Source organism: Colletotrichum orchidophilum (assembly GCF_001831195.1).
Source record: "Colletotrichum orchidophilum strain IMI 309357 chromosome Unknown Scaffold_98.1, whole genome shotgun sequence".
Taxonomy (NCBI): Eukaryota; Fungi; Ascomycota; class Sordariomycetes; order Glomerellales; family Glomerellaceae; genus Colletotrichum; species Colletotrichum orchidophilum.
The window spans coordinates 33,645-177,823 of record NW_019173054.1 but is presented as its reverse complement, the minus strand read 5'-3'; the positions used below and the strand labels follow the sequence as shown (position 1 = coordinate 177,823).

The 144,179-nt window shown below is 30.9% G+C and overlaps 26 protein-coding genes across 26 annotated transcripts; 12 read left to right on the top strand and 14 right to left on the bottom strand.

The window, feature by feature from the left end:
• Positions 1–471: 471 nt before the first annotated feature.
• CORC01_10182 (uncharacterized protein) lies at positions 472–3,752 on the bottom strand (the record flags this gene model as incomplete). Its single annotated transcript, XM_022621811.1, has 5 exons — positions 472–544; positions 891–1,548; positions 1,616–2,184; positions 2,250–2,684; positions 2,749–3,752. 5 exons carry the CDS (start codon positions 3,750–3,752, stop codon positions 472–474), a joined length of 2,739 nt encoding a protein of 912 aa, XP_022471711.1.
• A 1,246-nt stretch (positions 3,753–4,998) lies between these two features.
• On the bottom strand, positions 4,999–7,866 carry CORC01_10181 (Rad4 transglutaminase-like domain-containing protein; the record flags this gene model as incomplete). The annotated part of the gene is made up of 2 exons (XM_022621810.1): positions 4,999–7,002; positions 7,060–7,866. The coding sequence occupies 2 exons, from the start codon at positions 7,864–7,866 to the stop codon at positions 4,999–5,001; spliced, it is 2,811 nt and encodes a 936-aa protein (XP_022471710.1).
• Positions 7,867–8,481: 615 nt separating this feature from the next.
• Positions 8,482–9,185, bottom strand: CORC01_10180 (dopa 4,5-dioxygenase; the record flags this gene model as incomplete). Its single annotated transcript, XM_022621809.1, has 3 exons — positions 8,482–8,759; positions 8,812–8,894; positions 9,004–9,185. 3 exons carry the CDS (start codon positions 9,183–9,185, stop codon positions 8,482–8,484), a joined length of 543 nt encoding a protein of 180 aa, XP_022471709.1.
• Positions 9,186–10,099: 914 nt separating this feature from the next.
• Positions 10,100–13,480, bottom strand: CORC01_10179 (uncharacterized protein; the record flags this gene model as incomplete). Its single annotated transcript, XM_022621808.1, has 4 exons — positions 10,100–10,269; positions 10,332–12,750; positions 12,839–13,281; positions 13,339–13,480. Coding segments are annotated over 4 exons (3,174 nt in total), but the record flags the coding sequence as incomplete, so codon positions are not given.
• Positions 13,481–15,468: 1,988 nt separating this feature from the next.
• CORC01_10178 (CCR4-Not complex component) lies at positions 15,469–21,875 on the top strand (the record flags this gene model as incomplete). Its single annotated transcript, XM_022621807.1, has 3 exons — positions 15,469–15,772; positions 15,830–21,765; positions 21,837–21,875. The coding sequence occupies 3 exons, from the start codon at positions 15,469–15,471 to the stop codon at positions 21,873–21,875; spliced, it is 6,279 nt and encodes a 2,092-aa protein (XP_022471707.1).
• Positions 21,876–22,939: 1,064 nt separating this feature from the next.
• On the bottom strand, positions 22,940–24,817 carry CORC01_10177 (uncharacterized protein; the record flags this gene model as incomplete). The annotated part of the gene is made up of 3 exons (XM_022621806.1): positions 22,940–23,293; positions 23,352–23,713; positions 23,770–24,817. The coding sequence occupies 3 exons, from the start codon at positions 24,815–24,817 to the stop codon at positions 22,940–22,942; spliced, it is 1,764 nt and encodes a 587-aa protein (XP_022471706.1).
• Positions 24,818–26,090: 1,273 nt separating this feature from the next.
• CORC01_10176 (uncharacterized protein) lies at positions 26,091–27,370 on the bottom strand (the record flags this gene model as incomplete). The annotated part of the gene is made up of 3 exons (XM_022621805.1): positions 26,091–27,045; positions 27,120–27,304; positions 27,368–27,370. The coding sequence occupies 3 exons, from the start codon at positions 27,368–27,370 to the stop codon at positions 26,091–26,093; spliced, it is 1,143 nt and encodes a 380-aa protein (XP_022471705.1).
• Positions 27,371–28,739: 1,369 nt separating this feature from the next.
• CORC01_10175 (uncharacterized protein) lies at positions 28,740–30,442 on the top strand (the record flags this gene model as incomplete). Its single annotated transcript, XM_022621804.1, has 2 exons — positions 28,740–28,855; positions 28,918–30,442. The coding sequence occupies 2 exons, from the start codon at positions 28,740–28,742 to the stop codon at positions 30,440–30,442; spliced, it is 1,641 nt and encodes a 546-aa protein (XP_022471704.1).
• Positions 30,443–32,278: 1,836 nt separating this feature from the next.
• CORC01_10174 (methyltransferase OMS1) lies at positions 32,279–33,554 on the top strand (the record flags this gene model as incomplete). The annotated part of the gene is made up of 3 exons (XM_022621803.1): positions 32,279–32,324; positions 32,419–33,366; positions 33,532–33,554. The coding sequence occupies 3 exons, from the start codon at positions 32,279–32,281 to the stop codon at positions 33,552–33,554; spliced, it is 1,017 nt and encodes a 338-aa protein (XP_022471703.1).
• A 565-nt stretch (positions 33,555–34,119) lies between these two features.
• CORC01_10173 (mucin) lies at positions 34,120–35,175 on the bottom strand (the record flags this gene model as incomplete). The annotated part of the gene is made up of 2 exons (XM_022621802.1): positions 34,120–34,873; positions 34,928–35,175. 2 exons carry the CDS (start codon positions 35,173–35,175, stop codon positions 34,120–34,122), a joined length of 1,002 nt encoding a protein of 333 aa, XP_022471702.1.
• Positions 35,176–47,836: 12,661 nt separating this feature from the next.
• On the bottom strand, positions 47,837–48,022 carry CORC01_10172 (uncharacterized protein; the record flags this gene model as incomplete). Its single annotated transcript, XM_022621801.1, has 1 exon — positions 47,837–48,022. A coding segment is annotated over one exon (186 nt), but the record flags the coding sequence as incomplete, so codon positions are not given.
• Positions 48,023–48,370: 348 nt separating this feature from the next.
• On the bottom strand, positions 48,371–48,520 carry CORC01_10171 (transposase; the record flags this gene model as incomplete). The annotated part of the gene is made up of 1 exon (XM_022621800.1): positions 48,371–48,520. A coding segment is annotated over one exon (150 nt), but the record flags the coding sequence as incomplete, so codon positions are not given.
• Positions 48,521–64,282: 15,762 nt separating this feature from the next.
• Positions 64,283–64,501, top strand: CORC01_10170 (uncharacterized protein; the record flags this gene model as incomplete). Its single annotated transcript, XM_022621799.1, has 1 exon — positions 64,283–64,501. A coding segment is annotated over one exon (219 nt), but the record flags the coding sequence as incomplete, so codon positions are not given.
• Positions 64,502–73,453: 8,952 nt separating this feature from the next.
• Positions 73,454–73,585, top strand: CORC01_10169 (uncharacterized protein; the record flags this gene model as incomplete). Its single annotated transcript, XM_022621798.1, has 1 exon — positions 73,454–73,585. A coding segment is annotated over one exon (132 nt), but the record flags the coding sequence as incomplete, so codon positions are not given.
• A 4,399-nt stretch (positions 73,586–77,984) lies between these two features.
• CORC01_10168 (uncharacterized protein) lies at positions 77,985–78,164 on the bottom strand (the record flags this gene model as incomplete). The annotated part of the gene is made up of 1 exon (XM_022621797.1): positions 77,985–78,164. A coding segment is annotated over one exon (180 nt), but the record flags the coding sequence as incomplete, so codon positions are not given.
• Positions 78,165–79,595: 1,431 nt separating this feature from the next.
• On the top strand, positions 79,596–79,766 carry CORC01_10167 (uncharacterized protein; the record flags this gene model as incomplete). The annotated part of the gene is made up of 1 exon (XM_022621796.1): positions 79,596–79,766. A coding segment is annotated over one exon (171 nt), but the record flags the coding sequence as incomplete, so codon positions are not given.
• Positions 79,767–87,447: 7,681 nt separating this feature from the next.
• Positions 87,448–87,633, bottom strand: CORC01_10166 (uncharacterized protein; the record flags this gene model as incomplete). Its single annotated transcript, XM_022621795.1, has 1 exon — positions 87,448–87,633. A coding segment is annotated over one exon (186 nt), but the record flags the coding sequence as incomplete, so codon positions are not given.
• Positions 87,634–96,317: 8,684 nt separating this feature from the next.
• CORC01_10165 (uncharacterized protein) lies at positions 96,318–96,467 on the top strand (the record flags this gene model as incomplete). Its single annotated transcript, XM_022621794.1, has 1 exon — positions 96,318–96,467. A coding segment is annotated over one exon (150 nt), but the record flags the coding sequence as incomplete, so codon positions are not given.
• Positions 96,468–110,440: 13,973 nt separating this feature from the next.
• Positions 110,441–110,626, top strand: CORC01_10164 (uncharacterized protein; the record flags this gene model as incomplete). Its single annotated transcript, XM_022621793.1, has 1 exon — positions 110,441–110,626. A coding segment is annotated over one exon (186 nt), but the record flags the coding sequence as incomplete, so codon positions are not given.
• Positions 110,627–119,293: 8,667 nt separating this feature from the next.
• On the top strand, positions 119,294–120,478 carry CORC01_10163 (bZIP transcription factor; the record flags this gene model as incomplete). The annotated part of the gene is made up of 3 exons (XM_022621792.1): positions 119,294–119,389; positions 119,487–119,712; positions 119,769–120,478. 3 exons carry the CDS (start codon positions 119,294–119,296, stop codon positions 120,476–120,478), a joined length of 1,032 nt encoding a protein of 343 aa, XP_022471692.1.
• A 735-nt stretch (positions 120,479–121,213) lies between these two features.
• On the bottom strand, positions 121,214–122,458 carry CORC01_10162 (uncharacterized protein; the record flags this gene model as incomplete). Its single annotated transcript, XM_022621791.1, has 2 exons — positions 121,214–122,284; positions 122,345–122,458. The coding sequence occupies 2 exons, from the start codon at positions 122,456–122,458 to the stop codon at positions 121,214–121,216; spliced, it is 1,185 nt and encodes a 394-aa protein (XP_022471691.1).
• Positions 122,459–123,073: 615 nt separating this feature from the next.
• Positions 123,074–124,285, top strand: CORC01_10161 (protein transporter sec-13; the record flags this gene model as incomplete). Its single annotated transcript, XM_022621790.1, has 4 exons — positions 123,074–123,076; positions 123,136–123,180; positions 123,357–123,472; positions 123,538–124,285. 4 exons carry the CDS (start codon positions 123,074–123,076, stop codon positions 124,283–124,285), a joined length of 912 nt encoding a protein of 303 aa, XP_022471690.1.
• Positions 124,286–127,257: 2,972 nt separating this feature from the next.
• CORC01_10160 (uncharacterized protein) lies at positions 127,258–128,977 on the bottom strand (the record flags this gene model as incomplete). Its single annotated transcript, XM_022621789.1, has 6 exons — positions 127,258–127,510; positions 127,601–127,947; positions 128,016–128,151; positions 128,209–128,245; positions 128,298–128,848; positions 128,922–128,977. The coding sequence occupies 6 exons, from the start codon at positions 128,975–128,977 to the stop codon at positions 127,258–127,260; spliced, it is 1,380 nt and encodes a 459-aa protein (XP_022471689.1).
• A 1,415-nt stretch (positions 128,978–130,392) lies between these two features.
• CORC01_10159 (uncharacterized protein) lies at positions 130,393–132,645 on the bottom strand (the record flags this gene model as incomplete). Its single annotated transcript, XM_022621788.1, has 2 exons — positions 130,393–132,349; positions 132,437–132,645. The coding sequence occupies 2 exons, from the start codon at positions 132,643–132,645 to the stop codon at positions 130,393–130,395; spliced, it is 2,166 nt and encodes a 721-aa protein (XP_022471688.1).
• Positions 132,646–136,094: 3,449 nt separating this feature from the next.
• On the top strand, positions 136,095–139,012 carry CORC01_10158 (uncharacterized protein; the record flags this gene model as incomplete). The annotated part of the gene is made up of 3 exons (XM_022621787.1): positions 136,095–136,319; positions 136,396–137,029; positions 137,082–139,012. 3 exons carry the CDS (start codon positions 136,095–136,097, stop codon positions 139,010–139,012), a joined length of 2,790 nt encoding a protein of 929 aa, XP_022471687.1.
• Positions 139,013–140,796: 1,784 nt separating this feature from the next.
• On the top strand, positions 140,797–142,061 carry CORC01_10157 (cell differentiation family protein; the record flags this gene model as incomplete). The annotated part of the gene is made up of 4 exons (XM_022621786.1): positions 140,797–141,175; positions 141,231–141,386; positions 141,448–141,823; positions 141,878–142,061. 4 exons carry the CDS (start codon positions 140,797–140,799, stop codon positions 142,059–142,061), a joined length of 1,095 nt encoding a protein of 364 aa, XP_022471686.1.
• Between the last annotated feature and the right edge of the window lie 2,118 nt (positions 142,062–144,179).

The following is a 144,179-nucleotide window of genomic DNA, read 5'->3' as shown; positions in this document are numbered from 1 at the left end:
GATTTTCCAATGTGCCCTTTAGGGGTCGAGGTTTGTTCAAGTGCGATTTGGGAGAGGGTTGTTGTCTAGCAACTTACCTTATTCTTTGGCCGGGTTCCTCACCGCCTTCTACCTCAAGCCAACGACTAAATTTCCAGAGGTGGAAATGCGAGATGGACTGGAGAAAAGCAACGGGAGCGAGAGTACTGAGTCGACTTGCACTGGTGACCTCCGGTGCATACACTTACCGTAAAATAGTGAGCAACCAACCAAGACGAGCATTAGCGAAACAGACGGCGACTGCAAGTTGAGGTATGGCTTGTAAATATAACTATTTGTACATTACACTTCATCTTAATACAAGCTGCTAAGCCGCCTGGGAGGTGTGGATAGCACCATTGCGGGTCCTCTAATGGACGAACGCCCACATGGCCGAACCACGTCACTATCTGCGTGCTTGCTGCCTTTATGCTCCTTTCCACATGACAACACTCATCCGCTGTCGCTGTCAATGTCTTCAATAATACCAGTAGTACATTCTGCCAGTTGCTTCTGCGTGCTCCATCTGGTCCGTGTTCTCAGCATTGCGCAGGTGCTCCTGAAAGTCATCATTCAGCTCTGGAACCTGATGCTCCAACTGTGGTAGTTGCTGTTGTTCAAGCGGATGTGGATGTTCCTGCGCCTGCATTTTTTCCTCCCCATGTTGTTGATGATACAGTACCTGCCGTGGCTCTGCGACATCCTCTGCCTCCCGTAGCTGCTGCAGCTGCTGCAGCTGTGCCTGCTGCCAATGCGTTATTTGCCGCACCAGCTGCAATTGCTCATACCGCTGTTCCTGCCGTTTTTCGCCCTGCGTAAGATGAGAAGGTTCCTAAGCTGCTTGTTGAGTTGCGCGGACAACATTGAGGTACCCAACGAGTAGTAGCGGTCGAGGGTCAAAGCCCATGTCTTCGTAGTTGGGGGCTGTGCGATAGGTGGTGGCCTCCTCAGTCTTTTCCACAGCCGCAGATGAAAGAGTAGCTAAATCGGCTAGATGCTGTAGACCCTGGCTTGCGGCCGCCTCCATGGCTGACGGGGCTGGAGCTGTGGCAGTATTGGTGGATGGACGGAGCTGGTCAGCAATCTTGTCCCGGACCAGGCCATCAAAGACGGAAGCTGGAAGTGGAGAATCTCGGAATTCACCCAGAAGCCTTGTAGCCTCCTCCTTTGTCTTGTCCACCTTTGCCAACTCAACCAGCGTCAGTACCGCAAGGACTGTGAAATGATGGTGCAAGGGCGTGATAAGCTGTGAGTGCCCGATCAGGAGGTTGATCAACTCTTGACTGGGCCACAAAATATCGGTCGATCTGGCTGACGGGTTGAGTAAGTAGGCCAGTAGGCGGCAGTGCCAATAGACCAGGTGAACAACAGGATAAGAGGTAGGCTCGATATGAGCGGGCAGATCCTCACGAAAGTCCTCCACCCACGCATCCATAAAAGAGCCCAGTATTCGATCCGCAAAGGTTGAGTTGAGAGGTTCTTGGAAGTTGGTGATCATGGATGATGCACGGCTGAGGAATTTTGAGGCACCTATAATGGTCAGCATCTTACAATCTCCCCCTTCACCTACAGAGGGGTATTTTCTTTCAAAACTTACGAATCAGCAGGTACGGCACTTCGCCGATAACTGCCTTGAGGCCTGGTGCCAGAACTACGCTTTCATCGCGGACCAACGAAGGTACCGCAGCACCGACGGCGTTCCATCGGTCGAGTAAGACCAAGGACCACCAGATCCTTACGCGAAGTTGGCTCTCAGTATCTGGGCCGACTTCAGCCTCGGAAACATCTGCCTTGGCCTGGTACAGCTTCAAGGCATTGGCGCTTGCTATCGCCCTGCCCAGCAGAGATTCCTTGGGGGCGCCAATGGAGCCCAGTGGTCGCATGTCGGCCTCAATAATCATGAGGAGAAGTGTCTGGAGGAAAACAAGGTTTGCCACAGGAGTCCGAGATGTAAAATCGCTAGCCTCCCATTCGATCAATAGCGTGTGGGCGAGACGTACGTCTCCAGGAGTTCCCGACTGAAATGAAGGGAAAGAGTGGATCGTTCCCGAGAGAGCCTCTACAAATGCCTCCCGCAGAAGGCCGGGGCACTGGGTCAAGTATTCCTGCATCAACACCCTGCTGCTAGGCAGAAACGGAAGGTAAGGTTGAATCATGGCGAGGTAGCTAATAATTCTGGATTAGCGTCGATTGTCCAAAAAGAAGAATGGTCACTAGAATTGGCCACATACCCATTGAAGACCTCATCGTCCACATCCCGCGTCTGATCAATATCAGGCATATCTGCCACTGGGCCGTCCATTGACGCAACGGGGGGCCGCGGCTGCATATCATTCTTGATAGGTAAAGGCATAGGCTGGGGTGCCAAGCCATTGGTGGCGAATGGGGACGATTGGTAGCGATCAGACGGTGTTGTTATGGGTTGAAGAGGACGAGGGTCGGTGCCCCAAGCGACCTGTCTCTGTGGTACCGGGGTAGACAGGTCGGTGCTGGAGATACTGGAGAATGGTCGCTTCCGGCTTGTGTCCTCACCAGGGCCTGACATGGAGTTAAGCATTGCTGCCGCAGAGGTCCAGTTTACCATTGACTCGGGTGGCAATGACTCACTTTGGATCTCCAACTTGCCCTCAATGCTGTTGATCCTGTCGGCAAGTTCTTTGATATATCTAAGGAAACATGTCAGTCTTTGAAGTCCTGTTCATACAAAGGCAAGCGCCATCGTCAACTTACCCCTTGCTTGGGCCGCGCTTCTGGGGAACGCGGCTGAACATGCAGCGGATGCCAGAGCGCTTGCAATTAGAGCATGGATTGTCTCCAGCATCTGACTGGGCATCACATTTGACCTTCTTTCTCCGGCACTCATCGCACGCGCGAGATACCTTGGACCGTTTTCTAGGTGGAGTGCTATCGCCAAGGGTATATGGTTGAGCAAGATGATGGTCTATGGGCATGGACAAAGGCAGGTGCTGCTGGAGAGAATCCGGCAGTATCTCCTCTGGTATGTAAGGGCGAGGGGCAGGCGGGAGGGGAGGGGGTTGATGATGGTGCTGATGCTGGTGCTGGTGCTGGTGCTGGTGCTGGTGCTGGTGCTGCTGAGCCTGCGTCTGCGTCTGCGTCTGTGTCTGTGTCTGTGTCGGTTGCTGTGGGGTTTGGGATTGCTCCGAATGAGGATGAGAATGGGGATTAGGCATGATGCTGCGAAGGCTTGGATCTTCGGCATTCATGTTGGGATCTGTGACGTGCAGCATGGGCTCTGCTGCAAGGTCCTGGCCGAGCTGGGCAGCCAGCTGCAACTCCTCGACACTGGCGGAGTGGGATGATGGCTGCTGTGGTGTGGGCGGCGGCTGTGGCTGGTCTTGCGGATCATCATCCCGTGTACCAGCGTGGTAGTAAGGGCCGGTGTCTTGAGCCTCGGCCGAAGGCGAAGGATAGCTTTGCATCCGATCGCTGTCTGGGAGCCGGTCCTCCGGTAAGGGGGATGGATAACTCGGGATGCGCTCCTCGTCCAGTCTCTCGTGTTCCAGTCTCTCGTCCATCCTTGTATCGTGGAGTCTCTCTTCTTGTATGCGATCATCGGCCATACCGTCTACCTGGATATCGTCTTCTTGCAATCTGTCCTCCTCTCGTAGTCCATCTTCATGCATCCTGCTGTCGTCTTCCATTCTGCCCTCTTGGAGATCCTCTACCTTCAGTCTCTCTTCCTCGATCGTCTCGCCTTCGTGCGTCGAAGTCATGGCGACGGATGCGTCGGGGCAGGCCGTGTGCAGTAGACCACTGTCAAAGGCGTTTCGTTACACTATTGTGCGAGACACAGCGGTGACAATTACTCTGAGGTTTCGGGTGAAGGATTGAGCATCAGCTGAGAGATGGCGTACGGGTGACAACTATGCCAAATTGAGGGCAGGACTTGTTGCGGTACGGCATGCGGGAGGTGAATGGACGAAGTCGCAGGGTCTTCGCGACGAAGAGCGCGTCAATGGGAATCCGGATTTCGAGTTCGTGCATGCACTAGAGCATGTCGCGATTGCGTTGCACGACCAAGCGGCTAGTCCTCGAGCTCGAGGCCGACTTCAATTGACTGCAAAAAAAACTATTTGTTTAGTACTCTCCTCTCTTTTTGTAAAAATTTCTCTCCTCTGCCCTGTTGTGACGCGATAATTCGGAACGGTAGCTTGCATTCTCAAAAGTTTTCCCACGCGTTCGCGCGACGAGCTCCAGCTAGGCGCGAGTCGCGGACCTCTGCCGTGATCCGAGCAGTTCTGTAGCCATCATCAAGCGCAATAGTGCGATTGTGATGGCACCTGCGACGGTTTTCATCCATCGTGCAGTGCCGCCGCAACAGCAGCAAATCGCTCCGGCAGCAAAGCGCGTGGGGGTTGATGGGGAATAATCATTCGGGCTGACTGACCTCTGAGCTCTCTCTTCAAAAGATAGTCCGACGCGGGCTGTCGTGATGGATCTGCTAAGCAGGCGATCTGGTGGACGGAATAGGAAGAACCAGGCTGCCGATGGAGGTTGGAAAGGCGTTGATTGATCCGGGTTGCGCTGGAGTTTTGACCTTGGGATTCTCAGTCAGCATTGAGCGGGCCTTCCCTGGTTCGTCAGGGTTTGTTCGGGACGGTCACCTCTGCGTCTCACATGGGGCACGCTTGACTGGAAGAATATTTTTCTGGCCAAGGTAAGTACCTAAGTAGGTACCTTATGTAAGGTAGGTGTAAATTAAGGTATCCTTGTACATAAGCACGATAAGATAACTGTATATTTTCGTCCGTGCGTCCCAAGGAAGCTTGGGCCACCTCATCGATATTGGTCGGTCTGTCGAGGCCCTTGTTAAGGAAATTATTGCACCCCAAATAAGGTAGCCATAGAACCAACCCTATCCATAAAGGTATGTCTAGTTATCTTCACGGACGGACTGTTTCTATTCACAGTGGAAGTGACCCCCTTGCTGTCTCTAGGGTTTCTGGTCTCCTGGTCATCCTATCCTACCAGGAATCCTCCACCACCCTCATCCTCCTCCATATCATATTCCTCCGTCACATCGCTCAACGCGTCCTCGACTTCGCTGTCCTCTTCTGCCTTAAGCCTACCCTTCTGTTGAATCCCAGGACTTACCCGGGCCTCAGTCGTTTGCTTAGCTGCCCCATTATCGTGAATCTCCTCGTCAGTATCGACCAGGAAACCACCTCCGTCAGCCTCCGCCTCAATGCGGGCAGCGCCCTTGCCCGTGTCTTCATTGCGGGTAGCAACTTTGTCCCTCTTCTCCAGACCAAAGCCATTCGTACTGTCTCTTGCTTCAGCTTTTATCATAAACGTCGCGCTGCTTAATGTCTGCGCAGCGTCGACGATCCTGGCGCTGTCTTCGATAAGGAAGCCGCCGCCCTCCGCTGTACTGTAGTCGTCCGACACCTTGTCAACACCAGACCGAACGGATTCGGTCAGCTTTCTTTCTTCCTCAGCCCTCTCCTCAGGTTCCACGCCTGCCCACACGCGCTCAGAGATCTGGAGTGCCACAAGGAACCGCCTCCAAGTGCGGATGGCGGTCGACGATCGCTTGCTTTGCTCTGCCTGTGCGTCTACGTCCTCAAACCCAGTCATGACCGCACATACGGCTTCCTCGTACTCCTTGGCTACTACCACGCCATTGAACACCGCTGTTCCGTGTTTTCCTTTGAATTGGAACCCTGATAGAGCTGGCGCGTAGTCGATCCCTAGCACATATGCAGCCCGGGCAGCTTTGTCAAACTCGTCGAGGATGTGGACGCCGCCCTCGGGTACCATGCTTTCTACATATACGTCGATATTGCCAAACTTATTCTTTGGAATTCGCCCATCAACGACCGGTGATGCGCGGTAAATTTCTGTCTGATCTTGTGTGAAAATCGGTATTCCTGCGGCATTGCGTGCGTCTCCTCCGTAGCCGTCGTCGACGTACTCGCCTGGTTTTGCATTGGATCTTCGCGGTAAGAACTTAACTGGGACCTCCATCGGCTTGACCTCGCGTCCCATGCGATACCACTTGTCCCTGTTTCTGGCAATTCGAACGTCCTTGCGTCGATAAACTTTTTCCAGCGGGGCCCTGCTACCTGCAGCTACCGTCCCGGCAGGCTGCGCGTCTGGTATAAAGACCTCGTTGCGCCTCAGATGCCTCTCCAACGCGAACACCGGATGATCTTTGAAGTCTGCCACATTTCGCGGCATTGGCTCGCGCGCTTCAGTCGCATTCAGCTCATTGTCTTCAATTTGGTCAAGATCGGTCAGCTGGTGGCGGCCGAACGGCTTCAATACTTTGCGCCACCACCTGTCGCCACGTTCAACAGCCGTTTCAATCCGTAGACGACGCGTCTTGGCCGTGTACGCCTTGGCATATCGTCGAGTGACGTCTCGAACCGTGCCGTCAGCATCGAAAGCAATGACGTATGTGAGAGAGTTCTCCTTGTCAGTTGCCGGGGGTTCCAGTTGTTTGGGTTTCCAAATGGAGTTTGTGACCAAAGGGTCTACAGGCTGCCACTTCTGGTGTCCCACGTCTAGCACTTCAACCCAGTAAACCGGAAAGCTCGACTCGCGGATCTTCTTGGGCGTCTCCCCCGGTCGCCGTGGGAGTGATGTAACTGATGTCGATGGCAACTGATATGCTGCGGCGTTCGGGTGGCCTGACCGATGGAGTGGCGAAGCCAAAACTGAGGCGGCAGACGAAGTCTCCTCGACAGCTGGCTTATTATACTGTGATAATTGAGTCCTTATTTCCTCCTCATTGGTAAGCTTCTTTGGAGACTTTGGGTCTCTGGGCTTTGGAAGAGTTGGACCGGCTGAACCGAAAGAGAGTGGCTGCAGCGAGCAGACCAACCGCGCGCGAATTCCTACCGCCCTCAGCAAAGCACAGTACAGCTGTGCGCCGGTATCCCGAGACCCTGATAGCGTCCTCGCTGCACCCCTGAAGTCCGAACGGTCCAGACACGAATCCATATCGCTAGGTGGCTCATACTAGGGCGGTGATATTAGCCATACTTCTTGAGCTGCGATGCCTTGGCAAAGACTTACGTTGGTTAGATGGTCAGGATCCTCTGCCCACAGGGGCCGACGCAGGCCTCGTTCGGTGATTTGGAACTTGGACCTAAATACGGCTCCAGCTTGTTCGAGGCCGTTCTTGAGAGACTCGGTTTGTCCAAATGGGGGGAGACTGGAACTCGGTTTCAAGTAGCCAATCGTCTTCTTGGCGAGCAGAGGACGCAGGCTTTTCTGGACCTGTTCATCGTCACACCAACGATTCCTCAGGGCACAGTGTAGAAGGAGACACAGCAGGTGAGTCCTGTGTATTGATATGCGCCGCTCCTTTTCCTCCTTCATTACTGGCTTTCGTTTGGTGACTCCCTTCCTGGAGGCGGTCGTCATGCCGGCATGCTTTGATAGATTGAGGGTCAGTCTCTTAGGTTCTTCTCGAGTCTCCAAGTCAGGTTGCAGGGCTCCAAATTCGACGTCCTCAAAAATGATTCCATTCTCATTGCCCACCTCTTCTTCGACATCATCATCAAAATCATCATCATCACCGTCATCGGAGTCTCTGTGCAGGGTCTGGACAGTCGCCTGAGGCAGAACTACGTCTTCAAACTCAATGTCTGCGTCCTCATCATCGTCTCCAGATCCTTCCGGTTCTGTTGCGTTTGACTTGACAGCTGCGGCCGCTGCTTTTCCTTCCCCGGGTCGCTTGAGTCTTTTAGCTGGTGGCTCTGAGAATGCTGCAGAGCCGACATCCGCCGCAGCTTCCACCAACATCTCTTGATAGACATCCGGTAAGTCGGAATTTGCAGCCCTGGACCGGGTGGCCCTGACTCGTTTCCGACCGGCCATTATAGCAGTGGTTGCGGTGATGAGATTCTCCGGATTAGGTCAGGAAACTCATAGACGCTAAGTTAGGCGGAGGAAAGCGAACACGCCGTGAGATAAGGTAGTTGAGATGGACTATTACAGACTGGCCATAGTGACTTATGGTATGTTGCCCGTGTATTCTTGTCTACCTCACCTTAGGTACTTTACCTACAAGTAAGGCAAGGCAAGGTCCGTTGAGGCAGGAGAGGTAAAAGAGTCGTCAACCTCCTTCCGCTGACAAACCAGAAGAAAGCATGACGTCACGGCAGCAGGCAAGCACAGGCGGCGTAGTGTAAGCCACGTGACTCAAGACAGCTGATAATCCTGGGGAGTTCCCGGGGCCCAAACAAGTGCGGACCTACGGATAAACGATAGGTAAATAATTACCTCGAACACCTACTGCGTCCTAGCTACGAGCACCTTAAGGTAAAGTACCTTGGGTTAAGGTAAACGCAAGAGGAATTAGACACTCGATCGGCAATCAAATCTCTGATCAAGAGCATAATTTCTCTTCAAGTGTGGCATCTCTATTAGGACACTTCAAGGTTACATATGTACTGAACACCGCTGACATAAACGACCTATCCTTCCGTGCGACTAGGTTTCGCTGCGGTAGAAAATGGTGGTATCCAGAGGCAACCTTTCGCCCATCCACGTAGCTCTTTGAGTGTGATTGCGGAGCTCTGCGGCATAGTGGTCAACCCCTTCCTCGGTGGTGTTGGGATGGATTAGCACGGAAAGGGGGCCTCGATATATGGTCAACCACGGTATGAATGCACCAAACTGTGCTGGCGCGAAGAGGTTGACCTCAAACATGGCCACGGGGTGGGGGCCGACGGGCTGTTCCCAAAATCGGTAGATTCTCAGCTCTGGGACTGAGCCAGCGTCAGACCTGTCTCTCAAGTCGGATCGGTCGCAGAGACTCACATTCTCTCCGGATACGCTCCCAGAGGTCTCTAGCATGCTTCACTTGCTCCGGGTTGCTTTGGAAATGGTAGATGTGGACGTCACTGCGACGCGTTAGCTGTGGCGCTACAAAACGCACACGCGTGCCCTAGCCTTAGGTTTGGTACGTAGCTGCAAGACAAATAAGGTACGTTGCAATGTCGGGTCGCTTACAAGCCAGCTTGACTCCCAGTGTCCAGGGGAGCCGGGAACTCGTCATACGCCCTACTCAATCCCTCTCGTGGTGGGTTCCTGAAACTCTTGCCATCCTCGTTGAGCTCAGCTGGCAATTGAGGGGCATTCTCATACCCCTCGCGAGGGGAGACAAAGGTATAGAGCGGGGCGTTAGCCGCCATTGGTAATCCCCCTTACTAAGGCACTTCAAGTAACGTTGGATGGATTGTTGTCTGGATTTTAGGTTAAGGTTGAAGGATAATCCACGGGACTGGCCATAGTTATGCCGAAAAAGTCACTGGGTACTCAACAACTTATATAAACATACGATACGCCTCGCCCGGTTCGTATTTGACGTCCATGTCAGCGTTGCTCTATTTCACAGACGCCACCGTTGGTAAGCACGCGACGAGATCCACCCACTTCTAAGCAACCGCGCGCGCAGAGAATCGTGCGGACACGCCTCCATACGGCTTGGTCCTTTTTTCTCTGTACCCAGCTGTTGCAGCTTTGCAGTCGACGGCACCGGCATCGATTTGGATACCAAAACCTCAAAATTCCATGACTCAGGACAAAACTTGCGTTTCTGCCCGTCTGATTTCTCGGCGACCACAGATCATCTCTATCTGTCCTTTCATACTCCTGTGCAAAATTATGTCACACATTCACTTGACAGACGGCGTAGTAGCTTTCCAGCGCAGATGCCCCGAAGCCCGGCACATCGGTCCCCGCCTCGGCCACGTGCCGCCCTCCTTCCTTGCGTCGATAATTAAAAATGAATCTCATGTGGTGCTCGCTATGAGGTTAACGTACACCTCTAGTTTGTTCTCAACAAGCGCATTTGAACGGTAAACTCTCCTTGATATTACTTGTGTGCCTATCTTGTCCTTGGACACGACCAGCATTCTCAGTCAAGCGTAAGTTTACAGCACCGTCGGACACCTTGACTCTAGACTGAGGTAAGGTATTTCCCAAAGTTACCAAACCCATCGAAATCCTACAAATTTCGCTCGTGTCGTGGATGTTCACCAGATTAGCCATTCGCATTCCCTGTACTCCGTCATTCAAAGCAAACACCGTAGCATTTCCAATTTCTTCAACATGGCTGAAGGTAGTTGCTTGGGACCAACCCCATGCGTCCATTGCTCCCGTGAATTTCAGCTTCCCACCACCCGTCATCTTGATGACGCAGGACAGCAAGAAGATCACCTTTGGAAAATCCCAATTCTTCTGGAATGGCCGCCTGGTAAACGTATAACGCCCTTGCTGCAACCTTGTTAGTATCACCATCTTCCGATAGCACGTAAATTGCAGCTCCGAGAACTTACCAAAGTGCAAAATGGGCCTGCCATCTCGAGTATATTGCCTAGACGGGTCTGCCACACTCTTACTTCGCTGTCTCGACTCGCCCTGTCCCGGTGGTCCGCCCCCTTCGTAAAGACCCATGGCCCGGTTGCTCGAGCTCGTTCCGGGTCGAGTTCCACCCCGACCACGTACTGACCCATAGTTCTCGTCACCCACAGGCGCGAGTTGGACAGCCATGTCGTTGGCGACATGGCTACTGCCTGGTCTCATCTTCTCCAAGTAAGGTGCTGGAGATGCCACTCTCGACATTGTGCTTGGTGACTTCTGTTGGTAATAAGGCTGTTCCGACCCCCTTCTTGGTGGATTGCTCATCTGCGATGCACCTCTACCCAGAGAACCTTGTGGATTAGGCGATGCTGATCGATATCTACCCCGAGTATCCTCGCCTGATCCAAGTTTCGGAGAAACATTGCGCGGAGCGCTTCTATAGCCGCTTCGCATGTCCTCTATCGGTGCCATTCTCGGGGAAGCGCTTCGGAGAGGGGCGGGAGACGCTGCTCGAGGGACGTCGCTACCACGTGTCATCGGCCGTGAGCTGGGTGCCCCACCGTAGCTTGACCCTGGACGGTTGGTCGGGCTGAACATACTACGGGTCTGGTCGGTGAATTTGGCTGACGTCTCCTTCATTGCCTTTGCTGTCACTGCCTGGGGCGGGACTCCGAGTCTCTGGACGACTTGCTGATCATACGGAGGCGGCGTGCCTCGAAGCCCCCCTGCCGCTGCGCTATTGCCTACAACCGTTGGAACTGACCTGGAGAATGGCTGTGAGCCGGGCGTCGGGGTAGCAATGCCATGGTAGCGGTCTGCCGAGACCCGTACGCTGGACTGTTTCCCCACGCCGACACCCTTGAGCTCGGCGAGGGCCAAAGCAATCGGGTCCGTCTCGGGCTGAGCGGCCAGAACACTTGATCCCTTCCTCTTCTCCAGGTCTGGAGTTGTGACCGAGAAAACGTTTTGCCCAATGTTCAATGCAAGACTAGCATTCGCATCGATTGGCTCCGGACTCAACGTTGATCTGTCTCCAAGCAAATCTCCTTTCTCCTGCCTCTGCAGCTGTGGCTTTCTGGACGGACTTGTTTGAGATGTTACAGGGTGCCAGGTGTTCCTGTTCGTCGGCGGGCCTGATGATTCCTTTGTGCTCTTGCGACGGAAGGGGCTGTGATTCTGGAAGATGCCGCTTCGCTTCTTGAGGACCTGCTTATCCGAGACCGATGCCATGCTGACCGGCTCCTGCTTGATTGGCGATACTTTACCGCTCGTTGGTTCTTGGCTTGAAAGCGAGGTCGGGTTCGAGTAATCGCTGAGAGAATCACGGCTCGATGGCCTGGCTGAGGGCGGGTGCGAGCTACGTTCCGAGGGTGGGCCGGTACGGCAAAGCATTGTCATACCATCGACAGGGTACGGATCGTGAGGGACTGATGCAAATGACCCGCGCTGACCCATGTCAAGAGAAGGTCGGCTTGGCTGCTGCTGTTGTTGAATTGGGGAAGGGGCAACTGAAGCAGCCTGCCGTAACTTTTCCGAAGGCCTCTGAGTTGTAAATGGTGCTTCTCGAGCGTTGGAGGGCAAGATTTCTCGTCGTCCCGCATCTTGAAGGTAGCTTCTTGAGGATGGGCTTGCGTCCTTGTGGCCCAGGTCCGATGTAAATCCTCTTGGAGAGGAGCTGGGATCCTTTGGTATCATCTCATGTACAACATGTCTAGACGTAGAAGGGCTTCCGTCTTGACGCCTCGCATCGGGAACAATGGCGCTTCTAGGAGGAGCCGATGGTGGATCTTTGTGTCCTAGATCCTGAGCAAGACTGGAATTTGGATCATGATGCGATTCATATGTCGAAGGTTGGGGTGAGGACGACCTGAATGCCGGGTTAATACTCCTTGGAAATTGGGCGACGGAGTAGTTATCATCGTCAGAGGTTTCCGATTGCGTGTCGTTGACATCTCCTCGACAGAAGTTGATGTACTTTGGCGGGTCTGGGATCTCTTGGCCCGTCCCCTGTTCTTTGATGAAGCCGATGATGTCTGTTTCAACATCCATCGTCTCCAGCGATAAGCGGATCTTTTCGCAAGAAGCATCGTCGCTGACGCAGACCGTAGAAGAAATGTTGGCGAACGTCCACAGGCTACTCTTGGTGAAGTCGAGGCGCTCCTCCTCCAGATCTTGGAACTTGTCCGCGGCTGCCTTCCACTCTCGGTTCCACCTCGACGTCGTGTCCTCGAGGGCCTTCACTGCGATCTCATACTCAGTATTAGACGTTGCAACGCTAATCTGCGTCTTCTCTAGCTTTGCTTTATTCTTTCGCTCCTCTTGGCCCATAACCATGTGGCCCTGGGCAAGGTAGCCCTTGATCTTGAGGCACTCTTGCTCAAATCGGTCTCGCGTCTGTTGCTTTCGTCAGCAGATTGCTCACCAGAACAAATTCCGAAAACCCCTAGAGCAATACAAATTTGGATATGAACGCAAGACTGACCTTGTTGACGTGCTGTGTCTGTTGTATTTTCGTCTTAAGGATCTTCTCAATCCCGTTTTGCACAATCTTCCTCCTCTCCTTCATACCACCCGCGAAAGCGGCAAGGGGCTCTTCCAACTCTGTCTTCATTTGCGCCGCGATACTCTGGTGTTGTTTTGCCATCGATTCAACCTCGCCTCGAACAGTGTCGAGTGAGATCTTGAGACTTCCAATCTCATGGGATCCCAATGATTTTCGACATAACGAGAGAAGCTTTCGGGAATATTCGTCTTCAATAGAGGCACGAGCTGTGCTAGATATTAGTTTTGTGCCACCACGGATAAGGCCATATGGCTTACCGTTGTAGAAACCTTTCAACTCATCGCACGTCTGCTTCGCAGCAAGCATGCGATCTAGCAAAGGCCCTACACCAGCATCTTCCTTTCCCCAGAAGTTGTTTGCGACTATGTGTCGGCGTGTTAGCTCCTGCTTTGATGCAGACACTTAGATCTCCAACTTACACGACAAAGCCACACTTGGCCCATCCGCCGTGGACGTAAGCATCCTACCTACGAGTACAGTGATGTCGTTCAATATGGAAAAGATCAGGGATAGGTAAGGCGGCTGGCTGATGCGAATGTTTCGGGCCAAATGACTGTAGGATATGTTTGGAGGTTCGCAACGAGCCCTTTCATGGAAGGTTTGCACGTAGCGGCAAGGTCTACCTTCTCAGCTATTTGACGTTGAGAAGCCGAAGTTGATTGAAAGTCGCGTTAGCATCGATAGCTGTGATCGGACGATGGGTCGCTCGATAGATGGATGGACGGATGGACAGGTCGGACAAGGTAATATTGTTTGCTTTCGTTGCCGGGTAACCAGCTGATTACACAAGACGAGGTGCCCGGTCCCAGGCCCAAAGCAGGAAAGCCAGGAAATCAAAGTGACGCAAGGGTGCAAGAGATACCTAGGTGAGGTAGGCGGCCATTTTACCTGTCTTATCTAAGACTAGGTACCTTAAGGTAGGTTCTGATGGGCTGCCAGGTACGTATCGGAAGGTGAGAGGCGCGGTCCGGGACAAGCTTGGTCTGGACCTCTGGGAATACATATCTAGATAAGCACAAAGTATAATACACTGAATTAGTAGGAGTACCTTGAGGTTTATGGCCAGTAAGAGCCGTGGAAGTAGGCGTACCTTCGGGTACACGACTTAGAAAAGGTACCTATTTATCTTACCTAGGCACTGACCCTCCCCGCGCCTCACGGAGAGTCACGTGGTTTCCAGGGTAGCTCACGTAGTACCTCACCTAACAGTGTGTGCTAAGGCCACCAAGCCGGCAGTACCTTAAGTAATAAGTGAGCGCCAAAAAGGCCAGCTTACCGACATAGAGCCAAGGTAACACTTGTAGGTGTCGGGCCTCAATTCTGCCAGTCGGTGCCCGTGCTCTAGGTGCACGCAGCCCTCTCTGGGCACCTTCAGTTACTTACCACCTTATCATACCTTAAGGTACTTTACACCTGCCGCTTTTCCTTGAGATCGGGTACCTCGTGCTGCGTGTTTCTTCTTACGTTTACTACCTAGGTAAGGTACCTTTTCTCTGCCGCGTCGTCTAGGTATTCTCCGCCTTTGCTTTCTCTATCGGTCCAAGCCAATCCCCTACCTGCGACCTAAGAGCCTCCACGTCTTCACGTACCTTCCAACCCGGCCAGACTCTAATTTCTTCTTCCATTTGCGAAGCTGTCAAGCACCGCACTTTAGACGTTCCCGATCGATCAACGTCGCATCTTCCCACGAACTCTCCCTCTCCCTCTCTCTCTCTCTCTCTCTCTCTCTCTTTCCATCTCTCCCTTCCATCCTCCTCCTTAACCTTTGGCAATCACCAGCTACTTTCAGAAGCCGCTCATCGATCCCCACCCGAACGTCGGTGGGCATCTTGAAAGCGCTCTCGGTCGACCTGGCTCAAGTGCCAGGTCCCCTCCCCTCCTCTGCCCAATATTCCCATCGCATCAGCAACGATTCAGACTCGGACTCCGCATCCTCTCCTCCGCCCATTCTTGTTTCCCGGCGTACTCGCGTGTCAACGGCGTCATTGACGGCTCATCGCTTCTCGCCGACGGCCACTCACGGTCCTGGAAGTGCTCGACGTTCATGTCGGCGTAGTCGATCGCAATAGCTTTCTTTGGCGGCTCGATATCGGAAGCCTCAGCGAGGAAGTTGGTCTAGTCTGGTCTACCCATAGGACGGACTTCTCCTTCCAAACTTCATCCGCCTCGATACGCAATACTCTCCCATGGTCCCACAACCACGATCGGGATCATTCTGTCCATATCCTCCACAGACACTGCACACAGGAGCCTGGCACTCGCTCCATCCGTCGCAATCCGCTGTGTTAAGTGCAGGCGCAAGTCCCAGTACAAGTAGTCCGACAGGGCCCAATCCCCTGGTCAAAATCGCTGTCGCACAAGTTTACTTGCTCCTCGGTGCCATCAAGGAGGATAAGGACCGCGCCAAGTGGGAGACACAAGCAGAACAACTACAAAAGGTAGCCTACCTACCCGCGTCTAACTCGCAACCAAACCATCATCATTCCAGTGTCCCACTTGCTCTATGCTAATGCAATATCCGTCTTCTTTAGCTCATCAATGAACACGGAATGGAGGTCTTCGCAAAGTATTTTACGCGCCTTGTCGCTGCCCATGCTGGGCATATTTTCCATGGACATACGCGGCCGGGGGCTAATGGCAATTTTCACCTTCTCGTGAGCGAGATGAAGAAGATTTCTCACGACGTCAACCAGGCCAACAAGATTGCCGAGTCTATCGAAACAGGTACAGAAGACCTGTTCCGCGACTTTGACATGTCGACATTCATGGAAGCGTTCAAATTGGATGCTCTCGAAAAAACGATACTGGCGTTAGCCTTCAAAACAGGATCGAGGGCTGACCTCAAGACCAAGGGTTGGTTGTCTTCATGTTCCGAGAGAGGATGTCTCTGATGCTAATAACTCTACCCAGCTGATGCCATCTTATCCACGAATTTCCCGACTTTCGTGAACATTCTTACCCGGCGCGAACTAGAAGAGCACGCAGATTTGACCGATTCGTTCATCGCCGTACTCGTCGACCGCTTCATTCAGTACCAACCACCAAACTTCAACGCTGCGTCCAAGTCTGAACTTGCCTACAAGGTTCAGGCAAGGTGGCATGGAGATCAGGCCCCACCGCCTTCCGAAGTGCTTGCAGCGCTTGACTTGGTCAGAGTCTTGGCCGACAAACCTCCAAATGCTCTAGCAACATATATCCAAAGAACGGGCGGTGACTTTACTCGAGACGAGGAGACCTGCGTCTCATACCTGCAAAGTCGGCCTCAGAACATTCAGCTGAGTGAGGAGCAAGTGTCCATCGCCCTGACTTACAGCACTATCAGCCAGACACCACGGTACGACCCGTCGATCCTTGCCGCAGCCCTTCTCAGAGTTCTCCCCTCGTCATTCAGGTGGCAAGACGTAGTTTCGTATTTCGATCAACGATCCGCCCGAATTTCCTCACGGCAGTTTCTACGCCTGTACAACGCGTTACTGCCGATTGCGGAAGAGGACCAGACATTCGACATTCAGAAATTATGGGGTGGAAATTGGGAACATCCAGAAACCCAACTGTCCTTCATTTGCGCTTTCGCCTCGCTCCAGCCCGATCAGCTCGACGCCAGCACTATTCCCGGATTGGTTCCAACGCTGGCCTTGGAAACTTATGCGCAATCTGCTCAGGAGGTTCAGCAGCGCGCGGCGTTTGCGGTCAAGCATGCTCTAGTGTCAGTTGAGGCATTGTCGGCCGTATTCCACGTTGCTCTTCATTCAGTACATGCGTCGCAGAGCGTCGAAGCCAAGCGCTTGTTCCAGGAAGTTGTGGTGCCTAACCTAGACATCTTCGTCGTTTCCGCATTCGGGGTTCCGAAACCTTGGCCAACAATGGCAGTCGATACTCTGAACTCACTGTTCGAAAGCTTCCTTTACAAGCGGTCAACGGAGTATGATTTCGTCCTCGACAGTTTGTGGAAGAAGGATAAGGAGTGGGTGATTCAGCGGCTGATCGAGGCACATGCCATAAAGCCAACCGATCTTCCCTTGATCTTTGAGCATGCCTTCAAGCACAAGTGGCTAGATGAGCTCGTGTATCTGTCAAATGGCTTCGGGCTCGACCTCGCAGCGCTTGCTCATGCTGAGGGATATCTTGACTTGGCCAACTGGGCGCGGCTCAACTCCGAGAGAAGCAACGAAATTGCTCGGTCTTTGCTGCAGTTTTTGCTCATCAAGGCGAACTTGGAATTGCAATTCCAGCGCCCTCCGGATGGTCAACCTGCCGTCAAATCAAGCACCACTCTTCAAGTGAGAACGGTGGCTGCTTTTTTGCAGATTCTGGAAGACTTTCTCCCCAAGACTCCCTTGCAGGATCTCATCATGGTGCAAAGATCTTGTATCACCGTCTACCCGAGGTTGATCAATTATGGCGAAGGCTTCGACGACATCATCGACGTCAACGGCAAAGACGGAAACGCGTTGCCTGCCGCAGCCAATAGTAAGATGGAAGAGCACTACAAGAAGATGTACGGCGATGAAATTCAAGTCCGCAACATTGTCGAGGTCCTGGATCGATACAAACATTCCCGCGATTCACTCGATCAAGACGTGTTCGCATGCATGATTCACGGCCTGTTCGACGAGTACGCCCATTATGTCGATTACCCCTTGGAAGCGCTCGCGACGACTGCAGTGCTTTTCGGCGGCATCATATCCCACAAGCTCATTTCAGATCTCCCTCTCAAGATTGGCCTTGGTATGATTCTAGAGGCTGTCAGGGATTATCTGCCGGAGGATTCCATGTACAAATTTGGACTGCAGGCCTTGATGCAACTGTTTTCTCGCTTCCGAGAGTGGCCCGGCTTCTGTCGACAACTATTGCAGATACCCGGCTTACAAGGCACTGAAGCCTGGAAGAAAGCTGAAGACGTCGTCAGAGATCACGAGGATGAACTTGTTCGATCGCGCAACGGTATTATGCCGTCGGTTCAAGCCAATAGTGAGTCTCTGACGAACGGCAACGCCACCGAAGGCAGACCTATGGATCGACAACCACCGCCCTTCTCGTCTATTAACGCATCTGAACGCTCGCCTGGAGTCGACTGCGAAGAGCCATCAAGCGATACTCAAGGCAAAATTCAGTTCGTTTTGAATAATCTTACCGAGACAACTCTTCAGACCATGTGTCAAGAGTTGCGAGACATCTTAGAGCACCGTTATCAGCAATGGTTCGCAAGCCACCTGGTCGAGGAACGAGCCAAGATGCAGCCTAACTATCACCAGGTTTATCTTGAACTGGTCAAGCTGTTCGAGGACAAGATTTTATGGGGAGAGGTTTTGAGAGAAACGTACGTCAGCGTTGCTCGTATGTTGAACTCTGAGACCACCATGCAGAACTCGACCGAGCGGTCACACCTCAAGAATCTTGGGGGCTGGCTTGGTCTCCTCACTCTTGCACGGGATAAGCCGATTAAGCACAGGAATATTGCTTTCAAACAGCTCTTGATCGAAGCACACGACACCAAGAGGCTCATCGTGGTCATCCCTTTCGTTTGCAAAGTCATTCTCCAGGGCGTCAACTCAACCGTGTTTCGACCTCCGAACCCATGGCTGATGGACATCATCCACTTACTCATCGAGTTATACCACCATGCTGAGCTCAAGCTCAATCTCAAGTTTGAGATTGAAGTGTTGTGCAAAGGCCTGAATCTTGACCACAAAAGCATTGAACCGTCTGGCGAGATTCTCAATCGTGCTGCTGTCGAAGACGCTCAAGAGCTGGTTTCTCAAGACACATTGGAAACGTTTGAAAATCTTTCCCTGAATGGAATTTCTTCCGGCGTCACCGCTGGTCTGTCGCCACAGGTTATTGCTGCATCAATCCCAGATCTTGGCCCGCTCATTCATATTCCGCCCACGAACGAGATGGTGGTAACGGCTACTCGACTGCACGAGATCGTTCGCACTGCTCTTACCCGGGCCTTGCAAGATATCATCCAGCCTGTGGTGGACCGATCGGTTACTATTGCTGCCATTTCCACCCAGCAAATGATCCACAAGGACTTTGCTACTGAGCCTGATGAAAATCGGGTCAGGACATCGGCCATCAGCATGGTCAAGGCAACGGCCGGAAGCTTGGCACTGGTGACCTCCAAGGAGCCATTGAGAGCCAACTTCACCAACTACATGCGAAACTCGTCTAACGACCTACCGCAAGGCTTACCAGAGGGCACTATCATCATGTGCGTAAACTCAAATCTTGATCTCGCATGCAACATCATCGAGAAGCAGGCAGAGGAGAGAGCTGTACCGGAGATTGAGGAGATGATCGAGCCCGAACTGGAAGCACGCCGTCGTCATCGTCTCCAGCGGCCCAACGAGCCATATGTGGATGCATCTCTCAGTCGTTGGGCATGGACCATTCCTAACCCGTTCAAGCTGTCACCGAGCATGGGCGGCCTGAACCCTGAACAGATGGCCATCTACGAAGACTTCGCCCGTCAGCCTCGAACCACCACCTCAAATGCCCCGTTACATGTGCCCTCGGCGTCAGATGCGACCCGATCGCTGGCCAATGAAGTTCTCCAAGACCAGTTCTCTGCTGTGACCAGCCTGAGTGCTGCTACAGATGCGCCAGCTGTCCAGCACCTCGGCTCTCAGATTCAGCAGTACACCCCCGTTCATAACGGAGCGATGCCTAGCACGAGACCGCAAGCCTTCCAAATGGATGGCCGCGCGCTGGTTGAGCGTGTTCAGAAGCTTCTCATGGAACTACAGCGCGTGGCGACCGAAGCACGTGAGGAACACTTTGCTGATCTCCCTCGGCCACATCCGGTCCTTGATGTTGTCGACGCATTGGTTCAGCACATGATCAAAACATCACAGACTTCAGACGAGTTTGCGGTGTTCGCTGCCGATCAGATCATCACGCTCATTTTTGGCCAGGTCGACGACAACCTAGCCTTGGAAAGCCTGGTTCATGTTCTAGAGACACTGCGGAAGATTTCTGGTCCCACGCTAAACAATCGCGTTACGGCTCACTTCCGCCAGCAGCCTGGAACCACGTTTCTCCAAATGCCTCTGCTTGCCGCGCTGCTGCGCACTGATCTTCTTGATTGGAGAAATATCGATTCGTCCATGTCCAAGGCCCTGCAGCAAAGGAAAGAAGGCTCGCTCGACTTTTTGGACCAAATGGTCGATCTGACCCTTCTCGGCAACCGGCCAATGGCATTGTATGGCGACTTTGTTCGGACACTCGAGGCAGCTTGGTCCTGGATACAGGACGAGCCAGACTCGGCCATCGGGCAGCGCTTGAAAGCGAAGCTTTCCGGTCAAACACTGCCGCAAACTGCGCAGCAGGAGAGTAATGGTGCACTGCAGCAGGACCAGATGGAGTATGTGTTTGACGAATGGATCCATCTTTGCAATAACCCTGACGGGTCGGAGAACTCTGCCATCTTGTTCGTGCAGCAAATGCAGATCAGAGGTGTCATTAAGAGCAAGGACGACCTTTTTGTGTTCCTCAGGGTCGCGACAGACATGTCGGTAGACAGATTTGAGCACTTCGTCCATTCGACGGGAACTTTGACGGACGCCTTCCTAGCCGTCGATGCACTCGCAAAGATGATCAACATCTTCATTAGACTTTACGGTGAGGCACAGCCTACACCGATGCCCAGCCGAGCGGTCTATTTGGATTCAGTCTTGGCCTTCATTACTCTCGTTCTCAACCACCACCATGTGAAGCGTGCCGACCACTTCAACCAGAGAGTGTTTCATCGTCTTTTGTCGGTTTTGCTTCACGAAATCAGTGCTACCGCGGAACAGCTTCCTGAGTCTGAGAGATCCGAGTTATTCCTCAAATTCGCTGCCAGGCTTGCAGACCTAGGACCGAAATATCTCCCTGGCTTCGTTTTCGGATGGTTTTCTCTCCTCCAGCATCGGGCGTTTTTGCCTACAGTCATGAAGGATCGTTCTGGGTGGGTTGCGTTCACTAAACTCTTGCAACTGCTCCTGGAGCACATCGGCGAGCAAGTCAAAGCCATTGAGCCCTCCAATGTGGCACGAGAGATCTATCGAGCAACCCTCAAGCTGCTTGTCATTCTGCAGCATGATTACCCCGATTACCTTGCGGCACACTCGCAGCAGCTCACAGCCAGTGTCCCTCCTCACTGCAAGCAACTTCTCAACGCCATATTGACAGCGAACCCAGCGGCCCATCCTCAAATGCCGGATCCTTCATTCCCTGGCTTGCAGGCTGATAGGGTAGATGGTGTACGAGAGTCCCCTGAGTCCCTGGACAATTCTGCGTCTATTCTTCGGGACTTGGGCTTGCTTGAGGTCCTCGACCACGCGCTACAGAACGGCCCGTCCGAAGATACATTAGCGCACATTACTCGAGCCATTGTCGAGAGCCAGCGGTCCGACACAGGCTTCGGGCACGTGCCTATTAACACTAATCTGCGGGTAGTTGAGGCCGTCACTCTTCATGTCGGCAATTATGCTGTTCAGCAGTCAACTCAGAAGGGCACAGATGTCTTCAACCCAGCATCATCAGACGTCGCTATCATGTCTATCTTGCTCCACGAGCTCCCCCCTGAGGCCCGCTACTACCTCATTACCAGCGTAGCAAACCAACTGCGATTCCCTAATGCCCACACCACCTATTTCAGTCGTGTCTTACTGGAGATCTTTGGTCAGGACATGAATGACCCTGAGGAGACGGAGATCAGGCAGCAAATTACAAGGGTGCTTTGGGAACGCCTGATCGGCTATTGGCCCCAGCCTTGGGGTCTCATGGTGACGGTTGTTGAGTTGCTCAAAAATGACAAGTACATGTTTTTCGACCTCCCATTCGTGAAGTCAAACCCGGAGGTAAGTCAAACAGCTTTGGTCGACTCCGTCATCATTGATTCATCCGGGACTAATGCAATGTTACTGAGTAGGTCATTGAACGCTTCCATGCCATTTTGCAACGCGCATGAAAATCTGTATGGAAAGATTCAGGCCCGATCTGACAGTAGCCATTATTCACAAGTTGAGACGGTAGTAACGTGCCCTCCTCGGATTGAGTGCAGCTCAAGACGGTTAGGAACATAGGCGGAATAGCGGTTTAGAAAAAGGAGACTTAGGTGGCGATTCCTTCCTCACGGCGTTTATGTGGAAATTACGGAAAAAACCTGTAGTATTTATGCTAATGTACGATAATGAGAACTCTGGTGGAATGTTGGACACTGCGGTTTTGAAGCGTCTCGCCTGTATTCCATGTCGTGTTCGTCAAAACGGCGTCAAGGCGGCATAATAGGGAGAACGCACGCGTATCTTTTAGCCGGAGCCAACGGAGGCTGTGCGTCACGAGACGAGATCGATAACATGTGTCTGCGTATGGTAGCGTTGGTGTCGAGGCATCAGATTAAGGTGACTAGAATAGGAAATGCATCACCGAGACTGATGCGAATAGTGGTGCCTTTCATCCTCGGCTTGCCCTTCACTATTCGTCTTTTCGACATGTCAATCCACTTCGAACCAGCCCCCCCCCCAAGGTGCTTTGCATGCGAGTAAGGGCAGACCCAGACAAATTTCGCAGCGACATTCGCCGTTACCCGAGTTCTATGGAAAATGCAAGAGACCTTAGCTTTGTCCTTCGCGAGCTGATCGTCAGGCATAGCACACAGGCTGGCCAAAAGTAGTCAAAATCCTTTGTCTCCTCGAGCACAGGATGCGGCATCGATTCGCTGCCCCTCCCCCGCCCCTTTTTTCTCCTTTTACAAGCCCTATGCACAATTGTATAAAAAGCAGGTTAAGCCTCCTGGCTTTTCGTATGGTCGTAGCTTGGTTGATTCTTGCCAAAGCGGCATACAAAACCACTGAGCAGGCCATACTTCGGTAACTATGACGCCCTTCGATTTGTCGCAGTCGCCTGTCATGGATATCATCATGGATCGCCTGTCCTCTCTACCATATGACCCAGACTCCCACATTCCCATCTAAGAAGAAGAGGTCCTTTTATATCCCTGTGTATCATTTATGCAACACAAGTACATAAGCATTAAAGCTCCTCCTCCTCCACATTCGGACCCAAAGTGGCTGGCGCGTTTCTCTGCGCCGGACTAGCGCCGTCCATAACATCGCCAAAGCCGGCGGTTAAATTGCTTGGCTGAGCTCGGCCTTGGTCGTCTCCGTCAGAAATACTCGGCCGGTGTTTCTTCATGGGACTTCCAACGGTCCATTCTATCGCAGCATCATTGCCGGCGCCTTGGGTTGCGCCCGCAGTAAGTTGGCCATTGCGTGCAGTGGTCACGCTGTTGGTCGATGAACCAGCAAGCGCGCCTGAGTGTGCAGTGTTGTTTGTGACACTTGAATTCTCAGATCGGTCGGGTTCGGCTGAGTGTGCTCTCTTGAGCTATGTTTGAGCAGTCAGTAACCAAGCTAACACAATCGGGCAGGGTAATACCACATACATGAATACGATTTACACCATCAGCAAGCTCGCCTTGAGATCTGACGTCCTCAGGAGCGAGCTTGTTATCGATGTCCTTCTCATCAATATCCTGCATCTTCCCAAGAAGTTCACTCTCGTCGTCTTCGTCGTCGCTGTCATCATTCAGAGCTCCTCCCACGTTGCCATTGCTCTTCTTGCGGGCTTTCCGTCGTCTGGTTGCCTCAGTATCCTGGTCTCTGAAGGCAGAAAATCCAACGGTGCCGGAAGTTCTCAGAGGACCGAGGCTGGAGAAGTCCAGCTGCCCAGACCGACGTTTGGCAGATCCCGGCGTTGCCTGGGCTGTCTTTGAGGAGGCGATGATTCCAATCTTTTGGAGCTGCCCTGCACGTTGTTAGCCTTTTGGAAAGCATCGATTTTTAAGACATTGACAGGCTTACTCTCTCCACGGTAGAAAAATGTGAAAGAAGCGTATGGCTTATCGGGACCGTCGATACCCGTCACGGTTTGGGTGCTGATGGTCTTCGGATCCAGTGTCTTGGGCTTAGCAAAGCTTGTAGTGTGTTCCACATCAGCATCGACGCCGCTTTTTCCATTCCCTTGCTTTCCAGACTCCGCATCGTCGTCGTCGTCGTGGGCGTCGAACTGAGGAGAGTACTCTCCTTTTTTTATTTCGCCAGAAGCGAGTACACGGAACATCAACACCTTGATCTGGCCAGTTGCCTCTGGGATCTCGTCATCATCAGACAAGGAATCAGAATCGTCCTCACCGAAAACGGCCTCAACGGGAGATCCATCTTCGGCGCCATAACGAAGAGTGTCTCGGGGGCCGTTGATACCTTCCTCAACTTGCATGGTTGTCGCTCCAGATGTAGCTTTTTGTCTTCTACGCCGCTTCTCGAATTTTTGACGGCGACGTTCCAGCTTCTCTGCGGCGTCGTGACCTTGTAGATCCAAGCCATTTAACCAGCGCTCCAGGCCGACTTCACGGAAGAGGAACTCGCGCTCGGCGAGACCTCCGCCTTCCGAGTCGGGTACCTGGACCCAGCGGCTGTTGACCCAGGTCTCTTCACCCGGACGCAAAAGCGTGGCGACTTCCTCCTTGGATCTTCCGTCAAAGTATATGTAGGCAGCTATCGTCTCATTTTCAGAATTGGTCATGGGGATATAGGGGTTGACGACTCCGGAGAACTTTGAAGGGCCATGAGCGGCGGTGGGGAGGCCGCCAACAAACTGGGGCTTCGGATAAGGGTTCGTTTCGGTAGATCTTGGAGTCGAGTATGGGATTGGCAAGCCGGGTGTCAAGAGGGTGATTGATATGGCGAACTTGGCAGGCTCGGGCTTGTTCGAATCGGGGTTGATGCTTGGTTGAGGCACGGGTATGTAGGTGCTAATCCGTGACAGACGTGATTGCTTTTGCATACCATGCTCGGGAAGAGGGGCACCGTTGGCGTGTATGCTAACAGCAATCCCTTTAAAGCAGGGCATGGTTGCGAAGCGGACTAGAGCGTCTCGGGGCTCTACAGTCCGAGCTAGGAAGAAAGAGAGTCGGCGAGGGGCACCGCGGTCGCGAGGGACAAGACGGCTGTCAAGAAGTGTTCCTTACAAGCGCGTTGGACAGACGGTTCGGGAGAGTTGGTAAGGTCAGCTGAAAGACGTAATTTTGGTGACTTGGTGATTTGATAGTTTCGTGACTGGTTTGCGGGATTCGCAGCGGCACACGGCGGACGAGGTACGAATAGCGGGGTATCTTCTTCCCTTTGTGATTGCCGAGAGGAACGCAGGCAACAGTTTCTTCGGGAGGTGGTTTGTTGGTTCGATGATGTCAAAGTTGCTCTGGTTGGTAGCGGTTGATGTGTAGCAAAATGAAGCAGCAGTTGATGCGACTATGAGGTCGAAGCTGAGGTAGAAATTGCTTTCTTCACCGTCTCTGAATGGACCAGGTGGGTGTGGATCTGACGATCGGGGGTAATGAGACCTTGGGCGGGGAGGCCTAGGTGCAAATGGTGCGCATGTTGCCCCGATGACAGGGGAAAGCAGATGCGTAGGGTCTAGTAGGGGCAGAGCACAAGGTCGACAGTAAAGAGATGATGAGGCTGAAAATTACCTGAGTATTGGTAGCTACGGCGTGGTGTGGTCGAGGTTAGGACAAGGCTCAGGAAGAAGGCGGCAGCGGCTGGCGGTGTGGGAGGGCAAGGAAGCGACAAGATAGTGCCCTGGAGGGGAAAGGTTCCTTGGGTGCCCGTGCTTGGGTGTTCCCGCCAGTGCAGCTACATACATCCACTGAGATGAATTGCACTGTGGGGGCAGGGCACGTCGAGTCAAGAGGTATTCTTAGGTGCCTTCCTTCAAGTCGCGACTTGCCTACTTAGATAAAACCCCCCCCTCCCACCCTTCCCCCGCGTTAGGTAAGCAGGGGTAAGGATTAATCATAGACGTGAGTCTGGTGCTAGGCGAAAGCTCCCGGACGAGTTGTGCCCGGGCGTCAAGCTGAGGCGGTCCAGTAGTCCGAGAAAGTCGAAACAAGCTGCTCAACGAACATTGAATTGAGACAATGTCATATTACTGCCAACAAAGCTAGTTACTGGTCAATAATAGCACTCCTGCGTCAACCGCCATCACGCCAGCCCCAAGTGTTACGGGGGCAGGTTTTCAAAAACCAGCTCCATCGCAGTAGCAATTGGCATTGTCCAAATCGAAGAAAGACTCACAGACTCAGTGTCGCCACCCCTCCAGCTCAGACTTCCCGCAGCCCATACTATCAAGTTTTATGTAACGACCTCCGCCGCACACTACTGAAACCTCCATCACTGTAGCTCGTTCCAATACCCGAGTCTCCTCTGAATCCCCTTCCGTCATCTTCTTCCTCGTCGTCGGCCTCGCCGCCGAGCGGGAGCAGGTCCTCCACGCGAGGGCCCGCATGTTGCTCAACCTTGACTTCAGGCTCGTATCGTAAGGGGGCCTGATTGCCGTAGGTAGGAAAGGTTCTGGGTGCATCCGACAGCTCATCAATACCACTCCCATCCTCTCGCTTGACTTGACCTTTTGACTTTGAGTACGACTGTTCCACGGCTCGTCCATCGTTCTTGCCAGAGCGCGGTGATGATCCTGAAAGTCCGGCCCATGCCAGCCAAGCCACGGCCATGAACAGGATCTCGGATGCCCAGAACAGCAGGACGGCGGCGGTCAAGGTTGTCACGCGGTAATTGTACATTAGCCAGCGTAATCCCCGGAGCTGGGCAGTCAGCGTTATCGAAGCATAGTACGTCTCAATCTCCTGGCCGCTCTGGATTTCAAGATACGCAGAGGCGGGTAGGGAAGAGCCCTTGGCCAACTCGACGCGCTCGGCCATAGGCACGGTAAGTATGCATGTTTCTGAGTCCACAAACAAAACGTGGTAGGCTAGAAAGAGTATTCGCGACGCTGTCGACACCAGTGGATCTTGATATGGCACCAAAGCGGGCCGCCGAGAAGACAATAGGACTCTCTTGCCGTCGAAATGGGCATATGGCTCGGGAGCGATATGAGGCTGTATTTTGTCATCCCCCGTCGACAACGCTCCGACGTCCAGCAAGTGGAGAGCAATCATGAAGTTGCCTCGCTGCGTGTTGGCGGGCGAACGGGGCATAGACAACGTGACGGATACATCGTACTCCTGCTGCGTCCTCAAAGCAGATGTCGGGATGGCTGCTGTTCCAAAAGGGTTCGGTCCTGATCTGGAGTTGATATTAGCCCGCAACGTCCCCATTGGATTCAATGTGGAGCAGTTAGCGACGCGAAACAAACTCACCCGTACTGGAGGTGGACTGGGGTCGTCACCACCTGTTCAGGTAGATAGTCGCGGAAAAACAGGACTGAGGCGATAGCAGCAAATGGCAGCAGGAATAGCGAAGCACCAACGAGGAGGCTCGCATTCACGAGTGTCCGCTGTGCAGTCTTGGACGTGGCGGCTCGAGATGCCTTACTTAATACCTCCTACCAAGGCCAGACTTAGAATCTTGACGGCTAGCGAATCACGATACTGGGCAGAGAGCGTACCATTGTATCTGAGAACAGGTGAGGCTGGCTGCCTTCGAGCTTGGTCTCAGTGGCTGAGTGAGGGATGCTCCAGCTTTAGGTTCAGAGCCAATTCGTAGGGAACTGATGTCGCTTGAGTTACTGGCGATGTCGTCGGAGGAGTACAAACGGTTGCTTCATTAGAACGCCTTGTTCGATAGAGACAAGTAATTAGCTGTACTTGAGAAGGGAGACTGAGTAGTCAACCGAGGCGACAACGGCAGCACAGGGTGCTCTTGAGTTGAAGAGGCACAGTGCAGACACCGATTTCAGGCTGGTCAGAGCTGCCTATCACGCTGAAGGATGATGCTGAGATGTAGAAGTGCAAACGGGTTCGAAGCTCGAGCTGCTTTGAGCAAAGGGAAGATGGGGAGGTGGCTCAAGCCCGGCCACTTCGTTTGTACCATTTCTCAGATGTGTGGCGCTCGGCTGGTCCTTCGCCCTCGCCCACTGGAATTTGCTGACATGAATGGCCTGTTGACTGGGAGGGAGGGGCGGTCCAGCTTGCGCTGGTCTTCCGCAGGTCAAATGAAGAGCGGATCTTTGACGAAAGGAATGTCTTCGAGAAAAGAAGTAAAATAATCGTTGACTAACTAACCTTGGCCTACACACAGACTCTGTAGAATGCAAGTCGACGCAGCACAGGGGACTGTTTTCCTGCCTTACCAGCCACGCCTTAGGTCCCCAGCCACGTCACCCGTTGCAGGCGGCGGAGCAACATCTTACTTTATACAGCAACATACCTCCAGCTAGCCGTACCTTATCACATGCTCGGCTTCATCACCCTACCTTACGACAGTTGGTGCGTCTCCGTATATGTACTCCTACAAGTCCAATGCCGCTCAGAGGTTTTAGCTGAGGCTGCTTAGATAATACTAATTCAGATAAGGATATATACCTCTAACGACATCCTCTTATTTAAGATAAGAAATTACAGAGGGGTGGACGCTTTAAAGAGAAGATCCTCAGGGGGTTCTATAGTGGGGTACTTTGGTGTATAAAGCAGACCTGGGTACTGATGCCGTTGACTAAGGTAAGTGATATTTCCTGGGCAGATGCAGCTATTTTTGTTGCATATTTGTTATTTTCTACCTAATGACCACAACCACTCTGAGGAAAGCCCATATTCATAATTTGGTTATGCAATTAACCATGATACCGTCTTGCATAGGTCGTAACAGACGTACATCCAAATGCCAAAGTGCGAATCCTGCACGTACTTCATTTGACACAACGCAGGCAGCCAGCTCAAATTGTTCCATCAAAACTGCTGGCACTCTCATCTTAACGTTTGCGATACAACCAACGCCGAGGAAAGTGGCTGGTGAATCAACTGACCCAGCCCGATTCTAAGATGGCTTCACAGAAGGACCTTCAAGAATTACTGAGGGTCATCACCTCCCGAAAGGGTGTCTCGATGATGGCTGCAATGGGTCAGGTCAAAGCACTCCAGGCTGTGGAGCTTCGGAGGTGTGTTGATGAAGTACGCTATTTCGCTTTTGATTCCACACGTCTCACGAGCTTTCCAATAGTACCCAGCAGATAAGCGACGCCTCGCTCGATTTGATAGAGCGCGGCCTGGGGGACGCAAAGACAGCCAAGGCCCTACAAACAGCATGCAAGACTCACTTGAAACGAGCAAGTACCAAAAGATCCGGGAATCATCTTGCTTCTACAAGTGAGAAGCGTCCCAAGAATTATCACCATAGCGACGAATTCGAAGGCCCGGCCCAACGTGCAGAGGAGGATATAGAGGCTTCCCTTAGTCTTCCCATCGTTGTGAACGAAGAAGAAATTGCCGGGGTTTCTATATACACCAATCGAGCACCATTAATGTTGGCCTTCGTGCTGGAACTTCTCAGATACACAATGCCAGTGCAGCCTCTCTCGAGTCGTCTCAGCCTAGCCCAGGCTGTTGTCAGCGCCAATTCGAAGTCAAAGGCTATCAGCATCGGACTGGCCAAGGCCACCAACGAAGAGAATTCATGGGGCGAAGGGCAGCCAAAGGTCAATATTATGGGAAGGGCTATAGCTGTCCTCAAGAGAGGTGACTACAGCTTACAAGGTAGTGAGTTGGCAGCTCCGGAAGCAGAAAACGCACCAGATGATATTCTACAGGCGCTGAAGCCGCCAACATCGTCAAGGCAATTCCACGGGGGCGTTGCATCCACAGCATCCCCGTGGTCTGTGAGCCGCCAGGTCACTTTCAAGTCGTCCACTTTCGTTGCGCGGGTCGCAAATATAAGTAACAGCACCGAGGCGTCAGGTCTCGTTCGCTCGCTCTTGCTGTCTGAGCCACAATTACAGACAGCCACGCATAACGTCTGGGCCTACCGAGTTAGAAGGCAGGGGCAAGGCGAGCAGGGCGGGCAAGACAAGGGACTGGGAGAGGTATGGGAGGCGAGTGAGGATGATGGTGAAACTGGCTGCGGCGAATTCATCCAACGATTGATCAGAGAGGCCGGCATTACCGATGTCGTCGTAGTGCTGAACAGATGGTTCGGGGGGGAGATGCTAGGTCCAGATCGCTGGAGACTGGTGCGCAACGTCGTCACAGAGGCGCTTTCCCAGAGGCTACGACTGCCACTGAACCACAAGGGATGTGACGATGTAGCTCTCTGGGCACTTGATCTGCAGAATGCGAACGGTGGTTCCGGGCTCCGCAGTGCCAATGAACCAAGCCTTAATGTTGTCGGAGTTTCTATATATCGTCCGGAATCAGCCCGGGCGTACCTGCTCAGAAGTTTCGGAGGTATTCCTGCAGTCGATCATTCCGGCGGGAGCGCTTCGAAAGCCAAGCAAAAGAGGGTCAGCAAGTCCGAGGATGAAGCCGAGAGAATGCGAAATCTAGGATGCCTCCTCGGCGCTCTCAGACTGTTATTCGGTAGCTGGAGCAACCTGGGGCCTCACGAGATGAACCGCAAGGCATTTACCTGGTATGCCTCCGTAAGACCAGATGTGCAGCCAGGAGTCGCAGGATGGGGCGCCAAAGGTGGTCTGAAGCTAGATTCAATTCTCCAGCTACGTCGAGACCATACCGATAGTACGAAAAAATAAATCATCTGACCGCCGTGATGGACAGTCTTGCTAGCATGAGCAGATTTCGGCAATGCAATGCGCTGTCGTCGTCTACCTTACGTTTGCAAGTCCATGTCAGGTAGAGTATCCATGGGCCGTACCATGCTGGATGCCTTGTATCTCGCCCGTGTACTCGCATCTCAGCCGTGACAGCAATTTTCCGCGAAGTGAAAACACAATGCTCTGCGGAAACCCAAGAGCCCCGAGGCGTGGGAGGAAATGGGTGGACAGTATATCATCTATTCCAACCCGGACCCATACGCCGTCCGGCTCGATTGAGCCTTACAGGTATTAGGTGCCCACGTGCCTTAGCACCATCAGTAGGTGCATAGATAGGTCTAGTAGGTAAGTCCCCACCCCAGGATCCGGAACACACCTAATGTGGAACACCTTTTACACCAAAACTCACAAACTTTAAATATTTATTAACAAGAATTTAATTATTATAAAAATATAATAAAAAATTTATATATTTCTAATAAGAAAATATATAATAAATAAGTTATAATCTTAATTTTCTTTTAAAAAAAATTAAATTTATTTACTTTTAAAAAAAAAAATTTATTTTATTTATTATTTTAATAAATGTTAAAATGGTAAATACGTTTACTTTCTTATTTGCCTTATTTAACAATATTATATAAGCAAACTATATATTATATTAATCTATGAAAAATATAGATTAATATAAATATTAATTATATAAACAAAACTGCTTACATAAGCTTACATAGGTGATCGAACGTATTAGAAATCACTAGAACGCTCGGGAGCTTTCTTTTTATAGGATTACGTATTGCGATTACTTAATTACTTATAAATACGCTTTTTAATTTGATCTTTATTAATAAGCTATAGAATATTTTAGTAAGAGGTTTTTATATCTATATAAAGGCGTAGTTTTACCTATTTAGACTTTTCTTTAAATAAGCAACTCCTTATATAGTAATTTAATTATATTACTCTCTTTACTCTTAAAAAACTTTAGTTATTTACGTATTACTACCCTTTTATTTATATATTCTTATTTCTATATAAATATTATATATTTTTATCTTTTTATAAAAATATATTTATTTTTTATCTCTTAAAGCTATTGTGTAAAAATAAATAATAAATAATGTTCTATTTATAAAGAGATTTTAGTTTTCTTAAAATATTTTTATTAAAAAATATTTATTAATAACTTTAAAGTTTATATTAACTTTAAAAATTTTAATATTAAATTTAATAAAGAAAAACTATATTATATTATTATATTATTATACTAAAATTATAATATTAATTTTTTTAAAAGTAAAATTTAAGCTTTTTATATAAATTTATAAATAAAAATAATTATAAAATACTTTATATTTTAATTATTAAGCTTTATTTTAAAAATTATTACTTTTTAAAAAACCTAAATAATTAACTTATTTATAAATTAAAAAGCTTATTATATATATATTTATAAAACTTAATGTATATTTTATTAATAATTTTAAAAAATGTAAGAAGTAAGTTAATAAATATTAAATATTTAATTTTGTTCCGGATGGGGGGGTGTTCCGCATTTAGGGGGGACTTAGCTGGAGTCGCGACAAATTAGCTAGGTCCCCGCAACTACCCGGTCGCAGCGGAGAATTGAACGCTCCGCCTGTGCTTTGCGCACACAGAGGTATCTCATTGACGCAAGATCAACATCACCATACTAAAGGCGTAGATGTAGCATGGCGACGGTTTGAACAGCTGCGCTGTGATCCAGCACGGTCGCAACTGAATCCCAGAAGGACCAATATCCCCCCCCAATGACCCGGACAGCGATTGCAACCCATGCTACATCTTGCATCCGGCGTGAGGGCCCCTCGCCCAGCCGCATGTATTTTTCTAAATATTGCGCAACGGCCTGCTTCGACTCGACCTGGTGGAAATATCGCAAGAGCTTTACGACCGTCAGTCCAAATCATAACTAGTCAGCGGGCATCGCTTACCATCTTGCAGTACAAATCCTATCAAAATCTACACTACACGTCTTGCCGATCAATCCCCCCCGAGGTCCACGGCTCCGACTACCCTCGAAACAGCCGATGCCATCTTCAAGGCCAGGAGGATACCATTGCTCGCCTCCGGAGTGGTAGCTCTGGGGCTGGGTATATATTTCAGCTTTCTGGCGTCCTCGTTATGCTCTTCATCCTGCCATGAAGACCCTGGCCCAGCGCCAGATGCAGTTCCGACAGGGCGGCCAAACGTTTTTACTAAGGATTCGGCTAGGAAATTTGACCAGAGTCTAGATGGCTCCGAATGGTTGTCGGGCATCACTTCTCTACGGCAAAGACTTGCTGCAGAGGCTTCGGGACATGTGCTTGAGGTCGCCATGGGCACCGGCCGTAACCTTTCTTTTTTTGACTGGCGCGATGTTCTCAACCCTCGAACGAACTCGACAGCACCGGCACTTGCAGCGCCAAAAGCCAACGCACTGTCCCCCAAGACCGACGTGGCAACGATGATCTCTTACACCGGAATCGACATCTCCAGTGAAATGCTTGGCGTCGCCGTCGAAAAGCTCGCAGAGGTTGTGCCTGAGCTAGCTCGCCTCGAGCCAAGGAGTGAGAAGCAGACCATATCGTCTCATGCTGAATGCAGTAGTATTTCCTACCTCTCAGGCAGGCTCCGAATGTTTCGGTCAGACATTCACGAATACATTCCCTCACCCCCTCAGCAATCCCCCACGCAGCCTAAATACGACTTTGTCTGCTCCACGTTCTCCCTATGCAGTGTCCGCGACCCAGAACAAATGGTTCGGGATTTGGCCAGCAAAGTGAAGCCGAACACAGGCAAGATCATTCTTGTCGAGCATGGTCGAGGATGGTGGGGGTTTGTCAACGGGTTACTGGACAAGTCTGCGGCTTCCCATTTTCAAAGTAAGTTCGTTTCTTGAATGCGAATTATCAGCGCCGACTAACTCGCCGGCTCCTTAAGAATACGGGTGTTGGTGGAATCGAGACATTGCTGAAATTGTTGAGCACGCCGCAGAGTCTACGCCCGGACTCCAAGTCACGAAAGTTGATCGCCCGTACTTTACACAGCTTGGGACGACTTTGTGGATTGAATTGAAAATTTCGGATTCGGGTGTATCGTAGTTAATACCTGGTCTCTCCCTCTTTCTACTCGAAACGAAAGGCTTACTTTGGCCTTGCCGCATGTCAATGGCGGACTAGAAGTCAGTGTGAACTGTGGAGATTCGGGTGTTGTAGGGAAAGAGGAGGTTTGTTTATTTCATTTCAATCATGCCCGGCCAGATTTTGATACTTGTCCTCCAGGCCAAGAAACCCTAACACCAAGCCCGCATAGACATCTTCAGGACCAGTTGCTGTCACAACTACTTATACACGATAACTCCGCCCATTCCTTGATACTCCGAAGCGAAATCAACTTCACGCTGAACAGTTACCATGTAACCCGGTTCCATTTTTTTCTTCTTCGTCACCATCCAACGACGGACGCTACCTGAGCATCGAATTCCCAAAATAAGGAGCGCAGTTGGTTAAAGTGTCGATAAAGGGGTCGCGCTTAGTACTGGATTTACTGAAGAACCAGTACACCCCCAGCGGACACTCGTTATGATGAGATGGGATGTGGAACAGTTTTCAGCTTCACGATGCACATCACGGCCGTTAACAAGAGTCCAGCAAACAGTCAAGCTCGTCGAGTTCAATGCTTTCGGGGCTATAATCCCACTCTAGAAGGCTCCCCAGCTTGAACCAGCTGTCGCCTTCAGTTTCTTTTTTAGCACTCGTCGGGACGATTGGCTTGATGGCTGGGCTTGTAATGAATTGGTGCATAGACACCAATCCGATGTTGACGGCCACGCTGTTTTTCTCGTCGAACATACCATCATCCCGTGCCGATTCGTAGGCATTGGCAGGCTGTTCGGCATTACCCATCGAAGAGAATTCACGAGCTAGCTTGCGTTTCTGCAGACCGTCGGCCGTTTGAGTAAACTCTCGTTCATCCTTCTCCAAGGGCGGAGAGGCGCTCCGTTGGCTTCTCGAGTACCGTAGACTATTCGGTAGTGATCCAACGGGTGTAGTGGGCATGGCAAAGTCTTCGTCACCGTCATCGAATTCGGGAGAGGAAAGATCGACCTCGGGGGACGGACTTAAATCCCTCCGGCGGAGGTCGATGTCGTCTACATCGTCAGATCCAGATGCAATACTAGATAGAGATGGAGAAATGACGGCGCGCTGAGCGAAGGCTGGCGAGTCTGGGAAGGGCTGTCTTGGACGAGTTGTGAGGTAGAAATAGGTCCGCCGCGGGTGTATCTTTTCGAGCTCCTTGGCCATCGGGCAGGGTGTCCGCGCGCTCCAACAAGAGCGCTTCAGGTAAGCGGAGAGGCGGGAGGAAACAATGGCGCAGGGGTTTGCGGAGCTACGGGTGTGTTAGAAAGTCGGGAACTCCTGAGACTGGGAAGCAAGGCCTTACTTCTTGACGATGGGAATCTGCTGCGACAATGCAGTGGCCAGCTCTCGCACCAGATGAGGGCGATTACAGGTGACTTGCAGTTGGGCAATGGTAGCTTCTACAATCTCGTCGTTAATCCCCTCGAGATTCATGTGGGAAACAGATCTAGCGTCGCTGTTTGCTTCCTGCATCTCGACATTGTATGATATCGGAGACGGCGGTGGCGTGTGATCGAAATTGGCGGCGTTCCCGGGTCGTTTTTGTGACATTTGTACATGTCTTGGGTCATCCCCATGTGAACGCTTTTGTCTCTTATTCGGGCGCGGCACTGTTGTCGATGTAATTGTTATGCGATTGCCTACGTTCTCAGAAATGTTTCGACTCGGGGCGGCTGTGGCCGGACTGCGACTTGGGTGGCTCCCTGGAACGTGAATGCCCAGGGATGGCAGAGACAAAGATTTGCGGCGAGTATTATACGGCATCTTGAAGAATTTCCGGAGATAGGATGTACGTATGTTTATTAATGGGATGGAGTTGTCGACGAGATTATCCAGGAGGGATGAAGGGTCACGATGGGTGACGGGAGAGAAGGGACAATGATAATTTGGTTTTGGAAGGGGGGGGGGGGGGGGGGGTGGAGGGGGGGGGGGTGCGCGGGGGGGGGGGGGGGGGGGGGGGGGGGGGGGGGGGGGGGGGGGGGAGGAGGGGGGGGGGGGGGGGTGGGGGGGGGGGGGGGGGGGGGGGGGGGGGTTGATGAATGATGGGACTTGCACGCTTGGCAACAAGATAATACCTACAGGGACGAAGAAGAGCTCGCACCCTTTTTTTTTTCTCATCCTTTTTTTCGTTGCTTGATCCACTCTCCATGGTAGCCCCCTGGTCACATACGCAAGGGGTACGATGAGGTGGAAGGCGGCAATACTCCACCCTAGGTATTGTGCCGAAGCAGCTAAGGTATCCGGGCGTACGGAATGGAATCCTGGGTTCGAAAAGATTTTAAAGCGGGGGTGTATACACGTGCTGACGTTACCAGGGAACTAAGTACGTATCCGTACATAAAAGAGAAATATTTTTAAAAAAAGAAATAAAAGTAAGATACTTATAATAAAAATAGAGAACTAAGCTTATTTATTAAAACAAAGTTTAGTAACTAAAAAATATAATAAATTAAAAATATAAAATTATAATTTTTGTAATATAAATAATATATTTTATTAATTAAGTATATATTTATTTTACAATATTTTTTATTTTTAATTATTGAAACTTTTTATTTATAATAATTTAATAAAAATAATAAAAGCTTATATTTAAGAAAATATAATAAATAAGTTAACTAAATATAAAAATATTACGACTTAATATATATAAAAAACTAAAGACTTACCCCGCTATTTTACGGCGGCTATTTTACTATATATATAATTAAAATAAAAATATATATATTATTTTTATAAATAAATTAATATAAAAGTATATAAAATTAATATAAAAGTATATAGAATTAATATAAAAGTATATATTTTATAGCGGTTTATACATCTATTATCGTAATTAATTTAAATTTTTATTATTAATATATTTAAATTCTACCGTTTTTTTTAATATATTCTTTTTATTTTAAATTATTTTTATTATTATAGTTTTATATTTAATATTAATATATATTGTTTTTAATAATTAAATCCCGGCGTAATTAACGTCGCTAAGTTATGAAATATAGCTTTAATAACGTAATGTATTTTTGAAACGTTATTATATTAATATATGTTATAAAAAGTCTAGCGTATAGTGTTACGACTTAATATATATACTAAACTAAGGACCTACCCCGCTACTCTATAACGGCTATCTCGCTATATATATAATTAAATAATAAGAATATATATATTACTTTAATAGATTAAAAAAACTATAAAAAAGTTATATAATAATAAAAAAAACTAATAAATAATAAACGGTTTTTAAATATAAATTAATAAAATAAAAATCGGTTTATTTTTAAAAAACTAATTTTATAATATCGGTCTTGAATATAAAAAAAGTATTTAAATAATATATAAAATTTATATATAATATAAATTAAAGTTAAGCTTAAGTTTAGATTTTTAGAGCTTTTTTAATAATTAATTTTATATTAACGTACTTATATAGCGAGCGGGCTATTATAGCGAGCGGGCCACTTCTATTACTATCTATACTTTTTCCTTTTATAATAATTTTCCTTTATATATAATAATAATTTTTTTTAAAAAAAAACCGTATTATTTTTATATTTTAAATTATTAAAAAAAACCTAAAACTATTTATACAAAAAGCTATTATTATTTATAATATTTTAAAAATAATATTTTAATACCGATATATTGGTTAATTATTATAATAAAAAACGTATATAAATTTAATAAGGAATTGATATACGGGCATAAACAATTAATACACGGGCATGACTCTTATACGGGCATAACAGCTATATACTATTATTAGCCTAAAAAAGCTATTACCTTATCTTAATTCTACCGGTCTTATTTAAAATATTTAGGAATTTTTTTAATATATAATCGTAACGCGTCGTTTATATTAATTAATTAAGGCTTTATTATTATATTATTTATATTAAAATCCCTTATACCCGAGTCTGCCTTTTTATTATTAAAATATAACTCGTTATATTAAATTTAAAACTCAAATTTAAATAATAGATTTAATTTAAAACAATAACGTAATAAGTATTTTTTTATTTTACGACTTTTTATTATTAATAGTTTAGATATAAATATTAATAATTATTATAATTTTAATAACAATAATATATTTAAAAGTAGTTTTATTTTTTATTTAGATTAGTTTTATTAAATTATTTAATTTTATAATTTATATAAGAACGACGTAATATTTATTAAAATATAAAATAATTATAAGAAAAAATTTTATAAAATATTTCCGACGATAATTATTTAAACTTATTAAGTTATTATATTAATATTTAATTTAAAATATAGTTTATTTTTATTGTATTTTATTTTCGAATTTATTTTATAAAACGAGGAATATCGATTTATATAAATTATTTTTATAAAAAATTTTAAATTTATATTACGTTTAGTTTAAAAAATAATAAAAGAAAAGTAATAGTTAATTAAAAAACTTTTTAATTTTTTAAATAAGTTTAATAATAATAATAGAAATAAGGTTATTTATTATATTTATTTAATACGTTTATTTTACTATTTTTACTTTTATATTTTTTTTTATTTAAAGTATCCTTTTATTAATTTTTAAATAAATTTACAATTTTATTATTATAAAGTTTTTATTCTTTAAATTAACGTTCGTTTTTATTTTTATTTAATTTAATCTTAAATTTATAAATTCTTAATAATTTAAAACTTATAATCGACGTTTTATTTAACTAAATTAATATATTTATTAAAAAAACGGGTTTAATATTATTTATTAATATAAATATATATATAAAAATAAAAAGATAAAATATATATTTTAATAAAATCGTTTTAATAAACTACGGTTTATTAAAAGTATAGGGTTATATTAACGAAAATCGTAAAAATATAATTATAAATAAATAATTATTATTAAAATAAAAAAAAAGAGCGCTTAATTTTTATAACGGTATATTAAAACCGAATATATTTAATATAATTACGGGCTAAGCCTTAGTTTTTTAATATATCCTTTATATTAAAAACTTATATTATTAATTAAAAACGTTATTAAAACTATTAGCCGCTGGGTTAATATTAAAGCCCGCGATATTTATATTATTATTTAAAAATAATTTTTAAATTTTATATTTATTTAATAGGATATTTATAATATTAAAGCTTTTATAAATAAAAAGAAATTAAACGGTTATTTATTAATAACCGTTTTAATAAAGCTTTTTAATAAGCAAAAGGTGCTTTATATTATAAAATAAATTAATAACGAGCCTAACCGGTTTATTAATTTAATATAAATATTTTTATTTTATTTTTTAATATAAAAGCGTTTCTTAAAGGTAATTAGTTTTAATAATATATATAATACGAACCGTTTTAAGTTTTTGTTATTTTAAACTATTAATTAAATATATATTAAATCTATTTTTAATATAATATTCGGCCTTATTAATAATAAAAGGTTAAAAAGGTTTTAATTTTTTATAGAAAATATTTGTTAATTAATTAATTAATATTCGATTCGCTTATTAAATATTATTATTATTAATTATAATAAATAAATAAAAGCCGCCTTAACTTATAAGTTTATTAATATATAATAATAGCTCTATATTTATTATATTATTTTTAATATTATATTTAAAACTAAATAAAAATAAATAAAAAAAAATAGTTAAAAAGTATTAATAATAACTTAGATTATAAAAACGATATTAAGTTTTTAAAAATATTAATAATAAAATTAAATAACGAGGACTAAATATATATTTATATACTTATTAATAATTTAATTTTTTATATATATTATAAAGTTTTTATAATATAAAAACTCGTTATTTTTATTAAGACCGAGGTTATTTTTAAAAAAATATAAAATAGTTTTTATAAAAAGTTTAATAATTAATAGTTAATATTATATTATTTTTATAAAATATACCTTTTTATTAAAACTTAATAAGCTTATTATTATATTTAAAAATATTAAAATTTTAATATTTATATTATTTTAAAAACCGAGTTTAGTAATAATAATATTAAAAATTATTTTTTTAATAGTTTAAGTTATTTATATCGACTTATTAATATTATATAAAATATAATTTAAGATTAAGAGTTACGGTTTATATAGTTTTATATAAAAAATAAAGTATTAGCTACTTATTAATATATTAAAATTAATTCGGAATATTTAAATAAATTTTAAAATATATTTTTTTTAAAGTATTTAAAGTTAATTATAAAGTAATATTAAATAATAAAGATAATATTATTAATTAGTAATTATCTACGGCCTTTTTTATTAAAAATTTTATAAACGACTATTTTATTTTAATATAGCTAAATATTTTTTATTATTATATTGTTACGACCCAATACGCATTGCCAGACCAGGGCCCTGCCCTACAGGACCTACGGCGGCTACTATACTATATATATAATAGTGAGAACCTAGACGGCCCCCCTCGGGACAAAAGAACTATAAATAAATTATATAACTATAATCGCACGATAAAATAAAAAACAAATATCCATAAATAAATAAAACGGACGATTATAAAAATATAAAATAAACGACCGTTCGGTAAACGGTTAAATAATAATAAATAAGATATTATAAAAAATATATTTATAATTAAAATTTATATATAAAATAGCCCGAGCTAGGCTTAAGGATAGACTTCTATAGCTTTTTTAATAATTAACTTCGTATTAAATCTTATGATTATTTTTAGTTATCTTTATTAAGAACTTATTTAATAAGACTATAATTAATTACCGAAGCCTTACTTACTTTATAACTTATAGATAATAGCTTCCCTAAAGCTATTCCTATAACGACTATTGTTTATGAGTATCGTAGCCTCGATTTTTATTAATATAAACCTTATTATGATTAGCCGACCGTAATATATATAATCTATATAAAATTTATAACCAAGTTTTTTTTATAAAATAAAACGTTTATTTTTATTAAAAACTAAAAAAAACGTTTTTAAAAAACTTATATTATCGGATTTTAAATTTTAAAATTATTATATTTTTTTATAATAAGCTAAGGAATTTAATATAATTTATCCTTAATCGATTAATTATATAAAAGGATAATAGTCTAAAGGCTTAGTATAAAAAAACGTTATTAATAGTTTTTAAAATAACTTAATAAGGCCGTTTATTAAAAAGCCGTAATAAAACAATTATTATAAAACTTATATAAAAGAAAAAGTAATAAAAAAGTAATTAATTTATAACCTTATTATAACCTTAAACTAAAAATTAATTTAATAAACTTAATATAAAGAAATTTATAAAAATATAAATTAATAAATAGGTATTATAAACGAGTATTTAAAAAAAAAGGTACGAATAAGAAATATTAATTAATAATAATAATAAAGCCGTTTTTTAATGGACGTGATTATTTAAATAAGGCTTTAATAAAATTTAATATTAATTCGCTATTTATTATATATTATAATAAAAAGATATAAAAAGCATAAAAACTAAAAATAAATATAATATAATTTAATATAAAATAATTTAAATAAATATGTTGAGATAAAAAAATATTAATAAGGGAGCTTTTACCGCTTTTAGGATAAAGTATTTATAGTTTATATATTTTTTTAAGTTAATAATAGTGTGTAGCTGTTATGCCCGTATAAGAGTTATACCCGTATATCAATTATTTATACCCGTATATTAATTCCTATTTAATAAAGATAATTTTTTTAAAAAAAACCGTAATTTTTAAACGAATTATTAATTTAATTAATTAAAGATTTTTATTATAACTTAATAATATATAAAATATAATCAATTATTTTTTTAATAAACGTAACGTAACGTATATTAAAATATAATAAATTAAAAACTTTATATAATATTAATTATAATTAAAAACTCGTTTTTAATATAAAATTAATTATTAAAAAGTATTAAATAAAGATTTTATAATTATTTAAGTTTAGTTTATTTTCGTACGAAATACGATTATAAAATATAAAATATATAATTATAATATTTATAATTTTAATAAAACGGGCTTTTTAATAAGAATATTTTTATATATAAAAGTTATTATAATTTTTAATTATTATAAAAAGTTTTATATAAAATAGTTTAATAATTAAAAATAGGTTTTTATTATTTAAAATATATATAAATAATTAAATATTATTTTTGTACGTTATTATAAAAAGTAAATATTACTTTTTTTTATAATATATTAATAGCTAATTCCCTTTTAAATAGTATATTTATTTTAATAAAAATAAATAAGTTATAAATAGAATCGGCCTAGATTAACTAAAATATTTTTAAAAATATATAAAATTTTATGTGAAAAATATTAAACGGTTTTTAATTTTTAATAATTATAATAATTATAAATTAATTAAATTTAATAATTATTATAAAAAGTATAGTATTATCGCTTTTTATATATTTTTTTATTTATTATATAAACTTTAGCTTTTTAATATTAATTATTTAAATTTATTAAAAACTTTATATAATAAAAAAATTAAAAAAATAATATAAATATTAATTATATATATTATTAAAAACGACTTTTTTTTTTATTTTTAAAATAGTTTTTTTTTTATTTTAGTAAATAAAAAAAACGTACGAGCTAGTTTTAAATAAGCTAAAATTTTATTTTTTAATTTAAAAATAATTATTTCTTATTTAAATTTTAAATTAAAAATGTTAATATTATTTAATTTATACCTAAGTAATTAAGGTTTTTAAGATTTAAAAATATTAATTATAATATATAATACCGTACGAAGCTTTATTTTATTTAAAAAATATATTTATAATTATTAATATAACTTATTAATATATTTATATAAAGTTATTAATTTATAAAGTAAAAGTATTAATAAATTAATATATAAATTAGCTTTTATTAAAACTAAATACTACGGGCTTTATATAATAAATAAAATATTAAATAAATACCGGAGGGCTAAAAAAACATAACTATATTTTAAAAACTTATTTAATATTATTAAAATTAAAATAATCTAAATAAAAAAAAGGGTTATTAATATTAAAAATAAAAATATATATTAAAAAAATACTTATATAAAAAGGGTTAAATTATATAAATAATAATAAATAATTATAAAAAAGCTAAATATAATATATAAATATGTTAAATAATTTTAAAAACTTTTAAAAAAAAGGCTAATAAGTAGTTTTAATTAATTTTGTATAATATAGCTTAATTAATTTATATAAATAATAAGAGGGTATTTAAAAATGGCCCGCTCGCTATAATAGCCCGTTCGCTATAATAGCCCGTTCGCTATAATAGCCCGTTCGCTATATAAGTACGTTATAGATTTCGATATTAAAAAAGGGAATTGTTATGCGCTTTTGTGTGGTGAGAATAAAATAATATATTAATGCCCTTTCCTAAGATTTTCCTATAGATTTCTTAGCGAAATCTCTTAGATATATTATAAAAATTCTAAAGGAAACCTTTAAAAAATCTTGAGGATTTCCTTGTGATTTCCTTTAAGGAAAACGGAGGAAATCTTAGGGATTTCTTTGCGACTTTTTCTAAAAAAAACGGAGGAAATCTTAAGGAAATCTTAAGGAAATCTTAGGCTTTTTTAAGCGCTTCTTCTAAAGGAAATCTTTAGGAAATCTTAGGAATTCCGCGGCCCTCTTTTCCTTAGGCAACCGTATATAAAAGATGGGAAATCTAGTTATAAACCGTAATAGGAATTAATATAAAAGTATATAGAATTAATATAAAAATATATACTTTATAGCAGTATATATATCTACTATTTTAATTAGCTTAAATTTATAATATATTTTTATAAAAGCGATAAAAGTATTTATAATGATATTTCGATAATTTAATAATTTTAAAGCTTTTATTAAATAATATATATTTTAAATTATTCTTTATAAAGTATTTATAAAGTCCTTAAGAGTAATAAAAAAATAAATAAATTATTATTTTTATTTTAATTATAACGTTAATTTATAATAAATTACTTAAGTAATAAATAAAATAATATAATTATAAATCTTTTTATTTACCGTTATTTAATATTATTTTTATTTATTTTACCGCTTTTAAATATTAAATTATAACGGCTTTTTATTTATATAATTTTTTATTATTTTCTTTTTATTAAAAATACGAAATTAACTTTTTATTTATTATTAAAATTAGTTTAGTGCTTATTTAAAAATTAAATAACCGGCCTTTTATAAGCTTTTAATTAATAATAATTTATTATAGCTTCCCGGCAGGCGGCTTTATTAATAATTAATTAAGCTTTAGCTATTTTATATTATAATGATTTAATATTAAAATTATTAACCTTATTAAAATAATATAAGCTTTATAAAAATTTATTATACTATATTTTTTAATTTATTATAAAAAAATATTATAATTTTTAAATTTAAAATCCGATAATAAGAAAAAACGTTATTTAAAATTATTATTATAAATAAACCTTTTATTTATTAAAAATCAACGATTTTATTATTTTTAAAAAGATTTTATAATAATATAAAATAGTAAACTTAATTAATATAAAATAATTATTATTAAATTTTTTAATAAAAAATAAAAACGGTCTTTTTTAAAAAAAAGTATTATTTTATATATAAGCCGGTATTATTTAATAATTAATTTAAAGAATTTAATAAAATTATAATTTAAAATTTATTAAAATATTTTAAATAAAAGTTAAGATAATTTTAATTAATAAATATTTTATTTTATATATAAACTTAATAAAAGTATAGTTTTTAATTATTAATTATATTTTATATAACGTCGACGAGCCGATATAAATAATTAAAATTATTAAAAAAATAGTTTTTAATATTATTATTATTTAATTTAATATTAAAAATAATACGAATATTAAAATTTTAACATTAATAAATAAAATAATAAGCTTATTATATTTTTATAAATAAATATATTAAATATAAATATTATAAAATCGGGCGTTAATTATTAAACTTATTATAAAACTTTTTTTATATTATTTTAAAAAATTACTTTATTTTAATAAAAATAATAAGCTTTTATATAATAAATACCCTATAATAAGTAACGTACATACATAGCGAGTCGCCCATTATAGCGAGTCGCCCACTTCTAAATACCCTCCTACTATTTATGTAAATTAATTAAGTTATATCGTACGAAATTAATTAGAATTATTTATTAGCCTTTTTTTTAAAGGTCTCTTAAACTATTTAATATATTTATATATTATATTTAGTCTTTTTATAATTACCGTATTACCGCCCGCGCGATTTAACCCCTTTTATATAAATATTTTTTTAATATATATTTTCGCTTTTAATATTAATAACCCCCTTTTTTATTTAGATTACCTTGGCCTTAGTAATATTAAATAAGCTTTTAAAACGTAGTTATGTTTTTTTAGCCCTCCGGCGTTTACTTAATATCTTATTTACCGTATAAAGCCTACGGCACTTAGCTTTAATAAAAGCTAATTTATATACTAACTTATTAATACTTTTAGTTTATAAGTTAATAACTTTATATAAATATATTAATAAGCTATATTAATAATTATAAATCCGTTTTTTAAATAAAATAGAGCTTCGTACGGCGTTATATATTATAATTAGTATCTTTAGGTCCTAAGAGCTTTAACTATTTAGGTATAAGTTAAATAGTATTAGCGTTTTTAGCTTAAAATCTAAGCGAAAAATAACTATTTTTAAATTAAAAGGTATAATTCTAGCCTATTTAAAACTAGCTTATACGTTTTCTTTACTTATTAAAGTAAAAAAGGCTGCTTTAAAAGTAAGAAAGAAGTCGTCCTTAGTAATATATATAATTTATATCTATATTATCTTCTCGATTTTTTTACTATATAAAGCTTTTAGCAGGCTAAAATAATTAATATTAAAAAGTTAAAGCTTATGCGATAAATATAGAGGTATATAAAGAGCGATAATACTACGCTTTTTATAATAATTATCGAATTTAATCAATTTATAACTATTATAATTATCGAGGATTAAGAGCCGCTTAATACCCTTCGTACGAGATTTTATATATTTTTTAAAATACTTTAACTAATCTAAGCCGATCTTATTTATAATCTATTTATTTTCGTTAAAGTAGATACGTTATTTAAAAAAGAATTAGTTATTAATATATTACGAAAAGAGGTAATATTTACTTTTTATAATAACATACGGAAGTAACGCCTAGCTATTCGTATATATACCCTAAATAATAAAAACCTATTTTTAATTACTAAGCTGCTTCGTATAAAGCCTTTTATAATAATTAAAAGTTATAATAACTTTTACGTACGAAAATATTCTTATTAAAAAGCCTATCTTATTAAAATTATAAATATTATAATTATATATTCCGTATTTTATAATCGTATTTTATATAAAAGTAAATTAAATTTAAATAATTATAAGATCCTTAGTTAATACTTTTTAATAATCGATTTTATATTAAAAACGTATTTTTAGTTATAATTAATATTATATAAAGTTTTTTACTTATCGCGGTCCGATATACGTCGCGTCGTATTTAATAAAAAAGTAATCGGCTATATTTTGTATATCGTTAAATTATAATAGAAATCCTTAATTAATTAAGTTAATAACTTATTCGAGAATTACGGTTTTTTTTAAAGAAGTTATTTTTTTTAAATTCGTACGAGTTTTATATTGAAATAATAAGTTAATACGTTAATCGTAAAATACTATTTTTAAAATATTATAAATAAAAACTATTTTTCGTACGGATAAATTTAGGTCTTTTTTAATAGTTTAAAATATAAAGATAATACGATTTTTATTTAAAAAAGAATCTATAATCGTACGTAAAAAAAAATAGCTATTAAAATAGAAGGTATAAAAGGAAAGGAAAGTAGGCGACTCGCTATAATAGGCGACTCGCTATGCATATACGTTATATAAAATAATTTAATTTATTATTATATTAATATAAACGTAGTCTTTTTTATTAAGCTTTATTATTATTTATATTATTAAATAAAAATCTTTTTTATTAAACTTATTCTTATTATTCTTATTACCGCCGGTTTTATTTTATTTTTATTCAGGTTTAAATATAATATTAAAGTTAATATAATAAATATAAAGCTATTATTAAATATTTAAAAACTCTTTATTAAGTATAGCTTTTATTTATTATAGTTTATAATAATAATTATAAAGCGATGAATTAAATATTACGTAATTAATTATCTTATATTTTTAAAAAGAAATCGAAAGCTTTTCAATTTTTTGTTATTAATAAGACTAAATATTATATTATAAATAAATTTAAAATACGTTTATTTAGTTATTTAGAATAATAAAAGCTTAAAGCGATTAATATTATAAATATTATTAAAGCTAGTTACTTTTAAAAATCGCTTTTATATATAAAAATAATAAAAGAAATCTAAATAAACTTAATAAAACGGTCTAGCTTATTATTAACTTATTTAATAATATAAAAAATCTATTATTTATTAAATAATTTAATTAGTATAACTTTTAATAAATAGCTATTTAGCTTTTTTTAATTAAAATATATTTTAATATTAACGTACTTTACTAATCAGCCGCGTATATTAATTAGCCGCGTACTTTTTCTAACCTTTTAAATATTTTATAAGTTTATATAACTATAACGTAAAATATTAATTAACTCTTATTAATATTTGAATTATTAAACGATTTTATATTTTTAAAATACGTTTATATATTATAGCCTATTTTATTATATATATTATAACGCCGTTAAGCCGACTAACCCTTTTTTAATAGACCTTTTTTTTTACTTTTTTAAAATATTAAACGTTTTTTTTTACCCTTTTTTTTTTTAATATAACTTAGGATTTTTTTATATTAAATACTTTTTTAAATTAAATATATATCTTTTTGTTTTTTAATATTTAATAAACGTTATATTAATATTTTAAAATATATATATTTAATTTATTAAAATTGTAATTAAGTACGCTATTATTTACGTATTTTTTATTAACCGGTTAATTATTTTAATTATTAATATTAAAAAGCTTTTTTAATAAGTTAAAATCCGAGTTTTAATAAAATTAAATTATAAAAACGCTTCGTAGCAGTTAAAAAGCGTTTATAATTATTAAATTAATAATATTAAAAGGTCGATTATAAAAAATATAAGCGTTTATATATATATATCGAACTTTTTAATTATATAATTTAAGTTTTATAATAAAATTTTAGTTTTATAGAAAACGGATTTAATATTTTTATTTAAAAAGATTTTATTATAAACCTTATAGAAAGTAATAAAAAACTCGGATTTTATAATATAATTAATAAAGGATTTAATAAATAAGTTAATTTTATCTTTATATACGTATTTTAAAAATAAATAAAACGTAATATTTAATAAATAAGATAAATATAAGGGTATATTAATAATTATAATATTATTTTATTTATAATATTTATCGAATTCGGCTAATAAATAGCTTTTATATTTATTAATAATAAATATTTAATAAATACCTTTTATATAGGCCCGAGTATATTTATCGAAATACTTAATCTAATTTAGGCTAATTTTATTATTAATCTATTTATTAATAATTAGTTTAATTACTTAGTCGCTTAAGAAACCGGATCTTACTAACTAATTAATAAAATAATAAGACCTTTAAACGATTATAAAAAGTAAAATATATTACCCTTTTAAATTAATATATTTAATAATTTTAGCTTATTCATAGTTACTAAGTTAAACGAATTTCGCTTTTCTATATTTATTAATACGTATAACGATTATTAATTTGGGAATAATGCTTATTATAAAGCTAGTTTTATCGAAATTATATAGATCTTTATTATTAATACCGTATTTAATTATTATATTATTTAATAACGTAAACTATTTTAAAATAATTTTTAGATCTTTTTAAAAAGCCCTTTAATAATTATATAAATAATTAAATTTAGTTTTTAAAATCGGCTATAAATCGATAAACTTTTTAACTTAATACTTCTTAATAAGCGTTTTATTTCGTATTTAAAATAAGAAATTAACTATATCTTTTATATTAATAAATCGTAAAAAAAATCCTTTAAAATCTTATTTAATAACGTATTAAAAAAGTATTTTTTCTTAATTAAATCGAGTTTATATTATTAAAACTAAATTTAGTCGCGGCGTAATCGATTATTTATTTTATTATATAAAGTATTTTTAAGGATATTATATATTTTTATAATACGTTATATATTAAGTTTCTGACTTATAATACGTATAGTTCGGATTATTTTAATAATAAAAATGATCTTATCTTTTTAAATATAGATTAATATTATAGTTATTAAGTTATTACGTATTAAAAATTTAAATAGTTAAGAATAAAGCGCGTTGTAGAAAAAGTATGCGGTTGATTAATATACGCGGCTAATTAATAAAGTACGTTATAAATATTATATTAAATAAATACGGAATTTAAAGATTATTTTTATATAATAATACAGACATTATATATTTAAATATTAATATAATAGCTTTTATTTTTAATAGAGTTTTTAATATAATTTTTGATAAATTAAATAAGTTTTGATATAAAAAATAAATAATATTTCAAAACTTAATTAATATTATATTAATTATAATAAAGGTTTAATAAATAATATAAAAGCTATTTTTTTTCTTTTATGTTTTTATAATTATTTATTATTAATAATTATATTTTTAAAACTTTTATTATTAAATATTTATATTTTTTAAAAAACCGGGTTTATTAAATTAATTATATTAAGATAAATATTATATAAACCGACTTATTTAAAAAATATATTTATATTATTTTATAATATTAAATCCGTTAGCTTTTATAAATATATTAAATTAATTAAAAAAAGCCTTTAAAATAAACTTTAAATTACTTAAGATCGATAAATTTAAAATAATATTTAAAAAAAAAGATTTTTTAAATTAAATATAATAAAAATTTATAATTTTAAAAAATAATAAATTTAAAAAAAGTTTTATTATAAAAATAAATATAAAAATAATAAGTTTATTTAAAAACTTTATATTTTTTATTAATAATAGTTTAGTTTATATTATTAAAAAAAGGTAATTATTAATTTTTTATTAATATTAATAACTTATTAAATAAATTTAAAAATATTATTAAAATATTTTAAAATAAGTTATTAAAAATCTTAATAACTATTATTAAAAAATAATAAACTGCGTTTTAATAAAATATAAAAGAAAATAATATATTAAATATTTTATATTTTTTTAAAAAAGTAATATATAAAAGAAAATATAAATTTAAAATATTTAATATTAAAAAGAAGGGTATTATAAATAAATAAAAATTAAAATAATATAATAAATTAAAAAAAAAGTCCGTTTTATTAAAAAAATAATATTTAAAATAAAATTTTAATTCGATTTTAAAATAATAAAACTAATAACAAGGGAATTAATATAAAAGCATATAGAATTAATATAAAAGTATACACTTTATAACGGTATATATATTTACTATCTTGATTAGTTTAAAATTTTATTTTTAATATACTTAAATTCTATTGGTCTACTCTTATATATTCTCCTTATTCTAAATTTCTTTTATTATTATAGTTTTTATATTTAATATTAACGTATATTATTTTTAATAATTAAACCCTAGCGTAATTTATATTATTAAGCTACGGAACGTAGCCTTAGTAACGTAATATATTTTTTAAAATATTAACGTATAAATATATTATTATCTTTTTCTTTAGTTAATAGCTATTTTAATATTAGTTAATTTTATAAAGTTAGCGATTTTTAATTATATAATAACTTAATTAACGACTTAATAATTATTATACGCTTTTATACGGTAAAAATAAAATAATATATTAATAATCCTTCTTAAGATTCTTTTATAAATTTCTTAACGAAATCTCTTAAATATATTATAAAAGTTCTAAAAGAAACTTTTAAAAAATCTTAAAGATTTTTTTATAATTCTTTTTTAAAAAAATAAAGGAAATCTTAAGGATTTTTTTATAATTTCTTTTAAAAAAATCTTAAGGAAATTTTAAAGAAATTTTAAGCTTTTTTAAACGCTTTTTTTAAAAAAATCTTTAAAAAATCTTAAGAATTTTACGGCCTTTTTTTTTTTTAAAATAACCGTATATAAAAAATAAGAAATATAGTTATAGACCGTAATAATTACCGCTATATAAAAATTAATTTCGATTATAAAATCTTTATAAATATAATAATTTATATTATTATAAAAATTATATTTTAAAAAGCTTTATTATAAAATAGGGTTTAATATATAAAGTAAATAGATATATAAAAAAATTAATATAATAATATAATAATAAGTACGTAGGTTTATAAAAAACGTAAAGAAAAATAAATATATATATATTAATCTATTTCGTTTTAAAAATATCGCTTTTAAATATAAAAATAACTTTTATTTTGTTTTATATTAATATTTATTATATATAAAGCTTTAGATAGCGCTGGAAAACTTAGTTTAAGTCTTTATTTATAGCCTTTTTTATTACAGTATTTTTTAATACCTTAGTTATTTCGTTAATAATATAAGAAAATAAAATAGTAATATTATTAAAAAATACGTTATTTATAGTTTAAGCGTTTAGCTCGACTATAGTTATATAATAAAGATTAGCTTAATTAAACTTAGTATTATAAAAGTAATTTTTAATTATTATAATTATTATAATAGTAATTTTGCATTTATTAACGTAGGAAATTAAAGCGAGTTTTTAATTATAATAATATTTTTTTAAACGGTTTTATTTATTAAATAAGTAAATTTAGTTATATTTATCGTGAATTTAAGTATAATAAGGATTTTTATTAGATAGAAATATAAAATAGCGGATTTATTTATAATAAAATTTATAAAAATTATATAAATTATATAGTATATAATAATTGTATTGATAATGTTTTAATTATAGAAAATAAACGCGTATTTATTATTTTTTTAATCGATTATATCCGGCTTAAGTTCGAATTTATAAACTATTTCTTTAGATAAGAATTTATAGAAGTTTTTATTAATAATTAAGATATGAGTTTTCTTTATAATTATAATAGTACTTATACCCGTAAATATAATATTCGTTTTTAAAAAATAAAAGGTAGGAGTATTAACGAAAAGTTATTGCTAAGTATTTTAGAATAAATTATTATTTATAGACTTATTAATAAAGTTAATAACGATATACTTATAGGAAGTTTAGTAAAAGCTGTTAAATAATTAATTAATAAATTCTAGTTTTAAAAGCTTAATAGCGATAGCTTTATTAAGGAATTCTCAAAGTATATTTCTTACTTTTAAGTTATTATTTTATAAATTTAATATAGCGGTAGCGAATTCTTTTTTAATTATATCGTTAATAGTTAAGGTCTTAATTAATTTTTATATTATTTTAAAAAATATATAAAGTTTTATATAAAAAGTATTAAATAACTCTTAATCTTTAATAGCTATAATAATTTTAAATTAATTAAATTCGATAATTATTATAAAAAACGTAATATTATCGCTTTTTATATACCTTTTTATTTATTATATAAACTTTAGCTTTTTAATATTAATTATTTTAACTTATTAAAGGCTTTATATAGTAAAAGAATCGAGAAGATAATACGAATATAAATTATATATATTATTAAAAACGACTTTTTTTTTATTTTTAAAATAGCTTTTTTTATTTTAATAAATAAAAAAAACGTATAAATTAGTTTTAAATAAACTAAAATTATATTTTTTAATTTAAAAATAGTTATTTTTTATTTAAATTTTAAATTAAAAACGTTAATATTATTTAATTTATGTTTAAATAATTAAGGCTTTTAAAACTTAAAAATACTAATTATAATATATAACGTTATATAAAGCTCTATTTTATTTAAAAAACGTATTTATAATTATTAATATAACTTATTAATATATTTATATAAAATTATTAATTTATAAATTAAAAGTATTAATAAATTAATATATAAATTAGCTTTTATTAAAATTAAATACCGCGGGCTTTATATAATAAATAAAATATTAAATAAACGTTAAAAAGCTAAAAAAATATAATTACGTTTTAAAAGCTTATTTAATATTATTAAAATTAAAATAATTTAAATAAAAAAAAGGGTTATTAATATTAAAAACGAAAATATATATTAAAAAGGTACTTATATAAAAAAGGTTAAATTATATAAACGGTAATATAGTAATTATAAAAAAACTAAATATAATATATAAATATATTAAATAGTTGAAAAGATTTTTAAAAAAGAGGTTAATAAGTAATTTTAATTAATTTCGTATAATATAACTTAATTAATTTATATAAATAGTAGGAGGGTATTTAGAAATGGGCGACTCGCTATAATAAGCGACTCGCTATGTATATACGTTATAAGGATATTATTTTAGCTAAGCTTAATAACGTAAAGTAGCTAAGGGTTTTTTAAGAAAACTTATTAAGCGTATTTTTTATTAAAATTAATATTAAAATCCGGACGATTTTAAAAGATAATATATTATATAATAAAGGTATTTAATTACGTATACCCGCGTTTAATAATTTAGTTTTATAAACGATAAATAAAAGTTTTATTTTTATAAAAGTATTTGTTTATATATTTATTTAATTTAATACTTTTAATAAAACTTTTTTTTCTATTATAAATATATAACGTACGGAAATAATTATAAAATTCGAGGTTTTTTAAGTGCCGGCCGTTTTTATAAAATATATAAAAAAAAATTTTAAAGTCGTAATTTTTTAAAAGGTATTACTATATAATATTAAAAATAAAGTATTATGTCCGTATTTTACGATATATAAAAAAAGGGTTATAAAAAGAAATCCTTTTAAATATTAAATATTATATTACTAAGTAAAAATAATATAAATAAAAATAATATAAATAATAATAATAATAATAATAAATTAAAAATTAGGAAAAGAAAAAAAGAAAAAATAAATAAATAAATAAATAAATAATAAATATAAACGCGTAAAAAGAATTATATAAAAAATCGTAGGCTTTTATAAATATAAGTTTTATAAGCTTTTTTTTAAAAAAAATTTAAGATTTTATAATAGTAAATAGTAATATTATTTTATTATTATTTAATAATAAAGTTTTAAAAAGTAAATTGTTATTTGAATTTTTTTATTAATTAATGGCTAATTTATATAAACGGCAGGGCTATTTTTAGCGGTTATTTTATTAAAAGGTATAAATAGCGTTTTAATTTCTTTTTAATTTTTTAAAGAAATTAAAAATTATTATTTTTTTAGTTTTATTAATTTTTAAAAAAATCCTTTTAAAGACCTTTTATTATATTATTTTTTCTAACCGTTTTAGTTTTCTTTTCTTTTTTTATATATTAAATAGTAATTTTTTAAGTTCTTTTAGTATTAACTAAATAGTTTTTAGTTTTATTACGAGTATATTATATATATACTTATCCTTAGCGTCGGCTAGCTATCGTTCGTAGGTTTTTATTAAGTCTAATACTTTTATCGTATTTATATTTATTTAAATATTATAAAAATAAAAGTAATCTTTTTATTTAATAAAATATTAAATTTTCCGCGGCCTTTAGCTTTTAATTAGGACGTATTTATTTAAAATTCTTTTTTTTTTTATAATAATTAAATTAATTCTTTTATGTTATTTATTATAAATCGTTTACGTTTATCGATACGGCTAATAGTATTATCCAATAAAAAAGATCTTTTTTTAAATTTTAAACTAGTATTAAATAGGCTATTAATATTATTAAATAAATATTAATAATCGGTAGGAAGTTAAGTTTATACGCTAAGGGACCGATTTGTTTTACTATTTATATTAATTCGGTATATTAAAAGGATATTTTTTAATAAGTTTTTAAGTAGTTTATAACTTTTTTTTAACCGGAAATAAATAAAATCTTTTAAAACGAATACGATATAGCGATATTCTTTATTAAATACTGTTTTTATTTATATTTACTTTTTTATAATAAAAAGTTTAGTTTTTTTTTAAAATATATTTTTATTAGAAATAGTATTTATATTATTTAATAAGTTTAATAAGCCGTTAATTTTAAACTTATAAAGTAGTTCATTTAATAAGTATTTTATCATTATAACGTATCTATTATTAAAATTAAATTATATAGCAATAATACTTTTAAGCTAATTTATATTTAAATACGATATATACTATATTCATAACACGGTTTTAATAGTTTAATTTTTCTATTTTAATTATTTATTTATTTAAAAGTAATAAGTTATTAAGAATTTGAGGTTTATATTAAATCTTTTTTATAAGGTTTATTAAAATTCGGATAAGAATTTTAGGTTTAATTTAAAATAATACTTTTAAAAATTCTTTAATTATAAAACTAAAGTATTTATATAAATATAGTAATTTAGTTTATTAAAATATACGTTATATAGCCGGGAATAATAATAATAAATTTCAAAAATTTGTTTATAACGGTTATTATTAAACTAAAAAAAGGATAATTTAGTAATTTTTATAAAATATTATTTATAAATATTTTAAGTAGATTTAAAATAAAGTTTATAATAATAATATAAAAAAGAATTGCTAATATTAAAATAGGTTATAAGGTTTTAATTAGTTTTTTATAATCTTTCTTTATAAATTTATAAATTAAATAATATCGACGGTATTTTTTAATTTTCGTTATTAAATTTTTAATAACGAATTTCTTTTATAATTCATATTAAACTTATTTATTTTTATAATATTAATTTTTATTATAAATTATAACGATAAATTCTATAGCTATATTATTTAAAATATATAGTTTTTATTTTTTATTCTAATTTAAATAGTAAAGGAGTTTTTAATTTAAATTAAATAATAAATAAAAATCTAAGTCCGCTTATTATAATATTTTATAATATTATTTTTATTTAGAAGTTGTTTTATATTTTTAATAAATCCGTTTTTTTATATTGGAGGAAATTAATACGTCCGTAGACTAATATATTAATAATTTATTTTAAAATTTATTTAACTATCCTTTATCGTTTAGGTTTAAATATTCGTTATTTAAAGGTATTTTTAAGAATATATTTAAAATAATATTACTTATTTTTAAAATATAAATATATATAAATTAAAATTATGAAAGATATTTAATAGTTAAAATAAGCCGGAAATTAATACGTTTATAATTAATTATAAATAAGGTTATTTATTATATAGCTCCTTATATAAAGGCGTAATTAATAAAGATAATAATTAGATTTTTTTTAACTAATTAGACTATTATTTTCGTTTTATAAATAGTTTATATAAAATATACTACCTTAAGTTCTATAGGTTAGTATTTTTTTCTAATATTTAAAAATATTTTATTAAAATATATAATAAGTTAAATTAACGTATAAAGAATCGGGGTTCTTAAACTTTATTTTATACCGGGTTTAAAATAAAAAAGTATTACGTTATATCCCCTTTTATAAAAGGCGTTTAATTATATAAATAATATATAAAAAGGATTATAATAAAATAAAGCGGTAGATTTTATAAGGGTTTATTTAACATTTAAAAAAGATATTTCTTTTTTAACGGTTAAGTCGATAATTACTATATTATAAAAATATTTCTTAACCGACTTTTAATATTTTTTTTATTTTTAAACCTTTATTAATAAATTAGTTTTTTATTATTAAAAAAGGTTAATTTTTATAGCGTATCGAAGGATAAAATATTAAAAATAACTTCTAGAATTTATTTATTTTTTTAAAATTAAAAAGTTTTTAAAAAAGTATATAAGCTTAAGTATTTTAATATAATTTTTAATATTTTAAAATTTAAATACGTTTATATTAAAACTTAAGAGTTCGATAAATAAAAAACCGACGAATAACTTATTAAAAAAAAACGTAATATTTCTTTTTTTTAAAATAGAAAATATTTATTATAAATAATATATATACTTTTTTTCTATATTTAAAACGATAATAATATTATTTATAAATATTTAAACGTATTTTTAGTATTTATAAAGAAGGTTATTAATAAACTTTTAAGTATAAGCTAGCGAATTACGAAAACCTATTAATATAATTATTAATATTTTTTATTTATAATAGTTAATTATTATTAATTGTTTTTAAAAAATTTTTTAATTAAAAATTAATAAAAAAATATTTTTATATCGACCTTAATAATAAAAGCTTTTTTTTTTACTTTTTTTATAATTTTAAATTATAATAATAACGGGTACGTATTTAAAATTATAACTTTATTAAGCGTTTAAAGATTTATTATTATATATCTTTTACGTTTTCCGTTTATTTATTTCTATACTACGAAAAAAGGAGCTCCGAATAGTATTAAAAAGTTAATTTATTTAGCTTATTTTTTTATATATATATCGTTTATTTTATTATTAATAAATTACTAATCCTCAATATTTTATAAAAAAACTCGTTAGTTTATTTTATATTTATAATAATTCGAGATAAGCGGAATAGTTTTTTTTTTTAATTTAACTTATATAAGCTTAGTAAGTTTTTATATAGAAAGAAATTCAAAAACGATCGTTATTATTTAGTATACGAATTATTTATTTTAATTAAATATAATTACGCCTTTTTATATTTTAATAAAATCGTTTTTTTTATTTTATTTAACTCTTATTTTTAAATTTTAGTTAAGGTATTTATTAAAAATATTTTTATTTAGCGCTAAGTTATAAATTATAAGAAATATTAGTATATTAGTTAAATAGTTAATATTAAATAAAGGCCGGATTATAATATCGGCTTTTATTTATTATAAAAAACTAAGTCGTTAGTTATAACGAAGTTTTAAGGGGTATAACGAATAGTTTTCGAGATATATTATTAATTAATAATTTATTATATAGTATATTTCGTTATCGTAATTAAGTTTAAATAGTAGTAAGTTTATTTTTAATTTTTTATTATTTATATTAATACGAACGTATTAAAGAAAGGAAAATAATTTAGTTTTATATCGCTTTAGCGACGTAAGTTTTTAAAGATCGTTTAATAAAAATTATTATTAGTATTTTAAGATTATTATAATTATTAATATAGATCTTTTTATTTAAATTAAGGATATTTATTTAGTTAAGGACGTTAAATTTTTAATCGATAAAGATTCTTATTTATAAATTCTTAAATACCTAGGCTCCGAAGTATAATTTTACGGTAACGGTTTTTCTATTAACTTAGCTTATAATATATAGGTCGAATAATACTTATTTTAAGCTCTTTACTTATTTAATATTAATAAAAGGTTAATTAAGGGTATAGTTAATTATATAACTTAATATATAAAATAAAATATTTTTGTAAATAACTATATTACGACCTAACACGTATTACTAGACCAGGGCCCTGCCCTATAGGACCTACGGCGGCTACTATACTATATATATAATAGTGAGAACCTAGACGGCTCCCTTTAAAACAGAAGAACTATAAATAAGTTACGTAATTATAATTATACAATAAAATAAAAAACGAACGCTTATAAATAAATAAAACGGACGATTATAAAAATATAAAATAAACGACCGTTCGATAAATAGTTAGATAATAGTAAATAGGATATTATAAAAAATATATTTATAATTAGAATTTATATATAAAATAGCTTAAGCTAAGCTTAAAAATAGACTTTTATAGCTTTTTTAATAATTAACTTCGTATTAAATCTTACGATTACTTTTAACTATTTTTATTAAGAATTTATTAATAAGACTACGACTAATTACTAAAGCTTTATTTATTTTATAATTTATAAATAATAACTTTTTCAAAACTATTTTTATAACGATTATTAATTACGAATATCGTAACTTTAATTTTTATTAATATAAACTTTATTACGACTAACCGATTATAATATTTTAATTACTTTTATTTAATAAGTCGACTTTACGAAAACTTATTAAATAATATAAACGATGTTTATCAAATCTTTTTTTAATAAAAATAAGAAACCTTAGGTTTTAAACGCCGAGCTGGCCTAAGCCGAAAAAGACGTAGAAATACTTAATATTAAATATAATTTTAATAAGGACGCGGTTTTTAATAAAATAATATATATTAAAATACGCCGCGTCGTTAATTAAAATATTTAATATAATAAAAAATTAACGGACGTTTTTAATATTATTATTATTTAATTAATAAAAGTTTAAATTAAGAACGACCGCGATATTATTAAAATATAAAAAAATATTTAATACTATATTTAAAAAACTTAAAAACGAATATTAAAAGGTTTTAAACTTCGCTAATTAAATAAATACGTTTTAAAATATTATTAATATTATTATTACTTTTCTTAACAGAGGATAATAAAAGCTTAAACTTAACGTACTTATTACTTTTAACAAGACCTTTAGAATTTTAAAAGGATTCTTAATTTAAATTAAAATTTTTTAAAACTTTTATTAAAAAGATTTTAGTAACGAAATCGAGAAGGTTATATACGCCGCTAGCTTTTTTAAAAAACGAGTTTTTAAATAATTCGAACTTTTTTAAAAAGAATATTTTAAAAAAGAAACCCTTAATAAATATTTTATTAAAATACGAAATATTTATTATAATTTCGATAGGTTTAAAAAAGCTTTTAAATCGTTTTTTTAAAATTTAAATAAGAAACGATAAGCCGAGCGCGATATATTATAACTTTAATAAACTAAATTAATAAAGGATTACTTAGCCGAGTTTAAACGCCTTAATATTTAATTTAATTTTACTAACGATATTAAGATTTTTATATTTTATTAAAGATTAAAAGATAAGGTTAAGAACTAACTTATTAAAATCGATAAATTAAACGATTTCTTTTAATATACTAAACTCGTAATTAAAATCGATAACTATTTTTATAAAAAAAAAAAGGAAAAGAAAAAATAACGATAAAAACCTAACTTAGGACGTAAATATTAATAATAACTTTAACATAATTTTAATTAAAAACACCGTTATAACGGGAATAATAATCTTTAATAAATTACTATTTATAAATAATATAACGGATTTATAAACCTTAATATAGCGAAACGAAACTAATCCTATTAAAAAAAAGAATTTAAATATTATAATTATAATAAATTAAGACATATAGTTAAAAATTATAAATAACTTAAACGAATTTAATAACGACTTATCTTTAAGAAATAGATTAATATCACTTCTAAAGAAATACTTTATAAATCACTTTCTTAAACCGTATATTACGACAATAACTACCTTATTTACCGAAATAATAAAAAAATAATTAGGATAATATTTTAAGAAACCTTTTAATAAGACTTTTACTATAATAAATAAGTAAAAAGTAGTTTAACACTTTAAAACTATTAAAAACTATAATAAAGAATATATTTAAATATTATTAATAATATACGAAATAATTAAAATATAACTTATTAGTTTTCTTAAGCGAGCGTAAACCCTTACGATAATAAAAAGTAAATTAAAAAAAAAAATAATTAAAAATAAAAACGACCTATTTTAGTTAGAAAAAAAGATCTTAACTTATAAAATACGAATTCTAAATAAATCTATTTATATAATACGACGAGCACTTAATAAAATAATCTAATATTACGAATAGCACCTTTTAATAATAAAAAATTATAATAAAGATTATATCCGTATCTTAATTAGCTATTATAAAACTAACCGATTATTAAAGAAAAAGCGACTAAATATAAAAGTAATGCTCGCTCTACTTTAGTAACGATTTTAAAAACGACTAGAGGCTAAAACGAAAAAAAACCTCCTCCGGCTAGAAAACGAAATTAATAAGGAAATAAATCTAATTTATGGACCTTAGATGTTAAAAGAACGTTATTAATAACGTATTAAGGAACTAAGCGAGGCCTACTATACAGTAAACGCTTACGTTTCTTAATATCTAATTATAAAAATAGTCCTTATTATTTTAAAATAGTGAATATATAAATAATTCGAAATAATAACGAAGGACGATATGCTCCGCTTAAAATAAAACTTTTTTATATTTAAAAAAAGTACTAAATCGGACGACTTAAATAAAAGAACTATTAACGATATATTTATAGAATTTAGTACCGAGGGACTAAATTACGACCCCTTTTTAAATAATATTAATATATTAAACTACGAATAGCTAATAAGTTAATAATTATTTTATAATTTAAACGAACCTCGCGACGTCGCCTAACGATATACTTAGTTAGAAATTAATTATAGGATATTATTTAATATTAACGATTTTATTATTAAAAAGGAAGCCGATTTAGATAAGTAATTAAAATAATAAAAATTTATAAGCTTTTAAGGAGAACTAAATTAGCTTATTAAAAACCTAAAAGACTACTTATATAACCGATATATTTAAAATATATAATCTAATATTAAAATATTTAAAAACTATAAATTATTTTTTAAAAGGAGAGAACCTATTAATAAAAAAATAAATAATATCTATAATATTATTAACGTATCATATTTATTTATTAAAAGATAAAAGCGTCCCGATTTAATAATTAACTATAAATAGCTTATAAAAGAAGGACGGGTATTAGCCCTTAAGATATTAAAAAACTAAATATATTAATTATAAAAAAACGACGAAAAGCGGCTAAAATAAATAAGTTCTTATATTTTATAATACTCCTTAATAAAGAACATTTATAACTTAAACTTTAAATAAACGGATACGATATAAGCATTATTATCGATAATAGCGCTTAAAGAATTTTTATTTTACTAAAAACGGTAAATAAGTATAAATTATTATAAGTATAAAAAACGAACTTATATACCTTACGAACAGTAAAAAAAGAATAAATTAATTATAATAATAGATATATTAACCGGGAGACTATATACCTCACGATATATATTAATAATTAATTAAAATAATTAAAATACGATATTATAAAGATTAGAAACACCGATATTATTTTAAGAATCTCGTAGTTACGAAAGTATAATCTATAAATAAATTAAAAAACCGGTTAATTTTATTAGATAGATTTAATTATTAAACGATTTAAAAAAAAAAGTTTAAACAAATCTTATACAATACCTAACAAATAAAAATAAACTAAATATATCGCCTTTATTAAAATAATAAAACTTATTAAAATATTCGTACTCGGCACGGACGATCGAGGATCGGACCTACTTTAAACTATATTTAAAAAGTACCGGATTTATACGAAATTATTCGCCTTAAAAAAAGAAATAGGACTATTAAAATATAATAATTAAAATATAGAGATTAAATTAAAAGAAAGAACATAACCTAAGTTCTATTTATTATATTTTATAAATTAATTTAAATATAATAAATTTAACGAGTATATTAATAATAGATTTAAAAAAGGTTATATTAGATTATTATTTTCTTTAATAAGAGTATTAATCTTCTTTATACTTAAGAAAGGTAAAAAAAAGCTTAGACCTATAATCGATTATAAAGGACTTAACGAAATTATTAAAAAAAATTATTATTTATTACCCCTTATTTTAAAACTTAAGGAGATATTATACAGAGCTTAATAATTTATTATAATAGACCTTAAGAGAGTATTTAATTAAATTAAAATTAAAAAAAGAGACGAATAAAAGACAGTATTCCGAACTCATAAAGGATTTTATAAGTATTTAATTATACTTTTCGAACTTACTAACGCACCTACTATATTCTAAATAATAATTAACTATATATTTAAAGAGTATATCGATATTTTTATAATCGTTTATTTCGACGATATCCTTATCTTTTCTTTTAATTTCAAGACGTATAAGAAATACATTTATATAGTATTTTAGAAATTTTAAGACGTAAAGCTCTTTACTAAGCTTAAAAAATACGAATTTTATATATAAAAAGTAGATTTCTTTAGCTATACGATTACGTTAAGATAAATTTATATATAAGTATTTAATATAAAGGTAATTAAAGATTAATTTATACTTATTAATATTAAAAATATATAATTATTTTTAAAATTCGTTAACTTTTATTAACGATTCCTTAAAAACTACGTTAATATTATTAAACCTTTTAATAACTTAATAAAGAAAGATATAACTTTTATTTAAGATAAAAAATGTAAAAAAGCTTTTAATAAAGTAAAAGACTTAGTTATTTTAAAATTAATAATTATAATCCCGGACCTAAAAAAATTATTTAAAATTAAGACCGACGCTTCGGACTTTTTTATAAAAGTTATTTTAAGATAATAAAACTAATAAAGAGTATTTTACTTTTATATATTTTATTTTAAAATATTTTATAAAATAGAATTAAATTAATAAATTTATAATAAAGAATTAATAATTATAATCGAAGCTTTTAAAAAATAAAGATTATAGCTTTTAAATATTAAATATAAAGTTATTATTTATATAGATTATAAAAACCTTACGAACTTTATAATAAATAAGAATTTAAATAAACGATAAATTAAATAAAGCGAATTCCTATTTAAATTTAATTTCCGAATTATTTATTAAAAAAGTTTAGAAAATAATAAAGTAGACGTTTTTAATAAACGACCGGACTACGAAGTTATAATCCTTAAAGAAATATAAATAATCCTTAAATACGACGATAATAATAATCTTATGCTTATTATAAAACTCTTTATAATAATTAAAAGAGTTAATACTAGCCCGTTTAGAAAAATAACTTTTAAGCTTATTATAGAAGTTTATAATACTTAAATATATAGTTATTAAGGTATTATAAAAATATAAAAACGGATTCGTTAATATTATAATAAAACCGTTATAAAAATAGAAGTTGTTAAAGCTATTAAAGACTACGATATTTATAAAAAAAGTAAAAATAGCCTTTATAAGCTTTATAAAAAACTATAATTACTATTAATACCCCTAAAAATATAGCATTTAATCTTTTAAGACTTTATTATTAAACTATTAAAATCTAAGGAACTATTAACGAACGTATAGTACGATAATATTTTAGTTATCGTCGACCGACTTATTAAATTCGCCTATTTTATATTATACAAAGAAATAAGTAATATTAAAGAATTAGTATATACCTTCCTCAAAATAGTTATTATTAATTATAGTTTACCTAAGGAAATAGTTTTTAATAAAAATAAGCTATTTACCGTTAAGTTTTAGAGATTTTTAATTTTATAACTCAGTATAAATTATAAACTATCGACCTTTTTTTATTTATAAACCGATAGATAAATAAAAAAAATTAATTAAATTTTCGAAATATACCTCTGTTATTATATAAATTACGATTAAAATAATTAGGTAGTATTATTATTAATGGCCTAGTTTATATATAATAGCGTAATTAACGAAAGTATAAAGGAATCCCTTTTTTTATTTTAATTACGGATTTTAATTAATTATATATAGAGAAGTACGCGAAGGACTATAAGCTATGAAAGCCGTAATAGACGTAAATAAACTTAAGAAGATTTAAAAAGAAGCCTCTTTAGACCTTAAGTTTATACGGTAGCGTATAAAAAAATACGTTAATAGATTAAGGATTAATAGATTAATTTTAAAAAAAAGAGATAATATATATCTCTTTCGTTATAATATTAAAACGAAATAATTAAACGATAAGTTAAATTATAAAAAACTTAAACTTTTCGAAATTATCGAAAAAGTTTTATTAATTAATTTTAAATTAAAACTTTTAAATACGATACGATATTACCTAGTTTTTTATATCTTACTTTTAAAGTTAATATTTAAAAACTTATATATTAAAGATCGTATTATTATCGAACCTAACGAATTAAAATACGAAGTTGAGCGAATTATTAATTACTAAATTAAAAAAGGTTAGGAAGAGTATTTTATTAAATAGAAGGACTACGGACACGAGGATAATATATAGGAACCCGTTACGAACCTTTAGAACTCTTAATAGCTTCTTAAGGAGTATTAAAATTAAATTTAAATTTAAAACTCTTAGCTATTATAGCGTTTTAATCGATAACACTAAAAACATTATTAGCTTACGCCTCTTAAGCTACCGAGGAAATACTTTCGGTATCTTTAAGAAATTCTTTTAATATAATACGACTTTTTTTAAATACTATTCGTTTTTAAAAATAAAGGCGTTTTAATTTAAATAACGATTTATTTAATTTAATTTAAGCCTTTTAATAGGCCTTAGCCTTTTTTTATAGCTCTATAGCTTTTTTTAAAAACCGCGATTTTTTTATTTATTTTTTATAATTAAAATAATCGGACTTTATTATTAAAAGATTTATTATATTTATTAATCGGGACTTATAAAAAACTATTTATAAAGAATTTATAAATATAAATAGTATTAATAGAAATATCGTATAAAATACTTAGACGATAGTATATTTTATAAATATTAAAATTAAAAAGAATTAAATAATAAATACTTTAAAAACGATAATTTAAATACGTTATTATTTTTATATTTTTATTAAAAAAACGAATAATACGTAATAAACGGCGACGAGACGTAGCTATTTATAATTTTAATTTTTTAATTCGATTTAATATAGCGTTAATATATTTTAATAAAAATATTTAATAATTCCTTAATTTAAGAACAAATAACCTATTTATAAGCCTAGGGATTAGACTTTTAAAAGGAGGAGCTAATATTACGACTTAATACGTATTATTAAACTAGGGCCTTACCCTATAAGACCTACGGCGGCTATTATATTATATATATAATAATAAGAACCTAAACGGCTCCCTTTAAAATAAAAGAACTATAAATAAGTTACGTAATTATAATCGTATAATAAAATAAAAAACGAATACTTATAAATAAATAAGATAAACGATTATAAAAATATAAAACGGATAACTATTTAATAAACGGTTAAATAATAGCGAATAGGATATTATAAAAAATATATTTATAATTAAAATTTATATATAAAATAGCCTAAGCTAGGCTCGAGGATAAACTTTTATAGCTTTTTTAATAATTAATTTTATATTAGATTTTACGATTATTTTTAGCTATTTTTATTAAAAACTTATTAATAAGATTATAATTAATTACTAAAGCCTTACTTACCTTACGATTTATAAATAATAGCTTCCCTAAAGCTATTCTTATAACGATTATTAATTATGAGTATCGTAGCCCCGACTTCTATTAATATAAACCTTATTACGACTAGCCGATCGTAACAAACTAATCGTTTTACTCCTAAGTCTATATAAGTTTATTTTTATAAGTTATAGAAGTTAAGGTTAATTATAATTTTTATATAAATATAATTATAAAATATTATATATAAGTTAGCAATTTATTATAATAAGCTTTTTATTATTTTTAATTACAGGTCGATTTTAATCGTATTTTAATAAGTTAAATAATAATTTTATTAATAATTTTTTTTTTATTTAAAACGATATTATACGATTTATAACTTAAGGAGAGGAAATAAATATTATTATATTTTAAAATATATTAATAGTTTAATAAAATAGTAACGTTGTTAAAGATATTTACTTTTTTAAGCTTTTTATTTTTTATAATTAAATTGTTTTAATTTAATAAGTCTATAGCGTTTATTTATAAATTAATATAGAATATATTTATTACATAAAAACCTTCGTTTTATATTTATTTTTAAATAGCTATATTTATTATACCGTTTTCGTTTTAAATATATATATTTTAAATAATATATATTCTTTTTTTTTAATATTTATAAATAAGTCATTTTTATTTTAGGCGATTTAGGTTATTTTTTAAAGGTTATAAATAGTTTTTTTATTAATAAGGAGATTTTTATTATAGCTATTGTGTTTATTAATTTAATTAATTTACGGATGGTCGTAGTCGATAAGAGGGGTTTTTTATTTAATTTATAGTTTTTTTTAAAGCTTTTAGTAGTTAAAAATAGGTAGATTTAAGATATTAAGTTTTAAATCCGGTAGAAAAGTTAGTTTTAATTTTTAATTATAATTTTTATCTTTAGTATATATTTCGTTTTTATCTTTTTTAATAGTTTATTATTTTTTAAAGCTATTTATTTTAATCGATTATTTTATTTAAATAAGGTTTATTAATAATAAGGTTAATATCTATTTTATTATAAATTAATTTTAAAAAATAGCTAGATAAATATCCCGTATTTTAAACTAATTAATTAATTTTAGCTAAGAAATATTTAATATTTTTATTATTTTTAACGTTTTTTAAATTATAATATAGCCGGTTAAGTTATTATATAGCGATAGCTTTTAGTATTTTGAAACGTTAATAAAGGAAAAGAGCCTAGGCTTCGAGACCGTGTTTAACGTTTTTAAATTTTTTTTATTATTATATTTTTAAATTTTTAATATATTATTTATTTACAGTTTTTAATAAGTATTTATTTAAATTAAAGACAATAGCTTTTATATAAATAAGAGATTATTTTATATATCGTTAAAAAGTATTAATAAAACAACTAATATTAATTTAAATAATTTTTACGTTTTTTATTTTTATATTACGGGTATTATTATATTTAGTTATGGGTTCGAATTATTTAATATTTTCTATTTAAAAGCGGAAATTTATTATAAAATTTTTTATTAGTAAAAAGAGTTATAAATTTTTATTATTATCTAAGTTATTATTAAAGAAACTTTTAGGATTTTATAGTAAATAACGAGATAGCGATTTTTAAAAGCTTTGTTTTATTATTAAAAAGATAAGTGTTTTATTTTATAGTATGGGGGGTTATATTCGTAATCGAATATAATATTAAAGTTTTTTAATTATTTATAATTTATTTTTTATTAAGCTTATCAGTTTAGATTATTTTAATATTATTTTTAATTAGTTTATTTAAATAATTTATTTAATATTACGCGACGTAAAAAGTCGTAATAGTTACGGTTTTATTATCCCTTACGCTTATTTTATTATAAATTTTAATATAATCGAATATAATTTAGTATAAAGCTTTTTAAGAGATATATAATCTTTTTTTTTTAAATCGAAGTTTTTTAATTTGGTAAAGTGGGGCGTGCTTTACTTTTTATTTATAAAGATAAAAAGTTATTAAATAGATATATTATATTTAATATAAAGTTAATAAGTTAAGTAAAATTTTATATTAAATTTTATAACTTTTTTTTTTATTAAGTTAGTTTAAAATAAAAAATATTTTTTTTTAAATACTTTTTTTTTAATTAACGATTATAATAGTATAGGGGTTTCCGGCTACTTTATAATAAAAAAGATAAGAAGATTAGTATTTATTTTTAGTGCCGAAGGAGTTTTTTTTATTTATTTTAATAATAACCTTAGTTCGTATAAAAATAAATTAAATAGGATTTCTTTTGTAATATTTATAATATTTATAATAAAAAAAAAATAGGAGCGCTTTATTTTATTATAAATAGGAATATATTTTATTTTAATATTCGTTTTTATTTTTAAACTATTTAAAGAACGCGGCTTTAAATCTTAATAAATTTATATTTTATATTTATATATAAGAAATCTTTTAATATATTTAAGTATTTTTTTTAAATTCGATAGTTATTTTAGCGATACGTAAAGTTAAAATAATAAAGGCGTTTAGTCGGTTAAACGCTTTAAGCCAATAATAGTTCTAAATATAATAATTAATTAATTAAGCGGCTTAATCGGCGTCCTTTAGTAAAAGGATAATATTAAGATCTTAAGGGAAATAAATAATATCGTCGCTTTTTATTAATTAAGGATATTTAATAGTAAGATTACGGCTTTTTAATTAGCCTATTTTTTTAATAAGGTCGGTGCTTTTTAATTAGTTTATTAAAGCTAAAAGAGTTAACGCTTTTTAATTCGTTTTTTTAAAATATAAATATATTATTTAGTTTATTGAAAAAGAGTTATATTATTAATTATTATACGCTTTTATACGGTGAGAATAAAATAATATATTAATAATTTTGTTTAAAATTTTCTTATAAATTTCTTAACGAAATTCTTTAAATATATTATAAAAGTTTTAAAAGAAACTTTTAAGAAATTTTAAGGATTTCTTTATAATTTCTTTTAAAAAAAACGAAGGAAATTTTAAGGATTTCTTTGCGATTTTTTTTTAAAAAAATCTTAAGGAAATCTTAAGGAAATCTTAGGCTTTTCTAAGCGCTTTTTTTTTAAAAAAAATCTCTGGGAAATCTTAGGAATTTCGCGGCCCTTTTTTCCCTTAGTAACCGTATACGAAAGATAGGAAATTTAGTTATAGACCGTAATATTAATTAAGTTATTATAAGAAATACGACTATTATTTTATTATTAACTTTATTATTTTAAAATCGAATAAAAACTTTATTTTAAACGCCGTTTTCTTAATAAAACCGACTTTTTTTAATTTATTATATTATTTTAACTTTTATTTATTTATAATACCCTTTTTTTTAATACCGAGTATTTTAAATTTATATTTTATTTTATATACCGTTTTTTAAAAAGGATATAAAATATTTAACGTATTATTCTCTTTTATATTTTATTAAAGTAGAGTTTATTATCTTTTAATAATAGTTATTAAGACCTTTAATAGCGTATTTTAAAATATTTTAATAATATTTTTAAGCTTATTTAATAAGTTATTAATATTAATCAAAAATTAATAATTACCCTTTTCCGATAATATAAGCTAAGTTGTTATTAATAAAAAACGTAAGGTTTCTAAATAAACCTATTATTTTTATATTTATTTTTACAATAAGACCCATTTTTAAGTTTATTTTTTTTTAAATTATAGTTTTTTATTATATTTAATTTAAAAAATCCTCCTCCCCTTTTTTAAACGTTATTTTAAACCTATCGATTTTAAATAACTTAAAGCCTATTATAAAGGCTTTTTTTAACTAATTTAATATATTTATAAAAGTTAATAGATTCGGTATTATAAAGCGGTATAAATATACCTCTCGAATAAGTCAATTTATACGATATTCGTTTTAATATAATTAATTTAATAAATCCTGTCTTTTAAAAAAATATAAATTTTTAATAATAAAGGTTTTGAAAGTATAACTATTAATAATAAATATTATAAAAACGTAAAAAAAAAAGAAATAGCTTTTACGTTATTTATTAAACCTTTATTATAGTCAATATAATTATTAACTAAGCCTTAAAGTATCTATTTACCTTTTATACTAAAAGCTTACCTAGCTTATTAAGGATTTTATTAAAAATATAAGCCGTCGTATTAATATTTAAATATGTAACGTCCGTATTATTATATAAAAATAATTCTTAAATTTTATATTTATTTAACGCGATATTTATAACGTTAAAATACGTTTAAATTAAGAAAAACTAAATAGTTATTTACCGACGGCCGTATTAATTAAGTTATTTAATAAGTAATAAGTTCCTTATATTATTAAATAGGCTAATAATAAGCCGGACCGCTTTATTAAGCTTATTTAAACCTTTCCCTACTATTTTTAAATATAAAAGCGATTTTTAAAAGTAATTAATTTTAATAATATTTATAATACTAATTATTTTAAACTTTTATTATTCTAAATACCTAAATAAATATATTTTAAATCTATTTATAATATAATATTTAGTTTTATTAATAACGAAAAGTTAAAAAGCTTTTGATTTCTTTTTAAAAATATAAAATAATTAGTTAAATAATAACGTACATACATAGCGAGTCGCCTATTTCTAAATACCTTCCTACTATTTATATAAATTAATTAAGTTGTATTATGTAAAATTAATTAAAACTATTTATTAACCTCTTTTTTAAAAGTCTTTTAAATTATTTAATATATTTATATATTATATTTAGTCTTTTTATAATTATTATATTACTATTTATACGATTTAACCCTTTTTATATAAATACCTTTTTAATATATATTTTTATTTTTAATATTAATAACCCTTTTTTTTATTTAAATTACTTTAGCTTTAATAATATTAAATAAGCTTTTAAAATATAGTTATATTTTTTTAACCCTTCGGCGTTTATTTAATATTTTATTTATTATATAAAACCCGTAGTATTTAATTTTAATAAAACCTAATTTATATACTAATTTATTAACATTTTTAATTTATAAATTAATAATTTTATATAAATATATTAATAAGCTATATTAATAATTATAAATCCGTTTTTTAAATAAAATAAAATTTTATATAATATTATATATTATAATTAATATCTTTAGGTTTTAAAAGCCTTAGTTATTTAAATATAAATTAAGGAATATTAGCGTTTTTAATTTAAAATCTAAATAAGAAATAACTACTTTTAAATTAAAAAGTATAATTCTAGCTTATTTAAAACTAACTTATATGTTTTTTTTACCTATTAAAATAAAAAAAACTATTTTAAAAATAAAAAAAAAGTCGTTTTTAATAATATACGTAATCTATATCTATATTATCTTTTTAATTTTTTTATTATATAAAGCTTTTTATAAATTAAAATAATTAATATTAAAAAGCTAAAGCTCGTATAATAAATAAAAAGGTATATAAAAAGTAATAATACTATATTTTTTATAATAATTATCGAATTTAATCGATTTATAATTATTATAATTATTAAAAATTAAAAGCCGCTTAATACCTTTTATATAAGACTTTATATATTTTTTAAAATACTCTAATAAATCTGAACCGATTTTATTTATAATCTATTTATTTTTATTAAAATAAATATGTTATTCGGGGAGGAATTAATTATTAATATATTATAAAAAAAGGTAATATTTACTTTTTATAATAATATATAAAAATAACACTTAGTTATTTATATATATATTTTAAATAATAAAAACCTATTTTTAATTATTAAATTATTTTATATAAGGCTTTTTATAACGATAAAAAATTATAATAACTTTTATATACGAAAGTATTCTTATTAAAAAGCCCGTTTTATTAAAATTATAAATATTATAATTATATATTTTATATTTTATAATTATATTTTATACGAAAATAAACTAAGCTTAGATAATTATAAAATCCTTAATTAATGCTTTTTAATAATTAATTTTATATTAAAAACACGTCTTTAATTATAATTAACGTTATATAAAGTTCTCTACTTATTACGGTCTAATATATATTATATCGTGTTTATTAAAAAAGTAATTAGTTATATTTTATACGTCGTTAAGTCGTAATAAAAATCCTTAATTAATTAAATTAATAATTTATTTAAAAATCACGGTTTTTTTTGAAAAAGTTATCTTTTTTAAATTTATATAAATTTTATATTGAGGTACTAAGCTAGCGTATCGGTCGTAAAATATTATTTTTAAAATATTATAAATAAAGGCTATTTTTTATATAAATAAATTTAAATCTTTTTTAATAATTTAAAATATAAAAATAATATAACTTTTATTTAAAAAAGAATTTATAATCGTACGTAAAGAAAAATAGTTATTAAGATAAAAGGTATAAAAAGAAAAGAAAGTAATCGACTCGTTATAATAGGCGACTCGCTATGCATATACGTTATTTAATTCGTGGCTTTATAATTATTATTATAGATTATAATAAGTAAATAAAAGCTATATTTAGTAAAGAGTTTTTAAATATTTAGTAATAGCTTTATATTTATTATATTAATTTTAATATCATATTTAAAACTAAATAGAAATAAATTAAAACCGGCGGTAATAAGAATAATAATAATAGGTTTAATAAAAAGGATCCTTATTTAATAATATAAATAGTAGCGGAGCTTAGTAAAGAGGACCGTGTTTATATTAATACGACGGCAAATTAAGTTATCTTATATACTTATTATAAAGTATTTATTATATAAAAGCTTATTATTACAACCTAATATACATAACAGACTAAGGACCTGCCCCGCTACTCTACGGCGGCTACCTCGCTCTATATATATAATCGAATAATAAAAATATATATATTACCTTAATAAATCAAAGGAACTATAAGGAAGTTATATAATAATAAAAAGGACCGACGGATAATAAGCGGTTTTTAAATATAAATTAATAAGATAAAGATCGGTTTACTTTTAAAGGACCGATTTTATGATATCGGTCTTAAATATAAAAGAATTATTTAATAATATATAGGATTTATATATAATATAGACTTAAGCTAAGTTTATATTTATAATTTTTATAATTTTTTTAATAATTAATTTTATATTAAATTTTATAATTATTTTTAGTTATTTTTATTAAGAACTTATTTAATAAGATTACGACTAATTACTAAAGCTTTATTTATTTTACGATTTATAAATAATAGTTTCTTTAAAGCTATTTTTATAACGACTATTATTTATAAGTATCGTAGCCCCGATTTTTATTAATATAAAGCTTATTACGACTAGCCGATCGTAATACTTATTATTTTTATTAAAATAATATAATTTTTTAAAAAAGCGTAAAAAAAGCTTTATAACGAGTTCGATAATTAACGCCCGATTTTATAATATTTATATTTAATATACTTATTTATCAAAATATAATAAGCTCGCTATTTTATTCGTTAATATTAAAACTTTAATATTCGTATTATTTTTAATATTAAGTCAAATAATAATAATAATAAAGGCTACTTTTTTAATAATCTTAATTATTTATATCGGCTTATCGATATTACATAAAATATAATTAACGATTAAGAGCTACGTTTTTACTAGGCTTATATAAAAAACGAAGTGCTTATTAGCCGGGATTATCTCGGCCCTGTTTAAAATATTTTAATAAACTTCGGATTATAATTTTATTAAAATATTTTAAATTAATTATTAAATAATACCGGTTTATATATAAAATAATACCTTTTAAGAAAAGGCCGTTTTTACCTTTTATTAAGAAATATAATAATAATTATTTTATATCGGTTAAGCTAAGTATTTCGTATTATTATAAAATTTTTTTAAAATAACGGAATTATTGATTTTTAATAAATAAAAGGTTTATTTGCAATAGTAGTTTAAAAAAATATTTTTTTTAATCCTTATTATTAGATTTTAAACTTAAAAACTATAATATTTTTCTATAGTAAATTAAAAAATATAATATAATAAATTCTTATAAAGCTTACATTATTTTAATAAAGTTAATAATTTTAATATTAAACTATTATAATATAAAATAATTAAAGCTCGACCGGCCGTAAGCAAGGCCGCCCGCCGGGAAGCCGTAATAAATTATTATTAATTAAGAGCTTATAAAGGGCCGGCTATTTAATCTTTAATTAGGCCTTAAACTAATTTTAATAGTAAATAAAAAGTTAATTTAATATTTTTAATAAAAGAAAGATAATAAGGAGTCGTATAAATAAAAAGCCGTTATAACTTAATATTTAAAAATAGTAAAATAAATAAAAAATAATATTAAATAATAGCGAATAAAGGAATTTATGATTATATTATTTTATTTATTATTTAAGTAATTTATTATAAGTTAACGTTATAGTTAAAGTAAAGGTAATTATCTATTTATTTTTTTGTTATTTTTAAGGACTTTATAAATATTTTATAAAGAATAACTTAGGATATATATTATTTAATAAGAGCTTTAGAGTTATTGAGTTATTGAAATATTGTTATAAGTATTTTTACCGCCTTTACGGGAATGTATTATAATTTTGAGCTAATTAGGATGGTAGATATATATGCCGTTATAAAGTATATGCCTTTATATTAATTCTGTATACTTTTATATTAATTCCCAATAATAAATAATAATTATATTTTTTATAATAACTCGGTTAATAAATCGGTAATTAAGTTATTATATAATTAAAAATATTAACTTTATACAATTAACCGATATTAAAATAACTACTGATTAAAAAAAATAATAATATATTTATATATTAACGTTTTTAAAAAAATATTCTATTATTAAAATTATATTCCGTAACTCGGTAGCGTAAATTACGCCGGGGTTTAGTTATTAAAAATAATATACGTTAATATTAAATATAAAAACTATAATAATAAAAGAAATTTAAAATAAAGAGAATATATAAAAATACATTAATAGAATTTAAATATATTAATAATAAAGTTTTAAACTAATCAGGATAATAGATATATGTATCGTTATAAAGTATATACCTTTATATTAATTCTATATACTTTTAAATTAATTCCTTTAAAAAAATAAATTGAAATCTTTTTTTAAATAATATTTAAATATCGAATTATAAATAGCTTATAAATTAATAATTATTTTATAATTGAAATAAACTTCGCGACGCTATTTAAAAACGAGCCTAATTAAAAATCAATTACAAAATATTATTTAATATTAAGAACTTTATTATTAAAAAAAATGAATTTAAATTAAATAATTTAAATAATAAAAGTTTAAAAGCTTTTTAAAAAGATTAAACTAATTTATTAAAAATTTAAAAAACTATTTATATAATTAATATATTTTAAATAACGTATATACATAGCGAGTCGCCCATCATAATAAGTCGCCCACTTCTAAATACCCTCCTACTATTTATATAAATTAATTAAGCTATATTATATTAAATTTAATTAGAATTACTTATTAGCCTTTTCTTTAAAAGTCTCTTAAACTACTTAATATATTCGTATATTATATTTAATCTTTTTGTAATTATTATATTACCGTTTATATAATTTAACCTTTTTTATATAAGTATCTTTTTAATATATATTTTCGTTTTTAATATTAATAACCCCCTTTTTTATTCGGATTGCCTCGGCCTTAATAATATTAAATAAGCCTTTAAAACGTAATTATATTTTTTTAACCCTCCGGTATTTACTTAGTATTTTATTTATTATATAAAACCCGTAGTACTTAATTTTAATAAAAGCTAATTTATATATTAATTTATTAATACTTTTAGTTTATAAATTAATAACTTTATATAAATATATTAATAAATTATATTAATAACTATAAATCCGTTTTTTAAATAAAATAGAGCTTCGTACGGTATTATATATTATAATTAATATTTTTAAATCTTAAAAACCCTAACTATTTAAACGTAAATTAAATAATATTAACGTTTTTAATTTAAAATTTAAATAAAAAATAACTACTTTTAAATTAAAAAATATAATTCTAACCTATTTAAAACTAGCTTATACGTTTTTTTTACTTATTAAAATAAAAAAAGCTATTTTAAAAATAAAAAAAAAGTCGTTTTTAATAATATACGTAATCTATATTCGTATTATTTTTTTAATTTTTTTATTATATAAAGCCTTTAATAAACTAAAATAATTAATATTAAAAAGCTAAAACTTATATAATAAATAAGGAGGTATATAAAAAGCGATAATATTACGCTTTTTATAATAATTATCGAATTTAATTAATTTATAATTATTATAACTATTAAAAATTAAGACTTATTTAATACTTTTTATATAAAACTTTATATATTTTTTAAAATATCTTAATTAATTTAAGCCGATTTTATTTATAATTTATTTATTTTTATTAAAATAAATAAGTTATTTAAAAAGGAATTAGCTATTAATATATTATAAAAAAAATAATATTTACTTTTTATAATAACATATAGAGGTAGCGCTTAACTATCTATATATATATTTTAAATAATAAAAATTTATTCTCGATTATTAAATTATTTTATATAAGGCCTTTTATAACGATTAAAAGTTATAATAACTTTTATATATAAAAATATTCTTATTAAAAAGCCTATGTTATTAAAATTATAAATATTATAATCGTATATTTTATATTTTATAATCGTATTTTATATAAAAGTAAATTAAGCTTAAATAATTATAAAATCTTTAGTTAATACTTTTTAATAATCGATTTTATATTAAAAATACGTTTTTAATTATAATTAACGTTGTATAAAGTTCTTTATTTATCGTAATCCGATATATATCGCGTCGCGTTTATTAAAAAAATAATCCGTTATATTTTATATATTATTAAATTATAATAGAAAGTTTTAATTAATTAAATTAATAACTTATTTAAAAATTACGGTTTTTTTTTAAAAAAAGATTTTTTTAAATTTATATAAATTTTATATTAAAATAATAAATTAGCGCGTTAATCGTAAAATATTATTTTTAAAATATTATAAATAAAAGCTGCTTTTTATATAAATAAATTTAGGACTTTTTTAATAGTTTAAAATATAAAAATAATACGACTTTTATTTAAAGAAAAATTTATAATCGTACGTAAAAAAAAATAACTATTAAAATAAAAAGTATAAAAAGAAAGGAAAGTAGGCGATTTGTTATAATAAGCGACTCGCTATGCAAATACGTTATAGATTTAATATTAAAATATTTAAAGAATTATTAATTATTTTTTTATAAAAGAAAACTTATTAATAGAAAAATAAATAATATTTAAAATATTATCAACGTATTATATTTATTTATTAAAAAATTAAAACGTTTTAATTTTATAATAATTATATATAACTTATGAAAGAAAAATAGGTATTAGTTTTTAAAAAATTAAAATTTAAAAACGTTAATTATAAATAAATAAAACAAAGTAAATAAAATATATAAATTCTTATATATTTTAAAAAATATTAAATATATTAAATTTAATATTTTTATTAAAAAATAATAAATATATATTATAATTAATAGCAGCGTTTAAAGATTTTTTATATTATTATAATTTATAAAAAAACGTAACGTACTTTACTAATCAGCCGCGTATATTAATTAGCCACGTACTTTTTCTAACTCTTTGAATATTTTATAAGTTTATATAACTACAATATAAAATATTAATTAGCTCTTATTAATATTTAAATTATTAAACGATTTTATATTTTTAAAATATATTTACGTATTATAACTTATTTTATTATATATATTATAATACTGTTAAGCCGATTAACTTTTCTTTAATAGACCCCTTTTTTTACTTTTTTAAAGCGTTAGACGTTTCTTTTTACCCTTTTTTTTTAATATAACTTAGGATTTTTTTATATTAAATACTTTTTTAAGTTAAGTATATATCTTTTTTATTCTCTAGCGTTTAATAAGCGTTATATTGATATTTTAAAATATATATTTTTAATTTATTAAAATCGTAATTAAATACGCTATTATTTATATACTTTTTATTAACCGGTTAATTATTTTAATTATTAGTATTAAAAAGCTTTTTTAATAAGCTAAGATCTAAGTTTTAATAAAATTAAATTAAAAAAGCGCTTTATAGTAATTAAAAAGCGTTTATAATTACTAAATTAATAATATTAAAAGGTCGGTTATAAAAAATATAGGCGTTTATATATATATATCGAGTTTTTTAATTATATAGTTTAAGTCTTATAGTAAAATTCTAACTTTATAAAAAGCGGATTTAATATTTTTATTTAAAATATTTTTATTAAAAGCTTTATAAAAAATAATAAAAAACTCGGATCTTATAGTATAATTAATAAAAAATTTAATAAATAGGTTAATTTTATTTTTATATACGTATTCTAAAAGTAAGTAAAGCGTAATAATTACTAATTAAAGTAAATAAAATAAATATAAGGGCATATTAATAGTTATAATATTATTCTATTTATAATATTTATTAAATTCGGTCGATAAATAGCTTTTGTACTTATCGATTATAAATATCTAATAGACACCTTTTATATAAGTTTAAATATATTTATCTAAATACTTAATTTAGTCTAAATTAGTTTTATTATCGGTCTATTTATTAATAATTAGCTTAATTACTTAATCGCTTAAGAAACCGGATACTATTAATTAATTAAAAAAATAATAAGACCTTTAAATAATTATAAAAATAAGATATACTATTTTTTTAAATTAATATATTTAATAATTAACGTACATATATAGCGAGTCGCCTATTATAGCGAGTCGCCCACTTCTAAATACCCTCCTACTATTTATATAAGTTAATTAAACTATATCGTACGAAATTAATTAAAACTACTTATTAACCTCTTCTTTAAAAGTCTCCTAAACTACTTAATATATTCGTATATTATATCTAATTTTTTTATAGTTACCGTATTACTGCCCGTGCGATTTAACCCCCTTTATACGAATATCTTTTTAATATATATTTTCGCTTTTAATATTAATAACCCCTTTTTTTATTCGGATTACCTCGGCCTTAATAGTATTAAATAAGCCTTTAAGACGTAGTTATGTTTTTTTAGCCCTCCGGCGTTTATTTAATATTTTATTTACTATACGAAGCCCGTAATACTTAGCTTTAATAAGAATTAGTTTATATACTAATTTACTAATACCTTTAGCTTATAAATTAATAACTTTATATAAATATATTAATAAGCTATATTAATAGCTATAAATCCGTTTCTTAAGTAAAATAAAACTTCATACGGCGTTATATGCTATAATTAATATCTTTAGGTCCTAAGAGCCCTAGCTACTTAAGTATAAATTAAATAGTATTAGCGTTTTTAATTTAAAATCTAAGCAAAAAATAACTACTTTTAAATTAAAAAATATAATTCCAGCCTATTTAAAACTAATTCGTACGTTTTCTTCACCTATTAAAATAAAAAAGGCTATTTTAAAAGTAAGAAAAAAGTCGTTTTTAGTAATATATATAATTTATATCCGTATTATTTTTTTAATTTCTTTATTATATAAAGCCTTTAATAAGCTAAAATAATTAATATTAAAAGGCTAAAGCTCGTATAATAAATATAGAGGTATATAAAAAGCGATAATACTACGCTCCTTATAATAATTATCGAATTTAGTCGATTTATAGCTATTATAACTATTAAAGATTAAAAGCCGTTTAATACTTTTTATATAAAACTTTATATATTTTTCAAAATATTTTAATTAATTTAAGCCGATTTTATTTATAATTTATTTATTTTTACTAAAGTAAATACGCTATTTAGGAGGGAATTAACTATTAATATACTATAAGAAAAAGTAATATTTACTTTTTATAATAACGTACGGAGGCAGCGCTTAGCTATCCGTATATATACCCTAAATAATAAAAACTTATTCTTAATTACTAAACTACTTCGTACAAAACCTTCTATAACGATTAGAAATTATAATAACCTTTACGTACGAAAATATTCTTATTAAAAAGCCCGTTTCGTTAAAATTATAAATATTATAATTATATATTTTATACTTCGTAATCGTATTTCGTACGAAAATAAATTAAACCTAAATAATTATAAGATCCTTAACTAATACCCTTTAATAATCGATTTTATATCGAAAACGCATTTTTAATTATAATTAGCGTTATATAAAGTTCTTTACTTATTATAGTCCGGTATACGTTATATCGTATTTAGTAAAAAGGCAATCGACTATATTTTATATATCGTTAAATCGTAATAAAAATCCTTAATTAATTAAATTAATAACTCGTTCGAGAATTACGGTTTCTTTTAAAAAAATTATCTTTTTTAAATTTATATAAATTTCATATTAAAATAATAAGCCAGCGCGTCGGTTACGAAGTATTATTCTTAAGATATTATAAATAAAAGCTGTTTTTCGTACAAATAAATTTAAATCTTTTTTAATAGCTTAAAATATAAAAATAATACGACTTTTATTTAAAAAAGAATCTATAATCGTACGTAAAGAAAAATAGCTATTAAGATAAAAAGTATAAAAGGAAAAGAAAGTAGGCGACTCGCTATAATAGGCGACTCGCTATATATATACGTTATAGCTTATTTATAATTACTAAACTAAATAAATTTCGTTTTTTTATATTTATCGGTATACGTAACGATTATCAACTTAGTAATAACGCTTATTATAAAGCTAATTTTATCGAAATTATATAGATCCTCATTATTAATACCGTATTTAATTATTATATTATTTAATAATATAAACTATTTTAAAATAACTTTTAAATCTTTTTAAAAAACCTTTTAATAATTATATAGATAATTAAATTTAGTTTTTAAAGTCGGTTATAAATTAATTAACTTTTTAGTTTAATACTTTTTAATAAGCGTTTTATTTTATATTTAAAATAAAAAATTAATTATATTTTTTATTTTAATAAGTCGTAAAAGAAATCTTTTAAAATCCTATTTAATAACGTATTAAAAAAGTTTTTTTTTTTTAATTAGATTGAGTTTATATTATTAAAATTAGATTCGGTCATAGCGTAGTTAATTATTTATTTTATTATATAAGGTGTTTTTAAAGATATTATATATTTTTATAACGCGTTATATATTAAATTTCTAATTTATAATATGTATAACTCGGATCGTTTTAATAATAAGAATAATTTTATTTTTTTAAATATAGATTAATATTATAATTATTAAGTTATTATATATTAAAAGTTTAAATAGTTAGGAATAAAACGCGTTGTTAAAAAAGTGCGCGGCTAATTAATATACGCGGCTAATTAATAAAGTACGTTAATATATTTTTATTAAAAAGAATATTATATAAATTATAAAATATTAAAGAAATATAAATTGAATATAATAAAAGATTTATTATTTTAAAAAGTATATAATATTTTTTAAATATTGATAATTATAGAAAGAATTTTAATTTTAATATTATAAAAATAAAAAATAATTACGATATTTTTTAAAAATTATATAATTATAAAAATATAATTTATAAATATATTAAAAAATAAATTAATTTTATTAATAAATTTTATTTTTAATAAAATTTATAATATAAAGGTTTAAAATAAATTTTATATTACGTTTAAAAAATAATAAATTAAATATATTATTTTAATTAAAAAGTTTAAAATATTAATATTAATAAAAGTTAATTTAAAATTAAATTTAATTTAAATTATTTTTAAATAAATACCGAATTTATATTAAACTTTTATTTAAATTAAAAAAATAAACTTATTTAAATATAATAATAAAAACATAAAAATCGAATTTAAAAAAAATATAAATTTAAGTTTTATTTATTTTATTTTATTAATGAAAATAAATAATATAAATTCGATCGTTATATTAATAAATTATTAATAAATAAATATATTAAAAATTTTAAATAAACTATTAAAATATTCATATTTTTTATATTTAATAAAATAAAATATTATAATTTATAATTAATTATAAAAAAGTTAATTTTATTATTAAAAATATTATTATTTATTATTATTTATTATTAAATTTAAAAACTTATTATATAAAACTAATTAATTTATTATAATTAATTTTAAAAAAGCTTTTAATTAAATTAAAATTAAAAAGTAAAATAAATAAAAAACCGTATTTTAAATATATAAAAGATTTTATAAATACTTTATAATACTATTTAAGTTTATTAATATATTTATTAATTTTTTAGATTATATTTAATTATATATTTAAAAAAATATATTAATAATTCTAATTTTATATATATTAATAATATATTTTTTTATTTTTAAATTTTAAAATATATAGAAAATATATTTATATAATATTTTAAAATTTTAAAATATAAAATTTTATATTAATAAATTTAATTTTTTTAAAATATATTATTATATTTAAAAAGTTTATATATAATAATTAAAAATAAAAATAATTGAAAATTAATTTATATTATATTATAAGAAGTCTAGCGTATAGTTATATTTAATTAAAATAATACCTATCTAAGTAAGCTTATTAATTTGTTTCTTAAATACTTTTAATTAATATATTTATTTAATTAATTTATAATTTTCTTTTTAAAAAAATAAGTATTTTAAATTATAAGAACTAGGTTTTTACGCTCTTAGCTTATTATAATTATAAATTTAATTTTTATAGATTTTCTTTTTAAAATATAAAAATAGAAAAGTATTTTTATTATTTTAAAATTTATAAAAACGTAAAGCGCTTATTAGTAATATTAATAACTATTTAACTTTTTATATTTAATAATAGTTAACGTTTTTATATAAAACTAGATTAGTTAGTTTAATATATTAGTTTTTAAATATGTATAAAAAACGCGTTTATTTAGGATTTTATTAATTTAAATACGAAAGATATTAATAATAACGATATTTAATTATTAAAAAAATTAAGTTTTATTAAGTTAATTATTAAACGTATTATTAAATTAAAAAATAATTATTATAAATAGTTAATTGTTTAAAAAAACGGTAGTAATAAAAGCGAAATTTAAATATTTAACGACGATAAAATTAATTAAATTTAAGTTTTTTTAATTAATAGACTTATAAAACTACGTTTTATTAAGTTTAATAATATTAAAAACGAATATAAATAACTTATTAAAAACTATATAAATCGAAGTTAAATATAAATAATAATTATAATAAATTATTAAATAATTAAATATTTTATTTTTTAAATAGTAAATTCTTAAAAACTTATAAATATTTAAATAAACCTTTTATATAAAGATAAAACTAATTTTTAAAAGCTTATATATATATTAAAGCGTAATTTAATATTTTTTTAATTTGTATTTTTTTAATAATTTATAAAAAGTATAATAATATATTTTCTAAAGCTTTTTAAATTAATATTTATTTAATTATTTAATATTTTAATTAATGTAAAATATATAAATAATTTTAAGTTTATAATATATTTAAAATTTAAAAAGTTTTAATAATAAAAAGCTTTTTTAAAGTTATTAAAACCCGTTTTATATCGACTTAAATAATTTAAATATTTAATAAATTTATTATAAATAAAAGTCTTCAACGCTTTGTTTTAATTTTAAAAAAATAAGAACGAATTTTTAAAATCTTTTATTAAAAAAATTAATTTTTCAAAAGTAATAATAAAAACTTTAGTTTTTTTATTATTTTTAAAAAAGATTTAAATAAATTTAATAATTAAAAAATAATATTTAAAACTTATTTATATAAAAATAATTATTATTAACTTTTATAAAATTATAAAAAAGTTTAAAAAGGTTTTATAAAAATATTTAAATATATAAAAAAGCTTATAAATAAAAAAACGATTAAAATAAAAATTAAATTATATTATTAACTTTTAATTACATTTAAATTAAATATTAAAGGAAATAGCTAATTAATAATATTAAAAACGTATATTAAAAAAAATAAAAAAATAATAAAACTTATTTAAAAACTTATTTTAAAATCGTTATAATAATTATTATTTTTAATAATAATAAAAAATTATAAAAAAATAGTTTTATAAACTTTTTAATATTTTTAATATTTTTTAAAAAACGTTATATTTTATTAAACAATATACTTTATAATAATTATAAAATATATTATATAATTAATAATAAAACTTTATTAAATAAAAGTTTTTATAAATTTTATTTAAAAGATCTTTTTATAAAATAAATATTATTTATATTTATATTATAAAAATAAATATTAAAATTTTTAAAAAAGCTTTTTATAATAAAAAAAGTTTAAATATTAAAAACTTTATTTTAAAAAACGTTATTATTATAAAAAGGTTTTATATTAATATTATTTTTAAAGTATATTTATTAAAAACTAAAATTTAATATTATAGTTTTAATATAATTTTATATTTTAAAAATATAAATAAAAATATAATAATAATTTAATTATTTAAATTTTCTTTTTAATATAAACTTATTATTTATTTTATTATAAGTTATTTTTTGATATTAATAAGCTTTTTATATTTTATAATAATAATTTAATTTAATATTTTATTATATTATAAATTTAATTTTAATATAGCTTATATAAATAAAATAAATAACGTAATAATTTAATACTTTTAAATTAACTATTTAAAACTAAAAGCTTTTTAAAATTTAATTTATAATATTTAAAAAATAAATATAAAAAAGCTATTAAAAATAAAATATAAATATTATATTTTTATATATATATATATAAAATAATTTCTAAATCTTTTTTAAAAAATTAAGTTTTAAATTTTATATTATTATATATTTTAAAACTTTTTTAACTTTTTAAAATTTTTAAAAAACTATTTTTAATTATTTATAATTAAAAATAAATATTTTATAAAGTTTTTAAAATTCTTTTTAAAAAATAAATAAATAAAATTAATTTTTATAATCGTAAAAGTTTTTTAATTTTAAATATATTATTAAAAAGGCTTAATAATATATAAAATCCGTATAAATAATAAAAAAATTATTATTTTTATACGTAAAAAAAGCCCGTTTTAAATATAAATAAAAAATAAAAAAAAAATCGATTTTAAATTCTTTTTTAAATATATAAAAAACTTAATAAAAAAAGATAAATATATAAAAAAAAGTAATTATTAAAAATATTAAAATAAAACTAATAATTAAACTTTTAAAAAGCTTATAAAATAAATATATATTAATAAAGATATTTTTTATAATATCTTATTATTTTAAAATACAGTTTAAAAATCGCTTAATTAAATAAAAAAATCATTTCAATAGTATTTTAAATTATAAATATTTAAATTTATTTATAAAATAAGTTAAAATTCATATTTATATTAAAAACGCTTTTATATTTATAATTATAAGCCTTACTCGTTTTTAAAAAATTATAAAAAGAAATTAAAAGAAATATTATAAAATATTTTTATATAAGTATATTAAATACTTTATTAAATACGTAATAAATACTTATAATTTATATAGGATTTAAGTTTTTATATTTAAATAGGTAATAATTATATATAATATATATTTTAATAAAACTATTTTTTATTTAAAAAAAATATTATAAAAGTATTATTTATAATTACGACTAGTTTAATTATTAAAAAGATTTAAAAGCTTATAAATATTATAAATACTATTTCTAAACTTTTAAATATTTGAATATAAATAAAAACGAGCTTATTTAAAAAACTGTTAAATTTAAAATACTTATTTAATTAATTTAAACCGTAATTTCTATATTAAAAAACGTTAAAACGCTTAAAATAGTTTTAAAAAATTAATAACTTTTAAATAAACCTTTAATATTAAAAATATATCGATAATTATAAATAAAGAATTAATTATTACGGAATTTAAAAGTTTAGGAATTATTTTATAAAATATATAAATAATTAATAATTTAAAAATAATATTTAAAAATAATAATAGAGCCGAGTATTTAGATTTAATATTATAAAAAAAGCCGAACGGATTAAAAGCGTAGTTATTAATATTATTTTAATAAATTAGATTAAAAAAATAATGAAAATATATAAGCTATTTATATATAAAAGCGTACGGACTTAAAAAATAATAATAAACTTCATAATTATATATAATTTTATTAAATAATTAAAAAATATAAAAAACGGACTTTTAAATAGTTTAAATTAAAAGGTTTTATAAACTTACTGTTTTAATTAAAAAATATAATATTATAATTATAAATTTATATATCGTATACTTTATAAAATATTATAAGCCGTAATATAAAATAATTAAATTAAACGTAATATAACTACTAATTAAAAAATAATATATTTTAATAATCTTTTAAAAGTTTTAAAAAACTTAAAAAAAACTTTTTTAAATTTTTAAATTATTTATAAAAAAATTTTATTAAAATAGTTTATAAAAAACTAAAAAATTTAAAAAAATAAAAATTTAAACGGTTATTAATTATTAAAAATATATATAAAACTATTTTTATTAAAATAAGTCTTTATATATAAACTTAATAAATATAATAAATTTAAATATTATAAAGCGTGGATTTACGTTTATAATAATTTATAACTAATTATAATTTATAATATATATATAATAACGTTTATAATTAAGACTTTTAGATTAATAATAGCCTTAATAACGCAGTTTAATTTAAATTATTTTAATATAATATTATAAACGCTTTTTTAAATATAAAAATTAATAAATATAACAAATAAATTATTTATAAACTTCTAAATAAATTTAAAATTAATAAAAAATATATTTAATTTAAAAAAGCTTTATATAAACTTCGTAATATATTTTATTTATAATATAAAACGTTTTTAAATAATATATTTTATTAATTAACTATATATATTAATTAGCCGCGTACTTTTTTTAATTTTTTAAATATTTTATAAATTTATATAATTACGATATAAAATATAATATAAGCTAAGAGTATAAAAATATAGTTCTTATAATTTAAAATATTTATTTTTTTAAAAAGATATTTTATAAATTAATTAAATAAATATATCGTTTAAAGGCGCTTAGGAAGTAAATTAATAAGCGTATTTAAATAAATACTACCTTAGCTATACGTAGTTATATACTAAACCTTTTATAATAAAATATTAATTAGCTTTTATTAATATTTAAATTATTAAATGATTTTATATTTTTAAAATATATTTATATATTATAGCTTATTTTATTATATATATTATAACGCTATTAAACCGACCGACCTTTTTTTAATAAACCCTTTTTTTTACTTTTTTAAAATATTAAACGTTTCTTTTTACTTTTTTTTTTTAATATAACTTAGGATTTTTTTATATTAAATATTTTTTTAAATTAAATACGTATTTTTTTTTATACTCTAGCGTTTAATAAGTATTATATTAATATTTTAAAATATATATATTTAATTTATTAAAATTATAATTAAATACGTTATTATTTATATATTTTTTATTAATTAATTAATTATTTTAATTTTTAATATTAAAAAGCTTTTTTAATAAATTAAAATCTAAGTTTTAATAAAATTAAATTATAAAAGCGCTTTATAATGGTTAAAAAGCGTTTATAATTACTAAGTTAATAATATTAAAAAGTCGGTTATAAAAAATATAAACGTCTATATATATATATTAAGTTTTTTAATTATATAATTTAAATCTTATAATAAAATTTTAGCTCTATAAAAAACGGATTTAATATTTTTATTTAAAAAAATCTTATTATAAGTTTTATAAAAAGTAATAAAAACCTCGGATTTTATAATATAATTAATAAAAGATTTAATAAATAAGTTAATTTTATTTTTATATATACGTTTTAAAAATAAATAAAACGTAATATTTAATAATTAAAATAAATTAAATAAATATAAAGGCATATTAATAATTATAATATTATTTTATTTATAATATTTATTAAATTCGGTTAATAAATAGCTCTCATATTTATTAATTATAAGTATTTAATAAACACCTTTTATATAGGCCTAAATATATTTATTAAAATATTTAATTTAGTCTAAGCATATAAATATATTTTAAAAATATAAAATCGTTTAATAATTTAAATATTAATAAAAGCTAATTAATATTTTATTATAAGAGGTTTAGTATATAGCTATATATAACTAAAATAATACTTACTTAAATACGCTTATTAATTTATTTCCTAAGCGCCTTTAAATAATATATTTATTTAATTAATTTCTAAAATATCTTTTTAAAAAAAATAAATATTTTAAACTATAAAAACTATATTTCTATACTTTTAACCTATATTATATTTTATATTATAATTATATAAATTTATAAAATATTTAAAAAATTAAAAAAAGTACGCGGCTAATTAATATATATAGTTAATTAATAACATATATTAATTAAAAACGTTTTATATTATAAATAAAATATATTACGAAGTTTATATAAAGCTTTTTTAAATTAAATATACTTTTTATTAATTTTAAATTTATTTAAAAGTTTATAAATAATTTATTTGTCGTACTTATTAATTTTTATATTTAAAAAAGCGTTTATAATATTATATTAAATTAATTTAAATTAAATTACGTTATTAAGGCTATTATTAATCTAAAAGTCTTAATTATAAACGTTATTATATAAATTATTTTAAAATAACTTTTAAATCCTTTTAAAAAGCCTTTTAATAATTATATAAAGGATTAAATTTAATTTTTAAAATCGACTATAAGTTAATAAACTTTTTAACTTAATACTTCTTAATAAGTATTTTTTTTCGTATTTAAGATAAAAAATTAGCTATATTTTTTTATATTAATAAATTATAAAAGAAATCTTTTAAAATCCTATTTAATAACATATTAAAAATCTTTTTTTTTAATTAAATCGAGTTTATATTGTTAAAATTAGATTTAATCGTAACGTAATTGATTATTTATTTTATTATATAAAATACTTTTAAAAATATTATATATTTTTAAAATACATTATATATTAAATTTCTAATTTATAACGTATATAACTCGAATTATTTTAATAATAAGAATAATCTTATTTTTTTAAATATAAATTAATATTATAGTTATTAAATTATTACGCGTTAAAAGTTTAAATAATTAAGAATAAAACGCGTCGTAGAAAAAGTATACGGCTAATTAATATACGCGGCTAATTAGTAAAATACGTTATATTTAAAAGCCTAAGCTTATTTTTAATAGCTAAAGATTTTTATATATATCAAAATCCCAATTATAAAATTATAATTATTTTTTATATAAACGATATTTTTATACTTTTTTATAAAAATATGAATAATATATAGCTATTTTTATTAATATTATAAAAATAATATATAAATTATTAAATAAAAAACTTATAAAATACTATTTAAAAGTTTAGATTATATAAAATAAAAAAATAAAAAAGCTTGTTTTATATATAACGTTTATATAAAAAATATAATTAAAAAGTTCGACTTTATAAATAATATTTATTTAATTACGGTATTAATTATAAACGATTTAAAAATATATAAAAACTAATTTATATTTATATAAATAAAAATATGTTAAAAAAAAAATCGGTTTTTTATATTTTAATATTAATACGTTCGGACTATATATAAATGATTTTAATATTATTTAAATATTTTAAAAACTTAAGTCCTAAGTATTTTTAAATAATAAATTAAATTATTAAATATTTATATAAAATACGCTACTTAGCGATTTATTATAATATATAAAAAGATAAAATTAATTAAAAACTTAACTATAACTTATTTTTATTTATAATTAATAATACTTTTTTTATAAATAATAAAGTTATAAAAAGGTCGTTATAAAAATATATTATAATACTATTTAATAATTTAATTTAATAAAAAGCGTTTAAATAACTAATAATAACGACTTTTATAACTAAAATAGAACTTTATTATTTATAAAAAACTATTAAAAAAATAATAGCGTTATAAAAACTTTTTTATAACTTTATATTTAATTTAAAAACCTTTTATATAATTTATTATAATAATAAATAAGTAATTAAATTGATAATAACGAACGTAAAAAAGGTTTTTATATACTTATACTATATAAATATTTAAAATATATAATTTTATAAAAAATACGTTACTAATTATTTAAAAATCGAATAAATAATTATAAAAAATATATTAATAAACGGTTTTATAAAAAACTTAATTAAAAAGAAACTTTTAAGTTTTAAATCTTATTTAAATCTAATAAATATATAAAAAATAGTTATAAAAAATATAAATATAAAGAACTAATAATTTAATTATAACCCGAATTTTAAAAAGCACTTATTAAAAAATAATTCACTTTATAAGGTTATATTAAATAAAAATTAACTATTTTATAAAACTATATTAAAAAAAATAGAAATAAAAAAATAAAAATAATAACTTTAAAAAGTATATTTAACCGTTATTATTAATAATAATATAAATAAAAAATCTCTTTTTTAATGCTATTAAAAGTATAACAGCCTTTAATAATAAAATTAATAAAATATATAAAAGCGTTATTATTATTACTTTATTAAAAAAACCGTTTATTATAATAAACTTAGCTATTTTTTTATTTTTTTTTAAAATAAAAAAAAGTTTGATACCCTTAGTTTTATAAATAATAAAATAAATATAAATAGAAATTTAATATTATTAATTAAAAATTTATAAAACGGATTTTTAAAAATTTTAATAAAAATTAATAAGGTAGTCGTTAATTAAAAAACTTATTAAATAAACTATAAAAAATAAATATTAAATAAAATAATAATATAAATACGACCGTTTTAAAAACATTTAATATATTTATTTTTTACATAAAAAGCCTTTTTTATAATAATAAAATATATATAATACGTTTTGAAATTTTTATTATATTTTATTAAAATAAAATAAAAAATATAAAAAATAAAATTTAAAATACTAAACTCTTTTTTATATTTTTTTTATTATAATAACTTTATTTTTAGCTTTATTTTTTAATATAATTATAAATAAGGCCGTATTGATTTTAATTTTAATTAAAAATTTAATTATTTTAATAAAAATAATATAAATATTAATATTTTTTTTATAAACTATTTAAACGTATTAAAAATAATATTTTAAAAAGTTTAAAAAAAGAAAAATTTATAAACCTCGGCGACGGCTTTTTTAAAAGCGTTATTAAAAACGGTTTTACGACTCGTTTATTACGACTTAATATATATAATAGACCAAGGACCTGCCCCGCTATTCTACGGCGGCTACCTTATTATATATATAATCGAATAATAAGAATATATATATCACCTTAACGGATTAAAAGAATTATAAAAAAGTTATATAATAATGAAAAAGACCGATAGATAATAAACGATTTTTAAATATAAACCGACAAAATAAAAATCGGTCTACTTTTAAAAAACCGATTTTATAATATCGGTTTTAAATATAAAAGAACTATTTAATAAGATATAACATTTTTATATAATATAGATTTAAGTTAAGCTTACGTTTATAATTTTATAAGTTTTTTAATAATTAATTTTGTATTAAATTTTACGATCGTTTTTAATTATTTTTATTAAGAACTTATTTAATAAAATTACGATTAATTACTAAAGCTTTATTTATTTTATAATTCATAAACAATAGCTTTTTTAAAATTATTTTAATAACGATTACTATTTATAAATATCGTAGCCCCGACTTTTATTAATATAAACTTTATTATAACTAATCAATTATAATATTTTTATTACTTTTATTTAATAAGTCGACTTTATAAAAACTTATTAAATAGTACAAACGATATTTATTTAATTTCTTTTTATTAAAAGTAAAAAACCCTAGGCTTTAAATACCGAACTCGCTTAAACCGAAAAAGATTTAAAAATACCTCATATTAAATATAATTTTAATAAAAATACGGTCTTTAATAAAATAATATATGTTTAAATACGCCGCGTCGTTAATTAAAATATTTAATATAATAAGGAATTAACAGACCTCCTTAATATTGTTACTACTTAATTAACAAAAGCTTCAGTTAAAAACAATTACGATATTACTTATATATAAAGATTATTTAACGTTACGTTCGAAAGACTTAATATTAAATATAATAAGGTTTTAAAATTCGCTAAATAAATAAGTACACCGCTAATATCGTTACTACCCTTTTTAATAAAAAGTAATAAAAACTTAAATTTAATATATTTATTATTTTTGACGGTACCTTCAGAATTTTAAAAGGATTTTTAATTTAAATTAAAAACTTTTAAAATTTTTATTAAAAAGATTTTAATAATAAAATCGAGAAGGTTATATATGCCGCTAGCTTTTTTAAAAAACGAGTTTTTAAATAATTCAAACCTTTTTAAAAAGAATATTTTAAAGAAAAGATTTTAATAAATATTTTATTAAAATACGAGATATTTATTATAATTTAAAAAAGTTTAAAAAAGCTTTTAAATCGCTTTTTTAAGATTTAAATAAGAAATAATAAACTAAACGTAATATATTATAATTTTAATAAACCAAATTAATAAAGGACTATTTAGCTTAGTTTAGGCGACTTAATATTTAATTTAATCTTATTAACGATACTTAAATTTTTATATTTTATTAAGGATTAAAAGATAAAATTAAGGACGAACTTATTAAAATCGATAAATTAAACGAATTTTTTTAATATACTAAACTCGTAATTAAAATCAATAACTACTTTTATAAAAAAAAAAAAGGAAAGGAAAAAATAATAATAAAAACTTAATTTAAAACGTAAATATTAATAATAACTTTAATATAATTTTAATTAAAAACACCGTTATAATAGGAATAATAATCCTTAATAAACTATTATTTATAAATAATATAGCGGATTTATAAACCTTAATATAACAAAACGAGATTAATCTTATTAAAAAAAAGAATTTAAATATTATAATTACAATAAGTTAAGATATATAGCTAAAGATTATAAATAGCTTAAATAAATTTAATAACGACTTATCTTTAAAAAATAAATTAATATTATTTTGAAAAAAGGATTTTATAAATTACTTTTTTAGACCGTATATTATAATAATAATTACTTTACTTATTAAGATATTAAAAAATAATTAAAATAGTATTTTAAAAAACCCTTTAATAAAACCCTTATTATAACAAATAAATAAAAAATAGCTGAACGTTTTAAGATTATTAAAGATTATAATAAAGAATATATCTAAATATTATTAATAATATACGAAGTAATTGAAATATAACTTATTAACTTTCCCGAGCGAGCGTAAACCCTTATAATAATAAGAAATAAATTAAAAAAAAAGATAATAATTAAAAATAAAGACGACTTATTTTAACTAAAAAACGAAATCCTAGCTCGTAAAATATAAATCTCAAGTAAAATTATTTATATAATACAACGAGTACTTAATAAAATAATTTAATATTATAAACAACGTTTTCTAATAATAAAAGATTATAACGAAAACTATATTTATATCTTAATTAATTATTATAAAGCCGGTCGGTCGATTAAATAACTAAATATAAAAGTAATATTCGCTTTATTTTAATAACGATTTTAAAAATAACTAAAAGCTAAGATAAAAAAAAACCTCTTTTAGTTAAAAAATGAGATCGATAAGGAAATAAATTTAATTTATAGACCTTAGATATTAAAAAAACGTTATTAATAACGTATTAAAGAACTAAGCGAGGCTTATTATACAATAGACGCTTATATTTCCTAATATTTAATTATAAAAATAGTCTTTATTATTTTATAATAACGAATAAATAAATAACTTAAAATAATAACAAAGGACGATATACTCCGTTTAAAATAAAACTTTCTTATACTTAAAAAGACTATAGAACTAAATAACTTTAATAAAAAAACTATTAATAATATATCTATGGAATTTAATATTAAAATATTTAAAAATTATAAATTATTTTTTAAAAAGAGAAAACCTATTAATAAAGAAATAAATAATATCCATAATATTATTAATATATTATATTTATTTATTAAAAAATAAAAGCGTCCCGACTTAGTAACTAATTATAAACGATTTATAAAAAAAAGATAAATATTAACTTTTCAAATATTAAAAAACTAAATATATTAATTATAAAAGAATAACGAAAGGCGGCTAAAATAAATAAGTTTTTTATATTTTATAATACTTTTTAATAAAGAATATTTACAAGTTAAATTTTAGATAAACGGATATAATATAAGCGCTATTATTAATAATAGCGCTTAAAGAATTTTTATTTTATTAAAAACGATAAATAAATATAATTTATTATAAATTCGGAAAATAAAACCGTATATTTTATAAACAATAAAAAAAGAATAAGTTAAGTATAATAATAAATATATTAATTAAGAGACGATATACCTTATAATATATATTAATAATTAATTAAAATAATTAAAATATAAGATTATAAAGATCGGAAATACCGATATTATTTTAAAAATCTCGTAATTACGAAAATATAATTTATAAATAAATTAAAAAACCGGTTAACTTTATTAAATAAACTTAATTATTAAACGACTTAAGGAAAAAGGTTTAAACGAGTTTTATATAATATTCAATAAACGAAAATAAATTAAATATATCGCTTTTATTAAAACGATAAAACTGATTAAGATATTCGTATTTAATACGGACGATTAAAAATCGAACTTATTTTAAACTATACCTAAGGAGTATCGGATTTATATAAAACTATTCGTTTTAAAAAAAAATAAGATTATTAAAATATAATAATTAGGATATAGAAATCGAATTAAAAAAAGGAATATAATTTAAGTTTTATTTATTATATTTTATAAATTAATTCGAACGCGATAAACTTAATAAGTATATTAATAATAAACTTAAAAAGGGTTATATTAAACTATTATCCTCTTTAGTAAAAATACTAATCTTTTTATATTTGAAAAAAGTAAAAAAAAGCTTAGATTTATAATCGATTATAAAAGACTTAACGAAATTACTAAAAGAAATTATTATTTATTATTTTTTATCGTAGAACTTAAGGAAATATTATATAAAGCTTAATAATTTACTATAATAAACCTTAAAAGAGTATTTAATTAAATTGAAATTAAAAAAAAACGAATAAAGACGGTATTCCGAATTTATAAAGGACTTTATAAATATTTAATTATACTTTTTAAATTTATTAACGCACTTACTATATTTTAAATAATAATTAATTACGTATTTAAGGAATACGTTAACATTTTCGTAATAATTTATCTCGATAATATCCTTATTTTTTTTTAATTTTAAAATATAAAAAAAATATATTTATGTAGTATTTTAGAAATTTTAAAACGTAAAGCTCTCCGCTAAGCTTAATAAATATAAATTTTATATATAAAAAATAAACTTCCTCGGTTATATAATTATATTAAAATAAATTTATATATAAATATTTAAAATAATAGTAATTAAGGATTAGCTTATACTTATTAATATTAAAAACGTATAATGATTTTTAAGATTTATTAATTTTTATTACCGATTTTTTAAAAATTATATTAGTATTATTAAACCTTTTAATAATTTAATAAAGAAAGATATAACCTTTATTTAAAATAAAAAGTATAAAAAAGTTTTTAATAAAATTAAGGATTTAATTATTTTAAAATTAATAATTACGATCTTAAATTTAAAAAAACTATTTAAAATCGAGACCAACGCTTCGGATTTTATTATAAAAGCTATTTTAAAATAATAAAATTAATAAAAAATATTTTATTTTTATATGTTTTATTTTAAAATATTTTATAAAATAAAACTAAATTAGTAAATTTATAATAAAGAATTAATAGTTATAATCGAAACTTTTAAAAAATAAAAACTATAGTTTTTAAATATTAAATATAAAGTTATTATTTATATAAGTTATAAAAACCTTATAAACTTTATAATAAATAAAAATTTAAATAAATAATAAATTAAATAGAGCGAATTCTTATCCGAATTTAATTTCCGAATTATTTATTAAAAAAGTTTAAAAAATAATAAAATAAACGCTTTTAATAAACGATTTAATTACGAAATTACAATCCTTAAAAAAATATAAATAATCTTTAAATACGACGATAATAATAATCTTATACTTATTATAAAACTCTTTATAATAATTAAAAAAGTTAATATTAGCCCGTTTAGAAAAATAACTCTTAAGCTTATTATAAAAGTTTATAATATTTAAATATATAGTTATTAAAATATTATAAAAATATAGAAACGGATTCGTTAATATTATAATAAATCCGCTATAAAAACAAAAGTCGCTAAGGCTATTAAAAATTATAATATTTATAAAAAAAATAAAAATAGCCCTTATAAACCTTATAAAAAGCTATAACTATTATTAATATTACTAAAAGTATAATATTTAATCTCTTAAGATTTTATTATTAAACTATTAAAGTCTAAGGAACTATTTACGAATATATAATATAATAATATCTTAATTATTATTAACCGACTTATTAAATTTATTTATTTTATATTATATAAAAAAGCAAATAATACTAAGGAATTAATATATACTTTTTTGAAAATAATTATTATTAACTACGGTTTGCCTAAGGAAATAGTTTCCGATAAAAAGAAATTATTTATTATTAAGTTTTAGAGATTTTTAATTTCGTAACTTACGCTATTTAAATATTTTAAAAACTTAGGTTTTAAATACCTTTAGGTAGTAAACTAAGTTATTAAATATCTGTTGCAGGCCAGGAGCGTAGAAACGTAGTTCTTATAGTCTAAAGTGCTTGTCCTTCTGAGAGGATCTTCTATGGACCGATTGGGTAGATATACCGGCTGAGGGCGCCCAGGAAGTGGGTTGGTGGGCGCACTTAAGCGGGTACCACCTCAGCCACACGTGGCTGTGCGCTGGACCTCCTGCGACAATATCTATATAAGATACGCTACTTAGCGATTTATTATAGCATATAAAGGGGTAAAATAAACTAAAAACTTAACCGTAGTTTATTTTTATTTATAGCCGGTAATGCCTTATTTATAAATAACGAAGCTATAAAAAGGTCGTTATAAAAATATATTATAATATTTTTTAATAACTTAATTTAGTAAAAGGCGTTTAAATAATCAATAATAATAACTTTTATAATTAAAATAAAACTTTTTTATTTATAAGAAACTATTAAAAGAATAATAGCGCTGCGAAGACTTTTTTATAACTTTGTATTTAATTTAAAAGCTTTTTATATAGTTTATTACGATAATAAATAGATAATTAAATTAATAATAATAGATACGGAAAAGGTTTTTATATATTTACGTTATATAAATATTTAAAATATATAGTTTTATTAAAAATACGTTATTAACCGTTTAGAAATTATATATATAATTATAAAAAATATATTAATAAACGGTTTTATAAAAAACTTCATTAAAAAAAAGTTTTTAAATTTTAAAATTTATTTAAATTTAATAACCGTATAAAGAATAGTTATGAAAAAGATATAAATATAAGAAATTAATAATTTAATTATTATCTAAATTTTAAAAAATATTTATTAAAAAGTAATTTATTTTATAAAATTATATTAAATAAAAATTAATAACCTTATAGGGCTATATTAAAAAATAAAAATAATAAAAACGAAAATAATAGCTTTAAAAGGCGTATTTAATTATTATTATTAACGACGGTATAAATAAAAGATTTATTTTTTAAAAATATTAAAAATATAACGGCCTTTAATAATAAAATTAATAAAATATATAAAAAAGTTATTATTATTATTTTATTAAAAAGCACCGTTTATAATAATAAATTTAACTTTTTTTTAATTTTTTTAAAAATAAGAGAGGATTTAAAGCCTTTGGCTTTATAAATAATAAAATAGGTATAAATAAGAGTTTAATATTATTAATTAAAAGCTTATAAAACGGATTTTTAAAAATTTATATAAGAATTAATAAAAGGGTCGTTAATTAAAAAACTTATTAAATAAATTATAAAAAAGCGGATATTAAATAAAATAATAATATAAATATAACCGTTTTAAAAATATTTAATATATTTATTTTTAATATAAAAAGCCTTTTTTATAATAAATAAACGTATATAATACGTTTTAATACTTTTATTAAATTTTATTAAAATAAAATAAAAAAAATAAAAAGCGGGATTTAAAATATTAAACTTTTTTTTTATACTTTTTTTTATTATAATAATTTTATTTTTAATTTTATTTTTAAATATAACCGTAAATAAAGCCGTATTAATTTTAAATTTAATTAAAAATTTAACCGTTTTAATAAAAGTAATATAAATATTAATATTTTTTTTATAAACTATTTAAATATATTAAAAATAACGTTTTAGAAAATTTTAAAATTTTTTTTTATAAACCTTAATAACGGTTTTTTTTAAAAAAATATTATTAAAAACGGCTTTATAACTTATTTTTTTAACTTATTATTTAAATTTTAAATAAAAACTCCTTTTTTTTAAAATTAATAAAATAAAGATTATTAAAATTTTATAATTTCTTTTTCTTTTTTCTTTTTTTTTAAAATCCTTAAGGCCTTTATTAATAAGCTTATTAGCCTTTTTTTTAATAACGGCCTTAGCGGCGGTATTAATAGCTTTTTTAATAACGGCGACGTTAATAATATATTTAGTAATAATAGCGGCGTAAATAATAACTTTCTTAGCCTTAACGGCGTAAGTAGTTTAGGCGCGCTTAGCGGCGGCTTATTTAATAAAAGTAATATCGGCTATTATATATATATATATTTAATTACTATATTATAATTTATTAATATTAAAAAAGGGTTATATAAGGCTAAAAACTAACTTAAAAAACTTATAAAAACGATTTATAAAAAAGTTAAAAAAAAAAAAGATTTAATAAAAGGGCGAGTAATAAAAGAAAAGTATTTTTATTATTTATTGACCTACCTAAATAATAATTTAATAACCGACCTTACGATAATTTATTTATTAATAAATATATATAATAACAATAATAATACGTTTATACGGGTATATTATAATATTATTATTTATAAAATAGCGTAGGATTATTATTTTTAACGAGTTTTTTTTATTAAACCTATTTTTTTTATTAATTTTTTTTATATTTATTTAAAAAGGATATTAAAAGGATATATATATACGATTTAGTTATAAATAATTTTATAATTAGGGGGGTATATTATAAAAGGTCTAGTATATAGCTAAGTATAGCTAAGGTAATACCTACTTAAATACGCTTACTAACCTATTTTTTTAAGCGCTTTTAAACAGTATATTTATTTAATTAATTTATAAAATATCCTTTTAGAAAGATAAGTACTTTAGATTATAAGAATTACGTTTCTATGCTCCTGGCTTGCTACAAATACTTAAGTATATTATTATAATTTTTAAACTTTTATAAACTAATATAATTAACATAAAATAAAGAATATTAATATAATTTAAAAATAATGAATATAACGACCGACGGAGCGGTAAAAATACGCCTAAATCTTTTAATTAAATAAGTATAAATATTAACGAATTATAAAGATTATTTATTATAATAAGCTAAGGTTAACGCTTTGCTAATAAAAGGACGGTTAGAAAAACGCCTTATTTAATAAATAAAAAAATATTAAAAGTTAACGAAAATCTAATTAACGACCTTATTATTTAATATTAATACGATATTAAAAACCTTAATAATAAACACGCCTTATAAAGCGCTTCGTTATTACCTTAGTAAAATAATATAGAAGACGGTATTATATTAAAAACCTAGATAATAAACTAAAATATGACTATTTTATAACTTATAATAATATTAAAAAAAGAACGTAAGGATTTTTATAAATCGATCGTTAAAATTATAATTATTTAATTTATTAAAAAGGAAAAATAAAAAAAAATATTAAACCTTTTTAATTATAATTATTACCTTTTTAATCAAAATACGGCGATAATATAAATAAATAATTAAATTAAAATTATTAAAAAAGCGAACGACTTTTATTTTAAAGCTTCGGCGGGATATAAAATCGAATAGGCCCTATTTAAAATCACTTTAATAATCTAAATTTAATAAAGAAAATATTAAATAAGCTTTTTAAAAAAAAACTACTTCAAAAATATTTTTAATTTTTATTCGCTAAAAATATATTAATTTTAAAATATAAAAAAGGAATATAAAAAAGTATTATAAAAAATAAAAAGAAAACACGCTATTTTAATTCTTTATTAAATAAAATACGATATATAATAATTTAAATATATATATTAATATAAATAAAAAAAAACTTATAATTATTTTTTTAGACTTCTTTTTAAATTATAAAAGAAGATAATTAAGCATTAAGTCTTTATTAACGAATTTAAATTAATCGTTTATAAAGTAAAACGACTTTATATACTATATATAAATTAATTTAATAATATATTATAAAGTAAAAGTAAAAAGAAATTAAAAAAAAACGTCGAGTTTTTAAAAAAACTTATACCGTTTTAAAAGTCGGTTTTTATAACATCGTCTTTATGACGCTTTATTATTTTTAATAAAACTTACTATTTTTAAAGATATTTTATTAAATAATTAATAAACCGGACGGCTACGCTATAGACTATTTTAATTATTTATTATAAATATAAAAAATAAAAATATATTATATGAAATTATTTTAATATTCTAAATAGTACGTTAATCGGCCTATAATAAGATATCCTTAAGGCTTTAATAAACGTAATTTAAATAAAATTACGATATACTAATTAAAATAATTTAAAAAATAAATAAATATAGGCCGGTTTTTAATATTATTTATATTAAAAACGGAATTAATACTTATTAAGGCTACGGCCTAAGGCCGCGCGCTTATATTATAAAGCCTTTCTAAAAAAAAAGTTATTATAAATATAAATAATTATTCCTAAGTCGATTTAATTAATACTTAATTAATTAAAAAGCTAAGTTTTAAATTAATATATATAAAAGCCCGTTTTTTATACGGATTTAACAGTGAAAAAAAGAAAATAAAAAATATATATTAACTAACGTTTTTTTTAATAAATTTAAAAAAAAAGTAAAAGAAATACGCCGATTATTCATAAATACCCTTTAGTTTGTAAAAGTAAATAACTTTTTTTTATTATAACGATCGATAAAGTTAAAAAATATAATAATTAAAACTAAAATTAATATATAATATTATAACCGTATTTCAATTATAAAATTTATGACGTTTATATAAAAGCTTATAAAAAATAAAAAAACGGTATACGTCCTCAATATAAATAAAATAGTCGTAAATATAAAAGCCTTTATAAAATCTTTTTAAAAAAAACAAAATTATTAAAAATTAACTTTTTAATTAAATTTATAAATAAATAAAAAACGTTTAATAAAGATATGGCGACGAACTCGTTTATTTTTAAAAAAAAGTAGAATATATTATGAATTTTTAAAAAAGACAAAAACTATTTTACGGCTTAATATACTTTTCAAATAAATAATAGTTTATTAAGTTTTATAAATATATTATTAAAAATATAACGAACGATAAATTCGTTTTATTTGTAAATAAAACGAATGCTTTTATTATATTTATATTTTAAAAAGACGGTATTTTAAAGCTAATTGTAGATTATAAAGGGTTAAATAATATTATAATTAAAAACCGTTACTTATTATTATTAATTAATAAACTATTAAATAAGTTACGAAAAGCTTAATAAATTTTCAAAATTAATATCTACGATATATATTATTAAATTAATATTAAACCGGTAAATAAATAAAAAACGGCGTTTTATACTAAATAAAAGTATTTTAAATATACGGTAATACTATTCGGGCTTATAAACGTATTAATTTTATGTTAAATATATATTTACTGACCGCTTATTAATTTATTAAATATATATTATATTATATATAAAAACAATGTCCTTATTTTTTTAAATAAAAAAATAATATATAAGCGATTTTAAAAAAGCTTTTTAATACTTACGGCGATTTTATTTATATACTAAGCTTAATAAATATAGTTTTGATTAATAAAAAGTAAAATTCTTTAAGTGTTTATCTCTTTAAAAGATATATTAATAGATAAGGAAAAAATACGAACTATTATTAAATAAAAGCCGCCCTTTACATATAAAAAGATTTAAATATTTTTAAGGTTTTATAACTTTTATAAAAAGTTTATTTTTAAATATTTAAAGATTATAATACTTATAACGATTTTTTTAAAAAAAATCGAGTTAAGGAAAAAGTTAAAGAATTTTTTATAGCTTATTATTATATAAAAAGCTTTTAATAAATTAAAAAAGTTTTTTTTTTAATAATTATATTACGTTATTCAAACCTTATTAAAAAACGAGGGTTAAGACGGATACGTTATAAAAAGCTATATTAAATATCTTATTATAATTAATAAAAACGTAATAACGCTTTATAATATATTTTAATTAAAAACTTACCGACATAAAATAAAAATAAAATAATAAAATAATAAAAACTTTTTGTTATTATAGAAAGCCTAAACTATTAAGCGTATTATTTATAAAGTATTTTAAAAAAAGTTATTATATTTATAGGTTATTAAGCTTTTAAAACGTAGTTAATGCGTCGGTATAAAACTTTTGTAAAAAGCTTATTAAATAAATAAATAAATTATTAGCGTTTAATTTTAATATTTAGTATTAAATAAACGTAATAAACCCGGCCGACGGGCTGTTAAAAAGACTAGATTATATAAAAAGAAATTATAAGGACGTATTATTAACTCTCGCTAATAAACTAAATATTATTAATAAATTACTATTAAAAATACGATAAAAAGTTTTAATATTAAAAAAGAGATTTAAAATAATATAGCAGGCTAGGAGCGTAAAAACGTAGTTCTTATAATCTAAAATACTTATCTTTTTAAAAAGATATTTTATAAACCGATTAAGTAAATATACCATCTAAGAGCGCCTAGGAAATAAATTAATAAGCGTATTTAAATAAGTATTACCTTAGCTATACGTAGCTATATGCTAGACTTTTTATAATATACTTTTTTAATTACGAAGCTATTCGTAATTAAATTATATATATAAATCCTTTTTATATTTTTTTTAAATAAATATAAAAATAATTAATAAAAAAAATAAGTTTAATAAAAAAAAACTCGTTAAAAATAGTAGTTTTACGCTATTTTATAAATAATAGTGTCATAATATATTTATATAAGCGCGTTATTATTATTATTATATATATTTATTAACAAATAAATTATCGTAAGGTCGGTTATTAAACTATTATTTAAATAATTAATAAATAATAAAAACACTTTTTTTTATTTGCCCTTTTATTAAATCTTTTCTTTTTTTTAACTTTTTTATAAATCGTTTTTATAAATTTTTTAAATTAGTTTTTAACCTCGTATAACCCCTTTTTAACGTTAATAAATTATAATATAATAATTAAATATATATATATATATATATAATAGCCGGCATTACTTTTACTAAGTAGGCCGCTACTAAGTACGCCTAAGCCGCCTACGCTACTAAAGCTAAAAAGGCCGCTATTTATACCGCCGCCGCTATTAAATATACCGCTAATATTATTATTATTAAAAAAGTTATTAACGCCGCCGCTAAGGCCGCTATTAAAAAAGAGGTTAACGAGCTTATTAATAAAAGTTTTAAAAATTTTAAAGAAAGAATAAAAGAAAAAAAGGAGTTATAAAACTTTAATAATCCCTATTTTATTAATTTTTAAAAAAAAAAACTTTTATATTAAAAACTTTTAATAAAAAATTAAAAAAGCGAGCTATAAGGCCGCTTTTAATAATATTTTAAAAAAGCTATTACTAAGGTTTATAAATTTTCTTTTTTTTAAACTTTTTAAAACATTATTTTTAATATATTTAAATAACTTATAAAAAAATATCAATATTTATATTATTTTTATTAAAATAGCTAAATCCTTAGCTAAATTTAAAATTAATACGGCCTTATTTATAATTATATTTAAAAATAAAATTAAAAATAAAGCTATTATAATAAAAAAAAATATAAAAAAAAGGGGATTGATATATAGGTATAAATAATTAATATACGGGCATAACTCTTACATAAGCAAAATAGCTACACATTATTATTAGCCTAAAAAAATATATAAACTATAAATACTTCGTCCTAAAGGCGGTAAAAGCTCTTTTATTAATATTTTCTTATCTTAACGTATTTATTTAAATTATTTTATATTAAATTATATTATATTTATTTCTAACTTCTACGTTTTTTATATCTTTTTATTATAATATATAATAAATAGCGAATTAATATTAAATCTTATTGAAGCCCTATTTAAATAATCGTATTTATTAAAAGACGGCTTTATTATTATTATTAATTAATATCTCTTATTTATACTTTTTTTTTTTAAATACTCGCTTATAATACCCGTTTATTAATTCGTATTCTTATAAATTTCTTTATATTAAATTTATTAAATTAACTTTTAATTTAAAATTATAATAAAATTATAAATTAATTGTTTTTTTATTACTTTTTTTTATATATAAGCCTTATAATAATCGCTTTATTATAGCTTTTTAATAAACGGCTTTATCGAATTATTTTAAAAGTTATTTATAGCGTTTTTTTATATTAAGCTTTTAAATTTTATTTTTTTTATATAGCTAATTAATTAGAAATAGGCTATATTAAGTTCTTTAGCTTATTATAAAAAAATATAATAATTTTAAGATTTAAAATCCGATAATATAGGTCTTTTAAAAACGTTTCTTTTAATTTTTAATAAAGATAAACGTTTTATTATATAAAAAATATTTTAATTATAAGCCTTATATAAATTATATAATAATAAAAAATACTTAACTATACTAAAATAAAATAGTCGTTTATATAATCTCTGATAAAAAAGGGCCGTAAATAATTATTAGTTAATAATATTATCTTTATTATCCGGTATTATTTTATAATTAACCTTAAATATTTTTAAAAAAGTATATTTCGGATTTTATTTAGGTATTTTAAATTAGTTTTAATATATTAATAAATAATTAATACCTTATTTTTTATATAAAACTATATAAACCGTAATTTTTAATTTTAAATTATATTTTATATAATATTAATAAGTCGGTATAAATAATTTAAGCTATTAAAAAGATAGTTTTTAATATTATTATTATTATTAAATTCGATTTTTAAAATAATATAAATACTAAAATTTTAATATTTTTAGATATAATAGTAAACCTATTAAGTTTTAATAAGAAAGTATATTTTATAAAAATAACGTAATATTAATTATTTATTATTAAACTTTTTATAAAAACTATCCTATATTTTTTTAAAAATAACTTCGGTCTTAATAAAAATAATGAGCTTTTATATTATAAAAACTTTATAATATATATAAAAGATTAAATTATTAATAAATATATAAATATATACTTAGTTTTCGTTTTTTAATTCCGTTATTAATATTTTTAAAAACTGAATATTATTTTCGTAGTCCGAGCTACTACCGGTACCTTTTAACCGTTTTCTTTTTACTTACTTTTATTTAATTTTAAATATAATATTAAAATTAATATAATAAATATAGAGCTATTATTATACGTCGGCGAATTTATAAATTAAGGCGGCCTTTATCTATTTATTATAATTAATAATAATAATATTTAATAAGCGAATCGAATATTTATTAATTAATTAATAGATACTTTTTATAAAGAACCGGAACCTTTTTAATTTCTTATTATCGACGAGGCCGAATATTATATTAAAAATAGATTTATTATATATCTAATTAATAGCTTAAAATAATAAAAGTTTAAAACGATTTGTATTATATATATTATTAAAACTAATTACCTCTATAAACGCCTTTATATTAAAAAATAAAATAGAAATGTTTATATTAAGTGAATAAGCTAGTTAAGTTTATTATTAATTTATTTTATAATATAAAATACTTCTCGCTTATTAAAAAGCTTTATTAAAACGGCTATTAGTAAATAGTTATTTAATTTCTTTTTATTTATAAAAGCTTTAATATTATAAATATTTTATGAAATAAATATAAAATCTAAAAGTTATTTTTAAACAATAATATAAATATCGCGAGCTTTAATATTAACCCGGCGGTTAATAGCTTTAATAACGCTTTTAATTAATAATATAAACCTTTAATATAAAAAATATATTAAAAAATTAAAACTTAGCTTATAATTATATTAAATACACTTAGTTTTAATATACCGTTATAAAAACTAAACGCTTTCTTTTTTTATCTTAATAATAATTATTTCATTATAAATAAATAATTATTATTAATATAACCCCGTAGTTTTAATAAGCCGCGGTTTATAAAAACCATCGTATTAAAATATATATCTTATTTTTTTATTTTTATATATATATTTATATCAACAAATAATACTAAACTCGTTTTTTCTAATAAATATATTAACTTAGTCGAATAGGGCGTTAATTATAAATTTTAAATTACCGGGAATTTATAAATTTCAGATTAAGTTAAATAAAAAAGAAAACGAACGTTAACTTAAGGAATAAAAACCCGGTAATAATAAAGCTATTAAGTTTATTTAAAAATCGGTAAAAAGATACTTTAAATAGCGAAAAAAGGAATATAAAAGTAAAAATAATAAAATAAACGTATTAAATAAGTATAATAAATAACCTTATTTCCATCGTTATCGTTAAATTTATTTAAAAGAATTAAAAGTTTTTCAAATAACTATTATTTTTCTTTTATTATTTCCTTAATTAAATATAATATAAATTTAAACTTTTTTTATAAAGGTAGTTTATATAAGTCGATACTTTTTATTTTATAAAATAGTTTAAAAATAAAATATAATAAGAGTAGACCGTATTCTAGGCTAAATATTAATATTATTAATAACTCGATAGGTTTAAATAGTTATTATTAGAAATATTTTATAAAAAAGATTTTATAATTATTTTATATTTTAATAAATACCGTATTATTTTTATATAAACCGTAAAATTAAATAACTTGATAAAACCGGTTTAGATAAAAAATAAAAAATATTTTTAAATGTATTATCGTTACTAAGGCTATAATAATTACTAATATTTATATCTAAATTATTAATAATAAAAAGTCGCGAGGTAAAAAAATACTTATTATATCGCCGTTTTAAATTAAATTTATTACTTAAATTTAAGCTTTTAATTTAATAAAATAAGTTATGTTTTAATAGCAAAGGGGCGGATTTAAATATAAAGAATTTAATATATATAATATAATAATAAAGGCTCGATTAGTTAATATAAACGATACGTCGTAATTATATACTAAAGAAATTCTTAAATATTTTAAATAAGACCGGTAAAGTTAAGATAAAGTAATAGCTTTTTTAAACTAATAATAGTGTGTAGCTGTTATGCCCGTGTAAGAGTTATACCTATATATTAATTGTTTATGCCCGTATATTAATTCCTTTTAATAAATACGTTTTAAAAACGATATTAATATAAAAGCTTTTTATAATAATAACGTTTTTTAAAATAAGGTCTTTAATATTAAAGCCTTTTTTATTATAAAAAGCTTTTTTAAAGATTTTAATCCTAATTTTTATAATATAAATATAAATAAAACCTATTTCTACAAACTCGCTTTTTAAATAAAGTTTATAAAAACCTTTTTTTAATAAGGCCTTATCGTTAATTAAATAATATTTTCTATAACCATTATAAACCGTATTATTTAATAAAGCGTAATATTCTTTAAAGAATATTCAAAATATTAAAAAGCTTATAAAACCGCCTTTTTATAATTCTTTATTATTATTAAAAATAATAACCCTTACGACGCTTTTAAAATAGTTTTTTAAACGAGTTTTACTATCCCTTTGGTTCTTATAATATATACTCTTAGCGTTATTAATTAATTACTCCTTTTCTTAATATTTAATTTAAATATAATTAAAAGCTAATAATATAACTTAATTTTTTATTTTAATCGCTTCTTTATTTATAAACTTTTTTATATATTTAAACGTTTTTATAAAAACTTTCTAAACCTTTTTATAGTTTCATAAAAACTAATAATAATTTTTTTTATATAAATAAGCCTTAAACGTCGTTTTTTAATTATTAAACGTATTTAAACGTCTTTTAAAAATAATAAAAAGGTCAAGGCCTTTATTATTATTTTTTAAAAACTAATCTTTTTAATAAAAATTCCGAAAATCCGTTCGTATTTTTCTAAAATTAAAATAAAATACTTAAGATTTTCGTTCGTAATAAAATTATTATATATTTAAATTACTTAAATTAATATAAAACGAGTTTCAATAGTTTTAAAAAAGCTTTTTATTATTAAAACTTTTTAAACCTTAAATATATTATAAGCCTAAGATCGCCCGTATATTTTATACTAATTAAAATATTAAATAATTAAAAAGACGTTATTTTAAAAAGCTTTAAAAAATATATTATTATACTTTTTATAAATTATTAAAAAAGTTATAAACTTAATAAGTACTAAATTATACCTTAATATATATATAAACTCTTGAAAATTAATTTTATTTTTATATAAAAATTCTATTTAAATATTCGTAAGTTTTTATAAATTAATTATTTAAAAAATAAAAAATTCGATCGTTTAATAACTCGTTATAATTATTATTTGTATTTAATTTCGATTAATATAATCTTTAATAAATCGTTTATACTCATTTTTAATATTATTAAACTTAATAAGACGTAGTTTCGTAAGCTTATTAATTAAAAAATTTTAAATTTAATCGATTTCGTCGTCGTTAAATATTTAAATTTTATTTTTAATATTACCGTTCTTTTAAGCGGTTAATTATTTATAATAATTATTTTCTAATTTAATAATATATTTAGTAATTAGTTTAGTATAATCTTATTTTTTTTAATAATCGTATATTATTATTACTAACGTTTTTTATATTTAAATTAATAAAATCTTAAACGAACGCGTTTTTTATATATATTTAAAAGTTAATATATTAAGTTAATTAATCCACTTTAGTATTAAAACGTTAACTATTATTAAATATAAAAAGTTAAATAGTTATTAATATCGTTAATAAATATTTTATGCTTTTATAAATTTTAAAATAATAAAAAATACTCGTCTATTTTTATATTTTAAAATAAAAGTTTATAAAAATTAAGTTTATAATTATAATAGGCTAAGAGTATAGAAACGTAGTTTTTATAATTTAAAATACTTATTTTTTTAAAAAAATATTTTATAAATTGATTAAGTAAATATACTATTTAAAAGCGCTTAGGAAGTAAGTTAATAAGTATATTTAAGTGGGTACTACCTTAGCTATATATGGCTATACGCTAGACCTCTTGCGATATATAAATTATAAAAACTTAGCGAATTATATAATAAATAAGAATCTAAATAAATAATAAATTAAATAAAGCGAATTTTTATTTAAGTTTAATTTCTAAATTATTTATTAAAAAGGTTTAGAAAATAGTAAAGTAGACGTTTTTAATAAATAATTTAATTACGAAGTTATAGTCCTTAAAGAAATATAAATAATCCTTAAATACAATAATAACGATAATTTTATATTTATTATAAAACTTTTTATAATAACTAAAAGAGTTAATATTAGCCCGTTTAGAAAAATGACTTTTAAATTTATTATAAAAGTTTATAATATTTAAGTATATAGTTATTAAGGTATTATAAAGATATAAAAACGGATTTAATAATATTATAATAAATCCGTTATAAAAGTAAAGGTCGCTAAAGTTATTAAAAACTATAATATTTATAAAAAAAATAGCTTTTATAAACTTTATAAAGAGTTATAATTATTATCAGTGCTGCTAAAGGTATAGTACTCGATTTTTTAAGACTTTATTATTAAATTATTAAAGTTTAAAAAACTATTTATAAATATTTAAATAGTATTTTAATTATTATCGACCGATTTATTAAATTTATTTATTTTATATTATGTAAAAAAGCGAGTAATATTAAAGAATTAATATATAACTTTTTTAAAATAATTATTATTAACTATAGTTTATTTAAAAAAATGGTTTTTAATAGAGATAAGTTATTTATTATTAAGTTTTAAAGAATTTTGATTTCGTAACTCGGTATAAATTATAAATTATCGATTTTTTTTTACTTATAAACTAATAGATAAACGGAAAGAATTAACTAAATTCTCGAGATATACTTTTATTATTATATAAATTACGATTAAGATAATTAAATATTATTATTATTAATAGTTTAGTTTATATATAATAACGTAGTTAGCGAAAATATAAAAAAATCCTTTTTTTATTTTAATTACGGATTTTAATTAATTATATATAGAGAAATATATAAAAAATTATTGGCTATGAAAGCCGTAATAAACGTAAATAAATTTAAGAAAATCTAAAAGGAAGCCTTTTTAAAATTTAAATTTATATAGTAATACATAAAAAAATACGCCGATAGATTAAGGATTAATAAATTAATTTTAAAAAAAGGAAATAACGTATATTCTTTTTATTATAATATTTAAACGAAGCGATTAAGCGATAAGTTTAATTATAAAAAACTTAAACTTTTCGAAATTATTAAAAAAGTTTTATTAGTTAATTTTAAATTAAAACTTTTCAATACGATACGATACTATTTATTTTTTTATATTTTATTTTTTAAGCCGGTATTTAAGAGCTTATATATAAAAGACTATATTATCGTTAAATTTAACGAATGAAAATACGAGGTTAAACAATTTATTAATTATTAAATTAAAAAAGGATAAGAAGAGTATTTTATTAAATAGAAAGACTATAAATACGAGGATAATATATAAGAACCCGTTACGAACTTTTAAAATTTTTAATAGCTTTTTAAAAAGTATCGAAATTAAATTTAAACTTAGTATTTTTAATTATTACGGCGTTTAAGTTAATAATATTAAAAGTATTATTAGTTTACGCCTCCTAAGTTATTAAAAAAATGCTCTTAGTATTTTTAGGAAATTCTTTTAATATAATATAACTTTTTTTAAATACTATTTGTTTTTAAGAATAAAGACGTTTTAATTTAAATAATAACTTATTTAATTTAACCTAAGCCTTTTAATAAGCTTTAATTTTTTTAAAAACTACAACTTTTCTGTTTATTTTTTATAATTAAAGCGATTAGATTTTATTACTAAATAATTTATTATATTTATTAGTCAGGACCCGTAGGAAATAGTTTTTAAAATTTATAAATATAAATAGCGTTAATAAAAGTATTATACGAAATATTTAAACGATAATATATTCTATAGACGTAGGAATTAAAAAGAATTAAATAATAAATATTTTTAAAACGATAATTTAAATACGATATTATTTTTATATTTTTATTAGAAAAATAAATAATGCGTAATAAACAACAACGAGACGTAGCTATTTATAATTTTAATTTTTTAATTTATTTTAATATAGCGTTAATATATTTTAATAAAACTATTTAATAATTTTTTAACTTAGGAATTAATAACTTATTTATAAGCCTAAGGATTAGACTTTTAAAAAGAAGAGCTAATATTACGATTTAATACGTATTATTAAATTAAGGCCTTGTTTTATAAGACCTATAGCGGCTATTATATTATATATATAATAATAAAAATTTAGATAGCTCCCCTTAAGATAGAAGAATTATAAATAAATTATATAATTATAATCGTATAATAAAATAAAAAATAAACCCTTATAAATAAATAAGATAGATAATTATAAAAATATAAAATAAACGACCGTTTAATAAACGGTTAAATAATAGTAAATAGGATATTATAAAAGATATATTTATAATTAAAATTTATATATAAGATAGCTTAAGCTAAGCTCGAAGATAGATTTTTATAGCTTTTTTAATAATTAACTTTATATTAAATCTTACGATTACTTTTAATTATTTTTATTAAGAATTTATTTAATAAGACTATAGTTAATTACTAAAGCCTTTTTACTTTACGATTTATAAATAATAGTTTCTTTAAAGCTATTTTAACGACGATTATTATTTATAAGTATCGTAGCCCCGATTGTTGTTAATATAAACCTTATTACGACTAGCTGGCCGTAATAAAAAAGTAATTATAATTAAAAAGTTTTTTATGTTTTTTATATTTATCCCTTTTATTAAACTAAATAACTTTAATTTTAATAATTAATCTATAAAAATCCTTACGTTTTTCTTTTAATATCGTTATAAAATATAAAATAACGATATTTGAATTTATTATTTAAGTTTTTAATATAATATCGTTTTTTATATTACTTTATTAAAGCGATAATAAGGCGCCTTATAAGGCGTATTTATTATTAAAGCTTTTAATATTATATTAATATTAAATAATAAGGTTATTCATTAGATTTTTATTAACTTTTAATATTTTTCTTTTCATTAAATAAACCGGTTTTTTAATTATTCTTTTTTTAATAATATATCGGCCTCGGCCTATTATAATAAATAATTTTTATAATTTATTAACATTTATATTCATTTAATTAAAATATTTAAATATATTTTCGCCGCTTTATTAATTATTATAATCATTGTTTTTAAATTATATTAATATTTTTTACTTTACGTTAATTATATTAATTTATAAAAACTTAAAAATTATAATAATATAACTAAATATTTAAATTAAAAAAATATAAAAATCAATATATTACAATTTTAAAATTTAAATTTAAAAATTTATAAAATTATCGTCGGTTTTTTAAATTTTAATTTAATTTAATAAAGTTTAAAATTTGTTAAGCCGTCGCTATTTAAACGTAGAGTAGTTAAGTTAATATAGCGTATAGTAGCGGCATTTTTATTTTATTTATATTTTTCAAAAATTAAAATAAAATATTTAAACTCTTATTCGTAATAAACTTATTAAATATTTATATTATTTAAATCGGTATAAAATAAGTTTTAACAATTTTAAAAAAGTTTTTTATTATTAAAACTTTTTAGATTTTAAGTATATTATAAGCCCGAGATTGCTTATATATTTTATATTAATTGAGATAACTAGTTTATTTTTATATTAAAACTTTAATTATTATTAAATATAAAAAGTTAAATAATTATTAATATTATTAATAAACGCTTCGTATTTTTATAAATTTTAAAATAATAAAAATACTCATCTACTTTTATATTTTAAAAAAAAGATTTATAAAAACTAAATTTATAATTATAATTAATAAAGAATATAAAAACGTAGTTTTTATAATTTAAAATACTTATCTTTTTAAAAAATAATTTTATAAATTAATTAAATAAATTTATTTATTAAAAGCGCTTAGGAAATAGGTTAGTAAGCATACCTAAGCGGGTATTATTTTAGCTATACGTAGTTATATATTATAGCTAGCTAGTCGTAATAAGGGTTTATATTAATAAAAGTCGGGGCTACGATAACTCATAAATAATAATCGTCATTAAAATAACTTCAAAAAAAACTATTATTTATAAATAATAAAATAAGTAAAGCTTTAATAATTAATTATAATTTTATTAAATAAGTTTTTAATAAAAATAATTAAAAGCGATCGTAAGATTTAACATAGCTATATAGCGAGCGGGCCATTATAACGAGCGGGCCACTTCTAAATACTTTCCTATTATTTATATAAGTTAATTAAGTTATATCGTACAAAATCAATTAAAATTTCTTATTAACTTCTTTTTTAAAAGTCTCTTAAATTATTTAATATATTTATATATTATATTTAATCTTTTCGTAATTATTATATTATTATTTACGCGATTTAACCCTTTTTATATAAATATTTTTTTAATATATATTTTCGTTTTTAATATTAATAAATCTTTTTTTTATTCGGATTACTTTAGTTTTAAAAATATTAAATAAGTTTTCAAAACGTAATTACATTTTTTTAACTTTTTAATGCTTATTTAATATCTTATTTATTATATAAAGCCCGCGGTATTTAATTTTAATAAAAGCTTATTTATATATTAATTTACTAGTATTTTTAATTTATAAATTAATAATTTTATATAAATATATTAATAAACTATATTAATAATTATAAATACGTTTTTTAAATAAAATAGAGTTTTATATAATATTATATATTATAATTAATATTTTTAAATCTTAAAAACCTTAGTTATTTAAATATAAATTAAATAATATTAACGTTTTTAATTTAAAATCTAAACGGGAAATAACTATTTTTAAATTAAAAAATAAAATTTTAACTTATTTAAAACTAATTTATATATTTTTTTTATTTATTAAAATAAAAAAAACTAATTTAAAAAAAATTCCCTTTTTAATAATATATATAATTTATATTCGTATTATTTTTTTAATTTTTTTATTATATAAAACTTTTAATAAATTAAAATAATTAATATTAAAAAGCTAAAGCTCGTATAATAAATAAAAAACTATATAAAAAATGATAATATTACGCTTTTTATAATAATTATTAAATTTAATTAATTTATAATTATTATAATTATTAAAAATTAAAAGCCGTTTAATATTTTTTATATAAAATTTTATATATTTTTTAAATTATTTTAATTAATCTAAACCGATCTTATTTATAATTTATATATTTTTATTAAAATAAATATATTATTTAGAAGAAAATTAGTTATTAATATATTATAAAAAAAAGTAATATTTATTTTTTATAATAATATATAAAAATAACACTTAGCTATTTATATATATATTTTAAATAATAAAAACTTATTTTTAATTATTAAATTATTTTATATAAAACTTTTTATAACGATTAAAAGTTATAATAATTTTTATATATAAAATTATTCTTATTAAAAAGCCCGTTTTATTAAAATTATAAATATTATAATTATATATTTTATATTTTAAAATCGTATTTCGTATAAAAATAAATTAAATTTAAATAATTATAAAATCTTTAATTAATACTTTTTAATAATTAATTTTATATTAAAAACGCGTTTTTAATTATAATTAATGTTATATAAAGTTTTTTATTTATTATAATTTAATATACGTTACGTTACGTTTATTAAAAAAATAATTAATTATATTTTATATATTATTAAATCATAATAAAAATCTTTAATTAATTAAATTAAAAATTTGTTTAAAAATTACGGTTTTTCTTTAAAAAAATTATTTTTATTAAATTTATATACGTTTTTTATTATAATAATCGGCCGACGTATCGATATTAAAATATTTTATTTAAAATATTATAAATAATAATAGTTTTTTATATAAATAGTTTTAAGTTTTTTTTAATAATTTAAAATATAAAAATAATACGGTTTTTTTTAAAAAAAAAAATTATTATTATATATAAAAGAAAGTTATTATAAAGGGAAAAGGTATAGATAATAATAAAAATAGCCCGCTCGTTATATAAGGATATTATATATATTATTAATAATTTTTTTATTAAAGTCTTTAATTTATATAATTTCTTTAAATATTTTATAATTTATTATTTTAAAAATATTAATATATTAATAATATTTTTATTAATTATATTATTTAAATTTAATATAAATTTAAAAAAAAGCTTATATAAATTTTCTTTATTAAATATAAAAATACTTAATTTTAAATAAAATATATTTTTTTTATTATTATTATAAATTACGTTTTTATTTATTATTATATAATAATAAAAACTATTTTTATAATTAAATAATTGTAAATATAAATATTTATTATATAATAAGCTTTATTTAATTATTTACTATATTAATAATTACGCTCTTTTAATATTTAAAATTTATAAATTAAATTTATCGGTTTTATTTTTTTATTAATTTCGTTTTTTAATTAAAAAAAGCTTTTTTATTTTAATTTTATTATTTTTAAAAATTATTTTAAAATAAAACGAGTTTTATTTTCGTAAATAATTTTTTATTTTTTTATAATTAACCGGTTTTATAATAACTAATTAAAATATAAATATAATTTTTATTAAAATATTTTCTTATTTAAAAATATTATTTATTATATAATTTTTTTTTATAATTTACTTTAAAAATATTAATTTAAAAACTTTTAAAAAAAGCTTTTATTATAATAAAAATTTTAAATTTTTTAAAATATTAATTTTTTTTTTTTTTAATAAGGTAAGTATTATTAAATTAATCGGTTTATAAAAATAAAATATAAACTATTTTCTTAATTAAAATATTAATTTATTATAATTTTAATTTAAATATTAAATGTTTTAAATATTTATAATTTTATATTATATATTTTATTTTATTATAATTATAATATTTAAATCTTTTTTAAAAAATATTTTTATTTATAATATTAAAATTTATTAATTAATTATATTATATTTATAAAAAATAATATATTAAAAATTATTATTAATATTTATATTTTAAATTAAATTTTTATTATTAATTACTTTTTTATTTATAAATATAATTATTAAATTTAATTATAAATCTAATATATTAAAAAAATTATTTAATTAACTAAGTTTAATAAATTCGTTTTTAATTTTAATTTTTAATTTTTAATAAAATATAAAAACTTTAATATTATTAATAAAATTAAATTAAATATTAAAATGTTTAAATTTAATTATATAGTTTTTTATTAATTTAATTTATAAAATTTATAATATATTATATTTAATATATTATTTTTTATTTAAAATTTAAAAAAAAATTTAAAACTATTTTTAAATTTTTTAAAATTAAAAAAAAAATTATATTTAAATAAAATATTTATTAAAAACTTTTCTTTTAAAATATTCTTTTTAAAAAAGTTTAAATTATTTAAAAAAAAATTTTCAAAAAAGATTTAATAATATATATAATATTTTTTAATTTTATTATTAAAAATTTTATAATAAAAATTTAAAAATTTTTAATTTAAATTAAAACTTTTTTTAAAAATTTTAAAAATATTTTTAAAAATAATAAATATATCAAATTTAAATTTTTATTTTTTTTAAAAAAAATAATAATAATATTAATAACGTTTTAAAATATTATTTTTTTATTTAATTAAATATTTAATTTTTTAATATTTAATTTTAAATTTTATAAAACTTTTAATAAATATTTTTTATATTTTAATAATATCGTTACCGTTTTTAATTTAAATAATTATTAATTAAATAATAATAATATTAAAAAAGTTTATTAATTTTGAATTATATTAAATATTTAATTTAATAATATAATTTATTTAAAAATATAAATTTTTATTAAAAAGCGCGTTTTTATTAAAATTATATTTAATATTAAATAGATTTAAATTCTTTTTAATTTAAATAAACTTAATATTTAAAATTTAAAACTTTTTACTTTTATATAAAAATTAAATTAATATTACTTATATTATTTAATAAGTTTTTATAAAATTAACTTATTAAATAAAAATAATTAAAATATTAAAACTAATTAATTATAATAAAAATTAATATTAATAAAAATTAAAATTATAATATTTATAAATAATAATAATTATTAAAATAGTTTTTTAAAATTTCTTTTTTAAAAATTTTAAAATAAAATCTTTTTAAATAATTTATTATAGTTTTATTAAATAAGTTTTTAATAAAAATAATTAAAAATAATTATAAGATTTAATATAAATATAAAATTAATTATTAAAAAAGTTATAAAAATTTAAATTTAAATTTAATTTAAATTTATATTATATATAAATTTAAAATATTATTAAATTAATTTTTATAATTAAAATCGATATTATAAAATCGGGTTTTAAAAAATAAACCGACTTTTATTTTATTAATTTATATTTTAAAATCGTTTATTATTTATTAATCTTTTTTATTATTATATAATCTTTTTATAATTCTTTTAGTTTATTAAAATAATATATATATTTTTATTAATTAATTATATATATAGCGAAATAATTATTATAAAATAAAGAGGTAAGTTTTTAATTTATTATATATATTAAATCGTAATATTAATTATAATAAATAATAATATTTTTATAAATTATTATATTATAATTAAAATAAAACGTTTTTAAATATAAAAATTAAAAATAATTTATATTTTAATAATATAAAATTTAAAATTATTAATTAAAAATTAAAATAAAGTTTTAATAATAAAATATATATTAAATCTTTATTATAATATATAAAATTATAAATTTTAAAATAAACTTTTAAAAAAATAATTTTAAATAATTTAAAAATTTATAAATTAAATATTATATTTTTTTTATAAATATTTTATAATTTTTGTTAGTTAATTTGTTTAATTATTAAATAAATTAATTTACTTATTAATTATATTAATTATTTTATTACGTTAAATATAAAAAAATAAAACTTTTAATTAATAATATAGCTTTTAATAATTAATACATAAATTAAAACTTTAAATAAATAAATATATTTATATTATCTATTATCTATTATAATATTTTTCTTATTTATATATTATTTTCTTTTAAGAAAATTTTTAATTAGCGCGTTTTAATCCGAGACTTTCGATTAGCTTTTTATAAATAAATCTAAGTGGGCCTGATTCGCTAATTGTAGTATGACGATATTGCCTATCTTCTTTTTAATAAATCTAATTATCTATTAGGGATGATCTGTCGTAGGGGTAATGGCTTGAAATGCAAAGCCAGAATTATCCTCATCCCCATCCTCATCTCCTTACCCCTACCTACTTCCATCCCACCACACTGTGTTCTGCCTGTGGTCGTCACAAACCAATGAGAGCAAACGTCCCGTGCGCCCAGCCAAGCCAGATAAGGCCTAGCATCAGAAAGTGTGACTCACACTCACCTTCCGCGCAGGGGTTACGCCTTTTCTGCTTATGGTCGCAGCCGGATGCCATAGAGTACATCTTGCTGCGGTACTCACACTGCACTTTGCGCACCGATACAGCCACTTGCAATGGAACAAGGAACATAGCCCCGCCGTATCTCTCCGACTGCAGGGCTTCGCCGACCGCGCCCTTCGCCTTGTTTGCGTTTCCGGAAGTGCCGTCCCACAACCCCCCCATTTCATTTTTTTGGCCTATTGCTGCCTTTCAGGCTACAAAAAGTCGCTAGTCCCTCCCCTCTCTTGCAAATTGTCACACTCCCTTTCTTTCCTCACCACCATCGAACACCCCAAACTACAACCGAGAAACACACTGCCATAGAGGCCCGCCAAAATGCGTTAAATCATCGTTTTCAGTCTGCTCCCGCTTCAAAGCTTAACAATATTCGGTCCACACCAACAATTCACGACCTTTCCTCATTTCACTCTTCAGCTCAGCCTTTCCAGGTCGATCTGAATTTCACTACGGCTCCCAGCTCTAGGTCAAGTTCCGCCTCCGCAACCATTCCACCCCAAGACTTTTCAGTCTTCATCACGGATTCCCAATCAATATGGCTTCCCTCCAGTTCACCCAGCCTGCCGGCACCCTCCGCGCATCAGCATCAGTTCAGCCCACCCGAACCGTCTCCTCAGCAGGACTTCGTCTTGTTCGATCAACCTCGAACCAGTCAACCTAGACACTTGGTTGCTCACACTGCCCTCGGGCTGAACCAACGCCGTCACTCGTCACATCAACTTAGACAGAACCACCAAGGTCGTGTCCACTTGCAACAGAAGCATCGACTCGCCCAAGTTCAAGCTTCAGGTCCTTTATCACGGTCATCTTCGGTATATTTCCCCGCTCAGCCAGCTCAACCTTACGCCTCGTCCGCCCCGTCGTCTTCAGCGACTCTGAATCGTCGCCAGCGCCCTCCTGTACCTCTATTCACCCAGAGTATGCAGGGTGCAACCAATCAGATGGATCTTCAAGGTACGAATCCTCCTGTCAGTGTCATACCCTGGAACTATACTCATACTCCTCAGCAGATCTCGATCTAGACGACTTCACTGGTTTTGAAGGTGGTGCTTCAACCACCTATTCGTCACCCGCCATGCCTTCCGTATTTGACGTTGGCCCAAATACCCTGGGCACCGTGTCTCCACAGGACCTCCTCATCCAGGAGCCTTTCATGTCTGCGCCGAACTCCACGGCTTTGACTGCACTGACCTCGCCGTCTATCTACAATGAGTCGCCGGATTTCAACGATGGCTACGATGTCTCCCCCAGCTTTGATTCTGGCGACTTTGGCGCCGCAGATTTTGACACCGGCAGGGGTGAATCTTGGTTTCCCTTATTTCCCCAAGATTCTACAGGCGTTGCGAAAGAGAGCGTTGGAGTAAAGGACGCTCAGAAGACGCAAACTGATCAATCTCCTGCTCTGAACGGTGACGACCTTGAGGTGGTGGAGTTCAGTTCTTCATCAGGTCGCCGGAAGTCCGTAAATTCTTCCCCAACCAGCTCTATTCGTCATTCTTCGGTATCCGGTGTGAATTCCCGCCGACGCGACAAGCCGCTGCCTCCTATCATTGTCGAGGATCCCAGCGACACAACCGCGATGAAACGCGCACGGAACACCTTGGCTGCGCGCAAGTCTCGTGAGCGCAAGGCGCAGCGATTTGAAGATCTTGAGGAGAAGATTCGCAAACTGGAAGAAGAGCGGGACCACTGGAAGAGTATTGCTTTGGGTCAATCTTGACTTAATTTCTAAAATTGTCGTGGCAAATACGAATGAACTGGGGGGATCAACATCACGTGTCTTTTCTTTCGTTTCCACTCTTGTCCTATTGCTGACTGTCTTTTGACAGTTTCGTTCCTTACGAGTGTAGTTGAACCAATATTTTTCACGTATTTCTAATGCATGTGAAATCGTTTCTGACGAATGTTCCGTACAGTTCCAATATTTGCTGGTACATGATTCCCAAAGTGACTCAAAGTTGTACTCTATGTGATACATGGAACATTTGATCCTAATGTATGGTACGAAAATTCTCATGCGATCGTGCCAGCCTATGGTGAAGGCTGGAGGCAGCAAGGCAGCCGACTATCCGCGGACCGAAGATAGGGCGGTGCACGAGTTCAGCCAACAGCCACGACCTCCAGGTCCTGGCTTGTAAGCCGACTTTCATAGATGTCTAGCCTGTCTAGCAAGCCCAACGATGGTGTTTGATCGTTGACATTTGGAGGTAATGGTCAAAATCCCACAAAGTCCGTCGTGGCGTCAAAAATGTCTGTTAAAGCGTACGAGCCTCTGGACACCACCTAGTGGCTCTTATTGGGGTCCAACTCAGCTCGGCAAGTGAGTCCAGCGGTGCCGAAAGTCGTCTTCTACGGAAACATTCAAATAGACATCGGATCGAAGCTTTGCCAAAGCGATAATTGCTCATCTGGATGAGATGGTTGAGTGATGCCCAGCATCACCCGTGCCCACAAATCAATTTTCTACTATCTGCTCGTCGTTCACGCTGGTTTCGAGGATCTCATTGTTGATGATGTCCTTATTCCCATCTCGAAAGTCCTTCATGAGAGACAAAAACCTGGAATTTTTCCATTTGTCTCCTTGTTCATGTTGAACTGACTCGAGGATCTGTCTTGCCGCCTCCGAAATATCCGAAAAGGATTGGCCTTGTTCTGCAGGTTCGGGTGTGCCCTCATTCGCTTCGTCGAGGCGTAGGCGTTCCAAGTCCAACACGTGGTCCGAAAGGCTGGCTCTTGTCGCTACACTGATGGCATCAATTTCATGTCCCGAGAGGCTACCAGATACCTGTTGGGTTATAGCAGCTGTGGCAGCGACTCCTTCGGTTCGTTGTGCCCCGTCCTGGACGGAAATGTGTGAAGCAGAGGTTGTAGCAGTATCTGCACAACCGTCGAGGGCATCTGTGGGTGATTGCGTTGCGGCTCTCGTTTGTTGCTCTTGTTCCAGTTCCATCGCAAGCTGTTCCATGATGGCGTCCAGGTCCTCCATCCGCCCGTCTCCGTGGGCCGCCATCCACCGATTCATTTCGAGATCAAAATCAGCCTCGTTGCTTTTCAGCCCGTGGTTTCTGACGGGAGAAGAACTGCCCTGAGGTCCGAACAACCATGGTCTCGATTGCGATCCCATTATGTCGTGCGTAAACCCTGCTGCAGGTGCTGGGTATTGTGAAGAAGAATATCCTGGTGCGTAAATACCAGCACCTGGCGATGCCTTAGAAATTGCTGCAAAATCTTGCGCCCAACTTGACGCCCGCGGTGGCGACGTGATAGACCCTTTTGGCTGAGAGGTTGCACGTGCGGCTGTGCTCGGGATCTGAGACGCAGACTGGTAGGGGTTGGGAGGGAGTAGTCGGCTATCAAGAGCCGCTGGCGCGTGTGACATTTGCAGGCCTAGAGAGAAGTTTGATGTCGACAAATCATAAGTTTGGGGTATGTTTGGAACTATTTGTGCGTTTACGATGGAGTCACGGAATTCCCCAAAGCCTGCTTGAGCCGGCGCCAAATAGGGTTGATTTGTAGACCGAAAGCCCTACGATATTGTTAGAGAACTACGTGTCCCAGAGCACAAGGACAAGAGGGGATGCCTTACTTGCTGCAAACTAGGTGCACTGGAAAACCGATCTCGGTGCAGGCTTCGATCTTGGACGCCGTGGTCAACGAGGCTCTTAAACGGCGCGGAGCCGCTGCAAGAACTGTCGGCCATGATGGGGAGGCGGTAAATGTTCTTGCGGATCACGCCGTAATGAAGTGACTGGCCGAATCGTATGAGATTAGGTGTGCTAAATCAACAAGACGTATTATAAATATTACGAGGAACGTCGAATTAATTGTAGTCGCCCCAAGGCGATGAGCGGCAGTGATTGGGAATGATTAAACAAGCATAGGCCAAACCGATTACCTCGGCATCGGCTTATACGTGCCTCTGCGTCAGCACAGCACCGCTCTCCCGGCGCGGGGTGGATGGGCACGGCGGGTCTCACGTGTCAGATTATAAACGATAACCCCAGGCGTCGATTTGCTTGGAGACAAATGTCACGAGGCTTGGGTCACGGGATTCTTCAGCCACCGCCTACTTAACGTGGAAACACATATCCCTGTCCTGCAATACGGCAACGCATCGTAAGCCGGATTGGATCTCTAACCTGGGCGAACTAAGACCAGCTGGGAGCTCCCGAATACCTTAGGTGGCACTTAAAGTAGCACATGCCGTTCGCCAAACAACATATACCTAGCTCTTGATTCCCTTCGTATCAAACCATATCTGATGCTTTGATTGAGCGCAGACCTCGAGTAAACAGATCAGCTATTTCTCTTCACAATGGTATGACCTTCCCTGATACACTTCATATTTCGCCTCGCTTACTTGGCCTTTTGACGCAGGCGTCTGCCCAGGTCATATCGAATTCTGGTCACGATGACATGATTGTAAGTGTCTCCTGAGTCTTGCTCTGCATACGCCATTGCTCGGTCTTTATCCGAATGCGATAAGATAATTGTATCATCGACCACTGCACCATTAATACGATGCTCCTTTCGACTGGCAAGCCCATACTTATCCATCACGTTCGGTCAGGCTAATATTTCTCCACTTCCCATCGCAGCACGATGCCGTTCTCGATTACTACGGACGCCGCCTCGCGACATGCTCAAGCGACCGAACCATCAAGATATTCGAAATCGACGGGGACTCTCAGCGGCTTGTTGAGACTCTGAAAGGGTATGGATTGCACGCTGGAGACATTCAATAACGTGGGTCTGCTCCTCCTGCTGACTCTGTTGCAGACATGATGGCGCAGTTTGGTGCGTTTCATGGGCGCACCCCAAGTATGGAAACATCCTGGCCTCGGCAGGCTACGACGGCAAGGTCTTCATCTGGAGGGAACAAAACAACCAGTGGCAGAAGATTTTTGATTTCGCCCTGCACAAGGCCTCCGTCAACATTGTCTCGTGGTCTCCGCACGAGTCTGGCTGCCTCCTGGCCTGTGCCTCCTCGGATGGCAACATCAGCATTCTCGAGTTCCGCGACAACAGCTTCGACCACATTACCTTCCCTGCCCACGGACTAGGCGTTAACTCTGTCTCCTGGGCCCCAGCTACAGCACCTGGAAGCATCGTCAGCAATTCTCCCGGTCCTGGTTCGGCTGGTGTGAGGCGATTTGTCACCGGCGGCTGTGATAATTTGCTCAAAGTATGGGGTTTTGACTCGGCGTCGCAGTCTTACAAGCTGGAGCAGGAGCCTCTTGCCGGCCACACAGACTGGGTTCGTGATGTCGCGTGGTCACCGACGGTCCTGCAGAAGTCCTACATTGCTTCAGCCTCTCAAGACAAGACGGTTCGCATTTGGACATCAGATTCGTCGAGCGCGGGACAATGGAACTGCAAGGTTCTTAACTTTGACGCCGCTGTGTGGAGAGTCAGCTGGTCTCTGAGCGGCAATGTACTCGCGGTCAGCGGAGGCGACAACAAGGTTTCGTTGTGGAAAGAGAACCTCAGAGGCGAATGGGAGTGCGTCAAGAGTATCGAGGAGTGATGCAGACGTCCATGTGGCGTCATGGGCAAGGCGTTCGCGGCAAAATAGGGCATAGATGGACCATGAAGCGATTGACCTCGTGTATTTGATGTCGTTTTGGAGCTAATATGTCCTCTTTCCACTTTCACAATTCCCCGTTCCGGATGGTATGAACTTGTCCACCACGCCAATATCACTAATGCACCACAGATACCTACTATGAATACGAAGTAGTGTGCTTCTGAATTGATATAGTTGTTCCTCTGCTCTTTGGACCCAGTTCTTTCTACCTTTACAGTAGCTCGAACTGGTCCTAAGCCTATGATAAGGTCAAATACACCTGCACCTCCCAGACGAGCATCGCTACCGTGGGGCTGCAAAGAAGGGTGGGTCGGGAAAGGATCAAACCGCTGCAGCATCTGGCGATGACGTTAGAGTAGGGGCGGCTGGATAACTCGTTGAGGTTGACACATTGGTCGTCTGAAGGGCATATATCTCCCTGTTGAATCCGATGTCATGAGAAGGCTGTCCTGGTTATCCCAGCCAAGTCCCGCCGGGCAGAAGTAGTTGTGTGGGCAGCTGCCAGTGCATGCGTTGCTTGAAACATCAGTGATTGCTGTCAGCTGGCTCTGTAGGCTCCCCAATCGAGAAACCCGTGTTGCATAGCTTGTAGCTGACAGGCTGGTCTCGATGGCCTGGGGCATGGCAGTCATGGGACAAACTGTGGACAACAGAGCTCTGGTGCTACTCACAGCTGCCACAGAACCTGACAAGGGGACAAGGGCTTTTGAGCCATCAGGTGTAAACTTGATATCCGATGGAGCAGTGTGCGCCTGGAAAGATAGTATCGAGGCCACGTGAATGGAACTGCATGCTGTATCGTTTAGGGTACTGATGAGGTGAGGGTGAACTGGTCTCCTATTGTCATGTCTTCCCGAACCCTCGGTTGACCAGATAGCAAAGCAGTTTGATATCCGTGATTACCGTCTTAATCCTTGATATAACCACTGAGATTTGAATTCCTTGGCAGTATTGTCAGTGTGGATATCAATGTCGTTCCGCTCTAACTGGTCCGCCGAGTTCTCAACAGTCCATATGCCGCTAACGACGGGCTCTTCCGCCACGCCGAAAGAGTTCCGGAGCCCCCACTCTGGAAGGATTCCCTGGGTTGCGAGGTTGACGGGCGTTGGATCCTTGTTGAGACTCTCAACGTCAAAAGCGCGAAGCTGGGAATGCTCAGTAGGCTATCTGTTCGCAGCCTCGTCAATGTTGGACGCGCTGCCTCTCGACACCAGGAGTGTGTCAGGGTTCTTATTGGATAGAAGTAGTGACCGGGTGGTAAGCTCCGTATTGCTCATATTCGCTATAAGGGTCTGACTCCTGTCGCCGACAGTAGCGGCATAACCTTCATAGGGCCAGGAATGTACCTTGTCGGCAGTCGAGGCGTACAGACTCTTGCCATCGGGTGAGAGAGCTGTTCCGTGGTTGACCTTTCAGCGGCCGGAACCATCGCAACAAGTAAGCTCGCTACGAGAATTCGATTTCCAGAGAGTCATACGTTACCTCTGGAGAATCAATAAGTGCCCGGTCCTTGGACACGGACGAGCAAGTGCCGCCATCATCAGTCAGCTTCAGATATTTAATCCTAGACGTAGTATCAACAACCAGAAGACCCCCCTGGTGGTCGAAAAGAAAACTTTCATGACGAGTGAATCCATTCGCAACTCGATGGAATGTCCAGCCGCTGGCAACAATCGGCGGGGTTGAAGTCACCTTCAAAGTATTTCGGCACTCCTGGGCCAAGACTGCGAAGCTTTGGGTAGCAGCAAGGATACGCACAAAAAGTAACAAAGTCATGTTGGAGAAAGTTGGCAGGGAAATGCGGAGATAGAAGAGCCTGGTTTAGAGATAAGGCCGGATCTGAGGCGGTTCTCGAATGGTATATAATACAGCAAGAAGAGGCTGGCGTCACCTGTTCCTGACGGAAGATCACCTCGTTCTGTAGCGGGGTTCTGCAGCGAAATTTAGCTTGGACCGACGGTTCAGCCAAGGAAGGATGCTAGATACTTTGCTGTGGGCGAGCTTGGCTAGGATTTGGAGCTACCTAACGTAGTGTGCGGGACGACTTCAATGATGATGAACATGGAAGGGATACTATGTGTCATAAAACGCGGGAGACTCTGTCTCTGTACAACGCATTTTAAGGTGTTCGAGGCGTAAGGCACTCTGCATCTACTTTACTACTAATATTCGGCGACCCGCGGCTTTGGGATTCGGGAAACGAAGCCAACATGTAGCCTAAGGACGCGATGATAGGCGAGGACAAGTTGGATGACGAGGACCTAGCTGGTTGACCGGTCGATCACATGGCTGACAGTGCGCGAAGTAGCCGACACAGATAGCCCAACTTCAAACTTGGCCAACCAACGTGCCAACTTATTAACAAAGGCGTGGCAACATTATATGCGCTCCGCTGACCCCTCGGTCGTGTCGTTGTTCCCGAATACCTTGGGCATTTCTTGCTACCCTGTGGCATCATAGCATGTCTATGGACTCGGTACTTCGATCATGAAGGCACATCGCCTGATCAATAATCTGCCAATATTCCCTTGACAAAAGGGCGAGGTCACAGCGAGGCCATCATCTAGTGGACTCTCGTAGACGTCAACGGTTTTTCTTAGAATTAAGCCCAGATGTGTCTATACAAGAGGGAAGGCATTATATTGATTATAAGAGAAATGTCCCACTGGCCGGCCCTCACCTTGGCCAAACGCACCTATGAACACGCTGAATACTAGCATTGATTAATATCGCCGTTGATAATGAATGTCACCCTACGCATGACCGGCAAAGCCTAATAAGTGTATCGCGTATGTGCTTGAAGAAGTAGACGCAAGGAAACCAAGGTTTTACCCACGAAGCCAGGCTGCGCTCGCCGCCACACCCGGTCCCGACTTCTCGTCACTCAAATAGTGAAACCAAGCCTATCGGCCTCATCGAAGGCCGATGACACTCATTTCCAGGGTCCAAACGCGCCTGATCCAGACCTTTAGCTTCCCCTCGACGCCCTCAACATTGTCAAGCTCCACACCTTCCCACCAGCAGCGCCTCGCAGGCTTCCTCCAGAAGAGAAGCAGCTTTTGCGCCATGCCAACAGCATTACTGCCCATATCGTTGCCCCTAATGTCGCTTCGTAGGCGTGCCAAAGCTAGACTGCAGACAACCGCCTTATTCGGTTCTCCTGCTCTGTGACCCCAGTTGTCGTTATGGTTGAATCCTCTAATGAACAATTAGCTCCAAGCCCGGGTCCGGCCAATGCAACGCCGGGAAACTTACCCCGCTGTCAACATTTCGATAAGGTGAGCTTCCGTAGTGCCCGGCTCATCACTGCGCTTCAGACCTGAAAAAATGCCCGTCTGTTGAAGCAGGGCTCTTCCGGCAGCTCTCTTGACTTCCATCATCTCAGGCTGCGCGATATCGGCCCGCGGGGGTATGACGTAGAAGTCGAGATCCTCTCTCAGAACGATGATGCCAGCTCTCTTCGACGAGTCATCTCGCGAGCCCATTGGGTCTCCCGTCGCAGAATCCTCCTCCTGAGAGACGCTCGGCGAGGCGTCAACAGGTATCGACTGTGCAACGGTGCGGAAAAAGTCCAGCATATACTGCAGAGATGCTGGATCATACTACAGGTAGTGGTCAATAATCATCATGCACCATGTAGATTGTGGTCCGGCGAAGATACTGGGCTTACGTCTACTTGCACTGCATCGCCCTCTGTGAATCCCCCCATATGGCCCTCGGGGAAGAGGCCATTGGGGAACAAGGATAGTAGGACGAATTCAGGCAGTGTTAAGAGTTCGTCCCTCGACAGAACAAATCTGGTGCCCCTGCAAACAACGAAGATTAGCGTCTACAGTAGAACATAGTGTCGAAGCAATCCCCACCGAAGGTCCATGGCAATTGTCTCGTCGGCGCCAACATCTGTTGTCACGTTAGTCTTTGGCTGGATCGTCCTTGTGAAGTAGGAACTCACCTCCGATGGCATTGATGGGCGGGCCTCCCTGTTGCACTTGGGTAATAATACTCGACGCGCCTCCGGCGGTAGCCATTAGAAAGGCGAAGGATTGGAGTGGACTGGGTCCCTCCGAGTATGCGGGGGGTGGTTCGGCGTTGTCGTCCTTTCCGGAAGAGCCTCCTTTGGTGTCTCGGGGAAGCGCACGCTTAGTCTCGGCGAGAGCGTGATCAAAAGAAGTCGGAACCGATTGTTCTGTAGAGAAATTCGAAGCTAGGGATGCATACGACGGCGCAGCAGGGAATGATCCAGCGACTGTGACTGGGATCGTGGAGCGGATGCCGTGGGCAGGTTCGGGGGGGTTTTCGAATGAATCGCACGCAAAAGAGAAGGGTGGCAGCCGGGGAGTCGAGGCTTCGGAGGAGGGATACTGAGGAGGAGGCGACTGTCCACAGAGGCTGGATCCTCCTGCGTCTTGTGTTTGGTCTTGTTGGGCCTTTGCTGGTAGCTGAGGAGAATCTTCTTCTTGTAGGGCGGTGACTGTAAGACGGGCGGACACGGGTTGCCCGTTCCTGACGTGTTGTGAGCCCGGCAACGTGATGGCGGTTTCGAGAGGGTGTTGAGGATCAGATCGTAGCTAGATACAACGCAGTGTGGCGGTTCGGCCTGTCAATAAGGTAGCCAGTCGCAATTGAGGGCATCTATTGAGAGGCTTTGTTTTCAGGCGCGACGGAAAAAGCTATATGAATGATTCGTCTGAAATGAAGCTTCTAGCACAGGTTCTGATAGAAATTCCAATGACCAAAGTGGTATGCGAAGGGCAGTCGAGATAGAGAAGGAGTGCGCGACGATATACGTGCGAAAGTACTGTCTGTTCAGTACAACGAGAGACGGCGAGACAAAGGTCGCCTTGCGAGTGCAGGGGTGGCAGGCGTATCTTGGGCCTAGGGGAACCAACCAGTAGTTGCTCTTGAGTGTCTGAGCAAATGGCGGATGGGAAATTGGTCGTTAGGGGGGCACTTTGATGAGTTAGGACAAGCAGGGGGAGGGTGGCGGTTAATACCCATTACTAAAGGCCCGCTGAGTTAGCCGCTGGGGCAGCTTGAGGTACGTACCTAGACCATGGTGGTTGGTGCAGCCTGCTGCCTGCAGGTAACACCGTCATCCAGCCCTCGTTGTAAGGTAGGTAGGTGGGTGGGGTATTACCTAGGCAAGGACGGTACCCAGATAGGAGGTCCACGGGTGTCATCCCTCAGGTACCTAAGCTACCTTAGGCAGGCCGTGCCCTGAGCCTTTCCCGCTTCCAGATATCCATCACTTCTGCTAATCTTGGAAACGTGTTCCTTTATTGCATTCAAGCCAGCGGGATTGAAAAGAATCACCAGCTAAACTTAAGGGACTGTACATTTAGCCTTGAACATGTCACCATGGGGGTCGCATCAAGAGATGCGATGACCTCACGTGCTATGTCGGTGGTCCGTCCAAGACTTTAATTTCCTCAAGTGCCCACCGCAGGTAGATAAACCACGTAAGGTGGTTGGTAGATATCTTGGCATATCCCTTGTCACGGCTCACGTACACAGTAACCGGGAGTTAACGCTGTGGTGTGATGAGCAAACTCAACCGCAAGGTCTAAGTTGTCCACGCCGCCCATTCAACCCCAGGCTCACTTCCCATCCAACAATAGTAGCATTGCCCATGTTTCGAGTACCTTGCATACCCCCGCACCCGCCTGCTGCTCAAGGTTCCCATCCCATGGCGTCGCTTCTAGCTGTATCGGTTTCTCCTGTTGGGCATATGGCAAAGATGTTTGTGGATCTTTACTCGATGTATTTTTTTTGGGGGAGACGTCTCGATAAACCCCCATAGCTCAGCTCCCGCAAGTGCGCCTAGAGCTAATATGTGGTATACGCGATTATCTCATAAGGATTCAAGGAGAAATGAGCCGAAGCTGGTGGCTAGTGGGTTTAACTACCAGCAAATCCCACAAAGAAACCTTCCCGCCAGTCTTTCCCTTCTAACGATGGTTCGGTAAGTGAAAGGTTGCGTGGGCTATCCACGCAGCTTCATCGTATCGTCATGGGGGCAGTTCCGATAAAGGCAGTGAACACTTACTTCATTCGGCCTCGTCACTGCTATCACCAAATATTGATTTAAAGACCTCGTCACTTGGCCGAGAGGCCTCGCTTGCTTTGCTTTCGACTCTAGAATCCTCGGCCGTCGGCTTCGACAACCGATTTGCCATTTTGGGATCTGGCAAGTCACCCACTATATCGGCGTTTGTCCCAAACATTGGTGGCTCGTGGGGTATGACCGCACTGGCAGGTACTCCGTTGAATGCTTTGCGAACCTCCGATGGAATAAATGCGTCCGAGTCTAGAGGCGAATGAGCGGGAGGCTGGACATTGAAGCGCTTGCATAGTAATCTGGTCGGAAAGAAGTCTGCAGTCAGCCTCGTCATGCGCCCATACATCCCCATCTTGGCCGCTGCTTCCAGAGGATCCGCTAGCCCAACTGGCCTGGAAACTTGCTGTGTATTGTGATCAAGGCCTGCGTCTGAGCCTTCCTTGGATCCAGTCGAGGCTGTCGTGAACCGTGTTGCCATGTACCCCGTCATTGGCTTAAACAGCTGAGCACACCCGTAGAACTCCTCCACCTCCTTGACGTAGTCGTTTTCCGTCATGTCTACAGGTTTGACTGGAGTCGAACATGCGAATCCTGCGGCATCCTGCAGATAGAGGCGATATCGTGCCTGCTTGGCCTCATCGTTCGCATACGGCCCTCCCGTGCCCGATCCACGACTCATTGCTGCAATGGCTGTTTCTTTGGCTAAGACAGGTATGCCCTCTAATCTGTTTTGCAGCTTTTGCTCTGCCGTGCGCGCGTGCACTACCGGAACCTCGCCTCTTGCCGGTGGGAGATTTGTTTTGCCCGTGGCCGCTGCCAATCGCTCGCGAGCAGCTGACGACATGTAGTCGAAAATCGATTTTCCGGGCAGTGACGACTCGCCCAGAAGCAACGCGCGAGATCTCGGGTCGTGACGCGCCGTCTTGGCGGCGTCTGCTGTCGACACGTATGCCGCTGTTGCGTTCCCGCCGACAGGGCGCTTGGTCGATTCCCAACTATCGGGTACGATCGGGGGATGAAATGATGCGGCGGGTTGACCGAACAGCCGAGACTCTACAGTATGGCCAAGGGCGAATCCCCTGAGTGGCAGGTTCCCGTCAAGACATCGATTCTGGCCTTGGGCCCTTGCCAGCGCGGATTTGGCAAGAAAGACTGGTTTTGATCTCATCATGGGGTTCGCAGATAAGGTGGCTGACTGCGTCTTCTTTTTCCTGCTTTTGTCCCCGCCAAGAACTCGATTGTATGATATCCGTGGCCCAATTTCATATGGATCCTCGTCATCTGAGCCAGTGTCGTTGAGGATGCCCACACCTAAGCCCCCACGCCCTGCCTGATTATGCTTTTTGATCTTGCCAGAGATGCCGAGCACAAGTTGATGGCCACCCACAAATTTATGCTCCTTATCTTCAAGGTTCTCCTCGTCCACGCAAAATTGATCTTGAGTCGTCCGTGTGATGTCTGACCCAGGCAGTTGTGAGAGCTTTGGTTCCGGTGCGAAGCCTAGGCCCTGGCGGTTGAGCTTACGATCAAACTCTATCATGTCGACATCATCCGGAGCAAATAGGTGAGTATCTCCGATGGCCGCACTTTGAGTGCTGGTCGTGACGCCAAGACGAGCGACCCGTCGTACTTTGGGGCCGATGCCCTGCCCGTCCTTCCAGCCCATCTTTCTCAAAAGCTTGAGACCCATGGTACCACCGAAGGCCCTCGTCAAGCCAGCGAGCTCACCAGCTTGATGTCCACCATGACCCGAAGCTCCAAGAGGGGCAAATGGATCAGTTGTCCGAATATTCTGAGCAGCAGTAGCATCTGCGAGATCCTCTTCGTCCATGTAATCCTCTGGGCGGTGTTGGGCTGTACGCGGCTCATTCTTTCGACGGTTCGTGCGGCTCGAGACGAACGTAGACGGGGTCCATCCTTCTTTGGAGCCGACGGTGTTGAAGTATCTGGGGTTACTCCGTCAGTCAAGTAATTGCTGAGTTTGGCGTGATTCTCGTAGCTGCTGGGAGGTGTTGACAAGTTGAGAGACTAACCCTGCGCTCCATCCACCGGTAAAAGCGCCGTGCAGGCGACGCCTCCCGTGCTCGTCCCTTACTTCCTGCTTGTGTACTGGCACGTATGAGCCGTCATCGCGCACATCTGGGTCAAGCGGCGGGAGAGGAGTGCCAAAAGCGACGTGTACGGTGGCTTCATCGTGGAAGTCAGTCTCGTATATAGCATGCGACCTCTTGCTACGCGACATAAAAATGACAACTCAGAGGGAAGAAGGTGCGAGTGTTTGAGCTTCCGTAGCTAGTCGATGGGTCACAGCCTACGGTTACGTAGGCGGGTCAAGCGAGCGCCTGCGTGAGGTATGTCAGTTTTGCGTTGCGATGGGAGGTAGGTGAGTGGCTGAGGGACCTTCATGAAACTCGACGAGGTAAGATAGGTACTTCTAGTTTGGTGGGACTCAATGTCCGAGAGTTGAATGAAATCTGGATTACCTTCTATCTTTAGATGGATATCGATAAGATAAGATATAATAAAATAACTGCATACCTGGGTTCAAAAGGGGTCCATGCCTATACCCGAGTTATGTATAGTGGTGAGGTCTTATCCTTCTGTCCATATAATAGTGGAAGTATGTAGAAATTATAAAGCGACCTTTAAGGTTACGAATTACTAGTTTTTTCATGAAATTTTAAAACATTTATTCTACTTTTTTTTTGTTTAAATATTTAGAATGATCATGTCTATTTAGAGTAGGTCGATTCTAAGTAAAAAAAAATAGAAGGAAAGAAGGAATAGTGTCTTCGGGTTATACTATCACACACATCGTGTTCTGGATCCTACCTGCTCTAGTAAGTGCTTATGACCCCTAAGACCACTAAGCGTACACCTTTTCCGAGCACTGTTGAAAACCCCCTCCAACGCGCATAGGTACCTAGGTACGATAAGATACCTATCTGATACGGAAGTATAGGTATAAGGTAAGGTAGTTAGCTCTTTAGTACTTAGCGTACTAATTCATATCGTTTATATACATTCTTTATCATCGCTGCAATAGTGTGGGATTATTTTATTGCAATAAGTGTGATGATTGCATTCGGCCGATGTTTTAGGACTCCTATTTTCCGCACAGCTAGTCGCCGGTAGGCGCCTATGATCCCTAAGAGCATTCAGTGCACATAAGGTAGGTATCCGTCCCGGTAAATGATTGACGAGGTGCTGGGGAAAAGGGGCGGACAGCAAGGCGTGCTGCGATGCCTTGATCGCTGAACGCCCCGCCGGGCTTCTTTGTAGCCGCCTGGTGTAGAGTGTACAATGAGTGTAGGTACAGCGACATTGATAATTTCCCACGGATGCGCATCTTTACGCAGCGTGGGCTCAAAGGACACTGGGAGCTATCTTAGACTGGTCCTTGATTACTACCTTAGGTACGTGCCTAGGTATCTTTTCCGAGTCCCATTCTCCAGTTCCTCATGCGCCTGGTCGGTCCCGCGACTTTTGGTCAGACCAGTCTGTGCTGTTGTTGCTCGGCCCAGCCCAGGCCATCCGCGAATTGTCTACTGTAATTACCTAGCTACTTATTTACGGATACCCAGAGCATACTGTGTAGGTAGGTCTACTGGCAGAGACTCCTGCGGGTTTACCCGCTTCGTCAGATCCTTCCCTGATGTTGTGTCCGGGTGGAAGAAGAGATTGCCATTGCCGTATGATATGGTCCATCTCTTTGGGGCATGGCTGAGGCAATGCAATGGATTTGTCGAGGAGTGTCGTCTCGCCGTCGTCTTCTTGCCATGGGTTATCTCATTTAAGGAAGGTATTTTAAAGTAGCCAAGGTACCTCGTCTGTACTTTCTACCTTTAGGTAGGTGCAAATACATATGTTGTTACTCCATAGATAATATGACATTCCCCCAAGGTAAGATGAGTCGAGGCAATTCCGTGGTTTCCCAAGGTCCTTCAGCGCGGGGTCTACATTTCCGCTGACAGCATCTGTCGCCATTTCTGGTGAAGATGTTTCTGGGTACCCTGTTCCTACTGCCCCCTCGGCCCAACTCATCAGGGGATGTGAGGTTGGCAGATGCATGCACAGGTTTTCGGTACTAGGTATGTAGAGCGCCTGCCATCCGACACTAATACCTCTAGGCACCTAAGGTAAGGTAGGTACGGAACGATATGTAATCCCTAAAGGATACCTACACAATACCCAAAGGGCAAGGTACCTGAGCTAAGTAGACATGGCACCGCACCAACAACAAGGAGGCCCACCGCCCCGTCAAACAAAGGCTACCTTAGGAAAAAGAACTTTCTAAGCCGGCCTTGCTCAGGGATGTTGACAATAACTAAAGTTGGCTGAATAATTATCTTGGGCAACAATGTGATTGTACGTATGCTTTGAACTTCGAACAGGCAATAGGTGCAATGGCTACCTAAGCTAAGGAATCTTAGGTACCTTAGGTAGGACAACTTGACTTACCTATGGTACTGCCTAGGTAGGCACTTGCATTGCCTCAACTCCACCACTCTTCGTCCCTCCTCCGACCTCCCCCACCCTTTCTTCTTGCCCCCGTCCTTCTTCTACGCGCACGAACACAGACAGCATCAACGCCCGCACACCCGCATCAGATGAGACTGAACGTCCGCCTTCCCTGCTTTGCCTTGTGGATAAGGTACCTCACAGCTCTCAAATCACCCTCACAGGGATTGCCGCTCACTTTTGTCGAGGACACAATCCACACGACAGAGTAAGGTGCCTTGTCCCCCGCTTGCTGCCACTCACAGTCACCACTCACCACGACCTGTTCCTGTTTCTCTCTCTGCCTCTGACCGCCCGTCTGCTTCGTCTGCTTCGGTCTCTCATCCCCGACAAATTTCCACTTTCGCTTCGGACGCTGCAGCGCTCGCCCTTCCCTCTACCTCCCCCTCGCCCTCTTCCCCTCCCCCTTCTTCACAGTATTGTGCGGAAGTAGTCAGTGGCTCCCACCCCAGCCCCCCCCCCATACCATCCATACCATCCCGAAAAGTGTCCTACCTTACCTTATTACCTCACCTCAAGAAGGTACCTTACTGTGCGGTCCACGTTCTGCCTCTCCCACTCTTGTGTCGCCAGGGGAGCCGGAGCCGGAGCCTGTGCCAGTGTCGGTGTCAGTGCCAGTGTCGGTGTCAGTGCCAGTACACACACAACGAACCCTCGCAGTGTCACACCCCCGTTTTCCCTCCTGCAATGACAACAGCAATCCCGGCCAGCACTCATCTGCCAGCACATCCTTCCCTTCCACTGTCTCGCTCTCAGTCCCTATCTCAACCATCTATTGCGCACCGTTCCCTCGCTACCCGAACCCGGCCTCCTGTCTCCGCCTCTGGTTCCCCTTTACAGCGTAGCTCCTCTACCTCCAATCAACATCACCATCACCAGCGCCGTCACCAATACAGCGGGAGTCAGCAACTTCACCACCCTTCTCACTCTCGACAATCTTCCTCCACTGTCACCACCCTTCCTGCTGCTGCCGCGCCGACTGGCCCAGCCATTTCTCATTTCGCTCAAGATATTCTCCCGCAACATGGTTATGAAACAGCAAACGTAGTCTTCCACTCCAAGCGAAACGCCTCTAGCCACCACCCGCCCCCGTCAAGCCGCGCCGACGCTTCGCGTCCTCAGCGTCACGGCAGTGTCAGATCAAATCACCCTCATAATCGCGCTCCCGATATGCCCGCGAGTACCGCAGTCGCTAACAACGGCGGGCCTGCTCCCGTCAGCAATCATGGCGGGCCCGACCCTCGGAGCCCTGGCGCGACCACCACCTCGAAGCATACGAGCAGATCGCGCACTACGATACCAACCCCATCCGGAAAATGGATCTTGGGCAAAACAATCGGTGCTGGGAGCATGGGGAAAGTGAAGCTAGCCCGGAAGGAGGACACAGGAGAGCAGGTATGTTGCCCTCCGTCACAGCCCCCTCCCCCCGACCGTGTCGTGCATGCTAACTCACGCTCCTGCACAATCGTAGGTCGCCTGCAAGATTATTCCCCGCGGCTCAACGGAAGATACACAACATCAGACCCGAGCAGACAAGGAGAGGGCGGACCAGTCCAAGGAAATCAGGACTGCCCGAGAGGCCGCCATTGTTACCCTTCTGAGCCACCCCAATATCTGCGGCATGCGAGACGTTGTGCGCACCAACTACCATTGGTACATGCTCTGCGAGTATGTCAACGGCGGTCAGATGCTCGACTACATTATTTCCCATGGCAAGTTGAAGGAGAAGCAAGCCCGCAAGTTCAGCCGTCAGATCGCCAGCGCTCTCGATTACTGTCACCGAAACAGTATTGTCCACCGAGACCTCAAGATCGAAAACATTCTGATCAGTAAAAATGGAGACATTAAAATCATCGACTTTGGGCTCAGCAACCTTTTCGCTCCACGCGGTCACCTCAAAACCTTTTGTGGCAGTCTTTACTTTGCCGCCCCGGAGCTACTTCAGGCAAGAGCCTATACCGGGCCCGAGGTTGATGTGTGGAGTTTTGGCATCGTTCTTTACGTTCTAGTGTGTGGGAAGGTGCCGTTTGATGACCAAAGCATGCCCGCTTTGCATGCTAAAATCAAAAAGGGGTTGGTAGACTACCCAAGTTGGCTTTCGAGCGGTAAGTATCTGAACTGGTGGCTGCGACTGATCTCTATACTAACGTGGCGCAGAATGCAAACACTTGCTTTCCCGAATGCTCGTGACGGATCCTAAACAACGTGCCAGCATGCAGGAAGTCATGGTCCACCCGTGGATGACGAAAGGTTACAGCAATCCACTGGACAACGGGTTACCTCCACGAGAACCCCTCTCACTCCCATTGGACTCCGATGTTGTGAATGCCATGACCGGCTTTAATTTTGGCTCCCCAGACGCTATCAGGGCCCAGCTGGAACGGACAATCGAGTCCGAAGATTACCAACGTGCAGTCAGACTCTACCAGCGCGAGAAAGAGCTTCCCCAGCCTGCCAAAGACGTCGAAAAGAAGCGTGGATTTGGCTTTGACTTCTATAAGAGGAGGAACTCGGGCACCAGCCGTGACACTCTGACGGGTCCTAGTTCCGAGGCCCTCCAGCTAGGCAATGATCCTCTCAACGCGTTCAGTCCGCTGGTTTCAATATATTACCTGGTGCGAGAGAAACAAGATCGCGATCGCGCTGAGAAGAACCCTGGGGCTGCTAGTGCATTCAAGGAGAAGGAGAAGCCTGCGATCCCCGAAATCACGCCACCGCAGGAGGCTCATACCAACTCCTCTGCCTACGAAATGCCTGGTGAGAGGGTCACTGGTGGTCGTTCCCGCCCTCGAGCCAGGACACATGGTGAAGACGATGCCCCTGATGCGGCAAAAAGTTCTCAACTTTCGCCAACAACCCCTCTGTCTCCAGAGGTGCCACCCGAGCCACTCCCAAAGAAGGAGAGCACCGCTGCAGGCATCCTCCGTCGCTTCAGCACCCGGAGACGCAGGGATCCGGAGAGGTCGGACAGAGACCGATCTCATCCGCCTGTCGTTCAGGTTCACTCACCTTCTGAGGCTCCTCCCGCACCGATACCCCGGAAGAGCTTCAGCATACGTCGCGGCAGACGGGAACGGGAAGAACCAGACCCTCTACCGCTGCGATCCGGTGGCAGTCAGCCACAGCACGGGGATCTTCTTAGCCCTCCCTTGTCCGCCGGGGGTCAATCGTCACGGCGCAAAGGCTTGGGTCGATCGACTAGTGTGAACTCTGCAGACTTGCGTCGCCGTGGGTCAACCCGGACACCGAAGGAACCACCCCCGACAAGTGGCTCAGACCAGTCGACGGCCACCGACCGACCTCCACCCGTATCAAGAGACAGCCAGCAAGCACGAGCCGCATCCATGAGAGCCAAGTCACTCGGTCATGCCAGGCGCGAGAGTATTCAGCAGCGCAGGCTTCGCCGGGAGGAAGCAAGAGAAGCAAATTTGCCGGAGGAGACAGATCAAGAACAAGGCGATCAGAGTGGTGTGTCCACCGACAGGCTAGACAGCTCAGATTTGGCCAAGCCTGTCTTCCTGAAGGGCTTGTTCAGTGTTTCGACGACTTCAACCAAGAACGTGACAGAAATCCGGGCGGATATCAAGCGGGTGCTCAAGGGCCTCGGGGTTGACTATACCGAGATCAAGGGTGGCTTCTTGTGTAAGCACACACCTAGTATTGACCTCAAGAAAGTACAAGACGTTCCTGGTAGCCCCGGGCAGGCGCCGCCAGGTCACAGGAGACGCTTCAGTTTCGGCGCAATCAGAGGCGGCGACCGGGAACGAGAGGACTTACCGGCAACTGATCGAGGGCCAAGCACGCCGCGTGGCTCTGGTCGGACCGAGGCAGATCGCAGTTATTCTAACTCGGACGTCTCACTTGATAGCGTCTCACGAGAAGCCGGAGGATCATCCAGAAGAGTCCCGGGTGAGACAAGCACTCACGTCCAGAGCGATCTCGGCGGAAGTATGGTCCTTGAGTTTGAGATATTCATTGTCAAGGTCCCGTTGCTGTCCCTCCACGGAATCCAATTCAAGCGACTAGTGGGAAACACTTGGCAGTATAAGAACATGGCTGATCAGGTTCTGAGGGAGCTTCGTCTTTAGATGGGGCGCAAGCGATTAGTTACAAGGCACGGAGAACATACGTGGTCGAGGATTAGCTCGAATGTGGGGGCCCGACTACGATCAAATGGAGCGGGCGGAGGGTTTCGACGGCAAACATGTCTCATCGTACGACCTTTTTGACCTTTGACTTGTTTCTTTTCCTTTTCTCGGTCGCCTTGGCGGCAACCAAGGTGTTTGCTGGCCAACTGCCAATCAGTCAGCAGCTTTCTACTTTTGCGAACCTTTGCGAAGGGGCGGCAATATGTGAATAGGTACTCACTCATACATGCCGCAGTGATTGGGTAATGTGAGGTAATTCAATTAGGTGAACGTGTATAGAGAAGACTAGAAACGGAAATGTTGTGTATGTGCGTGTCCTTTGTTCGTCTCACAGCAGCTGGCGGTGTGATTTTCCATGCTATCTTTGTCAGCTCAGGCGGCAATACTTAGAAACTTTATAGAAAGCAGCCTGCCAAAGGTAGGAACTACCTCATAGACGTGGTGAAAGAGAATTAAAGGGTTCTGAGGTGTTTGGTACCTCCACTGCGCTTTGCTAGGGACTACGTCAGCGAGGACAGGCGCATCAAACTTGGACAATGACCAATAAACGTTGCTGGCAGTCCAGTGTAGATATCCAAACTGAAGTAAATTTAAACGTGTATTGTTCATCCCCTTTTAACTGTGTAGAGAAGTGGCCCAGGAACTCAGACGGACGCACGCATTAGTAGCTACTGTACCTGCACACCTAACTTATCCGTATCGAAGAATCTATCTCAGGATATCAGCCGCACAGGCAGTCCCCACATTCAACGAAGAAAGCTCTGACGGCGATTCTGTAGGCCCGGACAATATACACACAAGGCCTGCGGGGCTCACGAAAGCATAGCCACACATGTTGAGATCAGAGGTACACTGGCCAGCCGCTTTTTCCCTGGTTCTTCTGTACGAAACGGATTAAACTTTTGTCGCCCGTGTTGAGGTAGTTGGGTAACCAGGTAAATGGTTTCTGTATCTAGAAGGTAGGCTGTATACCCTAGTCTCTGTCCCCAATCGCCCCACTGTCGCAGGAAGCCCCAAAAGGCTTCCAGGTTCCATTCCAAACTACCGGCCTCGGTCAGATAGCTTAGGTAATGGATACCAGTGCCACCTAGTGGTAGTTGCACGCTATTGTGTCCATATGCTGAAGGCACCTGCGTTCCCTACCTTGCCTACAACGCTTTCCTTTGTACACCTTACCTTAGCCCGACTGCCGACCAATTACCTAACCTTGTCGTGTCTTGTCTGGCCTTGCCTACCTCTCTGTTCGTGCCTCACCCTCAACCTGACTTAGTTTATGGTCCATAACCTCCACCCTGACCGAATACGCACATTTATCCCTGTGACCTACACAACACGCACCGACGGTTTGAAGTCGGCGCCACCACGACACCACGACACCACGACAGCGCATTTTTCAGGCGTCCTTCCCCATCACGATCTTGCGACTCAGCGGCCCAACAACCTCGCGCGCAAGAGCCCAAAGCCCAACACACCCCCGCGAAGTTGACATTCTCGGTCCGCCGCCGCCCGCCCACCGCCCACCGCCGACACATCAACGCTCCGACGAAGTGCCGCGGCCCGTCATATCATTGTTGCAGCATTGGACACCCGACAAAGGTTCCCCGTCAGTAAACCGCGATAGAGATATTTGGTCGCGATTAGGGCAGGGGTTCCCCTCGCTTCAATACTACAAATAGTTTCGTCGAGAACATCTTCTGTAAAGGACATAGATCTGGGTCTCGAAGATGATGCCCGCTCAGCACGTTTACGGACATCATCAGTTTAATCCACAGACTGACTCGGCATGGATGCACCAGCAGTCTAATCAACACCACCATGCTCAGCAAGCTGCTGCCGCCGCTGCCTCCGCCGTGCAGCAGCAGCAGCAGCAGCAACAGCAGCAACACTACAACAGACTGGCTAGTGGGCATTCTGTGGTTCCGTCTCTTAGCAATGCGCATACCCCGGATGGCGGCCACGACAACATATCAGAGGACAATCGACGAACAATGGCTTATATTGCCGACCTGCTGAGCGAGAGCACTCGCGAGGCTGCTCTTCTAGAGCTGAGCAAGAAGCGGGAACAGGTTCCCGAGCTTGCTCTCATTCTGTGGCATTCTTTCGGTAAGCTTCCATGGCTGGGGTCGAATATGGTTGACGCACACTAAACTCATCGCAGGAGTCATGACATCGCTGCTGCAGGAGATTATTTCGGTCTACACTCTTCTGAACCCTTCACAACTCACGGCTGCGGCTTCCAACCGGGTATGCAACGCGCTAGCACTTCTTCAGTGCGTTGCCTCTCACAACGACACGCGCACGCTGTTTCTGAACGGTACGCCATACTCCCGGTGATTCCATGACAAGTGACCTGTCCTTGAGCTCACATCCATCAGCCCATATCCCTCTGTTCCTCTATCCCTTCCTCAACACGACATCGAAATCGAGGCCCTTTGAGTACCTACGCCTAACGTCGCTGGGCGTTATTGGCGCCCTCGTTAAGAATGACTCTTCTGAGGTTATCAACTTTTTGCTCACCACTGAGATTATTCCTCTTTGCCTGCGCATAATGGAAACAGGCTCGGAGTTGAGCAAGACTGTGGCAATTTTTATTGTACAAAAGATCTTGCTGGATGACAATGGGCTCAACTACATCTGCGCTACGTACGAACGCTTCTACGCAGTGGGCACCGTCCTCAGCAACATGGTCGCTCAACTTGTCGAGCAGCAAACCGCACGTCTGCTCAAGCACGTCGTCAGATGCTTCCTTCGGTGAGTACATTCATGTTTGCCCAACTGTTTCAGCCTCTCCCTAACGCCACGCAGGTTGAGCGATAATGCGCGAGCGCGCGAGGCTCTACGCCAATGCCTTCCGGAGCCCCTCCGAGACGCGACCTTTTCCTCCGTCCTCAGAGACGACGCTGCGACAAAGAGATGCTTAGCACAGCTCCTGATTAATCTTTCGGACAATGTCGTTGAACCGACCCAAGGGGGACACCCCGGTCTTTGAGGTCATGAATACCTGACATATTGTAAACATTATCGGGCCAACATAGATTCATGCATAACTCGGCGACTTGGAGGTCAGTGATTTCATCGGAAAACGCAAAGCGTCGTAGACGTATTGATACCCGCTTCCTCTGCCCAGATGGAGGCATGTCAGGCTGATCTGGAGTGCATCTTCAACTTGTGCGGACTTTCTCTCTTTCTCTCTTCAAATGTAGCATCGAAAAGGCGGGGGGCAAAAGCAAGGGTTTCTTTTCTCGCTCGGTATTGGCGACGGGGTTGTGTCATTTTGATTATAGGGCAGGGAGCAGGCGGACCTGGAATTGGCGCCGGAGGCTGGGGATGACGTCTCAGGCTTTATGGACACGATCCAAGGATTCCTGTTGCTAACATGCCTCCTGTCCGGGGTGGCGCGTGGTAGCATTGGCTTTAGTCGGGCGGTATGCTTGTATGAAATGTTCTTTCTGGCAGTGGGATTGGGGTTGTCATGCTATTCTTGCTCGGCCTACTTGTGTATGTATAGAGGCTGAAGTCCATGTATCCAATTTATTCCAACTAAAACACCGATTGTTCCCCACCATTTTGTTCCAACGCTCCTCCGGCAGCGTGGTCCGTAAGTAGCTGTCTCCATCGGCTGACACGATGTCTCTCATAGCTCTCGCTGCCTTTCCTAGCCAAGCTTCGGACTGACTGGCGTATGTTGCCTGACAGCATGAATACTCTGCCCCCCTACAACCACCCCCCGGGGGGGGGGGGGGGGGGTTGCTTTTTAGCGGGTTGGCTAACCTCTGACAACAATGCATGGCGAGGCCTTTCTGATTATAGACGTTGCCCAAATATTTCCAAATCTATTGCTCCTCGTGCTCTGGAGGTCTTCGTCCTCGACAAAGACCAATCACATTGAAACGAGGCTTTCACAGCTGGGATGAGTATTTAGCTGTACGAAAGGCGACCAATTCCAGTCTGCCGTTCTTAGTGCTTTGCTTTTGCTCGCCTTGGGTACTTCGACTCTCGTGTACATTAAATGCCGTGATAGAAGAAGGCTTGATTGATATCAAGGACCGAGACAAGACAGAAATGCACAACCAGGCTGAAAGGGATTATGCTGCTCTTCGATACACTCTCTCCGGCTTTCACATTCGACTAAAGTATTGTAAGACCACGAGATTTTAATCCTCTTATGCTAGATTCATTGCTTCTGGTAACGCCGTTGGCGTGTACAGGGCCCAGCGTCTTCGATCGGCATGCGAAGGCTAGGCCATGGCCCGACCTGATTTCGCAAAATCCCGTTCTGTGGATACTTTCAGCTGGAGACTTCTTTAATCACTCTATGTTAGCTAGAATCCCCTGTTAATGTGATCTCCATACCTACACGACTCGGTAACACTGCCATTCCCCAGTGAACAAAAGTTCTGTGGTTGTAACTATGGACGATTCCATTTCACTTTGGCAGTTGTCTCGGCTGGCTTTGCGGTAATATTCATTACAGACACTGCTGATGGCGACACGGCAAATAGTACATGCGTATATGCGAGGAACGTAGGCTGTTCCACATCTGGACAAACGATACGTGTTGCCAAGCTCCGACCTGGCCGCGTATTCCCATTCCCATCTGCCAGCTCGACTCTAGGCTTTTCTCAGCATATATTTTTTCTGATCTTGTGCACGCAGGTCTTCTTTCTTGCAATGAACAGCTCGTGATGTGCAAATGTTTGGAAGGTGGAAGAAGACCGAGATAACCGGCTGGCAACACGGGGAGGATGTAGCGACGATTTGCTACTTTTCGGAGTGAAAAATCAACGAAGGACCGGCCCCTCGATCTATTCTACTGGAAGTAATCAGTGAAAGCTCTGGTTATGTTAAAACCGATGTGGTAGGCGCATAGCGCAAGATACTGACTGTTGTAGTGTGTGTAGTCGGGGGCTCATAACATTTCATGCAGGAGCATGCCAGCAGTGATGAACAGAGGCATACTTCCTCCAGAGTGTTTCGATCTATCGCTTTTTCTCCGAGATTCACTCCAAATGCCGTGGAAGGAGCTTCCCTACTAGAATGTTGCATTGGTCAAATAGTTATTGCCCAATACCGGCAAGGAAACTTTGCTGCAGTGGCCCTTTCGATG